The sequence below is a fragment of the Planococcus citri genome, chromosome 5 (genome assembly GCF_950023065.1).
Source record: "Planococcus citri chromosome 5, ihPlaCitr1.1, whole genome shotgun sequence".
NCBI lineage: Eukaryota > Metazoa > Arthropoda > Insecta > Hemiptera > Pseudococcidae > Planococcus > Planococcus citri.
Window position 1 is genome coordinate 17235744 of NC_088681.1, and position 144179 is coordinate 17379922.

At 33.8% G+C, this 144179-nt stretch overlaps 6 protein-coding genes and 2 long non-coding RNA genes across 14 annotated transcripts; all 8 read right to left on the minus strand.

Moving 5' to 3' along the window:
• Positions 1–5611: 5611 nt before the first annotated feature.
• Positions 5612–17355, minus strand: LOC135846874 (alpha-tocopherol transfer protein-like). 2 transcript variants are annotated; one of them, XM_065366221.1, is made up of 8 exons: positions 16938–17355; positions 15929–16114; positions 10650–10815; positions 9419–9671; positions 7859–7969; positions 7611–7713; positions 6331–6502; positions 5612–6244 (listed from the first exon to the last, which is right to left on the minus strand). In XM_065366221.1, exons 2-7 carry the CDS (start codon positions 16089–16091, stop codon positions 6354–6356), a joined length of 945 nt encoding a protein of 314 aa, XP_065222293.1. In that variant the 5' UTR covers positions 16092–16114; positions 16938–17355; the 3' UTR covers positions 5612–6244; positions 6331–6353. The 2 variants fall into 2 exon arrangements, with proteins under 2 accessions (XP_065222293.1, XP_065222294.1); XM_065366222.1 differs by having other exon boundaries at positions 6309–6502.
• A 4551-nt stretch (positions 17356–21906) lies between these two features.
• Positions 21907–28691, minus strand: LOC135847312 (uncharacterized). The gene is made up of 4 exons (XM_065366780.1): positions 28490–28691; positions 28157–28353; positions 27953–28060; positions 21907–22598 (listed from the first exon to the last, which is right to left on the minus strand). Exons 1-4 carry the CDS (start codon positions 28667–28669, stop codon positions 22427–22429), a joined length of 657 nt encoding a protein of 218 aa, XP_065222852.1. The 5' UTR covers positions 28670–28691; the 3' UTR covers positions 21907–22426.
• Positions 28692–32364: 3673 nt separating this feature from the next.
• On the minus strand, positions 32365–33115 carry LOC135848999 (uncharacterized). The gene is made up of 3 exons (XR_010559473.1): positions 32932–33115; positions 32704–32829; positions 32365–32596 (listed from the first exon to the last, which is right to left on the minus strand). It is a non-coding gene; the product is annotated as an uncharacterized LOC135848999 (long non-coding RNA).
• Positions 33116–37993: 4878 nt separating this feature from the next.
• Positions 37994–39851, minus strand: LOC135848008 (uncharacterized). Its single transcript, XR_010559295.1, has 3 exons — positions 39673–39851; positions 39456–39563; positions 37994–38979 (listed from the first exon to the last, which is right to left on the minus strand). It is a non-coding gene; the product is annotated as an uncharacterized LOC135848008 (long non-coding RNA).
• A 5913-nt stretch (positions 39852–45764) lies between these two features.
• LOC135847301 (UDP-galactose/UDP-N-acetylglucosamine transporter srf-3-like) lies at positions 45765–58469 on the minus strand. Of its 4 annotated transcripts, none has more exons than XM_065366770.1 (3): positions 58331–58469; positions 51938–53017; positions 45765–46077 (listed from the first exon to the last, which is right to left on the minus strand). In XM_065366770.1, exon 2 carries the CDS (start codon positions 52885–52887, stop codon positions 51973–51975), a length of 915 nt encoding a protein of 304 aa, XP_065222842.1. In that variant the 5' UTR covers positions 52888–53017; positions 58331–58469; the 3' UTR covers positions 45765–46077; positions 51938–51972. The 4 variants fall into 4 exon arrangements, with proteins under 4 accessions (XP_065222842.1, XP_065222840.1, XP_065222841.1 ...); XM_065366768.1 differs by lacking the exon at positions 58331–58469 and adding an exon at positions 57490–58180; XM_065366769.1 differs by lacking the exon at positions 58331–58469 and adding an exon at positions 57453–58179.
• Positions 58470–62229: 3760 nt separating this feature from the next.
• On the minus strand, positions 62230–71209 carry LOC135847133 (2-acylglycerol O-acyltransferase 2-A-like). The gene is made up of 6 exons (XM_065366567.1): positions 70762–71209; positions 66768–67012; positions 66408–66676; positions 64718–64892; positions 64431–64621; positions 62230–62948 (listed from the first exon to the last, which is right to left on the minus strand). Exons 1-6 carry the CDS (start codon positions 70816–70818, stop codon positions 62791–62793), a joined length of 1095 nt encoding a protein of 364 aa, XP_065222639.1. The 5' UTR covers positions 70819–71209; the 3' UTR covers positions 62230–62790.
• Positions 71210–88566: 17357 nt separating this feature from the next.
• Positions 88567–96563, minus strand: LOC135846831 (cytochrome P450 4c21-like). 2 transcript variants are annotated; one of them, XM_065366129.1, is made up of 12 exons: positions 96249–96563; positions 96073–96176; positions 92476–92557; positions 92203–92391; positions 92012–92081; positions 91818–91944; positions 91656–91740; positions 91460–91566; positions 91286–91354; positions 91013–91184; positions 90416–90595; positions 88567–88807 (listed from the first exon to the last, which is right to left on the minus strand). In XM_065366129.1, exons 1-12 carry the CDS (start codon positions 96400–96402, stop codon positions 88635–88637), a joined length of 1512 nt encoding a protein of 503 aa, XP_065222201.1. In that variant the 5' UTR covers positions 96403–96563; the 3' UTR covers positions 88567–88634. The 2 variants fall into 2 exon arrangements, with proteins under 2 accessions (XP_065222201.1, XP_065222202.1); XM_065366130.1 differs by having other exon boundaries at positions 91656–91713; positions 96249–96562.
• A 6760-nt stretch (positions 96564–103323) lies between these two features.
• Positions 103324–108952, minus strand: LOC135846833 (cytochrome P450 4C1-like). Of its 2 annotated transcripts, none has more exons than XM_065366132.1 (13): positions 108412–108952; positions 108175–108278; positions 106475–106556; positions 106209–106397; positions 106019–106088; positions 105805–105931; positions 105654–105714; positions 105256–105368; positions 105093–105161; positions 104837–105008; positions 104422–104601; positions 103804–103990; positions 103324–103740 (listed from the first exon to the last, which is right to left on the minus strand). In XM_065366132.1, exons 1-12 carry the CDS (start codon positions 108575–108577, stop codon positions 103821–103823), a joined length of 1503 nt encoding a protein of 500 aa, XP_065222204.1. In that variant the 5' UTR covers positions 108578–108952; the 3' UTR covers positions 103324–103740; positions 103804–103820. The 2 variants fall into 2 exon arrangements, with proteins under 2 accessions (XP_065222204.1, XP_065222203.1); XM_065366131.1 differs by having other exon boundaries at positions 103324–103743.
• Between the last annotated feature and the right edge of the window lie 35227 nt (positions 108953–144179).

A 144179-nucleotide genomic window follows, 5' to 3' on the forward strand; every position in this document is an offset into this window, starting at 1 on the left:
CCTGGTGACAAGAATTCGGGCGTTCGGAATGCTGGTGACCGGAATTCTGGCAATTGGAACCCAGGGTTTCGGTGGCAATGAGTTATGTGGTGTTCCAGGTCGTTCTGCAACCTGACTGTATTGAGCCACATTTGAGTCACTGTAGCTGCGATTTGATCTAATTTTTTGTGGATTTCAGTATTTCTGATTCTGTCACAGTGCACCTCAGAACATTGATAGTTTATCATGTTCTCCTGGATTTCTTCTAGATTTTTAAAAATGTTTGGGATGGCCCCTTCGTCGTATTTTACCCGTTTTGCCTCGGAGGTGGTAATCTTTGAATTTGCTGCACGTTTAGTGGCCATTTTTGTCTAAAATTGAACCAAACATAAAATTTTATTCATTTGTCAACATGTAATTTTTAATAAAATTTAAATGGCAAGAAGTAGTAGTAGTAACATTTCGTTGTATTTTAGTTGTCAGTTTGTTTGTTTTCTAGTTTGCCTAGGACTCTCAATTTGTGAACTTTTTGTAAGGAAAAATTCAAACTTGTTGTTTAACAAATTATAATTACTTAGTTGAAGAAAATAAAACATTTGGAGAATAAAACATTAAAACATTTGTCAATACATGGATTAAGGTCGATGATTTCGTAACTGTACAATTGTTTCGTTTTAATCAGTCATAAAATGAATTACATCAAATAAAACACTCTAAAATTAAATCAGAACTAGATAAAAAAAAAACAAAAAAAAAATGTTATTCATAAAATATAAACTAAATCACAATCCTCTAATTAACAATAGTATACAAAGAAAAATCGTCACAAATATCTCTTAAAACCATAAAAAATCGAAATTATGGAAAATGTGCATTTAAACAGTAAAGATAGTCTTTGTGGGAGAAAATAATAGTCTTTGTGGGAGAAAATAATCGTCATTTATAAATAAACATTACAAAAATCAAACAAGAGAAAAAATTCAGAATTTCTTTTAAAATGTTACTTATCATAAAATTCGTTAAAAATTCGTATGAAGACTTCTGGTCATTAAAAAAAAAACGTAGTACTTAGTCATTTCTAGTAGAAGTGTATAAAAGAAAATCGCTACAAGTACCAATAGGATAACACATATTATATTTAAGATAATGGAACAATTGATGAACCATGTCTGAATATTTACTTTGTTTCTTGCTAAATTTGGACACATTTCATTGACCAATTCTAGTAGGGTGCGTTGATGTCCGCCTGCTATCACTGCTATCATGATTTCCATTACTCTTCCAACCTCGCTTACTCCTATTCTGAGAAGTGTTGTTCCATTTGGAATCCTTTCCATGTTATGCGAGCAATGTAGCTCTGTTGTCATCGATTTTGCTTAATTTTAGTATTTTACCTGATTAGTAATTTTATTTACGAGGTTGTAAAAGTTTCAAAATTGGAGGATGTATTCGAATTTGCGTATCAACGTGTTAAATGGGCGGCACTGGCGACCATTTACAAATACGTGAAGATGTACTCCTGCATAAATTTGGGATGTTCCGATCTCGACGTGAAAATCTTCAAATAATAATTATGATACATTAAATGTGACTCACCAATGTGAGGCATTCGAGAAAGGTTGGGTTAGAAATGCTCACGCGGTCTCTCAGTACAAAGTTTCACACCAATACCAAATATGGAGTCTGCTCAAATATCTTCATCTCGCTGAGGCGTGGGATTCATCTTGTTTTTCTCTATCTATTGGGGCTTAGGTGTCCCTCTTGTGAAAGCTCCTTCTTTTCCAGCTTAGGTTTAAGATTTTATAAAATTCATAAAAACACAAAACATAATAAAATTTCCAAATTTGATGAAAATTCCATCAAAATTTAATACTGGAGGTAATCAAATGTTCATTAGTAATTCCAATCCCATCATTCGCTGAAACAATTTGATGCAATAAGGATATCTTCACTCCCTAAAGACAGTAGAAACAATGTAAATTACATATGTGACTAACTGACTAATAAACCAAATAACATACAATATAAAAAATAACATGCATCTTTTCAATGAGCATGATTTGTAAGAAGTGAATTATTTTGAACGAATGATTCATATATGTAGATACGTTTAATGTGAATATGTATCCCTTGTAAATTTGTATGTAGAATATCATAAACGACTTACTTACTGGATAATGAAATTTTACGTCTTAATGTACTCATTGGAATAGGAGCATTTACATTATATGCCCAATCCTTGTATGGTCCACGTCTTATTCGCTGACCTTGTTTGTTTTTTTTCTTCAATCTGCCATTGAGTTGTACTTTTCTTCAGACGAATAAATAAACGAACTTCTGTCTTTTCTTTTGGTCACTAAATTATTTGTTAATAGCACTCAGAAATATGTACCATTATTAACTAAATAAGCGCTTAATTTGCACACTATGTACTGATAATCAAGCTCGTATAATTACTGATAACGCACCAGTGCTGGTGCTGAGTACACCACCTACTAGTGGTGGGGGTGCTACTCAGATTGTTGCTTTCTGTCATGTGATACAGAAATATCATTCGAGTGTTTTTTCGTACCATTTCAGTCGCCATGATTTAAATTCGGACGTACGAGTAGCTCCAGTAAAATCACTGTAACATCGCGAATGAAATCCAACATTGTTGGGAATATTTTCCTGGAAATTTAAATTTGTGTATTTGTAGTTTTTATGTGTTCTGAATCGAGAGATTTTTTTACACTTTTCATAATTATCACAATTGAATACATTCACAATACCATCAACTTTTCTACACAAGAAACGTTCACGATCCATTGATGGTCTATCACAAAATGTCGCCTTATTTTAGCTTCAGGCATCTCGAACTCCAGTGTTTTGGTTATCAGAAGGCTATTTTTCGCTGGATCGTCAAGAATAATGATAAATCAGTTCTAAGAACTCGTAAAAAATAATATTACAGTTGAAGAAACATTGAGTCATAAAATATTAGCAGCCATTGACAATAATATTACTGATATGACATTCCCAGAAGACGTTTTTGGCAACGATGTCTGCCACATAATTATATGTATTGCGTCAGTTTGCAAAATTGCAACCATAATTTTCTAATTTTGGGGGGCTGTGGCACCACACTCGATGGGGAGGGGCGCGGCAGACGTATCTATTCAAACTTCTCTGATATCGACCTACAATTTGGAATATGTCTGCCAAATATATGCTGCCAGTTTGCAAAATTGCAACCATAATTTTCAAATTTTAGGGGGGCTGTGGCACCACACTCTACAGGGAGGGGCGTGGCAGACGTATCAATTTCAACTTCTCTGCTATCGAGCTACAATCCAGAATATGTCTGCCTCATATATTCTGTCAGTTTGCAAAATTGCAACCATAATTTTGAAATTTTGGGGGGCTGTGGCACCACACTCAACGGGGAGGGACGTGGCAGACGTATCGATTCCAACTTCTCTGATACCAAGCCACAATTTGGAATATGTCTGCCACATATATTCTTCAGGTTCAAAAAATCATTTTTTCTGAAATTTTGACCCCCCCCCAGCCCTTATTACATGAAGGGACAAGTTGAAGAGTGGCAGGTAAGTATTTTTATTACCTATTAAGTAATACAAAAGCTTTAGAACAAGTCTGCCGCATATATCTGGCGGTTCGTTTTTTAAAAATTTTCCCCAATTTTGTGGGCCTGCACCCCCTTCAGGGACAGGGTAGAGACCGGCAGATCGTATTTTTCCATTTACATTTTTGCAATTTCTGTGATGTTTGATACTTATATTTGTACAGTGGTCACCATGGGTATAAACTCAGTTTTGCTGAAACATACTTGGGAATCATTTTTTTTTTTAGAATTTCAACCAAAAAAACTTTTACATTTAAATTTATTACATTCTATAGTGAATTGTTTAAAATGGAATTCCTAATGAATGTTTCCATATTAATTTTTCAATATGATTTCAACCGGATTTTTTTGAGGTGCTGTATAATGAAGTTTGAAATGAAGAAGTTGAAAATAACAATTAAATTCAATTGATATCTAATGGAAAATATAATACTGTATAAAACACAAATGAAAAATAATAAAAATAAAACGGAAAATTAAAAATAGAAAGTCAATCAAAATCTTCCAAAATTGTGACTTAGTATCTGGGTTTTGGAGTTATTTTAAAATTGTAACAGGCGCACATGTTGAGAATAAAGTGGCCGCACAAGAGAATAATCTTGGTTTTGTTAGTAGCCCTGGATTGAAATCCAATCCATCTCCTTTTGAGATATTAAGAAATCATTTTTAGTTCTTCATTACTCAAAACTTTTAAAAATTTGTTCCAATTGGTCTGAGAAATGCTAGACAGCACACAAATCTAACCACTTGATCATGCAATTTCAGCATACAAGATGCTCGTATGGATTCTTATTTTTTTGAATAAAATCCATCCATACTTGATAATTTTTTACAAAGTAATGAGTTCAATTTAAAAAAAATAAAGTTAGCTCAAGTCCAGTGGTATAAGTACATAAATGAAGTAGATGCGATTAGTACATACTTACAACTACATTTTAACTAAGTATTAATTATTCGAGTTAGAAAAAAACATGTGTTTTTAAGATAAATACCTTACTTGAAATATTGGGTAAGTTTTTTTTAAAAAGAAAACAAAAACCTTTTTTTTTCTATGTAAGTAATTAGCCAAAAGCAGATCTTTTTCCACCTGCTGAGCTGGAGATTAATGCAACACATTTTTCCAAATTTTATGAACAACACCTTGGTACCACGATCTAAAAAATCAATTACCACAAATCAATCAATTGGGTACACAAATGAATCATAAATCACCATGCCTCAGGCTCAAAGGAATTTAATTTGACAATTTTTTTTTGCTTCTATTACCGAATCATTTGCATTCACTCGATAAGGGTAAGTCATTTAGAAGCTTGGTTAAATTGCAATAAAAGCAATTTGAAATAACCTAATTACTAATCTATACTTACTTGAGAAATATAAACAATGAAAAGTTGCTAAAATTTTGCAAACACAAAAATGATTATTAATTACGATAAATTGATCGAAAACTGTCTGCATAGAATACAATTTTGCAACAGTAAATGAAGAAACATGTTTCAAAAACATTGTAAGCTCCAGGTCAATTTTACTATTCGTGTTTTTACATCTTTGAGCCATCGTTCCTGGAAAGTTTATCAAAATCTGATGTAATGGTTCGTTTTGTCTATCCTAACAGCAACGATAAGAGGCACTTCTTTGATCAATTCATTTTCCTTATTTTTTTTATTTTTTTTGAAATGAGAAATTACTAAAAAGTCTGCAAGTATCCATTTTTAATTTTATGAATTTTGATCGACTTCGAGATGGTCAACAAAATACTTCAAAACAATCATGTCGCAAAAGTCAGTCAAAAGGTGATAGAGTGAGGTTAGGAATTATTGGTTATAGAAGGGGTTATAATAATTTTCGCCTAAGGTGGTGAAGATAATTTTCATTCCCTATAGAGTGAGATTTACCTGCCAGATAGATGGTTGAGTCGGACAGCTTTTTATGATTATACCAAATCACCGTATTATACACATCAAAATTACTATAATAGTGGTTTAAACAAGAATAAATAAATATCTCTTGCATGTCAATATTATTTATTTGTTGTAAAAAATACAATTAAGAGAAATCAATATAAAATACTTGCAGATATTTTATAGTTTAGAGGGAGACAGCTCCCTACTAGACAACTCGCGTTAATGAAGAGAAGCATCATAAAACATAAATTATGACAATAATCATTTTAAATTTTCATCTGAGAAGTTGATTTTTTTATTACAAAAAAAAACAATAAAAGAAAAAAGAAAAAAGAAAACAAAAGCAAAAAAAATGAAGATGGCAAAAGCCCGCCGTTTTAAATTACATGCTCCAATAAAGAGAAAACACATTAAAAAACTGAAAATGAAAAAAGATGACAAAAGTTCAGACTCCATAATTTTTTATTGTAGAATTATTTTATCTGAGAAAAAAAAGCAGCCTATTTGATTTGAAATTAACATGAAAAAAAAACCGACAAAAGCCCAATTTTTTAATACACTTTTTTTCTGTTTTGTTTATCTTTTGTTTTATTCATTAAACTAGATGATCTTGCGATATACCAACCTATCCTCCTCCGGCAAACCAAGACGTACGAGAACACATCTTGGAACTGATGAACTAACTTGATTGATTTTTTTGATTCGGAATTTGGACAACTTATGTACTTATATGAACCTGCAATTTAAAATGTTTTATTTATTTATTCATCCATTGTTATCGATTATTTCAATGTACTTACACTGTTGAGTCTTGCTATATACCTGTATTAGCCATAAAAGTTTTATCAGTCCAATGTTAACTTCCTGAAAGTACCATTCTGGCCGTATTTATCATTTTTGCCATCTTTTCGGCATCTCTTCGATTCATCTGATACTAAATTACGATTTGTCTGGAACCAGTCGTAGTGATCCAAAATGCGATCTCTCCACATTTCTGTAAGAAATATTTTAAATTTCGATTTAAAATTAAAACAAGTCTTAGGGCCTGTATCACTCTATTCTTCAGGACTCGACACTCGGATAGACTGATTGATGAAATTTCAATAGATTCATTTTATTGACAACGACTAGAACTCCATGCTTGAATCATTATGTTTTCAATTTGCTAAATATAAATTTGACTAATCTATCCAATTTTCATTTTTTTTTCAATTTTATGCATGATTCGAACAATTCACTAATTTTTGATACTCACCGAATTAATTTTGTAATTTCATAATCACCTTGAAAATTAAATTCCAAAATGAGCTCTAGGTACTCATGTAAATGTTGGATATCTAAATTAAAAAGTAGGTATTTAATAAAAAAAACATAGCAAGTGTATTTATTTTCTTTTTAGAATAGTCGAAAAACCTTAAATAAAACTTTTGGCAAATATGTAAGTATTTCATCGCTTTCATTGATTTGATGATACGAGTACTTGAAAAACCATCATTCAACTTGGCAAATTTTATAGCAATCTTGATAAAAGTATGTATTACATTGCTCGGAGGCAATCTTATTTTTCATTTACTATCCAGCTATACGTTCATATTAACTTCACTTAGAAGTTTCGTCGTTTTTAGATTTATTTTTCTTTTCATTGTAGGTAACTCGTAGGTACCTAACTACCTATTACTTACTTATACTTACCAATCTAGCCATTAATTTAAAAAACGATTTTTAAAACACGTTTAGGTAAACATAAGCAGATGGTAACGTTGAATAAATATACGTGTATGGGCCAGCGATTTTCTAATTACTGCCTTGAAATTTTTCTTATTTTGTTCAAGGACAATTCAGTAAATCACTAAAGTCAAAATTTTTCGGACATAGGAACCAGAATGATAATTAGTATTTGATTTGAACATGTTCGGCATTCATATTCGTACCACGAGTATTAGTTTAATTAGTTCCGTCTGAATTGGGTGAGCATTGGATTTTCATGCATACTATATGATAGATATCTGTTCCCATGTGCCTGCCTAAGCAGCGTACTGCGTAGGCAATATTTGTTTACTTTTTATAAGTACTATAATGTCAATATTAGACGGTACACTGACCATGCATTTCTTGCAATGTTTGTAATTCGCCACCAAGATCGGCTGGTAAAACTTCCTTTGGTAACGTCTGCCATAAAGATTGGAGATCTTTGTGAACGCTTAACTACAAAAAAAAAAAAAAAAAAAGATGTGAATAACTAATTAGCACACAATTTTACAAGATATTTTCTATGTTGAATACGTTTGAAGTATAGGTACATTTCAAAAATTTATTAAAGCATGAATTTTGTGTCAAGATTCATACTTACTCTAGACATGACCTTTTTCGTTAAAAATGGTTTGATAATTTTCACAGCAGCTTCAACGAATGTTGGAGGATAGATTATATGCGTATGCTTTAAACGAATGGGGTAAGCTTTCTGAAAACAATGAGCTACATTATTTTTTCAAATCACTGAAATGTAAAGATAATATATCTATTTGGTTATACATTCCTACAAAAAAAGACTTTTGTTAGGTAACATGTTTTCAATACTTGGTTACCCCCACTCTACGAGTATAAGTATGTATATAGTCCAAGAGCTATACCACTGCGATTGGGCCGAAATAACTGAAAGCTGGGGATGGTCTCAAAAGTTAGTATACATACCCCTATTTTGAAAACACTTGGTCTGCCGATCCGCAGCTGCTGCTTCAAAGCTCAGTGAAAGCTCTAAAGTTCAAAATTTTTCTAAACTTTCATCTGAGAAAACTGATGGCTAAAATTGGTGCCGAATTATAGAATTTTTCACGCTGAATCCGAATATATCGGTCTGCCGACCCATAAGTGCCGCCAAAGCCCCACCAGACTGGGTCAGAAGGGGAGCAAATTTGAGAAATTTCATGTTTTTGGGCTAAATTCTCATAAAAAGCTACAAAATCGGGCTAAAAATTATTTTCATGCAGTTTAACGGAATGCTCTATATCTAAGATGATTTTCAGGCACCAAAATTTTTCAAAATTTTCATTTTTTGGGGGGGGTGGGGCGTGAGGGGAGTATTAATGAATTTAGCAAATATGGCCTTGTGATATATCAATGAAAAAATTGCTGAAAATTACACTCACAACAAAAAAATGAAGATTCGTTCATTTTTTGAATTTTTTCGAATTTTGATTTTTTGTGATGAGTTTATTTCATTGAGTGAAAGGGGGTTTTCAACTTTTTCAACAGATCGTAAAAATGGGGGTGAAATGGGTCAACTTTTACCTATCAAAATTTTTTTTCATGTTTTAAATCAAAAAATTGCATTTTTTCGCAAACTTTATATTTTTTAAAATCAACTTTGCAACATGTTACCATCCCAATTTTCTAATATGCTATTCAGCATGAAAAGTTGTCCATAATATATTTTTTTCAGAATTTTTGAGAGTCGGAACGATATGAAAACTATGTTTTGAAACTTTTTGAGCTAATTTTTTGTACTAAAAAAAGTGGCAACACTGATTTTTATGATATCACCACAAAGCCTTTCAAAACTCTTAACTATGGGAAAATGATCCATTTTGGTCTGTATCGCGGTTATCGAGTAATCCACTGCTGAAATGGATGATATTTTTGGTTCACTGAAAACTTTGACACCACCTGGCTGCCTTTAAAAATGGGCTAGAGGGCTGCGATTTGCGCAATTGGTCATCCCTTCGGTAGGTCTTTCCACAGGAAAAATTTCAAAAAAATCGACGAACCCCCTACTACTTCTTGGTCTAATTGACGTGGAATGACCCAACTTTAACCTTCGAGATACCCACACAAATAAATAAATAAAATAATTCTAATGAGAAATATGAAAAAGTTCGACGAATGATGCACTTTTCACAATGTTCACACTTACTTTGGCTAATTTGAAAACTTTTTTTAACATGGTGAGATCAAATTGAGCCAAATGCCCCAAGGTTCCATAACGAGCATAAATGACCACATGAATTCCAGTAAAATCTATTCCAGCTTTTTGCTGGATATCGAGAACCATGCCCATTCTTCTAAAGAAGTCCATCGGCTGGAACAGTGCTGCGTTTTCACTTCTGACGCCGTAGAGCATAATTCGTAATCCATCGGGAGTTAATTTGGGTAGTAACATCATAAACCTGTTGATAATTTGTTCAAAATTAATATTATCGAATACGTAAGTAGGTATTTTGATATGTAAGTCTAGGTATCTACGTACAAGGGCACTGGGCATTAATAACCAAAATTTGCAATGTGCATGAAAAAAATTCTCAAGTAAATTTCAAGAATAAAAAATAACTATTAGAGTTGATGTTGTTGGAGGGATCAATTGCACATATAAGATGTTAAGTAAATAGGCATTTCTCAAAATTGGGTGGTTTCTGGAAAAAATCATAGAACCATAGTTTCTAATAAAATGTGATGAAAATTTCAGTTTTTCAAGTCAATATTTCACATCCTAAAAAAAGGTTCAAAGTACTAAAATTGTTTTTCTTTTCAAATTTTTGGGTGTGTTTAAGGAGGAGGGAGGAGGAAAAAAATCTTCGATCCTCGATATCCATCTACAATATTTATTCTAATAGTCATAAAGACAATTTTTCAGTCGAGTTTTTTCATTTCGTTTGAATAACATTAAGTAGGTACCTACTTACTGCAAAAAGAGAGAGAAAATACGAAAGTAAAAAATATGCTTTCAAAATAGATTCATAATGAAATAAGTGAGCGAATAATAATTTTGTCAATTTTATAATTCTCTCGTTCCTACCTAATTGAAAAAATAAAAATGTGAAAAATTCAGTCTATAAATTTCTTGCCAACGTTTAGCTAGTTTCCCACAAAAAATTCTACCAGTAAGTTTTTCTCATAGTTGTTTGCACATTTTGAAAAAAAATCTGTACAGAAGAATGCAAAAAATCTACAGATTTTTTTACACATATAGGTATGTCATTGTAGGTTCTGGTTTAATAACCTTTCTCCGTCTCTCTCTCTCTCTCTCTATACACATACGCCCTCTCCTCTCGGGAAATTCCCAATCAACCCAAAACTTCACCACAGCCACTCGTAATTACATATTTATAGCCTAATAATACCTATCATTATACTTTGTAAATACTTACAAGTTGTCAAATACATTTGAATACAAATAAGCCTGGAAATCTTTAATTGAGAAAATTTCACCAAATATATGTTTTGCTTTGAAATAGCAATCAACTGCGGTTTTTGTTTTCTCGACATTGTTCTTTGTTAGTCGTAGAAACCCTTCGATCCAATAGTTGATTTCCTCTGCAAAAAAAAAAAAAATAAATAAATAATAAAACCGCAAATACCTACATATGGTTACATTATAATAAACCATTATTTCATAGGTGCTTATAAATCGTACATCTGTATAATTATGTAGGTATTATGTACACATAATAAACGTTTTTTTATCCTTGACATCGACATCTAACGTGATATGGTATTTACCTGTATTACTGCTTAAATTTTACTTTACTTATGGTGTTTAGCTGTTTGAATCATCAGTTGTGACGTAAAACATTACCTATGTTGGATTAAAAGCGGTATCTATTTGTTAAACTCTATTGCGTATGAAATAAGCTATGAAACTATTAATTTAGAAGAAATACGTGTTTTGACAATATCTCCATAGTTGGGTTTTCCTCTAAAATTTCATTCGTGTTTGGTTGACTATGTATTAGGTACTTCTATCTAAGTATGTGTTATAAATAATTATGAGTGTGGAGTATTAGGAAGCGTATGGGTATTAAAATTTGCGACAGCCTACCTACATCTTTTCATTTTTTGAAGAGTACCTCCACCTTCCACCTAACAGTTCCTATACGTCGTTTCTATGTATCTGAAATATATTGTTTTTCTTCAAATGAATCTACTTCATCATGTCGCAAAAAAATAGCTATCGAAGTACTCATGACATGATTGTACCTGAGTAGCTTATTACGGGTTTTAAAATTGTTTCAACTTTCGACTCTCGATACATTTATTGATAATTTACACAAGCATCCCATACGCGTTTCGCCTTTCGGCATCACCACACCTCAACAAAAATATGATTAGAAATTATCCAATTAAATATGTGATATGTGTACAATTATCCAATACGATTAATGTCACGATTAAAATAATTCATGGTATTCGAAAATGTGCCGACAGTCGAAAGTTGTAACAATTTTTAAATAGATAATATAGCGACATGAAAGTTTTATTCATTGGGTAGAAGTTTCATAATTGTTATCGGAATTCGTATTGAGTACTTATTGCAAAAAATAAATATATCCATGTTCTGAAAATTATTCCTCAAACAACAATCGCGAAAAGGAACTTTCTGTACATACTTACAAGGGAACCTCTTGAGGTGTCCGCCTCCGATTTGAACGGGACCGCGATTTTTGGAAAGAACATGTTCTAAAACACCCAAATCCAAATTTTCAGCTGCCCAAGTTCATTTTTCGATTTTTGGCGAATTTTTGAAAATCCAAAATTGACTATTTTGGTGATTTATGCTTTTTTTTATAAAGTACGTACTTGATCAGTAAAAATGTTCAAAATAAGTCCTCAACCTGATATTAATCACCCAAATCCAAATTTCGCCATTTCCAGCCTTTCTGGAGCCTCCAGCGCTATTTTTCCATTTCTCCAGAATTTTGGATTTGCTCCAGAAGGCGTGAATATGAAGTTGGGCAGCTAAAAATCGAGTAGTGTGTTATGCTCGATCTGTTTAACGAGTTTATCCACATTTGAGTCGATTTTGGGAGGGAAACCTCAAGAGTGGTTTTTTGACCAGCTTTTTTCATAATAAGAAATCCAAAAAAATCAAAATTTTACCGTTTGCGAGTAAATTTTTCGAAATTTGCACGAATCGCTGTATTTCGAACACAACAAACCCCCTGAGACCGAATTCCGCCATTTCCAGCCATTCTGGTGCCTCCAGCGCAATTTTTCCATTTCTCCAGAATTTTGGATTTGCTCCAGAAGGCGTGAATATGAAGTTGGGCAGCTAAAAATCGAGTTGTGTGTTATGCTCGATCTGTTTAACGAGTTTATCTACATTTGAGTCGATTTTGGGAGGGACACCTCAAGAGTGGTTTTTTGACCAGCTTTTTTCATAATAAAAATATCCAAAAATTAAAGGGAGGCCTAAGAAAGGCTGGAAATAGCGAAATTCGCTCTCCTGTGGTTAATTAATGACAAAATACAGCGATTTGCGCAAATTTCAAAAATTTTCTCACAAACGAGGAATTTTTGGTTTTTGGATATTTTTATTTTGAAAAAAAGCTGGTCAAAAAACCACTCTTGAGGTGTCCGCTCGAGAATCAGCTCAAATGTGGATAAATTCGTTGAACAGGTCGAGTATAACACACAACTCGATTTTTAGCTGCCCAACTTCATAGTCACGCCTTCTAGAGCAAATTCATAATTCTGGAGAAATTGAAAAATAGCGCTGGAAGCTCCAAAATGGCTGGAAATGGCGAAATTTGGATTTGGGGGGGGGGGGGGGGTTAAATATCAGTTTAAGGATATATTTTGAACATTTTTGCTGATCAAGTACGTACTTTTTGAAAAAAGGCATCAATCACCAAAATAGTCAATTTTGGATTTTCAAAAATTCGCCAAAAATCGAAAAATGAACTTGGGCAGCTGAAAATTTGGATTTGGGGGTTTTAGAACAGGCTCTTTCCAAAAATCGCGGCCTCGTTCAAATCGGAGGCGGACACCTCAAGAGAAATAGGCTTTTAAAGCCGACCGAAATTCAAATCAGAAAAAAAAAAAATTTTAAAAATTGATCAATGATGACATTTTTTAATCCTTTTGAAGAAATTTTGGCATTGTATTCTTCCTACGTAAGAAGAAAATTACCTACTTAAAATGTTCATTCCACAAAATTGGAGATGTGCCGTTACAGTGCAGTATGAGCAAATTTTTTGACCTTAAATATGGCATGATAAGAATAACATTACAGGTACATACATAGGTAGATATTTCTAATTGAAGTACTTTTACGAAAAAAATAAAATAAAATAATGGTCACTATAAAGACCACAATTGAAAATATGCCATTAGTTATATAAAATGTATTTAGGTGTAGGTAGGTAGAGGTACGCACAATCATGCGTGTTTTTTTAAATGAGTGAGAAATTTGTAAGACATGATTATTATACATTAATTACATAACAGGTAAATAATTGAACTTGAACTTGTTTTGTAATTGTTATTTGAGAATTTAAATTATTTTAACGATTCGAGAATTACTTAGATGCTAAGTACTTAATGTTAGTGCGTTTTGTGTACCTACTAAGTACATAATTTAAAAATACCGCGAATAGTACCATACAAAGTATGAATGACTATATTTATATAGCTCGTTCAACCGGCGTAATGATAACATTAACAAGAATGAAACATTGAAACTTGGATAAATGTATTATATGAAATGAAAATAGGTACCTAGTTTTAATGCAAATAATTGAGTACCTATCTCCGTCATTCTGCCTACAAATATAAGTAGGTATCTACGTAAAAAATGTGCATATTTGTTCTATAAAATAATATGTACCTACTGACAAAGGGACCTCTTGAGGTGTCCGCCTCCGATTTGAACGGGACCGCGATTTTTGGAAAGAACATGTTCTAAAACCCCCAAAACCAAATTTTCAGCTGCCCAAGTTCATTTTTCGATTTTTGGCGAATTTTTGAAAATCCAAAATTGACTATTTTGGTGATTTATGCTTTTTTTCAAATGTTCAAAATAAGTCCTAAACCTGATATTAACCACCCAAATCCAAATTTCGCCATTTCCAGCCATTCTGGAGCCTCCAGCGCTATTTTTCAATTTCTCCAGAATTATTAATTTGTTCCAGAAGGCGTTCATATGAAATTGGGCAGCTAAAAATCGAGTTGTGTGTTATACTCGATCTGTTTAACAAGTTTATCTACATTTGAGTCGGTTTTGGGAAGGAAACCTCAAGAGTGGTTTTTTGACCAGTTTTTTTCAAATGAAAAATCAAAAAAAATCATAAGATAACCAGTTGCGAGGAAATTTTCAAAATTTGCGCGAATCGCTGTATTTTGTCCACAACAAACCCTCTGACACCGAGTGCCGCCATTTCCAGCCATTCTGGAGCCTCCAGCGCGATTTTTCAATTTCTCCAGAATTTTCAATTTGCTCCAGAAGGCGTGAATATGATGTTGGGCGGCTAAAAATTGAGTTGTGTGTTACACTCGACCTGTTTAACGAATTTACCACATTTGAGCAGATTCCGGAGGGGACACCTCAAGAGTGGTTTTTTGACCAGCTGTTTTTCAAAATTAATCATCCAAAAATCAAATATTTCCCGTTTGCGAGAAAATATTCGAAATTTACGCGGATCGCTGTATTTCGTCATGAACTAACCCCAAGAGGGCGAATTTCGCCATTTCCTGCCATTCCGGAGCCTCCAGAACCACTTTTTAATTTCTCCAGCATTTTTAATTTACTCCAGAAGGCGTTAATTTGATGTTGGGTAGCTAAAAATCGACTTGTGTGTTATACTCGACCTGTTTAACGAATTTATTCACATTTGAGCCGATTCTAGAGGGGACACCTCAAGAGTGGGTTTTTGACCAGCTTTTTTGAATCGCTGTATTTTTCGTCATTAATCAAGCCCACGAGGGTGAATTTCCCCATTTCCAGCCTTTCTGGAGTCCCTGGAGAAATTGAAAAGTCGCGCTGGAGGCTCCAGAATTGCTGGAAATGGTGACAGTCGCCCTCGTGGGCTTAGTTCATGACAAAATACTGCGATTCGCGCAAATTTCGAAAATTTCCTCGTAAACGGGAAAATCTTGGTTTTTGTAAATTTTTATTTTGAAAAAAAGCTGGTCAAAAAACCTCTCTTGAGGTGTCTGCTCCAGAATCGACCGAAATGTGGATAAATTCGTTAAACAGGTCGAGAATGACACACAACTCGATTTTCAGCTGCCCAACTTCATATTCACGCCTTCTGGAGCAAATTCAAAATTCTGGAGAAATTGAAAAATAGCGCTGGAGGCTCCAGAATGGCTGGAAATGGCGAAATTTGGATTTGAGGGGGGGGGGTTAATATCGGTTTTAATACTTACTTTGAACATTTTTATTGATCAAGTACGTACTTTTTGAAAAAAAGCATAAATCACCAAAATAGTCAATTTTGGATTTTCAAAAATTCGCCAAAAATCGAAAAATGAACTTGAGCAGCTGAAAACTTGGTTTTGGGGGTTTTAGAACATGCTCTTTCCAAAAATCGCGGTCCCGTTCAAATCGGAGGATAGGCGGACACCTCAAGAGGTTCCCTTGTGAGCAGGTAATGCGGAATTTCATTTTATAAAAAATGCACAATAAATTTGAAATTTTATTGCAAACCTTCTTTTGATGCTGGTATACGGGGTAAATGAGGCTGCTTGACCATCCATTGTCTAATATGAGCGACATCGCGTCGAACTATCTCCGGCGTCATATTATATTCTTTGAATAAATTTTTCACTCCTTCCGGATCAGGGTCCGGTCCAGAAGACAGTACCACCATTTTTTATTTGGACTATTACTTTCCTAAATAAAATAATCCTATTAGTATAGGTATACACGTACGATACTTCGTACACACGAATCATAAACGAAAAGTAGGCTATTATTTAAGTTATTAGGTAAAACTAATCCAACTTTTTTTCAATCGACAATTCAGGAAAAATTTTCGAGTTCAGTCACATAAATGAGGAGTTGAGGTTCAGCATTCATGGTAGATTTGGAAAATTTCCTCAAATCATTAAGTACGTAATATTTTTCCTTTTAATAAAACGATAGCGAAGTTTTTTTATTTCAGTCGATCTATCTCCAAAAGAAATGATTAAGTAGGTAAGTAGGTGTGTTGGCTTTGTGCATTAATAAATTATTGATTTCATAAAAATCAATTTCATTTTTGACGAGAGATCTTTGGGTTTTTTCAGCAATGAAAATGAGGTAGATTGAAGTTTCGAATGGGTTTATTCATTCATCTGTCCATACATTACATATGGTTAATTCGCTGATAACCAATTTTTCAAATAGTTTAGATGAGGAGGTATCATTCTGAAGAGAGAACTCATCAAGGCTATAATGATTTATGATTGATCAAGTTTAAATTCCGTTCTGCATATAATTACAACTGTGAAAAACGCACGTGTTTTAAAAATATGTAATTTTATACGCCGACGCAAATCGTACCAAGAATTGAATTACGACGCGACGTAATTTATGTTTTTTAAAATCAAAACGCTGAATCCATACCTATGAGAATGTATTACCTTTGAATAGAAAAACTCGCAATGATCCTGAACTGTCGTAATAGTACCTACTTAATCCATCACCAACAATAGCAAAATGATTAGATACTCACTATTTGACACAAAACTAGTCGAATTTCTCGTGATTAACGAATAAAAAAAAATATTTTCAAAAATAAAAATTTGATCAGCTATTTAAAAAAATACACGAAAAATAATCGATTAAACGAAAACGTAGAAAATTCTTCAGCGTCGATACCGGATTTACGATAGCACTCGAGTATCACAGCTGGTTAAAATTTTCACTTTTTTTCTCAAATTATCAAAATGTCGAAAAACTAGATCCATCGAACTAATCACACGACTTTAACGCGAATAACCATTGTAATACGCGTACTAGTACATTGGCATCGCAATTAAAATTGTCAAATCATCGTATAACAATCCGTAAATTCGTAGCGATCAATTTTCTCGTCGAGATTTTTAAGTATCACTATCCGCGAAACACGCGCTAATAAAAATCTGCGTCTGCCAACTGGAATCTAGTTTACGGTTAATTCTATTTCGAGAGGGGGAAGAAGAAGGTACATGATTGAAAAACAAGATTCCCTTGAACTTGTGCGATTCGCATTAAAATTAAAATGCGCGCTGCTGTTCGTCGTCGTTCTTTAAAGACATGGCACGGACAGCGTGCAAATTTTTCTTGTCGCAAAATTTTACTCGTAGAGGTATTTCGATGTTTTTAAAGAGGAAACATTAAAATAATTAGCTTATATACAGTATACATTGCTTAGGAGGAAATGTGAATCTGTAAGTAATGTGTGTCGGCAAGACGGAAGGAAAACTATGGTAAAATAAGTACATTATATACCTAATGGAAACGCTAACTTTTGATTTTAAAATGGATTTTTTCAAAATCAGTAGGAAGCTTTTATTCACTAGACAGAATTGTGATGTAATGTAGGCGAATTATTAGCATTTAAAAAAACATTTTTACCTTGTCAAGATTTTTTTGCGGGAAATTATCGAGGATTACCCCCTGAATAATTCCTGAGAGTTACCATGCACCCTGTACCCCTCTTGCTAATTTTTTTATGGGGGGCTGAACCCCCCAAAATGGGTTTTTTGCAGTTTTCTCCTCAGGGGTTGATGTTACGTACTTTTTTGTTCTACGTCAAATTTCCGATCTAGTAATATATCAACTGTCCATCTACCCCAAGGGGGTGAGGCTAAAACCATTCAAATGAGAGGAGTTTTCTAAAAAACACAAAAAAGTTATCGGTGCGTAGGAGGGGTGAAATGTTCCCCGAGAGCGTTCGAGTTGACACTAGCATGAAAGGTAGGTACCATCGAGAAACTACCACGTGAAAAATTTCAGATCCACACCACCTCCCCTTTTATGGGGAACCCCCCTTTTTTGAAATTTCATTAACACTTTTCTCAGCCCCATTTCAACCGATTTCGAAAATAGTTTAGGATGTTATATACATATAAATGCGTATTATTAGATATCCCCACAAAAATTTTCAACTCCCTCCCCTCATATTTACCCCTCAAAATGGTGTTTTTTTCATTTTTTTATGCCTATTAAGAATGAAGATTGCGAGGTATAATTTTGGAAACACGTTTTTTGGATGTATTTTTGGCCCAAACATCATATACGCTATTATAAATTTTTGCTTTGATGCGCCGTGGTGAAAAATTGGAAGAATGTATCTTAGTGGTGGGGGGAGGGGTGAGGGGTGAAATGGGAATTTTGGGGAAAATAACTATTAATGAGTAAGGTATCGTTTTCATATGATTCGATACCGCTGAGCACGAATATGACTTCAGATTTTCTGCTACAGTCACCTATAGTTCTCTCCAGAGCCCCTCAGCCCCTCCTCAATTTTTACTATTTTTGAAATGAAGTTATTTTTATGACATTGGTTTCGTTTTCATATGATTCGATACCGCTGAGCACGAATACAACTTCAGATTTTCTGCTACAGTCACCTATAGTTCTCTCCAGAGCCCCTCCAGGGTGTCCACAAGCCTAGAAAACCTGGAAAAGTCAGGGAATTTCGTAATTTTCATGCAAAATCCCTGAAATTTTGAAAAAACGATCAATTGCAAATTTCAGATAAGGACCTGTTATGAAAGGAAACCATTATTTCCTACTTCTCGAACCATAAATTTTCAAAAGCTTTTGCCCTCGCTTCGCTCGGGCTTGTTTTCTTTTCTTTTTAAGCGGCCAGATAAACATTTCTAGATAATAAAAATCAAAGTTTTAAAGCCAAAAAATGAACTCACGAAAAAAACATCGTTTTTATGCATCTAAAAGTACACATTTACAAGAGCTTTCGCCCTCTTTTGAGCCTGTTCTATTTTCTTTTTCAAAATAATTTCCTTTCAAAAAGCATTATTCAAATTCTAAAATTTTAAAAGCCAAAAAAACCTAGTTACTCATTCTCACATGAAAAAACCTCGTTTTTATGCCTTTCGAAATGCAAATTTTCAGAAGCTTTCGCCCTCACTTCGCTCGACCTTGTTCTCTTTTTTTCAAAAATAGTTAACTTCCTTCAAAAAAACATCATTCCAATATTAAAATTTGAAAAATCAAAAAATAAACTCTTTTCATTTAAAAAAACCTCATTTTTTGGCATCTAGAAATGAAAATTTTCAAAAGTTCTCGCTTCGCTCGGGCCAATTTGTTTCTCAATTTTAAGATGAACAAATTTCACATTTTGATGCCTCCAAAAATCCATAAAAGAAAAGAAACATTTTCAAAAGTTATTTATTATAAATACAGTGGGTTCCGCTTAATGTGGGCGCGTTGGTCCAAGGCATGTTCCACTCTATTAAGCGAAAAACTCTAATAACCGATGCAGAAAAAAACTTCAAAATTCCAAATTTAATTGAAGTTTTATCACTTTTCGATGTTTTTTAAATGTGATTTCAATACTGTTTGTGTTTTTTAGTTATGGTTAATCTTTTAATACACTTTGAACACTTTTTTTTTTACGATTTTTATAAATTTTTACAAAAATTTCATCATCTCGTGCTAATTTTCATCAATTTTCATATTTTTTCATCCAATTTTTGTTAAATTTTGCTGAAATTCATGATTTTCTCCAACTTTTAAAGATTAGTCCACTCTATTAACCGAGTGCAATGCTCATTTTCACTATTATAAGTGATAAAACTTGCATGCAAAAAGATGCAAACGTTCCGTTCCAACCCATTTCAACTCTATTAAGCGAATTTCTCTATTAACCGATGACACATTAAGCGGAACTCACTGTATTGTAATCAATTGGCCAAACTTGATGCAGGTTTCATTTATTTATTTATTTATTTTCAAGTAAAAAAGTTAATAATCAAAGTTGAGCTGTTTTTCATATCCGAAGAAGTATCCAGTTCGAAGAGAAGCTTATAAAAAAAAAAATACACCCCCCAAAAATGTTTTTTTCTTCAACCAAAAGTATGGGGTAAGCATAGAATATTGAAAAAAATGGTCTGGAAAAATGGAAAAATTGGTCTGGAAAACCTGGAAAAGTCAGGAAAAATCATTTCCAGAAATGAGTGGACACCCTGCCTTCAGCCCCCCTCAATTTTCACTATTTTTGAAATGAAAGTTATTTTGAAAACATTGGTTTCGTTTTCATATGATTCGATACCGCTGAGCACGATTACGACTTCACATTTTCTGCTACAGTCACCTATAGTTCTCTCCAGAGCCCCTCAGCCCCCTCAATCTTCACTATTTTTGAAATAAAGTTATTTTGATGACATTGGTGTCGTTTTCATAAATGATTCCACACCGCTGAGCATGAATACGACTTCACATTTTCTGCTACAGTCACCAATAGTTCTCTCCAGACGCCATTTTGAGGGGAAAATGAGGGGGGGTGAAAATTTTTATGGGGATACGTCTTATGGATGTTCACAACATACCAAAAAATTAAAAAAATCGGTTCACATGGAGCTGAGAAAGAAATTTCCATTGTAATTTCAGAAAAGGGTGGGGGGGTCTCGAAACGGGGGGGGGGTCCGAGGGTCTGAAACTTTCGTGACGGAAGGTGCTCAAGGGTACTCACCTTCCATGCAAATATCAACCCTGAAGCTCTCGGGGGGCAAATTCGCCATACTTATCCATCTATAGCCTTTTACAGGAAGGGCGTTTGAAGTTTTGAGTCTATGTATCAAACGATCTAAAATTTGTAGGTCCTTGAAACTTGCACCACTTTTGGCCCCCATGAGTGCCAACATAACCCGGTATTCTTTTCAGAATCATCACATTCAAGGTTGCCAAGTCCAATAATCGAAATTTCCCAAAATCAATTATAATAATTCGTCTATACCTACTTAAGCACATAACGATCTTGTATCCATCTTCACATGCTAACTTCAGAAAACAACAAATAAGTACATAAGTAATTCATCGCACCATTATAATATTCGATTTACCTACGCAGAATTTTAACCAAAATATGAAAAATTAAACGAGGCAATCACAGCATAATACGAACATTTGAACGCGAGTCATTATACGAATTAGTTAAGCGAGTAACGCATCGCCCGTAGTCGTTATCCCACAACGATTTCATTCTTAATTAATATTTCTCAAATTACTCTCACGTAGGTAATCATAATCAAACAAGCCATGGAATATATGGCTGCTTTTAATCATTGACACGTGAGGTAACGTTTTAATAATGGATAAATTTTATAAAAAGATTTAAAGAGAAACGTTTTTTAGTGCCGATTCTCTCAATGACCTTTGTTAATTCCTTGTTCCTGGATAAGTGTAAAGATTATAGTAACGATTCTCACTAAACACTTTGTATAGGTATATTGAAAAAAAACTCAAGGTAAAATGATAAAACCAGTTTTTTTTATCGTATTTATTTAATATATTCAATACTTTCGAACAATTTTATTTAAAAAAATTCTGACGTCGCACCTGTGATAGGTGACGAATGAAGAGAAATAGGTATATTATTCCTTTATTTCGACGTTGATAGTGTACAACTGTACATCTGTTTAATTTATTTATATATGTAGTTTCAACATTTAAAAGAAAATTCATTTTGGAACAAATTAAGTTAGGTATTTTTAATATGCTGTTATAACGTCAGTTGATTATTTTGAGACTTTTTAACCGTATTACATAAATTGCATGTACGAATAAGCAAAATCATACGTCTTCATAGGTGCATACTGCATATGTAAGTAGATAGATATGTACTATGGATAGGTGGCGATATTACACTTATTAGGTACCTTCTACCTTCATAGTACATACATACAACTACAAACTACGTATCTACGTGATTTTAAAGAGAGAAAAAAATCAAACTTATTCATACAGTACTCGTAGGTAATATCAGTAACAACAGTAAAATGTGTATGTACTAGGTAGTAGGTAGAAGTAATGCACAAGGTATAATTAATGTAATAATACCGCATTACATAATATTGTCAAAGTAAGTAGAAATCCACATGTCATGACAATGTAGACGCCTAATTATTCACGTAAGTACATACTTACTTAGGTAGGTACACCTTATTTGTATTTTCCACTCATTTTGTATTATTATACTTGGTGAAAATTAAAAAATTATCCCTCCTCTAGGCTTGGTTGTAAATCAAATAAAATGTTTAAGATGGAAATGGAACAAGAAGAAAATAATTCGTGACATTGATTATTTCGATTAAAGCCTGTTCGATATGCGGAATCATATTCGAAATGTTCATCCGGTTCAAATTCAGTTACTTTTTGTAGTGGCATTCTGAAAAAAAAAAAGGTTATAATTAAATTGGTTAGGTAGGTACCTATTAAAAAAGCATTCTTTCAATCGAATAATATAATAGAGCGGGCTAAGAGCGGGCAAATAGCAGGTTTGAAAAGGAAAAAATTGACACATAAATTTTTTCTTCGGAAATGTGTTAAGATGAACCCCCTGAACTACAAAAAAAATCGCACCTTCTACCCCTGGAGCTAACTTTTTTAGGAGGCTGAAAGTGAAACCGGTTCCGATTCACGTTTTTTTGCGATTTACTCCGAAAGTATTATAGTCCGGCATATGACAATAGGAGTAATTGCACCCCCCCGCCGATCCTCCGGGACAACATTTTTCTTAAAGGGGACATCCTAAGGAACATTTTAATGCAAAGTTGCCAAAAAAAAAGTTGGCCTTACTTACAAAATGGCAGCCATTTTGATTGACAGGTCAGCCGAAATCGCAGATTTTGCGTTTTAACATAGGACTTGCACAAACTTTTTCAAACTTTACAAAGGTAGATCGAAAGATCATGCAAAAATTTATCACCTGTCCAAATTTCAAGTGCTAAAGTGCGTTTTTTGATTTTTGGTGAATTTTTGAAAATCGAATTTAGGCCAAAAATGAGGGAAAAAATCAAAATTTTACCAAATTGACCAAGAAAGCTGAAATTTGGGGTATACCCTATTTTCGACATGCCAAATCGATTGGAAACGGTTTCAACCCGTTTTTAGCAGTTCTGGAGCCTCCAGCAGATTTTTGAAACTCGAAATTCCCACAAAATTCCATCAAATTGGAGTTGTAAAGCTACAATTCATTCTAAAAACTAGTTTCAATACGCTACGAAGTACTGCAGGTGAATTTCAAGTTGTTTTGGAGCCTCCAGCGACTTTTTGAAAATTCCTGAAGCCTCCAGCAGATTTTTGAAACTTTAAATTTTCACAAAATTTCATCAAATAGAGATGGAAAGCTGACATTTACTCTACACTCCAATTTTAACACTCTCTGAAAACGACTTCTGGTGGATTTCAAGTCATTTTAGGGCCTCCAGCGACTTTTTGGAAAATTACTGGAGCCTCCATCAGATTTTTGAATCTTTTAAATTTTCACAAAATTTCATCAAATAAAGAGTGATATTCCAAAACTCGCTTTGTCCATTTTCACAACTTTTCAGGAAAGAGGAAAAACAGTTTTCCTTTAAACGGGTAAATTGGCTTTTTAGGTGAGTTTAGCACTTTATTTGGGTGGATTTATGATGTAGGAGTGTAGGTATACACTTCATCCACTAAATACTGTTGAAAAAAATTTCAATAAAAATGGACAAAGCACGTTTTGGAACATTATTATTTTTTTAATTTTTAGTGAATTGGCTATTTAGGTGAGTTTAACACCTCATTTTGGTAGGTTGATGATGTAGGAATGTGAGTTAATACTTCATCTACCAGGTACTGCTGAAAACCCAACTTTGATAAAAATGGACAAAGCGAGTTTTGGAATATCACTCTTCAAATGGAGATGGAAAGCTGAAATTTGCTCCACACTCCAATTTCAACACCCTCTGAAGACGACTTCAGGTGGGTTCAAGTCATTTTAGGGCCTCCAGCGACTTTTTGGAAAATTACTGGAGCCTCCAGTAGATTTTTGAAACTTGAAATTTCCCCAACATTAATTTATCAAATGGAGTTGGCAAGCTGAAATTTACTTCGCAGACTACATGGTGGTTTCAAATGGTTTTGAAGCTTCCAGCAACTTTTAGGAAATTTTAATTTTCCAAAAAAACGTCGTACAACCTTTCAAAAAGTTGCTGGAGGCTCCAAAAAGACTTGAAATTCATCAGCAGTCAACTTCGTAGCGTATTGAAATTAGTGTGCAGAACGAATTTCGACTCTCCATCTTGGTTTGATAACATTTTGGGGAAATTTCAAGTTTCAAAAATCTACTGGAGGCTCCAGTAATTTTCATAAAAGTCGTTGAAGGCTCTAAAATGACTTGAAATCCACCAGAAGTCGTTTTCAGAGAGTGTTAAAATTGGAGTGTAGAGTAAATGTCAGCTTTCCATCTCTATTTGATGAAATTTTGTGAAAATTTAAAGTTTCAAAAATCTGCTGGAGGCTTCAGGAATTTTCAAAAAGTCGCTGGAGGCTCCAAAACAACTTGAAATTCACCTGCAGTACTTCGTAGCGTATTGAAACTAGTTTTTAGAATGAATTGTAGCTTTACAACTCCAATTTGATGGAATTTTGTGGGAATTTCGAGTTTCAAAAATCTGCTGGAGGCTCCAGAACTGCTAAAAACGGGTTGAAACCGTTTCCAATCGATTTGGCATGTCAAAAATAGGGTATACCCCAAATTTCAGCTTTCTTGGTCAATTTGGTAAAATTTTGATTTTTCCCCTCATTTTTGGCCTAAATTCGATTTTCAAAAATTCACCAAAAATCAAAAAACGCACTTTAGCACTTGAAATTTGGACAGGTGATAAATTTTTGCATGATCTTTCGATCTACCTTTGTAAAGTTTGAAAAAGTTTGTGCAAGTCCTATGTTAAAACGCAAAATCTGCGATTTCGGCTGACCTGTCAATCAAAATGGCTGCCATTTTGTAAGTAAGGCCAACTTTTTTTTTGGCAACTTTGCATTAAAATGTTCCTTAGGATGTCCCCTTTAAGAAAAATGTTGTCCCGGAGGATCGGCGGGGGGGTGCAATTACTCCTATTGTCATATGCCGGACTATTAGGTTTACGATAAAAAGTACCATGACAAAAAATGTTCCCCTTCAAATTCTCGACAATTTGATACTACGCTCGATACCCATCCCTCAAAAGGGGTGTCTGAAAAAAAGGGTGGAATGCGTAGGTGTTTCAAAAAAGGTCAGTCCAATAAATTGATGGAAGTTACCACTTTATATCATTCGTTTTCGCTCAAATTTTTTTCACAAAGTCTACTCACTCGGCTACGTATTAATTACACCACCATAGATTGGTCTTCAAACCTCCCCGTGGGTTGGTGGGGGTGCTTAATTTTTCAAGTATCACACAACTGAATCATATATTTGAAAAACGAATCTGGACATGCGATATATCGAATAGTATGTTTTCGAGGTCGCTGAATACGAATATCAACTTATTTTTTGGGTCCAATTCTGAGCCCCTCTGGGCCCCAAAAAGGGGGTTAAATTTTTGAAAAATCGTGAAAAGTCGAGTGATATGTCGAATGGTATGTTTTCGAGGTCGCTGAATACGAATATGAACTTACTTTTTGGGTCCCACCCCCCAACGTCCTTCTGTGCCCCAACAAGGGGGCTGAAATATCAAAAAATTATCTAAAAGTCGAGTGATATATCGAATGGTATGTTTTCGAGGTCGCTGAGTACGAATATGAACTTATTTTTTGGGTCCAGATCCTCAAAGCTCCTCTGTGCCGCAAAAAGGGGGTTAAAATTTTGAAAAATCGTGAAAAGTCGAGTGATATATCGAATAGTATGTTTTCGAGGTCGATGAGTACGAATATGGACTTATTATTTGGGTCCCATCCCCCTGGTCCTTCTGTGCCCATTTCTTTGCAAAATGAGCGTTCAAACTTTTTAAATAGCGATCCCGATAACACCGCCTTGGTAATGCCTCTACCTCTACCCTCCTCCCTCCGAAACCTACTCCAATCAGTGTTTTTGAGATGAATTTTCAGAATTATTTCTAAAATGATGGTGCGAATCTTCAAAGAAAAAGATCACACCATGTTTTGTCGTTAATTTTTTTGGGACAGGGATTCTAAAAATTTGTGTTCAGCAATCTTGAAAACATACTATTCGATATATTCGTATACACGATTTTCAGCCACTTATCAAAATTTTATCCTATTTAGAAGGGCGTAAATGGGGTTTGAAGAACTGTAATCAGAAAATAAATTCATATTCGTATTCAGCGACCTCGAAAACATACCATTCGATATATCACTCGACTTTTTGATGATTTTTTGAAATTTTAGCCCCTTTGTTGGGGCACAGAAGGACGTTGGGGGGTGGGACCAAAAAAATAAGTTCGTATTCGTACTCAGCGACCTCGAAAACATACCATTCGATATATCACTCGACTTTTCACGATTTTTTAAAATTTTAACCCTCTTTTTGGGGCACCGAGAGGGGCTTTGAGGAACTGAACCCAAAAAATAAGTTGATATTCGTATTCAGCGACCTCGAAAACATACTATTCGATATATCGCATGTCCAGATTCGTTTTTCAAATATATGATTCAGTTGTGTGATACTTGAAAAATTATGCACCCCCCACCAACCCCCGGGGAGGATTGAAGACCAATCAATGGTGGTGTAATTAATAGTTGAGTGAGTAGACTTTGTGAAAAAAATTTGAACGAAAACGAATGATATAAAGTGGTAACTTTCATCAAATTAATGAACTGACCTTTTTTGAAACACCTACTCTTTCCATCCCTTTTTTCAGACACCCCTCTTGAGGGATGGGTATCGAGCGTAGTATCAAATTGTCGAGAATTTGAAGGGGAACATTTTTTGTCATGGTACTTTTTATCGTAAACCTAATATTTTCGGAGTAAATCGCAAAAAACGTGAATCGGAACCGGTTTCAGTCCCCTAAAAAAGTTAGCTCCAGGGGTAGAAAGTGCGGTTTTTTTTGGTAGTTCAGGGGTTTTATCTGAACACATTTCCGAAGAAAACATTTATGTGCCAATTTTTTCCTTATCGCCCTTGCTTTTTTACGTTATTTTCCTGTTCTAAAAAAAGAACAATAACAAATTACAAGGTAGGAAAACACAAATAGGTAGGTAACTATAGATATATTTTTATGTTGATTGTATCCGGTACTTCAAACCTTATCTAAATTGTACAGACCCTTATATTTTTAATTTCATCTCAAGCTACCATATGAATGGGTATACCGATTACCTATTCCATTTATTTTAGTGCCTTTGTAGAATTTAAAAAATACATGTAAAAAAATATGTAATGCTATTACCATGTACTAAGTGATAAAATAATAAAAATATCAATTACACATTGTAAATATAGGTTCATCGAACGAGTTTTCAATGACGCATTGGCTTTTTTTCGATGTAGTGACGAGGTCATAAGCGATGCCTCTAGCAGCTGTAGCTGTTGTACTTACTCGTAATAATATTCCAACTGGACAAATATGCTAAAATACGTACAAATTACATATTTACGTATGTACGTTCATTTTTATACCCATAGTACATAGGTACTTAGACAATAGGTTTACCTATATACCTACTATTTTTACTCGCTCGTTGTGATTTTTTTTTTGTTTACACGAACAATACCTAACATTAAAATCATATCCAACATAAATAAAGTATGAAAAATTACGTACTTACTTTAAAAGTAATTTAATGATAGCTTCTAGGAAACCGTCGTTTTCAGGTAACAACTGCGTAACTTCGCAAAGTGATCGTAATATACAAGCTCGACCATTGTATCCGTATCTAGAAATCATCCCGAAAATTTAAAATAGGTAATTTCGAAATATAGGTAGTAACAATTCAATTGATACAACAGTCAAGTTATGAAGTTATACTTACTTATTGATAAAAACTTCAAATTTTTTGTACAAAGCAGAACGTTTCTTTCTCATTAACACCGGAGGTGAATATCCGTATAAATTCTTATCATAATCTTGTACATTTTCCGGTAAGTCGTACGTCAATGACCAGTTAATAGCTTCGGTAAATATATCGGAATCGGGAGTAAGTAATTTCACAGTGACACAAAGGGCCACCTAGAAAATATACATACAGTATCGAATGAGCATAAATTTTTTGAAAAATAATTCTCCAATAGGCTACGTAGGCTTACGCATAATGAGTACGTGTATACCTAGACCAATATTTGTATGATGTTTTTTTTTTACTCACTGTAAATGTACTTCCTTCGGGAAAGATGGCATAACGCTTTTTGCGCACGTGTTCGTTCCATAATTCGTCACCGGAATGTGTAATACTCGTATTTTCTGTAGAATAAATCAAGTCATATTTCAAACAAAAGCACGGTAATAAGATTCCTGAAAATAACACTAATATCAATGATGCTAGCATCACAAGTTCAATATCAACTGAGAATGCGTGATTTCGAATGGTAAATCGTTTTTATTTTTCAACTTTTTACCAGGTTTGAGATTTTTTCACACGTGTATGTAAAATTAAACGTTCTAGTTTTGTGGGTAAGAAAATAAAAACGGAATCTGGTTAGATCGACAAGACATTGAAGAAAGACAGACGCGCAAGATTATTTGGTTGAGGAAGAGGGTGAGTAACTCTTCCAGAGACTTCAAGAATGTAAAAACTAGATCAAAAACATTTTCAACTAAAAAAAATCAGTTTTTGGTGAAAAGATGCTATGAGGTAAGTTGAATGAAGATGAATCCGGTCAGGTGGAAGATGAATTTGATGAGTGATTGATATATTTTTTCTATGAATTTTCTTCCTATACAGGGTGTCTACCAGGTAGTGAAAGTAGTGAAAAAGTAGTGATTGATTTTCAGCAATTTTGCTTAAAAGGTAGTGAAAAATGAAAAAAAGCGGAAAACTTGATTTTCCACACAAGAAAATTTTTGTAAAAATGGCTCGTTTTAGTTGACTTTTTTAGAACTTGAATTACCTATGGGCTATTTGCTCTTCTTTTTCGATATAAAAAACTTATTTTTCAAATTCAAGAAATGTTTGAAGTTTCAATCAGAAAAATACTCCCTTATACTCGTACCTCCATTAAAAAAACTTTTTTTTCCCTTCATGAAACATGAATTTTTGAACGCCTTTTTGGCTTCGCTTCACTCGGGCTCGTTTGTTTTTTTTTTCAAATTAGATTTTTCTTTTTGAATAATCATTCAAGTTTTAAAATTTTAAAGCAAAAATAATAAACTTCTTCATTCATCACCCAAGAAAACAATGTTTTTATACCCCTCGAAATACTAATTTTCGATAGCTTTTTCGAAAAATTGGTAGGTATATTTTTTACGAAAAGTTGTTTAAATTTTCCATTATTTTTTTGGAATTTTTTATTTTGAAAAAAGTTCTTCATTCGCCCAATTTTATTACAGTAACAAGAACCTTGAAGGTGAAAACAAAATCAAAAATTGAAATGATGAAATTATATATTCTCGACATCCGATTGCTTGAAAAAAATCTTGGGATGTTTGAAGACATTGAAAAATCGAAAAAATTTTAATGTAAAATTTTGCCTCGTCCACCTCCTCCCCTTCTTAAAAAATCCCAAGTGTTTAAAAAATTACTGCTAAAGTCCTGCTTTTTATTTTGAAATTTTGTTGGACTAGAGACCCTGAAAAATCACTACTAATGTTAATTTTTCGAGTTCGCTCATTTTGTATTTTTAACATGTAGGTAGGTACCTACGTACACATGAAAAATTGTAAAAACGTGAATAAATGTAGCTTGAATTGATTTCAAATTGATGAAAACGTGTAGGTAACTTACTCTAATGTAAAAAAATACAAAATTCCAACCAGGAAAAAAATGAAAAATCGTTCTTTGGGGGGGGGGGGAAATAGTTGAAAATATTTTGGAAGGCAGTGAATTTTTTTTTTTTTGAAAGGTAGTGAAAAGGTAGTGATTTTTGGTCAAAAAATTCCGGTAGACACCCTGCTATAGTTATACTCACCAATATACCAAAATTAAATATCACCTTTGAATTGCAACATGTCATATTTTTTGATTCAACTAGGTACCTACCTCAGAACTCTTGATAAATCTTCTTTCTAGGCTATATTCTCAAGAGAGACTTTCGATGGATATTGTCTGTAAGTCTGTAATTCAACGTCTTACTGTGTTTTTTGAAAAATATAATTGATTTTATTTTTATCAAATTAGGTACTTGCATGATATTTTAACACACTTCTTGGAATCATACAGTAGCTCTCTCAACCTGAAAGACCTCCATCCTACCAAATTTTGAGCTCAATAAAATTTTCCGCTGGTACTCAAAAATCCAATTTTCCAATTTTTCGTAATTTCGATATTTTGGGAACCCCCCGAAAACTAGGAACCTGCGATTTGCGCCAAACGAAACGTCTTGAGGTATATATTCGATTATCCAGATGAAAAAGTTTAATTAAGCTTACCAAATATTCGTAATTTTGAACCCTTTTTTTAGAGCCCCCAACTTTAGGCACCCCTAAAAAAGGGGTTCATGCATATTTTTTCAAATAAATTATAGAATTTACATTTTGAAACACACTAGCAAAAGCTCGATAATTTTTCATTTGATTTTTCCTGTAACTTTCAAAATTGAGCAATTTTGGGTCAAATTCTGAGATTTTATTTCATTGAAGATCCTGATAACGTGATTTTAACATCATTTCGAAGAGTAAAATCTAGGAATTTTTGACCCAGAATTATCGAGCTCTTGCTTGTGTGTTTCAAATGTGAATTCTATAATTTATTTGAAAAAATATGCATGAACGCCTTTTTTAGGGGTGCCTAAAGTGGGGGCTCTAAAAATGGGGTTCAAAATTACGAATATTGGGTAAGCTTAATTAAACTTTTTCATCTGGATAATCGAATACATGCCTCAAGATGTTTCGTTTGGCGCAAATCGCAGGTTCCTAGTTTTCCAGGGGTTCCCAAAATATCGAAATTACGAAAAATTGAATTTTTGAGTACCAGCGAAAACTTTTATTGAGCTCAAAATTTGGTAGGATGGAGGTCTCTCAGGTACTAATAAACCGTAAAAAGCTTTTTAGCGGGGTTCAAAGGGGTAGGTTTAAAATGGTGGTTTCAAAATTTTCAAAAAATCAACCCCTTCTCAATTTCTGCCACCGAGGGTCGAAAATAAGAAAATCACCTCGCATAACGTTTATCGGGCTCGAACAGATGTTTTACGCTAAAAAAAGTTTTTGAAAATAATATTCAGTGGTTCCTAAAATTCTTGTTTTATTCACAACTTTGGGAACCCCTGGAGCCCAAAAAGTGGTCATTTTGGGTTAACTAACCACGGAGTCGTCGTATGTGGGGCATTTATCGCAACATTCTAAGAGTGGTTCAGTCGAAAACTGTCCGGGCCCAAAAAATGGCCTTATCGCAACTCCTCCTTTAGAGAGTAGGTTATAATCCAACCTATATACCCATGTCATTAATGACAACACATTCTGGCGAGCAAAAAGTTACACGCAGAAATTCCCCATATTTAATTAAGAATTGCTGCCGGAGAATGAATTTAAAAAGAAACATGAGCAAAAAGTTGCAGGCAGAGATTCCCCATATTTAATGAAGAATTGCTGCCGGAGAATGAATTTAAAAAGAAACATATCACCTAAAAAATTTCAAATGGCAAATATCTAGTTTGAAAGTATGTGCGTCAGTGATAAATTGGCACGAAACTTCTCTGAGAGAAAAATACGTGTACATGTTCGTACCTACTCGTACATCTAATACTAGTAGTTGAAATTAATATCGATGCTTTTCAAGATAATTTCCCAAGTTCTTTACTGAACCAAGATTCAAAACCCAAACCGAACTCTATTTGACTTAAAATTATCAACACAACCCTCTTTCAAACTTCACAATATATTGCACGTATACACACAAATAGGTACCTACTTACCCCTTCGCATCTCTCGCGTAAAATATGAATTCAAATCTGATGTATGACTGACGTTTCATGCATTGATAAATAAGTAGGTACACACAGGTAAATGCTTCAGTTAGACAGATTTTTTAAAAATTTTTATCTTATGAAAAAATGAGCGATAAATACATATTTACAACGCATTAAATGACAATTAAAATGGAACTGTTGTAGGATAACCTTGTTCGGTGAGAAAAAATAAAATATACCTATTAAAATCTTGGACAATTGCTTAAGATTAAAATTCACAAAATGATAAGGCTGTGCGATTTCATCTTATGACGCATGCGTCATTGTAGTAATTTTTTGTATTTTCGCATTCGTCTAGTATAAAATCGTACTCGTCAACTGGCTCATACCATCCTTCCGGCAATGTTGGGTATCTATTAAGAAAAAAAAAAAAGTGAAAAGAAAACTAAACCATGCTTAGAAAAACCGGCTTTCATTATAAGTAGGTAGGTAGGTGGTACGGTGATAACAGACTACTTACGAAAAAACCAAGTGCACAATTTCTTCAATAAACGAGTTTTGAATACGTGCATTCGATGGTGATCTCAATCGATCTTTAGATCGGCACAGTAGGTTTTTAAGGCAAGATTTACCATCGATATTTAATCTGGAATTATTTATTAAGTACTTTGAGATATTTATTTAACAATCAAAAAAGTCGCTAAGCATCTCCTCGTGCAAAATTACCAACATTTTATTTTGTACTCACTGATTTAACATGTACTCGATTTTGGGATAGAGTGATCGTTTTTCTCTTCGATTTGCTTTCGTTTTCATTTTTTCGTCAAAGATTAACTTATCCAAATCAACTGGCACATCCCAATTGGTTCCCAACGTGGCACCTACGGTGAACATGTTTTCAGTTCCTAATGCAGCCATTAAGTAACAATACACGAGCTAAAAACAAGTAGTTTATTGTTACTCGTAGATAGAGGATGAGTACCTAGGTATATTACGTAATTCGAGTAGGTAAGTGTCATGACTCGAATCATTTTGAGGCTTTTAAAAAACTATTTGAATATTTCAAAACCATTTTCAAATTTTACTATTTGCAGGGATTGTACTCGGTTACTTTTTAAGTAACCAAGTTACTAAAGTTACTAATAGTAACTTTTGGTTACTTTTTTGAAATGTTGGTTACTAAAAGTTACTTTTTCCAAGTTATTTCGCAAATTTCCTTTTTTTTTTCAAAATATTTCAAAATTTCGACAGGTATTATTATTTTGAATTTTTCAATGGTTTATAGTGGATTTTCTCCTGTTTTGATTGGTTACTAAAAGATACTATTTCCAAGTTATTTCACAAATTTCCTTTTTTTTTCAAAATATTTCAAAATTTCGACAGGTATTATTATTTTGAATTTCTCAATGGTTTATAGTGGATTTTCTCCTGTTTTGATTAATTTTAACATCTTGAATTTTGGTGGTGATTTTTTTCCAAAATGAGTTGCCATGATTTTGTTCTGAATTTTGATGATTTTTTTCGCCTCAATTTTTTCCCAATTTTATCACCTTGAATTCTCGTTGATTTTTTCATAAAAAATTTTACCTCGAGCTTGTGTGATTTTATTGCTCAAATAGTCGGGATTTCTCCTTATTTAGGTTCGATGGCTTTTTTGGAATTTTGTGAGTTTTTTTCTTCGTCGATTTGGTGAGTTTTCTTTTGCTAATTTTTGTAGATTTTCCCCTATTCTGACGAGTATGATTTTTTCGAATTTTCGCAAGTTCTCTTTTTTGAAGTTTTTCGATGATTTTCTCGGAATTTCCATTTTTTTTCTCATTTTAAGTTTTGGCGAAGTTTACAGTTTTAACAGACTTTTTCAACTTTGAATTTTCACGATTCTACATATAGTTTCGTGTTCTATAGATTGTGGTCATATTTTTGTCTAAATTTTGACTGCATTTTTTTTTTTATTTTAACAGTTTTTTTTTGAGTTTTGTGCTTTAAGAAAACGAAGCGATTTTTTTGCTCACATTTTTGTGGAATTGTGATTTTTCTTCTTCTAAAAATCGCGATTTCCTTTAAATTTTGATCTTTTTTTTTCGAGAAGGGAGGGAAGCTTCTTCAAAATTTGATGACTTTGTTTTTTTTTTTATTTTTACTTTTTGTAGCGGATTTTTCTGCATCTTTATATCTTTGATTCGTTGATCCCTCTATCTCTCTTCGTCTAAATTTTTTCGATTAATTTCCGAATTTATACCTAATTTTAATTCTCGAGAGTTCTCTGTTCTGAATTCTTAATGATTTTTGCCGAACTGGATTTTTGAAAGTTTTCCATTTATTTTTCATCATTTCCATAATTTTGTTTTGAATTTTATCGATTCGTTTTTCTATCTGAATTTTTGTTCTTAATTTCGGCGAAATGTTTCTTCTTGAAATTTCGAGATTTTAAAAAAAATTGTCTCCTAATTTTTCCCCAAATTTTAGTAATTTTTTTTTGCTTACATTTTTGTGGATTTCCTCTGTTTTTACAAATTTTTTTCGAGTTTTTGAGAGTTTTTTCGGACTTTGAGACGTGATGGCTGTATTTAGAATTTTTTTTGAGGATTTTTTGATTTTTTTCAAATTTTATTTTTTTGAATTCTCATGGATTTTATTTTTCAATTTTTCGACGATTTTCGCAGAATTTTTCAAAAATGGTTTTTATTTGAATTTTGATGATTTTTTTGTGTTTTTTAAAAAAGCTGATATCAAAATTTTCGTTAGGGCTTACGTTTTTTTTTTTTTTTTGTAATCTGAAATAAAATGTTATGTTTTGTATGCATTATAACTCAAGTTTTTTGGTTGCCACTGTTTTTTTTTCACGTTGAAATTGTTTTTGGTTACTTTTTGGCTACTTTTTTTTTTGGATTTTTTAGTTACTTTTTTTTGGATTTTTTGGTTACTAAAGTTACTTTTTTTGAGAAAAATTCGAGTACAATTTCTGTATTTGGTAGGTAGTTTTTCTACGCCACTCATGGCTCAACATTTCACTGTGACACTGAGAAAGTACATAATTTGTCAAATTTCTTACCTGTATTACTGTGCCTTTTGGAAATATCAAAAAACGTTTTTTCCGATTAGATTTTGTCTGCTGAGATATATCTTGACTATAGGTTAAAAAAGTTGCTTGTATAGTTAACAACGATATGATAAAGAACACTTTACAAAATACGTGCATTCTTTTTCAAACATATTATCCATTTTTTCAACAAGAAAAACAAATTTATATACAACGAAATCGGTAAAATAAAATAATGATGAAAAGTACTTTTAAACATTGCACAAATCATGCAGAAAAAATTCACTCGGGGAATCCTATCAGCAAAGAGGTATTATTTAACGGTAATTATGACAGTTGTAAGAAATGTTACGGTTGTGAGTAACTACAGAGCAAATAAAAACTGACAACGGTATTTTTGAATAATACCTAGATCGAGGTTTTTGCATATATGACGTTACAGGTCTTGGTACTTGGTTATGTTAATATAATATGTAGGTATAAGTTTTAACGAACTGAATCATTTTACGAATTACAAAGTAAATACAAGTTAGAACCTAGAATGGTTGAATAGGTAATATTATTTCCATTATTTATTTACTCACTAATATATTTATGCATTTTACATTTTAAAAAAATTTCATTGCATAATTCGTACCAACGATGATGGATCTTTTTTACGTCGATACCCTAAAATAGGTATGCATTAAATTAAAATTTTCAAAAATCAAGGTGCCTATCTGATCTTACAGCAATATAAATGAGTAAAGCTGATTCACATAATTAAAGTATTGTTCGATGTTGATACTCACATTCCGTACGGTACCTACCGATAGGTATCTATGTAGGTTATCAAGAAATCAAACTAACTTTGTAGGTACAAATTTATAAATGAGTTTTCTTTACGAATGCATGTACCTATGTACTTACATATTAAATTATAGTATAGTGTTCGTAGATTTCAGGTTGAGTAAGCTCCATGAGAAAAGTAGCTCGTCAAATAGATGGGTATTAAACATTTGTTCTCGATGAATAGGTACTTATGCGTTTTGAGAGAAAAATAGGTTACCCAATTTATGAAAAATTCATCGAGCGTTCTTTTGTTCATTGCAATCATAGAGTACCTACCTAATGCGTATGTTATTTTTCTTAATAAATAAAACTGCTGTAGGTTTTAATGTTGTTTTTAATAGGTAGATTCACATATAATAAAAAATAGGTACCTATCAGTTAACCTTATGGAAACACAATGCATTTTATATCAGTATTCAGTAAAATATATTTTATATAAACTATTGGCATAGGTACGTACTTGCCTCTTAGAAAAAATACTAACGAAGGAGTTATCTCAACTGGAAGAAAAATTTTCGAACAGGGCAAAGCTAGCTCGAAAGAACATGCGAAAATAAACTCACCACCAGCCAAAGTTTCAAGTTCCGAAAGCCGAAGTGCATTTTTCGACTTTTGATGAATTTTTGAAAATCAAAGGCTATAGCCCAGTCAAAATGCAATTTGACCCAAACATAATTACAAACAACGGGTTTTTTGGTGAATATTGTCTAGGGTGGTGTGCTGAATAACATACTAAAAGTCCCCGCCCCTACCCCAGGAGCTAACCAAAAAAAAAAAACCCACAGTGGATCAAAGCCACCCAAAATCAGTTTTTCATCAAGAACTCCTGAAATATTGAATTTTGAGTAAAATGAGCCCAGTGATCATTTCATCTCCTCCTCAATACCTATCAAATGAGCTATCGACCAACTCCCCAGCCTCTGAAAATTACAGAAAGGTCATTTTTTTGGAGGGGAATAACATGACCCCAAATGAATGAAAAGGGTCCAAAATCATACCATCGGACAGTATCCTATCTGTCATCAACATATCCAAATTTTAGCTTCCTAGGTCATTCCCACTCCTTTTAAGATGGAAAAAACCGAAAATAGGGGCAATATAAGGGGATTTTTAGCTTAATTCCGCTTTAAATGGGGTGGGGATGACCTAGGAAGCTGAAATTTGGATATGTTGATCACAGATAAGGTACTGTCCGATGGTATGATTTGGGACCCTTTTCATCCATTTGGGGTCATGTTATGCCCCTCCAAAAAAAGGCCGTTCTGTAATTTTCAACTTTGACCCTCCCCACTCCAGAGATCAACTCTAGCTCTCAAAAGAATCCCATTCCCCAAGTTTTGACTTCATTTTATCAATTAGAACAGGTTACAAGTCCCAAATCATAAAATGTAAAATTAATGAAATCATGTCACTTTGAGGGGTCGTAGCGCCACCCCCCTTGAGGCTAGGGAGTTGGTCGATAGCTCATTTGATAGGTATTGGGGAGGAGAAGAAATGATCACTGGGCTCATTTTACTCAAAATCCAATATTTCAGGAGTTCTCGATGAAAAACTGATTTGGGTGGCTTTGATCCACTGTGGGGGGGGGGGGGGGTTAGCTCGTGGGGTAGGGGCGGGGACTTTTAGTATGTTGTTCAGCACACCACCCTAGACAATATTCACCAAAAAAACCTTTGTTTGCAATTATGTTTGGGTTTGCCCATTTTTTTGTGCTATTTGACTGGGCTAATAGGTGTAGTGGATAAGTATGGTGAATTTCCCCCGAGAGCTTCAGGGTTGATATTTGCATGGAAGGTGGGTACCCTTGAGCACCTTCCGTCACGAAAGTTTCAGACCCCCAGACCCCCAGACCCCCCCCCCCCCCCGTTTTTGAGAAACCCACCCTTTTCTGAAATTACAATAGAAAATTTTTTCTCAGCCCCATGTGAACAGATTTTTTTAATTTTTTGGTATGTTGTGAACATCCATAAAAGGTATCCCCACGAAAATTTTCACCCCCCTCCCCCCATATTTTCCCCTCGAAATGGCGTTTTTTTTAGCTTTGTTTGCCTGTTTTAGCGATGACCATGATTCGGTAAGTGTGTTTTTGACCCCTAAAAAACATATTTTTTTCAAAAAAAATTTTTGGTGGGTCGTGGTCAAAAATTGAAAAAACTCACAGAGGGGGTAAAAATGGATTCCGGTGTAAATTATTGTTTTTGGTAAACGAGGTGTCGTTTCCATATGAATGGAACCCCCCGAACACGAATATGACGCTCAATTTTATGCTACCCTCAACCACACCCCTCCAGTACCTCTGCTCCAACCTCAATTTTTACTACTATATTAAAAGTTGATCTATATAATAATATTGGTGTCGTTCTCATATGAATCAAACACTCCAAACACGAATATGGAGTCAAATTTTATGCAACCCTCATTCACACCCCTCCGGTGCCTCTGCCCCCCTCAATTTTTACCGCGTATCAAAGGTTGAGCTGTTTTCATATAAGTGTCGTTCCATATGAATCGAACTCCCTGAACACGAATACGAATTCAAATTTTATGCTACCCTCATACACACCCCTCCAGTGCCTCTGCCCCCACCTCAATTTTTACCGCATCAAAGGTTGAGCTATTTTCATAATATTGGTGTCGTTTTCATATGAATCAAACACCCCGAACACATTGTCCGGTTCAAAAATTTTTCTGCCAGTTCGGATACCTACCACCACCTTCTTTGTAAGAAGCAATCTGTAGGCACTATAAACAATTATTTATGTAGGTAATAAATTCACAGGGCTTGTGTATCAAAATTTTCAACGAATCGTCTTATACATATGTAGCTATAAATCATCGTGTGTGAGCAAATGTAGAATGGAAATAGGACAATTTACAGCATCCTGACAATCACTCTTCGTAATCTCCGGCGATTCCATCGATCCACTGCAGATAACAGAAAACGAAAAATAAATAAGAAAAATACCTAGTTGATAATTTATTCGAATTAATTTTACATCTGAAGAGTGATATTCCAAAACTCGCTTTGTCCATTTTTATCAAAGTTGGGTTTTCAGTGGTACCTGGTAGATGAAGTATTAACTCACATTCCTACATCATCAACCTACCAAAATGAGGTGTTAAACTCACCTAAATAGCCAATTCACTAAAAATTTTAAAAAAAATAATGTTTCAAAACGCGCTTTGTCCATTGTTATTGAAATTTTTTCCAGCAGTATTTAGTGGATGAAATGTATACCTACACTCCTACATCATAAATCCACCCAAATAAAGTGCTAAACTCGCCTAAAAAGCCAATTTACCCGTTTAAAGGGAAACTGTTTTTCCTCTCTCCTGAAAAGTTGTGAAAATGGACAAAGCGAGTTTTGGAATATCACTCTTCATCTACTTATTCTACTCACAAAAATGCTAATTTCATTAATGGGCCTAACACATCGTACGAGTATACTGGAATCTGAGAAATTTCACACATAGTTCGAATCACACACGCCGTTCCGTTCCAGCCGTAACTGAAACAATGCCCACTTTGAGAATATCGTTCTCACATTTCATTAAGTATACGAGTAACGGACAATAAGTATTTTAAAAAAAATAAATTAAAATATGTATTCAACTTACGAGTGAAACAAATGTTTTATCACTTCGCGAATTTGATCTGGATGAAAATGTGAGTTAATTTCGTTATTGAACTCCATTTGTTTTGGTTTTTTTGATTTTATCAGGTCAAAATTAGCTCGAAATCCTATCGCGTGAGCGAATATTTTAGAATATTCGACCGAATTTATTTTTAGATTTAATCGAACCTATTACAAAAAGATCAACAAAAGAATATTTAATACGGATCTTTTTAAAATAATATGTCACAAAAAAGAGTAAAATATATCGAGTAAACTCACAAACAATTTAGTATCTTCTCTTATTCTTAATTCAGTCGCACTTGCAATGTGATAATATGTCAAAATCCAATACGTTAGCAAAATATTGAAATTTATAGCATTTTTAAAATCAATTACTACATTAAGCAGCATAATTCTTCAACTTTAAAAAATAACAACAAAATATTAAAAGTTCACTTCTATAACAACTCTGATAGTTGATGACCGCAGCACAAATTAACACTCGAGTGCTAATACCTACTTACAGATAACAAGGCCCACGTACCTACTTGCTTTAAAAAAGATTTTGACATGCGTTTAACAGTTAACACCTTGTTTGTGATGCTGGGAAGAGTTGGACAGATCTACATTCAATTTGTTTGAAAATTTTCCTGCGAATTTTTTTTTTGACATCGTTAGGAAATTTATGTGTTTGTGTGTCTGTGGAAGGGGAGGGGGGGTAGGGTGGTTCATGTAACATTTTTTTTGAAATCTTAAGGTCTTACCTCCTAATTTTGTTTCTTTTGATGAAAAAATGTCACCATAAAAATTTTGTTGAAAAATAATAATATTTAGAGGTCGCGCACGAGCGTTGAATGTTGAGAGCTATGAGCGCGCGCAAGCACAATACTTCCCACAACGGTGCCGTGGGAAATGCAACGAAACTCGACGGGGTCGATTCTACTCAACTGTACTGAGAGTGGCATCCCCACTACAACTTATTAAATTATACCAATTTTTTGGGGGGTTTTAAAACAACTATTCCAAAGTATTGATTATAATTTTTCGGCTGTAGAATTTATTTGAACCCAAATTATGGAACTTCGAAATCAAAAAATTCCATTTTTACTAAGTAATACATAGCTCTTAAATTGATATGTAGGTAGGCCTAGTTGATAAAACATCAACTTGTAGTGTTGAATCTAATAAAATATTCATATTTCAACGTAAATTTATCCCATAAATTTTTTCCCTTTGGTTTCCAAGTTGGATATGAATAGAATAATACATACAACCTCAAATTCATACTTGTACTTTTTTCTTTACTTTTCAAATCTTTTGTATGTATTTTCACCTTCAGTGATCTTCGGAATTGAAAAATATTGTCATTGACTCATCATTAATAACATCTTAAAAAGCCCACTAAGGACTAGACTTATCATACATTGTAGAGGGGATAACGTGTTGACATTTGCTTCGATCCAACGAGGGGACGCAACGCTGCGATCCCCGGCGCGCAACCGTGGGAAGTTTTTGCTCATCGCGCTCATACCTTTTCAACATTCAATTCTCATGCGCGACCTCTAAATATTATTTTTTTGACCTGAAATTTTTTGTCAAGTGTTTTCAGACCAAATGGAACACTTCTAGGGGGTAAGCTCAAAAAATTAAAACATAAAATTTTTTCTATTGTTTTTTGAACCACCCTAGGGGGGGGGGGTCAAAATTTGGTTCAAAAAAGATGGTGAAAAAAGTGGTGATTTAAAAAAAAAAAAATCTGTTACTAAATAAAATACCATAATCGACTTCTGGAAATTTTCAATTACAGAAGGGAGGGAGAGCGGGGGTGGTAATTTGACAAATTTGATGACACTTTCTGCAGATTTAACAAATCATCATTCGATTTTGAGAATTTCCGATTACTTCTTGGTATTTTTCAATAATCTAAGCACTTCGGCAGTTTATGCAAAATTCTACCCAAATAGTCGGGGAGCCCGCTTAAGGATCTATTCACCCCCGTCGCGTCGATCCTCTGGAACAACTTTTTTCTTGAAGAGGGAGTCCTAAGGGGCCCTACTTACAAAATGGCGGCCATTTTGATTGACAGGTCAGCCGAAATCGCTGATTTTGCGTTCCAACATAGGACTTGCACAAAACTTTTCAAAACCGTGCTATGGTAGATCGAAAGTTCAGGCAAAAAATTATCACCTGTCAAATTTTCAAGTGCTAAAGTGCGTTTTTCGATTATTGGTGAATTTTTGAAAATCAAATTATTTTAGGCAAAAAATGAGGGAAAAAATCAACATTTCACGAAATTGACCAAGAAAGCTGCAATTTGGGATATACCCTATTTTCGACATGCCAAATCGACTGGAAACTGTTTTAACCCGTTTTGAGCAGTTCTGGAGCCTCCAGCAGATTTTTGGAACTCGAAATTTCATCAAATGGAGTTGGATAGCCGAAATTTACTCTGTAAACTAATTTTAATACGCTACGAAGTCAACTGCAGTGGGATTTCAAGTCGTTTTGGAGTCTCCAGCGATTTTTTGAAAATTACTGGCGCCTGCAATAGATTTTTGAAACTTGAGATTTCCCTAACATTCCATCAAACGGAGATAGAAAGTCGAAATTCATTCTGCAAACTAATCTCAATACCCTACGAAGTCGACTGCTGGTGGATTTCGAGTCATTTTGGAACCTCCGTCGACTATTTGAGAGGTCGTATGGCGTTTTTTGGAAAATTGAAATTTCCAAAAAGTAGCTGGAACTTCATATTGTATTGGAATTAGTTTGCGAAGTAAATTTCATCTTGCCAACTTCATTTCGTAAAATGTTGCTGGAATTTCAAATTTCAAAAATCTATCTACTAGAGGCTCTAGTAATTTTCAAAAAGTTGCTGGAGGCTCCAAAATGACTTGAACCCACCTGAAGTCGTGTTCAGAAGGTGTTTAAATTGGAGAGTAGAGTAAATATCAGCTTTCCATCGCCATTTGATGAAACTTTGTGAAAATTTGAAGTTTCAGAAATCTGCTGGAGGCTTTACATAGTAATTTTCAAAAAGTCACTGGAGCCTCCAAAACGACTTGAAATTTACCTGCAGAACTTCGTAGCGCATTGAAATTATTTTGCAGAGAATATTTCAGCTTTCCAACTCTATTTTGATGAGTTTCAAAAATCTGCTGGAGGCTCCAGAACTGCTCAAAACGGTTCGAAACAGTTTCCAACCGATTTGGCATGCCGAAAATAGGATATATCCCAAATTTCAGTTTTCTTGGTCAATTTGGTAACATTTTTGGTTTTTTCCCTCATTTTTTGCCTAAATTTGATTTTCAAAAATTCACCAAAAATCGTAAAACGCAGTTTATCACTTGAAATGTTGACAGGTGATGAATTTTTGCCTGATCTTTTGATCTACCCATGTACGGGTTTGAAAAATTTGTGCAAGTCCTACGTGTGGCCGCCATTTTGTAAGTAGGACCACTTTTTTTTAGTACAAGGGCTATAAATGGTTCATAGGACTCCCTCTTTAGAAAACAGTTCTTCCAGAGGATCGACCGGGGGGTGCAATAGATCCTTATGCGGGCTCCCCGACTAAAATGAGACATTTTCTCAAATTTTTGTAGTTTTCTGACGGGTCCATAAACTTTTGATAGTTTTGAGCGATTTTCACAATCAATTTTGAAATTTTTGCCGCTTTATCAAACGTCGAGATCGTCAGATTTTTTGCTTTACTGGCCTTCGACCATTATTATTTTATGTATATGTATGTATTTTTGGTTGATAGATTAGTAATTTTATAACTAACTAATCCCACCTTGACTTTTTTTGTTTCAGGGGAGTACAAATTTCCTTCCATGAGTTATAGAATATGAATTCGCGGATGACAATAAGTAAGTAATTTTATAATCCTTAGGAGAAAAGTTACGTAAGTCATTTCCACACCTGTGACCTTTTATTTTCAATGTCAAATCAATAAAAAAAAAGTTATCTGAAATCATGGAATTTGAAAATCAGTTAAGATAATTGTCCGTCTGGTTTGAATCGAGGTGATTTGATTTTCTGAATACGAATTTGGAAACAACAGATGACATTTTTCAGTTCACAAACGTTTTGATTTTTGATGAATTTTTAAGAATCCAAACTTGGGTCACAAATGAAAAAAAAAATCAAAATTTTACCAAATAGACGAAAAAACCTGAAATTTGGTGTGTGCCCTGTTTTCGCCCCTCCAAATCGATTGGAAACTGTTTCGAATCATTTTGAGTGGTAGTTCCTCAGATTTTCGAAAATTGAGAATATATCGTTGATATACGAGTAGTAACCGTCGTCGTAATTTAACTCCGTTGGTTTTGATTGATGAGATGTTGTGTATTTCAATCGTGATAGTACCTACTCGTCGGTATTCGGGTATGCAACATCTTACCCATCTACGTTGGTTTGTGTGTATATACAATAGAATGTAGGGGATGCTAGCTTGAGGTTCACATTCATAAACAACAAAAGAGCATTAGAGATTGAATTTAAGATTGAAACATACAGTGGTTTGTGTATTCAAGGCAATTGGAATGTTGCTGAAAGCGGAATTTTTACCAAGCAAATAATAATCGTAACAATAACTAGGGGCTCGCGCCCCTGCTCCTTTAGGGATGTTGGAACAAGAAAGTTTTAGACCTCTAAAAATTTGTCCAATAATTCTATTTTTTCTCAATTTTGACTAAAAAGGCAGAGAAAAAAATTGAAAAAAAATGTATAAGTATAATTTTCTTTTTTTAAAAATAAAATTCGACGCTCTTTTTCAAAATAAATGGGATAAATGTGAGACTTGAAAAATTCGCATACGTATTAAAGAGTTCAAATTTCGAATTAAAATGATCAGTCTAAAATTTCAATTGTTTCAAGAAAATAAATTTGAATAAAATTTCCAAAAAATCTCGAATTTTTCGGCAACAGATCAGATTTTATTTCTAAATTTCTACGAATGACCTCTGTTGATCGTTCAGAATTTGATATGGGCCAGTAAAATTCAAATCTTGGTCTCTGGAACTGAGAGTATAAATATATAAGCGCAAATTCTCATGATTTTGAAACGATGGAGCTCATTCGAATGCAGAATTTTGGCACAAAATTGAAAATACAACTTAGGACACTTATTTTTTTTCTTTCTCTCATACATACAGGTACGCACAAGTTGCTCAATAAAGCCAATCAAACCGATGAAAAATTCATCACAATGAGTCATTCGAACAACAATAAACTCATACATCCGCAGTTGTTCTCTCGAAACTTATCAGAAAATTGTTGAGAATCATTACTCGTGAAATAAATCAGAAATGAAATTTATAAGTAATTCGATGACTGAGGAATTTCTCTTGATTTTAAAATCTGCAACATGCAATTTGATACCTTTACCTCCTTAATAAAATAAAAAGACAAATTCAAGTTTATTACTTCGTAATTAAAATAATAAGATCACAATAACGGTAACGAACACAATTTCATTCTTGTTACAGTCGCAGCTGATTTGATATAATGATACAAAAAATTTAAAACCAACAAAATACGCGAAATTTACACAACTCGATATTAAAATAAATAATAAATTAAATAAAAATTGCGAGGAAGAAATAACATATCAGTCCTTCCAAAACAGATCAATACTAATGTATAATTTATTACACAATATACCCACGATCACATACATTAAAAATCCCTACTGAGCTTCAGATATCTATATGTAATCACGTTTCTCAATTTGTAACATTTTTTTTTTTTTTTTTTTTTTTTTGGAAAATAAATACTTAAATCGATAAAAAGATACGAAATCACGTTACAAAATAGATATGTCTCTGATCTCATAAATAAGTCAATTTCGGCATCGAAAGGTACATAACGAAGTAAAAAAATTGATTTAAAAAAATTAAAAATTGCACGAGTAAAAACGCAATAATTTTTAAAAACAAAAATTCATAAATATACAAATACTGTACAAAATGAACAAAAAAAATCAATATATAAGACATAAATACGTATTTTATAAAAATTCAAAATAAGATAGAAAATGCATACAAAATTTTCTAAAAAAAAAAAAAAAAAAAATACGCGAACATATGAACATTATATCCCACTTGAAGATTAAAACACAAATAGTAACAACCTTAATTAAAAATTAGAAAGCTTTTGCGATTTCAGCTTCGCTATCCGAATCACGTAGATTTAAAATTGAAAGTATAGTAAAGGACTACTTTCCATCGAATATCTTACTCGTATCACACCGTCGTTGTATGTATACTTACAACTGCAAAAAAACCAATACCGGTAATGATGAAGAGCTTTTATTGCAGCTGCATTTCAATTGATTGCATTCGTACGAGAGACATCAAGGCATATCTATAACCACTTCATCCAAGTATACTATACATTTAACGACCTATAAACACAAATTACATCATTATATTATTGACATTGAAGAACAAAATTGAGCTTTATCATATCGCGAGCTAAACAAAAAGTCAAATAGCAGAAAAAAAAATGGGCGAACACAAACATAATTGCAAACAAAGGTTTTTTTAGTGAATATTGTCTAGGATGGTGTACTGAACAACATACTAAAAGTCCCCGCCCCTACCCCACGAGCTAACCCCCCCCCACAGTGGATCAAAGCCCCCCAAAATCAGTTTTTCATCAAGAACTCCTGAAATATTGAATTTTGAGTAAAATGAGCCCAGTGATCATTTCATCTCCTCCCCAATACCTATCAAATGAGCTATCGACCAACTCCCTAGCCTCAAGGGGGTGGCGCTACGACCTCTCGAAGTGACGTGATTTCAATAATTTGACATTTTATGATTTGGGACTTGTAACCTGTTCTAATTGATAAAATGAAGTCAAACTTGGGGAATGGGATTCTTTTGGGAGCTAGAGTTGACCTCTGGAGTGGGGAGGGTCAAAGTTGAAAATTACAGAAAGGTCATTTTTTTGGAGGGGCATAACATGACCTCGAATGGATGAAAAGGGTCCAAAATCATACTATCGGACAGTACCCTATTTGTGATCAACATATTCAAATTTCAGCTTCCCAGGTCATCCCAACACTATTTAAAGCGGAATTAAGCTAAAAATCTCCTAATTTTGCCCCTATTTTCGTTTTTTTTTTCATCTTGAAAGGAGTGGGGATGACCTAGGTAGGTACCTAAATTAATAAATAGCACGTGTGCTGTACTGTAGTCGATTGTACATTATTTTAGAATATGATTCTTGATAAGTTTGCAAGTTTCAAGTATAATATCGAAACGAGAGAAGAGCCAGGTTTCTTTAATAAACAGAAATAGGTACATAATCTTGTTTGGTTTAATTTTCCGGTGTTCAGTGTTCGTATTTTATAAATAATGAAGGAAAATGTTATCGTGGTATAAGGTAACCTTGTTTATTTATTTTTCCCCTCAAAAACAACGTACAATCGTACATGGTATACACTTAGTTCGCTACGCACTCGAAGGCGGAATCCTTCCAAGAGGAAATAACGATAAGAAAATCCCAAGAAACGTATTTTTTAGAAAATTTAAAAAAAAAAAATAGCTATAATGGTGTATTTTCCACTTGAATAATGAATTGGTGACTATTTTAAACCGTTCTATATAGGACTGAAAAAAATTATTTTCGCTAGCAAAATATTATGTATTAGAAATTGAAATTTTCATTTTTACTCCTGGTTTTTTAATTTTTCTAGCTTTGAAAATTTACGAATCTGCTGGAAGCTCCAAAATAACTGGAAACTATCACTAATCGATTTGGATTTTGAAGTTGAAAGTGGAATACAATCCAAACTCTAGTTACCTACCTACTTTATTTCCAATTCATATTTTTTTTTCCATAAACAAATAATTACTAAGCCTAGGTATAAATTCTCGAAAGTTCTTCAAAAACCGAAAAAAGTAATTTGAAAATCGAAATTCATTTTTTTTCAATAGACGAACATTTCTCTTAAAGGCAGTCAAAGTACATTTCAAAATTAGTGGCACTTCACTTTTGAAATTACGAAGAGACAACAGAAAAAAAATGTAAAATCTTGAAAACATTACACACTCTCAGTAGAGAAATTAACCGCAGAGGTATGATGAAAAATCGAAAAAACATCCAAAAATACATAACTCAGCAAATTTCAAGTGTTCAACTTCATTTTTCTTTTTTTGGTAAATTTTAGAATATTCAAATCAGGTAGGCTCATTTTCCAAGAAAAATTCAAAATTTGATAAAATTGAAATAGAAAGTTGAAATTTGTTTCATGCTTTATTTTCAACTTTTCAAATCAATGAGCAGTGCAGGGCCACATTGAAGTCTCGAGAACATTTTTGGAGACAACAGTTTTGAAAAAATGAAATTTTTGATCCATTTTGGAAGAAATTTTTAAAATTTGAAATCCAAAAATATTCCTAGGGATTACTAATTTGAAAGAATACATCATATTTTTGGCTTCAAAAATCGATTGGTGGTAGTTTTGAGCTATTCTGGAGTTTTCAGCAATTTTTTAAACTTTTCCAATTTTGAACAAAATTTCAAAAAAAAAACAAAAAAAACAGGCAAATAATTGAAATTTAGCATCTATAAACATGAATTAGGTACCGTCTTCATGGCCAACTTTTTTATCAATTCAAACAAAAACTAATTCTAATCCAAAATTATCGACAAAGATAGCTTTCGAAAAAAGTTCATAATTTCTTGTTCACGAACTTATCAACATATGTAATTGGAGTTCATGTCCCATTTTTGATCTCCAAAATCGATTTTTGGTCCTTTTGAACGATTTTAAACCTATGGCGAATTTTCGAATATTGCAGTCGTCCAAAAAAAGTGGTCAAAATATGAATTCGAACCGACAAAAAACGGATTATGACAATTTGTGCATAAAAATACGAGTAGAATCAAAAAGTCACAAAAACGGTTTATCCGTCAATATGAAGAAGTATGACATTTTCCAGATATTTTTAACACTCCGTTATCTGGGAGGGAAAGAGGAGGAGTCAAAATTTCACACGTCAATTTTTCGCTTTTTCAATGTTTTTGAATATTTTTAAGATTATTTTCGGGGGAGTGGGTTTTTTGTAGGCAGTACATTTTGCAAACACTTTAGGAGTAAGTATTTCTTCTTTTTTTGGGCTAGGTGGAAGAGGGAGGTGAGGTGACAAAACCTTCAACATTTTTAAATTTCTTTTGAGCGTTTTTAATTTAAATATTTTTTTATACTACGTACTTCTTTAACGTAGGTATTGAATAAAAAAAAAAAAAAAAAAAAAAAATAGATTCTTTAAAAATTACACATGAGAAAGGTAAGGGAGAAAATTTTTGAACCTTTCAAAAAGTTACTGGAGGCTCCAAAACGACTTGAAATTAGTTTGCAGAATGAATTTTGACTCTCCATCTTAGTTTGATGAAATTTTGTGAAAATTTAAAGTTTCAAAAATCTGCTGGAGGCTCCAGTAATTTTCAAAAAAAGTCGCTGGAGGTCCTAAAATTACTTGAACCCGCCTGAAGTCGTCTTCAGAGGGAGTTGAAATTGGAGTGTAGAGTAAAGGAGGAGTATCGATGAGGCCATTTTTTGGGACCGCACAGTTATCGACTCGACCACTCTTAAAATGTTGTAATAAATATACCAAATACGAATCCGTGGTTAGTTGACCCTAAATGACCACTTTTTGGGCTCCAGGGGTTCCCAAAGTTGCGATTAAAGAGATAATTTTAGGAACCACTGAGTATTATTTTCAAAAACTTTTTTAGCGTAATATATCTGTTTGAACGTAGGTAATAAACGTCATGCGAGATGATTTTTCTATTTTTGACCCTCGGAGGCAGAAATTGGGAGGTTTTGATTTTTTGAAAATTTTGGAACCACAATTTTGGACCTACCGCTTTGAGCCCCTCTAAAAAGCTTTTTACAGTTAATTAGTATCTGAAAGACGTCCATCTTACCAAATTTTGAGCTCAATAAAATTTTGCGCTGGTACTCAAAAATCCAATTTTCCGATTTTTCGTGATTTGGATATTTTGGGAACCCCTGGAAAACTAGAAATCTATGATTTGCGCCAAACGTAACGTTTTGAGGTATATATTTAATTATCCAAATGAAAAAGTTTAATTAAGCTCCCTGCATATTCGTAATTTTGAACCCTTATTTTAGAGCCCCCCACTTTAGGCACCCCTAAAAAAAGGCGTCTATGCATATTTTTTCAAATAATTTGAAGAATTTATATTTGAAACACACTAGCAAGTACTCGATAATTTTTCATTTGATTTTTCCTGTAACTTTCAAAATTGAGCTATTTGGGGTCAAATTCTGACATTTTGACTTCGTTGAAATCATAGATATGGTCATTAAACTGGATCGGACACTTACATTTAAAATGTACAGGAAAAAGTGAAGCAAAAAAATCAACCAATCCCGAATCGCGTAGACCACGTGTTTCTCCGGGGGTGAAGGCTCTGATTGGTCAGTTGCCTGGAGGTGAAAACTCTGATTGATCGAATTTTTCCGGAGGTGAAGAATTTTTGCTTCACGAGTTTCCGATCCTGTTTATATTTATATCTATGGTTGAAATCGTGAAAACGTTATTTTCACGTCTTTTCGAAGAGTTAAATCTCAGAATTTGACTCAAAATTGCTCAATTTTGAATATTACAGGAAAAATCATATGAAAAACTATCGAGCACTTGCTACTGTGTTTCAAAAATAAATTCTTCAATTTATTTGAAAAAATGTGCATAAACGCCTTTTTTAGGGGTGCCTAAAGTGGGGGGCTCTAAAATAAGAGTTCAAAATGACGAATATGCAGGGAGCTTAATTAAACTTTTTCATTTGGATAATTAAATATATACCTCAAGACGTTACGTTTGGCGCAAATCATAGATTTCTAGTTTTCCAGGGGTTCCCAAAATATCCAAATCACGAAAAATCGGAAAATTGGATTTTTGAGTACCAGCGCAAAATTTTATTGAGCTCAAAATTTGGTAAGATGGACGTCTTTCAGATACTAATTAACTGTACAAAGCTTTTTAGCGGGGCTCAAAGGGGTAGGTCCAAAATGGTGGTTCCAAAATTTTCAAAAAATCGAAACCCCCCCAATTTTTGCCCCCGAGGGTCGAAAATGGAAAAATCACTTCGTATAACCTTCATCAGGTTCAAACAGATATATTACGCTGAAAAAGTTTTTGAAAATAATACTCAGTGGTTCCTAAAATTCTTTATTTTTCCCAACTTTGGGAACCCCTGAAGCCGAAAAACTGGCCATTTTGGGTCAACAAACCACGGATTCGTATTTGGGACATTTATTACAACATTTTAAGAGTAGTTGAATCGATAACTGTCCGGGCCCAAAAATGGCCTTATCGATACTCCTCTTTTCAGCTTTCCATCTCCATTTGATGAAATTTTGTGAAAATTTAAAGTTTCAATAATCTGCTGGATGCTTTAGGAATTTTCAAAAAGTCGCTGGAGGCTCCAAAACGACTTGAAATTCACCTGCAGTACTTCGTAGCATATTGAAATTAGTTTTTAGAATAAATTTCAGCTTTACAACTTACTCCAATTTGATGGAATTTTGTGGGAATTTCGAGTTTCAAAAATCTGCTGGAGGCTCCAGAACTGCTCAAAACGGGTTGAAACAGTTTCTAACCGATTTGGCATGTCAAAAATAGGGTATATCCCAAATTTCAACTTTCTTGGTCAATTTGGTAAAATTTTGATTTTTTCCTTCGTTTTTGTCCTAAATTGGATTTTCAAAAATTCACCAAAAATCGAAAAATGCACTTTAGCACTTGAAATTTTGACAGTTGATAAATTTTTGCATGATCTTTCGATCTACCTGTGTAAGGTTTGAGAAATTTCGTGCAAGTCCTACGTTGAAACGCAAAATCTGCGATTTCGGCTGACCTGTCAATCAAAATGGCCGCCATTTTGTAAGTAAGGCCAACTTTTTTTTGGGCAAGTTTGCTTTAAAATGTTCCTTAGGATGTCCCCTTTAAGAAAAAAGTTGAGCTGGAGGATCGGCGGGGGGGGGGGGTGCAATTACTCCTATTGTCATATGCCGGACTATTGTCTCTTCGATACTTAGAGTTACAAGGCAAGTTTCAGAAAACCCAAACACGATGTGACATTCATGCCTTCTTGCACAAGCGTTGAGCAAAGCTGCATTTCAATCGACAGTGATGATTCTTAATCGTTTCTTCCTCAATACTCTAAAGCTAATAGTTGAAATAACACACAAAAAAAAAATCAAACTGATTAATTCTCCAGCTCACCTGAGTATATATGACGACAATTACCAAAGGAGGCTTCAAATATAGCACTCCTTGCCTTCGTAATCGATCTTCTCCGGTAGGATTTTAGACGACGACGACGATATCGCGTACATAGGTATAGACATAACGACTAGGGCCGCACCGCAGGCGAATAAATAATTAACACTATAGTGGAACAGGATAACCGACACGAATCCGGACACGATGATGGCGGTAGCCGAGGCATACCCTTTGGAAACGTTATCAGCCAGTTTCACTGATAACGCAACGGTCAATCCGCTGCTAGTCTGCAACACCACAATCAGCCACACGATGTTGGTATATTCGTGAAAAAATCCTTTCTCTCTGACCGGCGAATAGTCTTTGGTGAAGGTTTGCAGGAAGGCCAACGGTACCGATATCAAGCTGAGCTGCAGATTCCTGGCCCATACCGAGAGAGTGGTGGTTTTGAGTATCCTTTCAAAATAAACACCGGCGAAACCGGATAACAACGCCGCTATGATACCGGTAACATATCCTAGGACTTTATCGTTGGCGCTGAGATCGTCGCGCGATTTGGATCTATCGACTTCGGTGAATTGTACGACGATCATGACGCCAATAGTGAGTATGATCAACGACAGGTACTGCAGTCTGCGATACGTCGAGCGTAAAAATATCATCGAGAATATTACCGTCATCGGTATCTTGACTTGGCCAATTACCTGGAACGTGATCACGTCCAGGTTCTGATTCGAGATGTACATCAGATTATTCATCACAACGTACGCTACAGCCGGGATCACCACGTTTAACGTGTCCATCGGCGTTTTCATCACAGAATTGTAGAACAGCGAACCGATTTTTTTTCGCGATTCTCCGAATACGAATAACAGGAACACGCTGCATACTACTTTTAGTATTTCCGAAAGGCAGACTGCTGTCGATGTGATGAACGTGTCTTTCTTCATGAAGCTGTATTTCAGTAGCAAGGCGTAAGCTGCGTTTTGAATTACTAACGAAATCAAGCAAAGGTATTTCAGGAAAGTTTGATTGCATCTTGGACTGTCTTCTTCTTTCAGTTCTTTTAGTGGTTTTTCCCTGTAAAAAAAAAGAAAAGAAATGGGTTGAGATTAGAAGTAGTAGTTTATTGGAGGATCAAAACCAGAGCAATAAATTGGATATTTAATTATTATCGCGAGTTTATACACATTAGTTCGCACGTGAATGAAAACGATAGGCTAAAAGACTAATGAATGAATGCCAATTACATCTCAAAAAGGTGAATAGCACCCTTGAAGCAATTTTTTTAAGTTATGATCGATAATAATTATACCATAGATAGTCTTACTTTTTATTTACGTTCGGTTAGATTTTAATGAAATTTCCAATTTGTATCAGATTATCGATGGAGATATGACTTGAAATGAAAAAATGAGCAGAAATTGTGATAGGTGATTCATTTTCTTTTCGCCATTATTTCCTTCCTGACGTCATCTTCGAATAAATTCATAATCATTTATTTCGAAAAAAATGTTCATAATTTACGGATCATCGTTCATCGATTGCATCATTAGCTCATTACTTCGAAATTTTTATGATCATTTTTCAACAAATCTCAATTTCAAGAATGAGGATTACATATGGGTACGAATAAACCAACAACAGGGTACCTAACAGGTAGTGAAAGTAGCGAAAACGTAGTGATTTTAAAAATGGGTAGTGGAAGTAGTGAAAAAGTAGTGAATTTAGTCGAACAGGTAGTGAAAAAATTCACAAATTCACAAATTCGTTCATTTTTATTGTTTTGTTTTGTAATTTTGATTGAAATGAAATCATATACAAATTTTCTTCAAATTTCAATTTGTTTGAAAATTTTCTTGTGAATTTTTTTTTGACATCGTTAGGAAATTTTTGCGTTTGTGTGTCTGTGGAAGGGGGGCGGTCAAGTGGAGAGCTTTCTGAAAATTCGGTTCAAAAAAGATGGTGAAAAAAGTGGTGACTTAAAAAAAAAAATCCGTTACTAAATAAAATACCATAATCGACTACTGGAAATTTTCAATTACTGAGGGGAAGGCGGGGGGTAATTTGACAAATTTGATAACACTTTCTGCAGATTTGACAAATCATCATTCGATTTTGAGAATTTCCGATTACTTCTTGGTATTTTTCAATGATCTAAGCACTTCAGTAGTCTATGCGAAATTCTACCCAAATAGTCGGGGAGCCCGCTTAAGGATCTATTGCACTCCCGTCTCGTCGATCCTGCGGGACAACTTTTTTCTTGAAGAGGGAGTCCTATGGAACATTTCTAGCCCTTGTACTCAAAAACAAGTGGCCCTACTTACAAAATGGCGGCCATTTTGATTGATAGTTCAGCCGAAATCGCTGATTTTGCGTTCCAACATAGGACTTGCACAAAATTTTTCAAAACTGTACTATGGTAGATCGAAAGCTCAGGCAAAAATTTATCAGCTGTCAAATTTTCAAGTACTAAAGTGCGTTTTTCAATTTTTGGTGAATTTTTGAAAATCAAATTTAGGCAAAAAATGAGGGAAAAAATCAAAATTTTACCAAATTGACCAAGAAAGCTTAATGAGATATACCCTCTTTTCGACATGCCATAATCGACTGGAAACTGTTTCAAACCGTTTTGAGCAGTTCTGGAGCCTCCAGCAGATTTTTGGAACTCGAAATTTCATCAAATGGAGTTGGATAGCCGAAATTTACTCTGCAAACTAATTTCAATACGCTACGAAGCCAACTGCAGGGGGATTTCAAGTCGTTTCGGAGTCTCCAGCGATTTTTTGAAAATTACTGGCGCCTGCAGTAGATTTTTGAAACTTGAAATTTCCGCAAAATTTTATCTAACGGAGATAGAAAGTCGAAATTCATTCTGCAAACTAATCTCAATACCCTACGAAGTCGACTGCTGGTGGATTTCAAGGCATTTTGGAGCCTCCATCGACTATTTGAGAATTTCCATACGCTACGAAGTACTGCAGGCGAATTTCAAGTCGTTTTGAAGCCTCCAGCGTCTTTTTGAAAATTCCTGAAGCCTCCGGCAGATTTTTGAAACTTTAAATTTTCATAAAATTTCATCAAATGGAGATGGAAAGCTCAAATTTACTCTACACTCCAATTTTAACACCCGCTGAAGACGACTTCAGGTGGATTTCAAGTCATTTTAGAGCCTCCAACGACTTTTTTGAAAATTACCGGAGCCTCCAGTAGATTTTTGAAACTCGAAATTTCCCCAAAATTTCAGCAAACTGAGATGGAGATTGGAGAGTCAAAATTCATTCTGCAAACTAATTTCAATACGCTACGAAGTTGACTGCTGGTGAACTTCAAGTCGTTTTGGAGCCTCCAGCAACTTTTTGAAAGGTCGTAATGGCGTTTTTTTGAAAAATTGAAATTTCCAAAAAAGTAGCTGGAACTTCATATTGTATTGGAATTAGTTTGCGAAGTTAGCTTGCCAACTTCATTTGGTAAAATGTTGCTGGAGTTTCAAGTTTAAAAAATCTACTGGAGGCTCCAGTAATTTCCAAAAACAGTCGCTGGAGGCCCTAAAATGACTTGAACCCACCTGAAGTCGTGTTCAGAAGGTGTTAAAATTGGAGTGTAGAGTAAATATCTACTTTCCATAGCCATTTGATGAAACTTTGTGAAAATTTGAAGTTTCAGAAATCTGCTGGAGGCTCCAAAACGACTTGAAATTTACCTGCAGAACATATTGAAATTAGTTTGCAAAGAAAATTTTAGCTTTCCAACTCTATTTTGATAAGTACCAAAAATCTGCTGGAGGCTCCTGAACTGCTCAAAACGGTTTGAAACAGTTTCCAACCGATTTGGAATGTCGAAAATAGGGTATATCCCAAATTTCAGGTTTCTTGGTCAATTTGGTAAAATTTTGGTTTTTATTGGAAACGGTTTCGAACCATTTTGAGTTGTAGTTCCTGAGAACCGTAGCAGATTTTCGAAAATTGAAATTTCCGCAACATTTTACCCAATTAAGTTGTTGAAACGAAACGAAATTAACTTAGTACCCAATTTTCGATTTGTTGATTCAATTGTAGGGTGGTTTCAAGCTGTTCTGGAGGCTTTGGGTATATTTTGGAAATCAAATTTCGCGAATAATTCAAATATTTAAACGAAAATGTTTTGAAAGCATTTTAAAAGAATTTTAACCAAAAAATTCTGTCAAGATTTTTGGAATTTTTGATAAAGGTGTCATGCTACTCATCAAAATGGGTGAAAATTTCGTAAAAAGGTAAAAAATTTATATTAAAACTTTCTTTGAGCATTTTTGAATGATCAAATTACAGATTTTCTAAAAAGTGGTCTAAAAAACGTCCAAGTTTACTTTAGCGTCATATTTTTTTTTCAAATACATGATATCTAACAGGATAGTGAAAGGAGTGAAAATGTAGTGGTTTTAAAAATGGGTAGTGGGAGTATTGAAAAAGTAATTTGAATTCAGTCGAAAAGGTAGTGAAAAAAGGAAAAAATTCAAACGCGAACCAAAAACCTCCAAATTATTGAAAAAATTGATCGAAATTAAGAAATTCTTTGTGTACACATTTTCTTCCAATTTCATTAATTTTTTTAAAAAGTTTCCTGTGGAAAATTAGATTTTTTAAATTTTGTGTTTGTTTGTGGGAGGGGGGGGGGGGTAATAGAGTTTTCTAAAAATTTGGTTGAAGACCGGTACCTAGTGAGAAAAGAAGGTAGCAATCGAAGAGAACTACGAGTATACCTATCCTTAATCTATGCACGGAAGCATGCTTGGAGTAATATTTTAATTGGAAATCGAATATTATGTATTCGATTACCACTCACTAAGCTTACGGTAATGGTAATTTGAATTCACATGCACACGACCTACTCAGATCAAGCCTTCACACTGCATTGGATATAATTGAAAACAAAAATCAAAATTAGGAGCCCATTTTCTCAATTTGATGAGGAGATAATCATGGAAGAATTCATTATCGATCAAAACGATCGTTATTTTTGAAATCGAACAACTAAAAAATTCAAAATAGGAGCCAACTCTGAAACCTTTTCGCATTCAGATCCATCGAAATCATAGAACTATTTTTTTTTTTTTAACATCAAAATGTATCTAAAAGTGAATTCAAAAAACTCATTTTCGTACTCCTGAAGAATTTTTAGAATCTTACCATTTCAATTTTCAAAAAAAAAAAAAAACCAAAGAAGTAAATTTTAGAAAAATTCAAAGCAAAATCTGTCATTCAAGACTGCTTATTGGCACATTGGTGAAAATGGCAGCAATTTTGGCTCATTCAAAATGCACAACGTACATCTCATTACGATTCACGATCAAAAATAAACAAAAATTCAGACATTACCTATTAACTTATTTCAAGTGAAAGTACATCTCATCACTTCCAAATAACCAAGATCAAAGCCAATTTCACTAACTTGGACTTCGAGAGCAACACGAGAGAGAAATTTTACACTCGAAATAATAGATAATTACTTAGACAAAGTGTTGATAGAGGCAACTTACTACATTAGCAGAGAACTGGCCGGACAACAATACTCACTTTTTATCGCACATATACAAGCAAAAACAGCAATATCGTAAACATCTACACATATTGCACAGGTGATGGTTAAAAATGAAAACAAAAACACGCTAGCTAAACGAGTTTACACTTGATTAATTGAAGTAAAGCGAATCCCAGTTCGCAGACCGATACACATGCGAAGAAACAGTGTAGAAAAAAGCTTCACTCCGACGATGATCTCGTATTCGCGTCTCTCGAAGGCAATCATTTGCATTACACGTCGTCCGACATGTTTAACAATGAAGAGATCACAATTCGAATAATTAAATACGTGCGTTAACTTATATCCTTGATAAGCTGCGGCGACGATGCAAAAAAAAAATCTCGAAATGGATTTAATCTTATTTACAAATAACCGATAGGATGCGTAGCGACACCGTTATCACACGATGCTGGTCTTGAATCTCGAATCTCGATTACCTACTCATATCAAAACGCGACACGCGAATAACGCCAATTTTTACCCCAAAAAAATCGCAATACGATAATTTTCACTCGATTCGATTTACCTGTAATAATTTCACCCCGACACAAATTCATCACACTGCACAAGTCCGATTACTTGGACGACTTACAAGCGAAAGAATTCTTATAGCAGAAAAGTATCCTAGTTTAAAACTCAACAAAAGCTTCTCGTGGATTATGTTTCGATAACGATATTTTATCGTAATAGTTGATACACGAAATTTTCTAAAATGATAACATTGTGATCCAACTTTTATGTTACAGAAATGTAATACTATTTTGTAAAGGTTAACGCGCCTATCGCCATATTGTATAGGTAAAAACTAGTCAGCAAATACCTACGTAGACGTACCATTTCGGATAAGGCTACCGCTATTCGATACTTCAGGTTCACATCGCAGCATCAGTCTCTGAGCTCTGAGCTAGGTTGAAATTACGAGTAAGTAATCTACACAATTAAAGACGAATATCGATAGAAAGAGCAAAAAAAAAAAGCGAGAAAAAAGATATCATTTTTAACTAAACGAATGTAATAACAATGCTTTAAAAATTATTAAAAATATAAAAACATTCGAGCTTCGGTTTCGATCGGCTTTTCCGCGTTGCCAAGGTTCGAACTGAGCTGTAAATATAACAGAATTGCATAGAAATTAATTTCTAATCTCCGGCCAATGACGTAAATAAAGTAATTATACGAAGTATTAGTAGCTAGGTATGCCGTTTAATTACGTAATTAGATCGTGAATTACACCGATGGATTTGCGAAAGATCGGCTTTACCTACTTATCTGCCTATTTGACTCTTGTGAGATGAGATGCGAACGTCGTGCTTATGCATATATTTTTTTATGAACGAATCGTCAAAAGTGCTGAGAAGAAAAGAAGGAATGAAAGAGGAGAATCTTTATTCGAACTTGAAATTTTCCTCTACTCATCAATATGCTGGAAACGGAAAACTAGAGCTCCTCCTGAAGTAAAAATTTTGGTGTTATGAAAGAACATGCACCAGCCTAAATTTCAGGCGTTCAAGGGCACTTCTCGATTTTTGGAGAATTTTTAAAAATCAAATTTGGCTCAACAATGCAAAAAAATGAAAATGTTATCTTTATCTACAAAGTTTAAATTTGAAATATCCTATCCTAATCGTTATGATCAGTTCTGGAGGCTTCAACAGATTTTTAAAAGTTGAAATACTGTATAATTTCAACATGCTTAGTCCATTGGAGGTAGTTTGAAGCTCTTCTGGAGTTTCCAGTCATATTTTAAAAATTTCAGATTTTCAAAGTCCGGCATATGACAATAGGAGTAATTGCACCCCCCCTCCCCCGCCAATCCTCCGGGACAACTTTTTTCTTTAAGGGGACATCCTAAGGAACATTTTAAAGCAAACTTGCCCAAAAAACAGTTGGCCTTACTTACAAAATGGCGGCCATTTTGATTGACAAGTCAACCAAAATCGCAGATTTTGCGTTTCAACATAGGACTTGCACGAAATTTTTCAAATTTTACAAAGGTAGATCGAAAGATCAAGCGAAAATTCCACCTGTCAAAATTTCAAGTGTTAAAGTGCGTTTTTCGATTTTTGGTGAATTTTTGAAAATCGAATTTAGGTCAAAAATGAGGGAAAAAATCAAAATTTTACCAAATTGACCAAGAAAGCTGAAATTTGAGATATACCCTATTTTCGACTTGCCAAATCGATTGGAAACTGTTTCAACCCGTTTTGAGCAGTTCTGGAGCCTCCAGCAGATTTTTGAAACTCGAAATTCCCACAAAATTCCATCAAATTGGAGTTGTAAAGCTAAAATTAATTCTAAAAAGTAATTTCAATACGCTACGAAGTACTGCAGGCAAATTTCGAATCGTTTTGGAGCCTCCAGCGACTTTTTGAAAATTCCTAAAGCTTCCAGCAGATTTTTGAAACTTTAAATTTTTACAAAATTTCATCAAATGGAGATGGAAAGCTGAAATTTACTCTACACTCCAACTTTAACACCCTCTGAAGACGACTTCAGATGGGTTTTTGTGCACTATGGTGGGAGGGAGGGAAGGAAGGTGTCAATCGAGGTACATAGTACAGATTACAGTACAAGAAGTGTGCGCATGGTGCAGAAATTTTGTTCTGGTGCAAATTACTTTCAGGATTGGTCGCATCTCGTTCACAGTGGCGTAAATACGGGGGGGGGGGTGACACCATGAAAAAATGAATTTTTCAAAATACGTTTTTTTTAGTATAATATCTTGTATCTTGATTTCAACCCCCCCCCAGGGGTGTCGAGTTACGCTACTGCTCGTTCACCCGGATCTTGTCAACAATTTCCTCAAATTCTGATATGAGAAAACCTTTGTTTGAATATAGTTACCTACTTATGTAAGTATTCATTTTTTAAAAATGGTCTGAAATTAATTACTTGTATCACTTATTTTGATTGGTTGATATTTTTTGTTATTGAAAAACAGTACAATCATATAAAGTAGTGGTCGTAACTAATGAATGATCTAGGAGTTGACAGAAAATAGTGCCACAAGATAACGAAAATTTATCTCAATTCAGAAGAATATCTTGAAGAAGAAATGCCCATTTTTGGCACAATAATTGTTAAACATCGCCCAAAAGTTGTCAAATTGGTACCATTGGGGGGGGGGGGGGGGGTCGAAACGCGTTAATTTGTCGCAAAGTAGTCAAGAAGTGCTCATTTTTACCACAAATCCTTAAAAAGTCTCTAAGTGTCCATTCCTAGTAAAATTGTCACAAGTGGACAAATTTTGCAATGGTTGTCAAAAAGTGTAAATTTTTGGCAAATATAGCCAAAAAGTGCCCATTTTTGGAAATTGTTGTTAAAAATAGTCAATTTTTGGTAAAATAGTCAATTTTTGGTAAAATAGTCAATTTTTGGTAAAATAGTCAATTTTTGGTAAAATAGTCAATTTTTGGTAAAATAGTCAATTTTTGGTAAAATAGTCAAGAAGTGGCCATTTTTAGCACATTGGTTAAAAGTTGTCCATTCTTGTCAAAATTCTCATAAGGGCTGAATTTTTGCAAAAATTGTCAAAAAGTGTCAATTTTGGGAGACGGTAGGGTGTCAAAACGCGTCAATTTTTGGAAAGTAGTCAAGAAATGCTCATTTTTGGCCCAATTGTTAAAAAGTCCCAAAATGTCCATTTTTAGTAAGATTTTCATAAGGGGGCAATTTTTGCAATGTTGTCAAAAAGTGTCAATTTCTGAAAAAGTTGTCAATAAGTGACCATTTTTGGAAATGTTGTCAAGTAGTGTCAATTTTTGGCCAAATAGTCATGAAGTGCCCATGTTTGGCATAATTTTTTTAAATTGTTCATTGTTGTCAAAACTGTCATTGGGGCCCAATTTTTGCAAAAGTTGTCAAGAAGAGTCGCGCGTCAATTTATGGCCCAATCGTTAAAAGAGTCACAATGTGTCCATTTCTAGTGAAATTGTCGCAAGGGGCCAATTTTTGCAATAATTGTTAAAAAGTGTCAATTTTTGTGATAGTTGTCAAAAGTGCAATTTGTGTCAATTATTGGATAATTATCGATAACGCGTCCTTCTTTACCGATAATCGTCAATTTTTTTCCTTATCGATAATTTATCGATAGTTTGACATCACTACAATAAATAGTAGAAATAGGTGTGTGTAGTAATGACTGGTTAGTGATAACTGATAACGCACTCATCCAAACATAGCATCTCATCTATTTCACGTTTGTCAACCTATTTTTCTAAACGGTAGCGGAAGAAGATAAGTTGGTGGGCGATGAAACTGATCTAACTTCCATCCGTGAAGTACGAGTGAGGAAATTATGAAATTCTATCTACAGTTGTTCCATCTGTAGGTTTCAGAAGGTAACTGTTGAAACCAGACCATTTTATTACTATAAAAGCTCCGTCAAAAAACTTTGTATCGGAGTGCTCGATATTTTTGAGCACAGCAATTGCCTATCGATTAATAGTACGGATTTTGACCAGTCTATTTCCAATTGATTTAGGGAGGTGGATGAGCAGAATAGATAGGTTCCATTTTGGATAAATTATCTCATTTTTCGAATTATCGGGGCGTGGTGCTTACTTTATCCGCCACAATTATTATCTAAGCAGCTGACTAGGTAAAATAGGTCTGGGTACGACAAATTTCCTCTTGGACTTCTTGGACTTCGTTTTAAAAACGAAAAAAAGATGAAATTTTCATTTGACACTCGAGTGGGTACAATTTACTGTATCCGGACAGACGGTGCAAAATTTAAGAAAAATACGTTTAATAATTGCCATTAGGTAAGATTAATACACATTATGTACACGAATAACGATAACGATTAAAATACGAACGCTACCTATGTAATAGGCATAATTAGATCAACAATATGAAAAAGTATAAAACAGGAATAAATAAACAAACGAAAATGAATAACGATAGAACAAAAAAGGCGGCCCTTGCATAGAAACGTTGAAGGTTCATAGATAGACCTAGATAGTACATACTCGTATAGATACACACGTGAATGAGGTACATCTACATACATCTAAATCGAATACAATCTACGAAATTGAAATTTAATTTTAATTTAAATACATAAGGTAACATTCTGACTACGAATGCGAGCGAACACAGTCTACCAATACGAATTTTATACGCAATAATTACGAGTACCTAAGACAGTACATTACGCGAACGAAGAGGTGTACGAAATAATAAAGGAAACGGACGCGGTTATTACGTTGGTAAGGTACCTCTACCTACTCGGTGGTAGTTGGTTATTTAGCTGCACCTGGTAACGATCAATGGTCGCTGGTCCATCCTGTTTAAACGATGACAAGTTCGGCGTTGGCGCCGGCCGCGTCGTACTTGTGCTTGTGCTGTTCGAAAAGCGTTTTTAATTCTTGAATGAATTTAGCGTGGTACTGGTCGATATCGTTTACCGATGGATCTTCCATTTTGGGAACCGCAATCGGCTTGCCCACTGAAAAAACCAAAAATGTTATTAGTACAGTATACAGATTACACATTCTTACTATGTAGTACTTATGTATATTGTCGCTCCCAAACCCCTCAATTTGTTCAGTTGGATTTTATGATGATGAGGTATAATTTAAAAAAGCAAGATAGGTACCGATCACCTCAGAAAAAAAAACAAAATTTAATTCATCTGGAATTTTCTCTCTTTACTGTAAGAATTATTCCAAGTAGTTTTCTTGAATTCTTCGAGATTGATCTTTTTCCAAAAAAAAACCTTATGCCTCATACAATATTGGTTTTCTTATTTGAAGCCTCGCCAAATTGAAAAAATGGAGAAAAACGTTCTTTCATAAAATCCAACTCAGTCAAAATCTTCGTAAATAGGCTCTCAAATGGAAAAAATACCTAAAAAGAAATAAAATCGAATTCTCTAATTTTTTTCTTCAAATTACCGCTGTCTTCTGGTCAAAAGCAGTATGAGAGTGACCTGTCTTTCTCGTTGTTAAAAAACCTCAATCGATCCCGCAAAAATGTTAGCTTTTTTATATGGTGCCTCCCAAAGTTGGGAAAAGCCAAAACGAAAAATGATGAAATCAAATAAAAATGGCCAAGTTCTCTCTAAATTTTCAATCCGGAGTTACCTCTAAGGAAATGGAAGTGTTCAAAATAAGACATTTTCGAAAAAATCGTGATTATTTCTCTCCAGCATCAAACCCATTTTTTGTGCGTGTGAGGATGGCCCCGAGCTCCTGCGTCGACCTAAACCATTAGTCCATTACTATCAAAAATCTAAGACCATTTTCAGGGTTCCACCGAGCTATCGAAAATTTTGCTAATCGTTTATTTTTTAATGTATTATATTTATATTCGTGTGAATCAAAATGGCCACCAGCCAGAACCGCAGATTTTTCGTTCCAACATAGGACTTGGACCAAATTTTTTTAACGCTCTACAACTTTTATTTCAAGCTTTTTTCTCTATCTCCAATTTTTAGTTGATTGTCAGGAACTGGTTGCTCAATACGAACCAGTGAACCGGTTTCAAAATGTGATTAGACAGAATTGTGTGATTTTTCACGCTCTACAACTTTTGTTCCAAGCTTTTTTCTCCATCTACAATTTTTGGCCATTTTTTTGTTTACTGGTTGCAAATTAATGAACCAGTTTCAAAAAATTCGTATCACGTTTTCGTCGCCTTAGTGTATAGAATACATTGCGCCAATAAAAACCAGTTTGAATTTTTTTGACCAAACCAGTTTATCAATTTGTGAACATCCTGTGCATGGGTCTGAAATTTTCAAGACCGCTTTTGAAAGCCCTTATTTTTCCCTACTCAACGCTGCTTCATTCATCTCGCTAGCTCTTTCCACTTTTTGTGTCATACTGTAGATCTCGATCAATACTACATGAACAAACTGATACGATGACACTTGGAAGAAAGAGTACAGATTAATACGCGTATTCAGACTTTCCTACTCGCTACTTACCGACTGTATTGATCGGATGCCTATTTGGTAATATTCCGAAAGTGTACTGTAAAAGTCCTCGGCCTCTGGGCACTGCCGGATATATGCCGGTGAGTTTTTTAAACATTAGCTGCATTTTGGTTAACCATTCCGATTGGTACTGCGCGTAGATGTTGTTTTCTCCGAACGAAAATACCGGAACTAGCGAAGCGCTAAAAAACACAGCGAAAAAAAAAAGAAAAGTAAAATGGTTCACATTAGCACGTGGTCGAATTCGTGTATGTACGAGTATATAAGCCTTTAGTTACCCGGTTTTCAATGCTAAACGAACGAAGCCTTTTCTGCGGGCAGCGACGATGCGATATGTATTACCGGGAGCGGCGAGTTGCGCTTCGGCGGCACCTCCGGCTATCAACACTACAGCTTTGGACGGCTCTGAGCTCAGTACGTATCTGATGCTGGATTCTGTCGCACCGATGGCTCCTGTAAAAAGTATACATACGCATTACGCATTACGCATTACACAATAGGGTCATTCCACGTGAATTGCACCAAGAAGTGGTAGGGGTTCGGCGATTTTTTTTGAAATTTTTCCCGTGGAAAGACCTTTTGAAGGGATGACCCATGGCGCAAATCGCAGCCGTCTAGCATATTTTTAAAGGCAGCCAGGGGGTGTCAAAGTTTTCAATGAACCTAAAATATCAACCATTTCAGCAGTAGATTACTCGATAACCGCGATACCTACCAAAATGGAACTTCTTCCCATAGTTAGGGGTTTTGAGAGGCTTTTTGATGATATCATGAAAATCAGTGTTGCCACTTTTTTTCGTACAAAAAATTAGCTCGATAAGTTTCGAAACGTAGTTTTCATATCGTTCCGACTCTCAAAAATTCTGAAAAAAATATATTATGGACAACTTTTAACGCTAAACAACATATTAAAAAATTAGGATGGTAACATATTGCAAAGTCGATTTAAAAAAATTTAAAGTTTGCGAAAAAATTCGATTTTTTGATTGAAAACATGAAAAAAAGTTTTGATAGGTGAAGTAGACCCATTTGACCCCCATTTTGTACGTATCTGTTGAAAAAGTTGAAAAAACCCTTTCACTCGATAAAATGAACTCCTTACAAAAAAATCAAAATTCGAAAAAATTCAATTTTTGATTTCAAACATCAAACAAAGTTCAAATTTATTCAGTTGTCTTATTTTGATTTCTTTCTGACGTATTTCATGAAAAAGTTCTTAAAAATTACACTCACAACAAAAAAATAAAAATTCGTTCATTCTTTGAATCTTTTCGAATTTTGGTTTTTTTGTGAGGAGTTCATTTCATCGAGTGAAAGGGTTTTTTCAACTTTTTCAACAGATACGTACAAATAGGGGTCAAATGGGTCAACTTCACCTATCAAAACTTTTTTTCATGTTTCAAATCAAAAAATCGAATTTTTTTGCAAACTTTAAATTTTTTTAAATCGACTTTGCAAAATGTTACCATCCTAATTTTTTAATATGTTGTTCAGCATCAAAAGTTGTCCATTAAATTTTTTTTCAGAATTTTTGAGAGTCGGAATGATATGAAAACTACGTTTCGAAACTTTTCGAGCTAATTTTTTGTACGAAAAAAAGTGGCAACACTGATTTTCATGATATCATCAAAAAGCCTTTCAAAACCCCTAACTATGGTAAAAAGTTCCATTTTGGTAGGTATCGCGGTTATCGAGTAATCCACTGCTAAAATGGTTGATATTTTAGGTTCATTGAAAACTTTGACACCCCCTGGCTGCCTTTAAAAATAGGCTAGACGGCTGCGATTTGCGCCATGGGTCATCCCTTCAAAAGGTCTTTCCACAGGAAAAATTTCAAAAAAATTGCCGAACCCCCCTACCATTTCTTGGTCCAATTGACGTGGAATGACCCAATACACATGACACATTATATAGACTAGCCAATAAACTACGTAGTTACCGGACGGTACACAATACAAGTCATCTTACCCAACGATAAGAAGTATTCTCTGGTTATGGGACAGTAGAAATTTATGTCTAACGTTACGATTCTGAAATCTACGCCGGGAAACGCTTCGCTTTCGATACGATTCGCTTCGGAGCCGAAAACAGCCAACGTACTGTAGGATAGCACTCCGTGAGGATAAACCACAAACAGGTAGTTCGTATCGGTCGCCAAATCTTGCGTTTTTATCAACTTTGACGGGAAATAGTCGCGAAAGTAGTCGAAAATCACGCTACGTCGGCACCAATTCCACCTGCACAGCACAAAACAGTCGGTTCATAGTTTATATACTTACGTACCTACTCGTAGGGGGCTAAACCCATCACCCATCAATCGTCACTTACTTTCTGCCACCTTTGAAGCCGGTTTCTCTATCGTAATACACCCACGCCGCATACAGAGGAACCAACCACCAGAAACGCGTGTAAAGAAATACGTAAAGCAAGAGAAGCGGCGCGATCGTCGTTCCGCATATCGTCAATGTTAAATTCAAAGCTACCGATAGCGTTTGCAAATGTTCTTTCAAAGGCGTATCGAATGGCACGAAATCTATTTCGATCGGACCAAATTTCACGTTGTTGGCTTTTATCTGAAACAAATTACGTAGGTACATAAATACATGCTTAATAATAACTATATGAGATATACGTATTCGGATTTGCTGCTACAGGCATGAAATTCGGTCACTTGAAAAGTGACTTGGTCACTACTTCGCTTGCAAGTCACTTTTTGTCGCTATTTCGGCGAAAATGTCCAAAAAAAAGTGACATTGGTCACTTTTTTTAAAGATTTGTCCTGTAAAAAAACTGCGAAATTTCAGGAAATAAAAATCCATCAGAATCATCACTTTTAAAAAAAAGTTGAAATTAACTGGTCGAACGTTCAAAACATTAAGACGATGTGATTGGATAGAGCCGATATTTTCTAAACCGTATAAAAATAGGTCGACAGATCAGGCAAAAATTTATCACCTGTCAGAATTTCAGGTGCTTAAGTGCCTTTTTCGATTTTTGGTGAATTTTTGAAAATCAAATTTAGGTCAAAAATGAGTGAAAAAATCAAAATTTCGCTAAATTAACCAAGATAGCTGAAATTTGGGATATAATCCTATTTTCGACACGTCAAATCGATTGGAAACTGTTTCAAACCGTTTTGAGCAGTTCTGGAGCCTCCAGCAGATTTTTGAAACTCTAAATTCCCACAAAATTTCATCAAATGGAAATGGAAAGCCGAAATTTATTCTGCGAACTAATTTCAATACGCTACAAAGTCGGCTGTAGGTAGATTTCAAGTCGGTTTGGAGCCTCCAGCGAAATTAACATCGTAAACTAATTTCAATACGAGATGAAGTCGACTGCATTGGTGGTTTCAAATGGTTTTGAAGCTTACGGCTACTTTTCGGAAATTTCAATTTTCCAAAAAACGTCGTGGAACCTATCATAAAGTCGCTGGAGGCTCCAAAACGACTTTAAACCTAACAGCAGTCGACTTTGTTACGTATTGAAATTAGTTTACAGAATGAATTTTGGCTTACCATCTCCATTTGATGCAATTTTGGAAAATTTCAAGTTTCAAAAATCTACTGGAGGCTCCAGTAATTTTCAGAAAAACGCTGGAGGCTTCAAAATGACTTGAAATCCACTCGCAGTCGACTTCGTGGCGTATCGACATTACTTTGAGGAATGAATTTTGGTTTTCCATCTCCATTTGATGACATTTTGGGAAATTTCGAGTTTCAAAAATCTACTGGAGGCTCCAGTAATTTTCAAAATGGGGCTATAGGCTCCAAAACGACTTGAAATCCACCTGCAGTCGGCTTCGTAGCGTCTTGAAATTAGTTTGCAGAAGAATAGTCGAGAGCCCGCATAAGGATCACTTGCACCTCCCTACCGATCATCTGGGACAACGTTTTTCTTAAAGAGGGAGTCTTAAGGAACATTTGTAGCCCTTGTCCACAAAAATAACTGGCCGCCCTACTTACAAAATGGCGGCCAGTTTGATTGACAGGTCAGCCGAAATCGCAGATTTAGCGTTCCAACATAGGGCTAGAATGACATTTTTTAAACAGCACAAAGGTAGATCGAAAGAGCAGGCAAAAATTCATCACCTGTCAAAATTTCAAGTGCTAAGGTGCCTTTTTATATTTTTGGTGAATTTTTGAAAATTAAATTTTGGCTAAAATGTGAGAAAAAATCAAAATTTTACCAAATCAACCTAGAAAGTTATAATTTGGAATATAAGTATCCTATTTTCGACCTGCCAAATCGATTGGAAACTGTTTCAAATCGTTTTGAGCAGCTCTGGAGCCTCCAGCAGGTTTTTGAAACTCGAAATTCCCACAAAATTTCAGCAAATGGAGTTGGAAAGCAGAAATTAATTCTGCAGACTAATTTCAATACCTACAATAATATTAAGTCGACTGCATGGTGCTTTCAAGTGATTTTGAAGCTTCCAGCTACTTCTTGGAAACTTCTATTCTCCTGAAAACGCCATGAAACCTTTCAAAAAGTCACTGGAGGCTCAGAAATGACTTAAACCCACCTGAAGTCATCTTCAGAGGGTGTCAAAATCGGAGTGTTTGGTTCATTTTCAAATTTCAAAAATGTACCGGAGGCCCCAGTAATTTTCAAAAAGTTGCTGGAGGCTCTAAAACGACTTGAAATTTTCCTGCAGTCGACTTCACACAGCGTATTGAAATCAGTTTGCAGGATTAATTTCGGCTTTCCAACCCCATTTGATAAAATTTTGTGGAAATTTCGAGTTCTAAAAATCTGCTGGAGGCTCCAGAACTGCTCAATACGGTTTGAAACAGTTTCCAATCGATTTGGCGTGTCGAAAATAGAGTAAGGATATCCCAAATTTCAGCTTTCTTGGTCAATTTGGTAAAATTTTAATTTTTTCCCTCATTTTTGGCCTAAATTTGATTTTCAAAAATTCACCAAAAATCGAAAAAGGCACTTTAGCACTTGAAATTTTGACAGGTGAAATTTTTGCCAGATCTTTCGATCTACCTTTGTACGGTTTAGAAAATTTCGTGCAAGTCCCATGTTGGAACACAAAATCTGCGATTTCGGCTGTCAATTGAAATGGCCGCCATTTTGTAAGTAGGCCCACTTTTTAGTGGATTTCATGCCTGTCTTTAAAATTATTTTTTGCTGAAAGCTATAGAAGCAACCGTTCAAAAGTATTCGAAGTTTGAAGTTGCAAAAACAATGCAAAAACCAGCAACGAACAGTGAGTATTGAACTTTGAACTAAAATTACTCGAAATTTTGAGTGGACACCTAGGTATTTTAATGTAGCAAAATGTTCGTAATTTTATCCTCTTTAAAATGCTTCGTCTTTACCGAAAGCTCTACCTTCAACTGTTCAAAAGTTATTGAAGATCAAAGTCGCGGAAAGTGATTATTCATCAACACAATATGTTTGAATTGATAACAACGTGATAACACAATTTGAACATTTTGGTGACATTATCTTCAAGAACTTTTGAACGGTTGAATGTAGAGCTTTCGGTAAAGAAGCATTTTAAAGAGGATAAAATTACGAACATTTTGCTATATTAAAATACACATAGATGTCCACTCAAAATTTTGAGTAATTTTAGTTCAAATTCAATACTTACTTACTGTTCGTAGCTGGTTTTTGCCTTGTTTGTTTGTTTTTATTTATTAGAAATTTCCATTAAAATGATGTAAATTAATGCCCTGGCGAAAAAATGTTTGCTAAATTGGCCGGATATCTATGTTGATTGAAAAAAATTGGTTGTTGAATTTTTGTAAAAGTGAGAAATTTTGATTTAAACTCGAGTTCCTATCAATTTTTTCCGGTTTGGCTGAGGAATTTTGAAAAAAATCTTCTAAGTGTCTGTCTGTGATTCGCATATATTCGACCAATTTTTGTGTATACTTTAGGCTTTGTCATCATTCAATATGAAAGGTATTCAGTCGAGAGGAAACGAAGACTGTTTTCCTTGTCTAGAGTAAAATCTGAACATTTGCAGCGTATTATGTAGGTTCAATAGCTGACTAATGTGTTTACCGTTGGTGTTACATATTTCAGACTTACGCAATGACGAGCGATTAACCTTCGGTACCATCGAATGGGAAATTTCCATCCACCCAATTGCTCGGAATGTCAAATTTTCATATTTACAAGTCCAGAAAACTACCTTGTACCTTGTCTACTTTGTACGGTACCTTATACTAAAACGAACACTTATCAGCGTTGAGACTGAGAGACCACACTATGTGAATAAAACCTTTCGAATGTAGGTAGTAGGTGCTATGCTAGGTACTCTGTACATAATTACACGGTTGACTCGATTTAATTTGCTTACTTTTTTCGCATCGGTGTTTGTGGTCGCTGTCGCCGTTGTAACCGCTGTTTCGTCCATATTTTTCTGCCAAAATTAAGTCTTACGCGCTGCTACGAATACCGGAATACGGGAACGAATTTCGAAAGAGCTTTCGGCGACGTTAAATTATTGTACGATTGAAATTACGAGCACGACGATCACAAGCGTTAAGCACCACCACGATCAGCCTTAATACGCGTGTCTATGATTTACGACGAGCGAATAATGCGTTTACAATAGTGCACTGCGTAATGTTGTACGTATAGGTACTTCTAATGTGTTCGAGTATCTCTGTATCTGTAGCTGTACTCTTGTCTCGATGCTGATAGTTGATATGCCAACTCGAGCTGCAGCATAAAAGACGAGAGACGAAGACGAAGACGAGAACGAAAACGAAAAAAAGCTAGTAAATTGATAAATACTTGTAGGATTTGATTATTTTATAATCGTACGTAGACGTATGTAGCGGTGTTATTATCGACACCCCGCACTGCCATCCGCACCATCTTATCTTATCGCGAATCCTTTCTCGATTTTCGAGTCGAGGTACACGAGTTGCGTTTGCGAGCGTATGTGTTGTTACTTGTTGGGAAATGCTACAGTCCCGGACTTCCACGGTGAAAGAGTCATTTGCTCATTCAAACGAATTTTTTTTTTTTGGAAATAGAAGAACTTGGAAAAAATTTACGAATACGAGTGCATAAAAATCGTATTTTTAAAAATTAAAATAATTAATTGAATTTTTTTTGGAAATAGTATAGAACTCAGAAGCAAGTTACGAGTACAAAAATGTACCTATGTAAATTGCATCTTAAACAATTAAATTGAGAAATGATCGAAAATAATAATTTGTTTTGAAATTTCAATTGACTCTTTCTCTTTTGTCTTTTTCCATTCAGGATCAAGTACATACCTACGTATCACTAAGTAGGGTCATTCCACGTCAATTGGACCAATAAGTGGTAGGGGGTTCGGCGATTTTTTTGAAATTTTTCCTGTGGAAAGACCTTCCGAAGGGATGACCAATGGCGCAAATCGCAGCCATCTAGCCCATTTTTAAAGGCAGCCAGGGGGTGTCAAAGTTTTCAGTGAACCTAAAATATCATCCATTTCAGTAGTGGATTACTCGATAACCGCGATACCTACCAAAATGGAACTTTTTCCCATAGTTAGAGGTTTTGACCAGCTTTTTGATGATATCATGAAAATCAGTGTTGCCACTTTTTTTCGTACAAAAAATTAGCTCGAAAAGTTTCGAAACGTAGTTTTCATATTGTTCCGACTCAAAAATTCTGAAAAAAATATATTATGGACAACTTTGGATGCTGAACAACATATTAAAAAATTAGGATGGTAACATGTTGCAAAGTCGATTTAAAAAAATTTAAAGTTTGCGAAAAAATTCGATTTTTTGATTTAAAACATAAAAAAAAGTTTTGATAGGTGAAGTTGACCCATTTGACCCTTATTTGTACGTATCTGTTGAAAAATTTGAAAAAACCCTTTCACTCAATGAAATGAACTCCTCACAAAAAATCAAAATTCGAAAAAATTCAATTTTCGATTTCAAACATCAAAACAAGTTCAAATTTAGTCAGTTGTCTTATTTTGATCTCTTTCTGACGCATTTCATGAAAAAGTTCTTAAAAATTACACTCACAACAAAAAATGAAAATTTGTTCATTTTTTGAATCTTTTCAAATTTTGATTTTCTCATGAGGAAGTCATTTCATCGAGTTAATGGGTTTTTTCAACTTTTTCGACAGATACGTAAAAATAGGGGTCAAATGGGTCAACTTTACCTATCAAAACTTTTTTTCGTGTTTTAAATCAAAAAATCGAATTTTTTCGCAAACTTAAAATTTTTTTGAATCGACTTCGCAACATGTTACCATCCTTATTTTTTTAATAAGTATGTTGTTCAGCATTAAAAGTTGTCCATAAAATATTTTTTTTCAGAATTTTTGAAAGTCGGAACGATATGAAAACTACGTTTCGAAACTTTTCGAGCTAATTTTTTGTACGAAAAAAGTGGCAACACTGATTTTCATGATATCATCTAAAAGCCTTTCAAAACCCCTAACTATGAGAAAAAGTTCCATTTTGGTAGGTATCGCGGTTATCGAGTAATCCACTGCTGAAATGGATGATATTTTAGGTTCACTGAAAACTTTGACACCCCCTGGCTGCCTTTAAAAAAAGGGCTAGAGGGCTGCGATTTGCGCCATTGGTCATCCTTTCGGAAGGTCTTTCCACAGGAAAAATTTCAAAAAAATCGCTGAACCCCCCCCTACCACTTCTTGGTCCAATTGACGTGGAATGACCAAGTAAAACTTGAAACAACTTTGGGACGTCAATATTTCTTATAAATCATAAGTATCAAATTGAATCATTTGACAAAAAAAAAAACATAAAAATCAAGACCAAGTACACATTTTACATTACCTATTATATAAGTAAAAGTATAGTAACTTGAAACAACTCTGAAACGTCAATATTTCTTAAGAATCATATCAAATTGAATCATTTGACTGAAAAAAAAAGGAAAAAAACCCATAAAATTCAGTACCAAGTAAATATCATTAAGTCTTGAAACAACTTCGGAACGTTAATATTTTCTTATTAAACATATCACTCTACTTATTCAGCTTTCTTTCAGCTTTTTTACAAATTCATTTGGTTCAGTTTCTGTTTGAGTTTTTTTTTGATTTTCATTTTTCACATTTCACTTTTCTCAAGTTGAGTTTAAGTTTTCTCATGTTTTTTTTTCGTTGTGTTGTGGTTGTGAGTTTCCATTTCCCTTTCTATTCACCTCACTAAAAAAAAATGAAAAGTTGAAAGCTAAAAGCTGAAAGCTAACGTAAGGAAGTTTGGGATTTTTTAAAGCTAAAAGCTAAAACCAAACGTTTCATCTTTCAGCTTTCCATTTCTGAAAAATTGAACCATTTGACTCTAAAAAAAAATTTTCAAATGAACAAAAATCAGCACTTACGTTTTTTTGATCTCGGAAGATCGGAAACGGGAAGGATCGGAACATTTAATTCGGAATCAATTTCAACATATTGATTCATCATAACACCCAACTCAATCACTTTCTTTTTTAAAGAAGAATCAACTGAGCCTCCTTTAAGAAGGAAAGATTGATCGCAAAGGCGTTTCATTAATTCACAAAATTCAGAAGTTGAAACTAAATTTTCAGATGAGCCCGCAAACTCTGATGATGGAACAACAGCAGCTGGAACTACATCTTGTTCCTCAGAGTCATCAAAAGCTTCTCCCATGATAGAACGCGAGTCTGATGAAGGAGCAACTACAGTTGTTCCATCGTCTTCTACTGTTGACAAGATTTTTTATCTCTTCTTTCAGCTGGAAATGCAGTTCTTGGTTCATGAAAGTTATCCAAACAGGATGAGAATGTTTCGTTGTAACACTGAATGAAACGTGATGAATAATTTCAATAGTAACGGAATTGGGATCACTCTGCAGCTGCGCCTTTAAACAAAGAGCTCAATTACAAAATGTGCTTTGTCCAAAATTTTTGTTTTTGGGAAATCAAAAACCAAATTCGTGAACACACAACGACGTTTTAATGTCATTTTTCAATATCAGAAAGTGTAGTGTGGAATGTGTTTCGAATATTTTCCCAACAATTCTTACTGTTCAAAATGACACCTATTTTTCAATCTGCGTATATCGAAAATTAATGAGGAAACAATAGTTGTAAACGTGAAATGTTTTATGAACAGTAGTGAAGAAATTCACAGAGAAAGCCAAGGCACTCAGAACTTGTACAAAATGAAAATTCAACATCAACATTACAAAATTTAGCTTGAATACTTAAACATTTTAACAATTCTGTAACAAACCATTAGCAATGTTAATTATGGTACAATATCAGCGAATTGAAATAACAAATAAAGTTGAACATTTACGCTATTTGTCTACTGCTCGCCAAAATGTTACACTTGGTAAGGTATTTGCAAAAAATCGTCTCACAAATAGGCCAATAGGCCAGCCCTTGTGGAAGGGGGAGGGAAACGAAAATCCGAATTTGGTTTTCTAGATACAAACTAGATGGCTGTACGTGCAAAACGCCGCATTCGGAGTCCATTCCCGCGCCCTTTTAAATTCAATTTCATCGAAAATTACATACAACTAACGAACACTATCATTAAATAAACTAATAAGTATATTATTAATTATAATGATAAATTTAAATAAATATTTATTACCTATATAAATTATACCGCAAAAGTTGTCTTAGTGATTGACTACTTTATCCAAGAAACTTGTCAATGCGCAGTGGCGTAGCCAGGATTTTCTCAAGGAGGGGGCAAAACCAGATTTTTGGGTATGAAAAATCGAAATGAGGGGTAATTTTCTGGAAACCTATCGTGATGTGTCGTGATTTCATGAAAACGAAGGTAAAATTACTGCTCGAGCGAAGCGAGAGCGAAATTTTTTAGAAAATATGGGTCCAAACAACCAAAAAAAAAGTCCATTTTTGCATGTTTTCTTTCAAATAAGGGAGGGCCCCTTGGCTACGCCACTGTCAATGCGTTTTTATTGCTGCCAGAATCAAACAATTACATTCCATGGACGTATCAATGGTGATGCAATGCAACAAATAGCAAGGGTTATGGCATCCAGTAAATAAAATTTGAATCATCACTACTTATATAATTCCAAATTGTCGTGATTAAAAGTAACAATTCAAACACATGAATTTTTGTACACATCCTATGCATTTGTGTGCATAAATGATAGCTTCCAGTCGTATTATGGCAAAGTATTCGTTGCTGTATTTGCGGCAGCCTGCTTGATAGATTTTCTTGCAAAAGCGGATTTTTTATAAGTCGAAAATTCAGGACATACAATCATTTTACAAGACTACAAGAGTCATTTTCATCTAAAATTTCTAAACGAATTTTGGGTTCGATTAGTGTTAAGTCTTTAACCAGATTTTTTCCAACTTTGCTGCGCGTACGTTTTACAGGTGGTTTCTGAACTGGTACCGGTGGATTTTTTTTCTTTGCAGCTCGTTTCTGTTGAGCTTTTGGTTTTGGCGCTGGTATGTACGGCGGTTCCAGTGTGAATGGACTGATATGAATTGAGTGATCAGGTACATATTCGGGTGGTATGTAACGTGGTTGGTGTTTAGGCATCGGACATTCATCAGACATAACTGCTTGACGTTCTCTATGTGGTTACTGTTACATTGAGCAAATTGTTGCGAATTATTGGCTGAGAATAGTTTGGATGCGCGCAGTAGTAAACTTTTTCTCCGTGTCTGTTAGTTTTGGACCTATTTATTGCATCAGTGATGCATGATCGATGAAAAAGATGTAAGCAATTGGTGATGAAAATGGCATCTATGGCATTCATTTTGTTCTGCATCGGTCGTCCAACTTCTAGTAATGACCTACTGCACAGATCGCATACAATTTCACGTCGCTCAGCCATAATCTGTAACAATAACAACAACGAACCGATTAATTATAGTGAATATTTTTACATAAAGTACGTTTTTCTCAAATTTTCAGCAAATTGGAAATGAGTAAAAAAATGCATTCTGCAATGTGTGTCTAGAGATTGCAACTCAATTTGCTCGATGTTTTTGTTTATGTTTTTGACAATTTTCACAAAAAATGGCATATTTTAATTTTTAGTACCTATACTCATTATGTACCACTGTGATGCGAACCTCTTGTTTTTTGTCCTTTTTTTTTATGGGATACAGATCTATTTTTGCTGACATTAAACAAGACTTTGATGCGAGTCATTCTGAACAGATAATTTATCTATTACCTTTTCTGTAGCATTTAAAAGTTTTGTGCGTGTTTACTTCGTTTTTTGGATGTGTACAATATGAGAAATACATTTAAAAAGTTTACCTGATTCGAAGCAATAGCATCTTCTTTTTTCAATTTTGATAACAAGGAAGTACCTAAGAAAAACCTAAAATTAATTACATATTAAAAATTTTATAACTAAAAAGTTTTCTTACCATTATTACATATAAATCATTTCCCACCAGCACTTAGTAGTTCGTTGGGGTCATTCTTAAGATTTCTTATTGATTCATCATTTATTGTGAGAGTGAATAAGAATCAAAATTATTCGTTGAACATTTTCCTTCTCGGTTTCGTTTATAAAGGTTAACGTGCCCAAAATGCGACGAGGTCGAATGAGGGGATAAAGCATACCTATAGGTAGCCGATCATGTTAAATGGAGGGAGACCACCAAAAAGCTGCGGCAGCGGTCTCACACACGTTTGGCGATGCGTCGACTTGTGTTTCCTCATTTCTTTTTCCATGCGATACCCAGATACATGTGATATACAAATTGAAACATGTAGTATGGAAAATCTAGACAGGTGGAATTTTGTTTAGCCTTATTTTCGCAAGATTTCCCCCGAGTATGCCTGGCTAGGCCCTTGCGAGCCGCAGCCACAACCTTTACACTCGAGAAATACACTTACGTGGGAGTTGCAGGAGAGCAGGATTGTCGATTTCATAGATAAATCTTGCATTAAAGGAAAATTATTTGTGTGAACTGTTTACTCATGTACCTGTTCGCGATACAAACAGCAAAGAAAAAATATATTTTTTATCTCATATGGCTGAGCACCTTCGCAGGAATCGTATACCTATATGTTTTTGTGTATGACCATTCAGTTTCACTCCAGTCTTAATTTTATTAAAGAAGATATGAAATATAACTTACATGAACATATAATTACATCAATATGAACTTTTCGGCATTTATTGCATGATACATTATAGGTTTTGCTTTATTTGCTCGATTGTTACCTAGCTCTCTGTGGTCAGCCAAATGCTCTGCTACCATGTAAAGAACTTTTCTATGAAAGTATCAAAATTTAGGGGTAAAGAAAGAAGGCAGTCAAAGATTTTGCAACTCAAGTACTAAGTAGCTAACAAACAAAATTGAGCATGGCTACATTCTTAAGTAAATAGGTAAGACAAATAGGTAACCAAATAACCATACTTATCATTGTGCATTTTTATTTTTCATAAAGAAAAATATATAGAATAAAATTAGAATAAAATTGAACATTAAAGTGGAATAAAATACTAACACAAATTATTCAAAATATTGAAATATAAAATAAAATGAAAATGCCACATGATAATACATAATATTATATACTTATTAAAATCGGAATAGATAAGTTCTATCTAAACGTCGATTATTCGTACCTACCTTATTGTTGTTCAATCCTGAAAATTAAAATAAGTATGAAACTACATTCTGAGTAAGTACTTTTTAAACTACCTAATGGACGTCATCTACTCTGGCAAGCAAGAATGTGGAAACAAAATTTGTCTATATCTGGTGGGTACCAAAACATGTTTTTTTTCCTCATGGTCAATCCATGATGAGGTATATAAAAACCAACACAGCCTGTTTCATAATTTCTTTGATAACCAACCTACTTTAACTTTTTAAAGGCGGAAATTGAATTGAACGGAGACAGCCCTGAGGTCGGCGGTGGTCTCGTCGCCTTTAAATAACATCGTATAATAATTAAACGTTTACAAAAATTGTATATTTCAAAACCAATGAAGTCTCTGTGGCGAGGTAAATTACTTAGGCTGTTTTTCGATCAAAAATACGCCACCGAGCCGCTGTTTTCTGCTGTATACGTGAAATATGACTTATTATATGCAGAGACTCGTATCGTGTATTAATTAGCGAAGGCTTTTCATTCGATTGTCGAATGGCATTTCGACATCGTCGTATCGACGACGCGACGTTGCAGTAGAATTGGTGGGCGATTGCTTTGTTTATCAAACGGTCTATTCCGCGTTTTATTTTATGGCTCATGCTGCCAGTGCTGATAATCTGTACATCTCTATACGAGCCCTGTATCTATGAATCTACATCGGAAAAGTTTCGAATTTGAGTTAATGTTCGGAAATGCCCTAAGGTCAATAAGAACAACGGAGTAAATTTATTTATGGAAGTTTTGATATATGAGACAGGCAAATTATTCTGGTAGGTATAAGTATTACAAGCAGGGAGGAGAAAATAAATAAGTAGGTATACATATTTCGACGAGAATTTTTTCGAGCATTTTCGTAGAGTTTTGAGTTTGAAAGTGAATTACTATTCAAGTCAAACTCGTTTTTTTTTCAACATTTGAAAAAACCAAAATTTGATCTACGCCCTCTAGAGGGCTGAAATTTACAAAAGCTTTTCTTGAGGGTCTAAGCAGACGATTCGATTTTATTCCAGCTCAAAATTCCAATTTGACCCCCCCCCCCCCAATCGAGAGTACTCGAAATGTGGACCCTCCTCACCCCTCAAGGGGTCTAATCAAAGTTGAAATTGAACGTGCATGACTCTGCGACCCCCATGGAACAACTGCTCCTGCAATTCTTCTATGCTTTTGAAGATGTTAGGAATCACTCCCTCGTCGAATTTTATTCTTTTCAGTTTAGAGGAAGCGATCCTGGAATTTGCTGATCTCTTGGTGGCCATTTTTCTAAAAAGGAAACAAACATGTACGTATGAGCCATACAAAAATTTTATTTATTTTAGTTGTTTGCTTGTCTGTTTGCTTGTTTTTGTTATTTCGTAGTTTTATTACATTCGTAAGCTCGTTTTACATCGGATGAAATTTCAATTGGAACTTCTGTGCAGTCGATAGCTATTCGACAATTTCCAAATGGATCGAAATTGGCGGGAAGGGATTGACTATTCTTTTCTCGTGATGGTACTTCTTCCATGCACTCCAAGAAGTTGTTATGTGAGAAAAATTTTGAGAATATTTTATTTCCAAAGTTATGAATAATTTTGATGATTTTTCGTAATCTTAAAACTTGGGTAATTTTTCATAAACTTCGTGATTTGAAATTTGAGTGACTTAATAAATTTTGTGATTTTAAATCTTGAGTAATTTGTAGTTTTAGTAGATTTTCAACTGTAAAAAATTAGGATCGATGAAGGTACGTATAACTTTTACTGCAGAGAATCTTCTTATATGTAAATGACTCATATTGGAACATTCTTGAAAGTTTCCAATTCGTTGGAATAATCAGACCAACTTGTGAACACACAAATCATTTAAAAAATAGAGAGACACATTTTTTTTTGTTTTTCAAACACATTTCATTATAATTGAATAAAACTTTACATTGTTACAACATCTTATTAATAAAATAGAATCGTCATAAAATAATGAAACAGTAAAAATGCAGAAAGTCACTCAATGAACATGAAAAGGAAATGGTTGACATTGAATTTCATTAAAACTTACAGACATCTTATTAAAAAAATCGTCACTATAATTAGGTAAACAATAAAAATGTTTAATGAAGAAATGGAGAAAAGGAGGAGTCCCGATAAGGCCACTTTTTGGGCCCCGCACAGTTATCTACTCCACCACTCTTGAAATGTTGTAATAAATGTCCCAAATACGAATCCGCGGTTAGTTAACCCAAAATGACCATTTTTTGGGAACCCCTCCCAAAGTTGTGAATAAAAAAAGAATTTTAGGAACCACTGAGTATTATTTTCAAAAACCTTTTCAGCGTAAAATATCTGTTTGAACTCGATAAATGATATACGAGGTGATTTTTCCATTCTCGACCCTCTAGGGCAGAAATTGGGGGGGGGGGGTTTGATTTTTGGAAAATTTTGGAACCACAATTTTGAACCTACCCCATTGAACCCCGCTGAAAAGCTTTTCACAGTTCATTAGTATCTGAAAGACCTCCATCCTACCAAAATTTGAGCTCAATAAAATTTTGCGCTGGTACTCAAAAATCCAATTTTCCAATTTTTCGTAATTTCGATGTTTTGGGAACCCCTGGAAAATTAGAAACCTGCAATTTGCGCCAAACGTAACGTTTTGAAGTGTATATTCAATAATCTAGATGAAAAAGTTGAATAAAGCTCTCTGTATATTCGTAATTTTGAACCCTTTTTTTGGAACCCCCCACTTTAGGCACCCCTGAAAAAGGCGTTGAAGCATATTTTTTCAAATGAATTGAAGAATTTACATTTGAAACACACTAGCAAGTGCTCGATAATTTTTCATATGAGTTTTCCCGTAACTTTCAAAATTGGGCTATTTTGGGTCAAATTCCAAGATTTTACTCCTCGAAAAAAACGTTAAAATCACGTTTTCACGATTTCAACGAAGTAAAATCTCAGAATTTGACCCAAAAAACCTCATTTTTGAAAGTTAGGTACAGGATAAATGAAATGAAAAATTATCGAACACTTGCTAGGGTGTTTTAAATGTAAATTCTTCAAATTATTTGAAAAAATATGTGTCAATGCCTTTTTTAGGGGTGCCTAAAGTGGGGGGCTCCAAAAAAAGGGTTCAAAATTATGAATATACAGGGAGCTTTATTGAACTTTTTCATCTGGATAATTGAATATATACCTCAAAACGTTACGTTTGGCGCAAATCGCAGGTTTTCATTTTTCAGGGGTTCCCAAAATATCGAAATTACAAAAAAATTGGAAAATAGGATTTTTGAGTACCAGCGCAAAATTTTATTGAGCTCAAAATTTGGTAGGATGGAGGTCTTTCAGATACCAATGAACTTTGAAAAGCTTTTTAGCGGGGTTCAATGGGGTAGGTTCAAAATTGTGGTTCCAAAATTTTCCAAAAATCAAAACCCCCCCAATTTCTGCCCACGAGGGTCGAGAATGGAAAAATCACCTCGTATAACGAATATCGGGTTCAAACAGATATTTTACGCTGAAAACGTTTTTGAAAATAATACTCAGTGGTTCCTAAAATTCTTTTTTTATTCACAACTTTGGGAACCCGTGGAGCCCAAAAAATGGTCATTTTGGGTTAACTAACCACGGATTCCTATTTTGGACATTTATTACAACATTTTAAGAGTGGTCGAGTCAATAACTGTGCGGGGCCCAAAAAGTGGCCTTATCGGGACTCCTCCTTTATTAATTAAGTCGATTTAAAATAAAAGATTCGTGAAAATAAATTTCAAAACCGTAGTTAAATAATTTGACATAAAATGTACATAAAAAATTGTGAAAAATGAGTTACCATAAAACCAAAAAAAAAAAGAAAAAAAAAGGAATTTCAAAAAAGAACTTATCAAATAATGAAAAAGTTTTTCGTCAAAGCAATAAAATAAGAAAAATCTACTTACATTAGTCGATTCAATATGGAGGACAAAATAAGTATGCTTAGTATAGCGATAAATATGCGTACGAAATTAAAACACGAATGATTCGCAAATGTATCCATATCCGAACACATTTCGAACATTAACTCACTGATAGTTCGATGGTTTTCAGGTATTCGGATTTCTAAAACACGGCCTCTTTTTGATACTCCTGATCTAGCGATTCTAGTTCCGTTTGGGATTCGGCACATTTCTCCAACAACGGAATCGTATTGTATCCCATGTTTCATATGAACATATTTTAAATATTCTCGTCTCGGAAGTATTCCTCTGAAGCTTGCAGGATGGGCATTGTGTGCACCTTGAGTGAAGTTTCTAGGTGGTGCGTCACGAGGCACCTCTACCAGGATAAAATATTCCATGTTTTCTCTTCGATAAGCAAAGACTTGCGGTTTGGCTTCCAATCTTTCCATCGGTGGTGAAAAATTTATATGGTGCCTCCTTAGGGGAGGTAGTGACACGGTTACACGATGTTTGAGTAGAATACTAAGTATATTACCCATAATTGATCACCGAAACGAACATATGTACCTACTATAATTGCACAATAACTCGATAAATTGTTTCAAAAACGTTCAAGTACACCAAACTTAAAACGACTTTCTTCGGATCAAATTATGAAATGAATGGTGATTCATTTATTAATTTTGGTCATTCTGCTCGATGAAAAGAATATAGCGATAAGGTACTGAATTTCGGTTGGTTTTTCGTTTAATTACAAACGAACATTACCGTCAGTCTGTCGAGGTTTCAATTCCTGGAATCTGCAAATCAGCACAAAATATAATGTAAAAGAACTGATAAAGAGCGCCGATGATCGTAATTTTAAGACAGGTGGTATTTCATACTATGTGCTAGAGAGAGAGAGAAATAGTGAGAGACTACACGCAATAGAGAAAGAGAGAGATATACATGTGCGTTTCATGCAGGTTTGCATAGTACAGTTACCACTGTGGCCCATTTGGTAAGTATCAATTCGCACGTCGTCGTGAAACGCGTTTGGCTGAGTCCAGTGTTGCATAAGCAAAAATTGAATAGGGCGTTTCATTTTTAAGCGCTTTTTCGCGTGATTTTAAAATGTCTCATAATGAAATTTCATTTAAACAATGAAGAATTTTCAATGACTTATTTTAAAAATAAAGTTACACCAAAAATCGGAAGATTTTGAGGAGAATAAATTCAATAATAAAAATCATTTTAAAGCAGGTGCAAATTTCAGCAGAAAATTTGATGAATCTGGTTCAGATACAAATGAACCGAATGTGCAATTTTCAGTAAAATCGGTTTGCTGGGAAACGCGTGATGCTCAGCCAAAAAAAAACACAATTTCCTTTTATAACATAGATAGATAAAAAAAATCACACAATAACAAAAATACAGATTAAAGAAAATTACTTGTAGTTTTGAAAAACTAGGAGGAGCATGAACTTCGAGATGAGCGGGAAGGAGAGGAGCTGGAACTGGCTGGAAGGTGAAAAGCTCCGACTATAAGAGCTAATACTTGATGAGCTGCGAGGCCCTTCGTTGATTTCAACAACTGACCATTCAGTTGATGTGTTTTCAGACCACATTCTTTCCAAAAATAAATCATGGTCATATTCAAATTGTAAGCGAACATTTTAAGAGGTTCCATCGTCACTTCGTTAGTCTTTGCGGTTTATCAAATTCTTACTTCGAATCTTCAGCTTATTTTTGACGTTTAATTTTCGAAAATTTTCGCAAAAAAATTCATTTCTGAAACGTTTTGTTCTAACTCATGACATCATTTTTTTGTTGCATATTTCGAAGTGATTGTCTAGTTCTTTCCATGTAAGTACTCTTCATAATAAGTATTTTTATTTTAAAAAATACAGAAAATATAAAACTATGAAAAAAATTCTTATTTTTAAAAAAATACAAAACATAAAAATGTTTAAAAAATAATAATTTTAAAAAAGTAAAAAAAAAGAAAACTTACCGAAAAACAACAACAAATGATCATACATATTTAAAGGTCGTTGTCGTCGTCTTCAGATCTGATAAGAAAGGAAATAATGAAATTAATTATAATTATTCCTCACTTTGGAAGTACCTACGTACATAAATTATTTGATTACCTACGTTGTTAGATGGAAAATTCATATATAAAAAATGACCCCAAAATGTGATGATGCTATGGATGAAATGATCATTCATTTAGGAGGTGAAGCTCCCCAAACGTAACTCAATTTTTAGTTTGAATATTATTCTAAAGTGACTAAAAAACATTACTTACTGCTAAAATGTTTTAATTTCTAGCGAAATTTCTACTTTTTGTTATTGTTCGCTTTTCATCTTTCACAAAAATCTTGTAAATCATAATGCTGCAATTTTTAGCTCTCATACCCTCAAAAATTCATAAAAAAACATTTTTTTTCTTTGAAATATTTGAGTAAATAGGTAGGCGTGCAACGAGCTTCTTTATGCCATGGATATGATTTTTTGAGCCTACAACTTAGCAGTAGCTGCATTACACGAGTAGGTCCAAAAAAAAGACCTTGACTTTTCGTATTCTGCTTTTTAACGTTTCGCGAATTCAAAAAGCCATTGTACTTGAAGAACAATTTAAATTAGGTATCGAAAAATTAGCGCAGTCAATATGCAATTTGACCCAAACATAATTACAAACAAAGGTTTTTTTAGTGAATATTGTCTAGGGTGGTGTGCTGAACAACATACTAAAAGTCCGCGCCCCTACCCCACGAGCTAACCCCCCCACAGTGGATCAAAGCCCCCCAAAATCAGTTTTTCATCAATAACTCCTGAAATATTGAATTTTGAGTAAAATGAGCCCAGTGATCATTTCATCTCCTCCCCAATACCTATCAAATGAGCTATCGACCAACCCCCTAGCCTCAAGGGGGTGGCGCTACGATCCCTCAAAGTGATCGGATTTCAATAATTTTACATTTTATGATTTGGGACTTGTAACCTGTTCTAATTGATAAAATGAAGTCAAACTTGGGGAATGGGATTCTTTTGAGAGCTAGAGTTGACCTCTAGAGTGGGTAGGGTCAAAGTTGAAAATTACAGAAAGGTCATTTTTTTGGAGGGGCAAAACATGGCCCCAAATGGATGAAAAGGGTCCAAAATCATACCATCGGACAGTACCCTATCTGTGATCAACATATCCAAATTTTAGATTCCTAGGTCATCCCCACTCCTTTTAAGATGGAAAAACCCGAAAATAGGGGCAAAATAAGGGGATTTTTAGTTTAATTCCGCTTTAAATGGGGTGACTTACCCATCTTACGCTTTCGAGTCAAGTAATCATCTAAATCTGAAACATTGGATGTTGTTGGATTGCCGTCAGCTTTGGATACATTATCTTATTAATTAGCAATTACCAATTAATAAACAATAATTAGCATTTAATTTTTGTAAATTTTCACAATAATTGATCACCTTTTGATACATCTATCGGACTGAACGTATCATTGAGGCTGTGCTAAAAAAAAAAACTATGCTGCCTCATAAAGAAAAAACGATGTCTCAACGAATAGGATAAAACAAAGCACACTCAGCAATAATTGTCATACCCCTCTTCTATTCACTCACTCACTCACACATACATCAATTTATACCTACATATTAAAAGTAGAAGAAATTTTGAAAGGAATTTTTCTTTTCTCAACAAGGAGGTTCGTGAGCCTTATGATTTTTTTGTGGTAATTTTCAGAGATTTTTGCAAAATTCGAATGACACAAACATATTGAAATATGAGATTATTGAACGAGCCACGTTATTGTTTGTATCTCAATCCATTTTTAGCAATATTATGCTTACGTCTTCTATAATGTAATTTTCAGAGCACTACCCCTGTCTGGGGATACACACAAAATAAGATTCGATGTATTGTACATATTAGTAAATTATCATTTATATTAGAACCAGACTCGATTCAGTTTCACGCTCAATTTGTCGTGTTTTTTGACCCCCACACAACTGGAAGGAAAACGATAAACAAAACTATAACGCGGAGAATAGATAGCTATTACACAAGACATGGCAAGTAATCCAGATCACTAAAATGACCCAACTGTATAGAACGCAAAGCGATTATGTAAACAGTTTATGTAAATGGAGAAGACGTACGTTAAGGCGGTGGTAATCTAAGGGATGAATTTGTATGGAAAACTTTTCACATTCCATATTTCATCAAACAACTTAAAGCTTTACTCAATCAGCCAAATTAAATTGTTAAAGTTAAGCGGTGTGATAATGGCACGAACAGTTGCTGTAAGGAAATGTTAACCATTTTATACTCGTAATATAAGTAATTGCCCAGCAGACGCGTCTCATCGTCATAAATAGAATCGTCCTGGTGAAAATTTACATATCGAGGGACTTCCCCGTTTAATTTTTTTTTCTCAGATGAGAATACACGTTATGTTTGGAAAAAGATGATAATCGAGAATGAAGCATGCTATATGGGTTGTGAAGTCATGTACAACAGGTGCGACACTAATTAGGGTCAATTGGACGGAAATCAGCCCGAGTTGGATGGTTAACACGGTGTGTTTTTGAATGCCAAGCACACACACAGTAACGTGGCCTTTTCAGATTAACTTTTGTTAATTCGCGAAATTTTAACCTCTTAGCCTGGGTAGTCGTTTATTAGAATTTATAGTTTGGGAAATATTTTTTGCGCCGGGTTTCGTTGAGGGCTTTTTCACACGTCTATTGTGCCATTCGTATGGAAATGTGGCGAAAAAAGAAGCGTAAAGGGTGCGAATTGTGAAAGGTAGGTATGCGATGTCGATTAAAAAAAGTTTAGAAGTACGTTTAGGATTTTCTATTTTACTGAAAAAATTGTCAAGTTTTTTTTTTTTTTGGTGAGTGTTTTATTTTTTACGTTGTTGAGTACCTATCGTGATTGTTGAATGAAATGAGCCAAGTTGAAAGATACCCACACTACGACATCTGCAGTAGAAATCGTGTAGTGAAAAGAGTTTTCAGTGCCCTCTGTTATCCAGTATGAGAATTACACTTGATTTAAACTTCACACAGAACTTTGATAACAAATTTTTTGCAACGTTGCTTTAATATCTGTGCTTACTGTATACTTGAATCTGATTTTTTAATTTTGTTTTTATTGAGATTAACTTGAAATTTAATTTTGGAATTTGAGGAAATCCTCAAAATGGACGTATTTTCTATTCTGATTTCCAAAATAAATTTTCGACGTAGGGATACAAAAATTTTTCGATAAGTTTATCTAGGTAATAGCAACACGAAAATCAGAAAATTTTGAATAATACGTTACGTCGAAAATTTTTGAAGCCAAAATCCAAAATTTTGAGAGAAAAAGATGATGTTCTGCGCAAGTTGTTATGTTACAATAATTACAAATGTGGAAGTGATATTTATGTGTAGTTTTCATTGACCTCAGTGAGTGAGCTTTCACATCATAGATTCTTTGAACTTTTATATCTCAGCTTTCTGTGAACATTTTTGGAAATTTATAAAATTTCATTATTACAAAAAATGATATTTTTCATGGAGCACCCTTGAAACTCAATTTCCAAATTTTTCAAATAAAATCCACATTGTCAATCTTCACATTTTTTACCAAAAATATTGTCATAACATTTGTGCTGAAATTAATCATTTTTAATTTTTTCACAAAATTTTGGATTTTGGCTTTGACATTTTTTTTCTTAATAGACATTCAATATTTTATGATGAATAACTTCTTCGGAAAATTTTCGTAGGTGTTCCTACATCGAAAATCTATTTTGAAAATCGAAATTAAAAAATGCCCATTTTGAGCATTTCTTGAAATTCCAGAATAAAATTTGGAGTAAACGTAAAATTCAAAAAAAAAAAATCTGCTTCATAACAAAGCTATACGTACTTCTACTTATCTACTCACTCCTTCAAACAAATATGAATTTTTGAAATATCCAGTCGAAATCACACAAACCATGTGGCAAGAAATATCACCAACTCCTGCACTTTTCAAGTACTCTGTGACCCAATCAACACCAACGTCACACAAAGCTACATCATGTACTCCCATGGGATGAGTTTTTTCACTGCCACACCACGTTTGAATATCTCATTGATTCATTGGAACATATGCATTGAGAATATTTAAAACATCTGTATCTAAGAGCATAGTTCGCTGCAGTGGTATAGGTATTCAAGGTCTGTTATGATTGTACAAATATTTACTACTACAACAAATGTGGTTACTTATTTCGAGTTGTTTAGACTGACGTGAAAATTATATTCACGTCTTGAAATGTCGTTTCCTATTTCTAGAGTAATGATTAAGTACCTAGTACCTACGAGTATTTTTTTGTAAATATCTTTGGCATAAATGCAATTGAACATAACTTGAATGAAAATACCTACTCAGTTTTCGCAACAATCGTGTAGTTATAGTTATTCAGTATGATTGTGCAGCCCAATCATATTATGGTGTTTTATAAAGTATACGTATTTGAAAAGTTTTCTCGAACTAAAATGTTATCATGAAATGATGAAAAAATGTAAATTGTGTTGTAAACTTTCACTCGTATTTGTCCTTTTTTCTTTTCAGCTGCATCCTTTGAATAGCGAGAAGGCAACTATTGGAAGTTTATTATATGATTTACAAAATATCACAGAATGAACATATTTTTATAAATAATTATTTATTTTGCTTTCTGTCTGCTGGTAAATTTGATAGGATATCCTATTTTACTTCGAAGGCACAAATCAGCGTTCAGATCATTTTTGGTGATTTCTTTTATATTGGTTGATAGGTGATAGTTTCGAATGATGTGAGCGAGTTGCATCTTGGACGATATAATCGAGTATTTGGCTCCTGTAATTTGAAATAAAAATTAATATTTTAGCATTTAAAAAGAAAAAAAGAGATTTTGGGCTGGAAACAATGACACTTCCTCAGGTGGCACGAACAAATTGGTGTAACGTCAGAATAGAATTAGTGACGTTTAGTAATGAAAAAATAATACTTTGCTCGAAAAATGCTCCATTGCGTGAAAAAAAAGCTAAAGAAAATCAAGACGAACATCAAAGAAGAAACAAAAATATTCTATTTTTTTCCCATTTTTTCATCTCGCTTTTTAACGAAAAATCTCACAAAAAACTTTCATTTTCTTGACGAAAATTTCCAGAAAGTCCAGTTTTTGCTAAAATTGTCAATAGTACGTCTCGCTTTTTGTCAAAATTTGGCTGAAATTTTTGCTTTTTGGAAAATTTCTGAAAAGTTTCCCGTTTATATAACTTGACAGTTACCTACAAAAACTTTCTATTTCTACCCAAAAGTCTCATTTTTATTTGTTAGATATTTTGCTTTCGTTTTTTGCCAACAATTTTTGAAACTCCCCTTTTTTTAAAAAAAAAATTATTACTGAAGTTGAATATTTTCGCCAAAAGTATCAAAAGTTTCTCCTTTTGTAAAAATTGCCAAAAAGTGACGTTTTTCGCCTAAAATTCCTAAAACACCTTTTTTAAAAATTTGCTTAAGTTGAATATTTTTTTAGAAATTTTTAAAAATGCTCACTTATTTGCAGAACAACCCAAAAAATTCCATTTGCGTATTTTCACGATCTCTACCAGGTCATCAGAGTCATTGAAAGACATTCTTTTTGTTTCGAAAATTCAACGCAATTACCACAAATGCAGAAAATATTGTGCCATAAATCGATGACACAATTGTAACAAAACTGACTAAAAATTGATAAAACGATGTAAAAATTGAGCAAAAATACTCAAATTATGAAAAAAAATGAAAATCGATGGAATTTCAGCGCCATCAACTTTGAAATTGTGAAAACTTGGTCATTTAAAAGTAATCGAAAGGTCATTATTTTTCATTTTTCAGTTTAGTAGACCATGAATAGACAATAGACATCCTGGATTTTTCAAAAACTGCTCAAATCTCGCATATTTACCAAAAAATTGCGAAATAGGTAGTTTCACATCTGAGGAAAAAACTGCTTTTTCGCTCACTCATAATTTCCTGCATTTGGCTAAAATTTTCCAAGTTTCAAATCTACTTAGTTTCATTTTAAAATTTTTATTCAACTTTCTTTTTGTTAATATTTGGTAACTTTTTCGAACTAAGCCCTTTATTTTTCAGGATCAAAGGTCCTAGACAGTTTTGAAAAATAATGTTAATCAAATAAAAGCTTTTTCAAGTTTGAGGATGAACCAAAATTGGAAAAAAATTTCTCTTTGTATGCTCTTTCCAAAATTGTTCTCCTTCAGTCACTTAATCAAATTCAATTATGTCACCCCGAAGAATCGACGTAAAATGACAATTTCTGCCTGATTAAATTTTAAAATGAACTTGTAAGTCTAAAAAAATGGGATCGAATGTTCTTCTTATTGGATTAGTTGATTTGTTCCAATTGTTTGTGCCAGTTGAAGAAGACCTCGATCTTATAAGCTCGAAAATCATGCTTACCTATACATATTCTTGGACCATATCCGAAAACTAGTTCGCTGCCTTTTGGACGCTTAGCAACTGCTTCATCGTTGAAGTGTTCGGGATCGTAGACTGATGGATTTTTATACAATTCGGGGTCGAAATGGGAGAAATGAATAGCTGCTGCAACTAACGTATTCTTCGGTATGATTTTGTTATCTGTGTGTTAAACAAGAAGAAAATCAAATCAAGAAGACCCTTTGAAACGATTTTACACCTTTAATTACCTATTCAAAAGAAAGTACCTAATCTACTCATAATTTATCTAATTTTTAATTTTTTTTTAATTTTTGAAATTTTATGAAGCCCTAATTTGATTATATTCTTTCAAATTTTGAAATATTATATTTCTTTTGTTTGAATACCTCAACACTCACCTAGTTGGAGTATTTTCATAGTCATCTTTCCAAATTATTTGCTGAAATTGAAGTTTTATGGTGGTGGGAGGGAAGAAAGGGCTCATTTTTATTTTCAGATAAACACAAAGAGGGCTTCTCTGAGGTATTTCCAAAGTGACGGATTTTTTTGCACTGTAGTAGCCTATTTGTACATGTATTTTCCATCTTGATTTTTTACCTTTCAACGTGCAATCTTTGTGAGTACGTCGAATGACCAAAACTGATTGACTATATATTCTAGAAGTCTCTTTGACGCATTGTTCTAAATATTTCAGCTGATTGATGCAATCATCTGTGTCCAAAGTGTCCTTTTCTGGCATCACCTGTACAATTTCTTCGTATACTTTTTGCTGTAATCAAATTCAAGGTAAATTTACACGTGTCCAACTGTCCATGGAGGAAGCTTGTTAGGTAATTTTTGGCTGATGTCGAGTTGAATAATTCACCGTACTTGTATATCTTGGTGTATAGCCAACGCAAGTAGTGTAAAACAAACGTTTAGAGCTGTTGTTTCGGATCCCTGTGGTGAAAATAACCATCGTTCAACATTATGAAAAATTCATGTTTGGAAATATATAAATAGGTAGTCTAGTAATGCGTTGAAATTAGCGATCGGGAAACTCACCACTAGAATTAATTGTACTGCTTCATCTCTTATACGCGTTTTAGTGAAACTGGTTTCTTTCGCGCTCTTTTCGATGAGTAAATCAATGATCGAGTTGGGTGAATCGTCTGTAACACCGGAGAAATTGGGGAATCGCGTGAGAATACGAAAAAAATCATCATATCTATAGAAATACTCTCGTGAATTATTTATTTACCTACGTATTCTTGCGCTTTTTTAGTGTTCCGAACATTATTTAATTTCTCTTCTATTGCCTGAAAAATCCGAATCAACGATAAATCCTTGCTGAAAATGTCACGTGCTATTTTTTTGGGAGAAAAAAATACTTAGTTATTCTAGAATAATATTGAATATTTACTTCTTCGGGCAAATCATTCAAAATCTTGATCGTGTTCATCTGGCCGATTAATTTTAAATAGATTTTATAAATGAATCCAGGATGTAACCAAGGTGATATCACTCTTGTGGTTAGATTTTGAAAAGTCCTGAAAGTTACGTAAGTGAAAATATGAAAAAATTTCAATGTGTAGCTTTCTGATCGAGGTATCGTACTTGTGTAGGACACTACAGTAATTTTTTGCATCCTTTCCTGTTTTTTCAATCGAAGTACCGAGTGTATTGGCTGAAAATAGACAAAGCAGTTTTGAAAAAAAAATATTATGACTATGGAAAAAATATGTAAAAAAAAGTGCTGCATTTGGTGAATGGATATAGGAGGGGAAAAGTAAATAAATGATTCATACCTAAGACAGTTTCAAGATTCGTATTCATAACATAATCCCAAGCATTTACGATTTCTCCTCGGTCTGCGGGTCCTTTCAGTTCATCAACCAAAATGGAAGCTTTTTCATGGAATACATCCGCATATCTTACGAGCATCTCCGAACTAAAAGCCGGCGATAGCATTTTTCTCGATTTTTTCCAGTCGTCAACTGAAAATTACATTGTTAGTATTTACTCGAACGAACAAAACTGATTGAGTTTATGACCGTATAATAGAAGATTATTTTACCTACATTTAGCATTTAATATGCCTACTCCGATCCATTCCTCCAGAAGATTCATCGTGTCACGGTCCTGGGTCTGATTTAATACAGTCTGTGAAAAGCGAGAACAATATTACTGAAGCGATAATAAAAATTAAGAAATGGTTCTAAACATTCTGGGTTTTATTTTTATGATTGTGATGTTTAGAGACCAACACATTCCGAACCAGTGAGCTGGTTTAGAAAATAAGGATGCCTCAAAAGGCGAAATAATTTATCAAAATTCATAATTTTATCCATTAGTGTGATTTTTTGAAATGGAAGAGCTGGAGAAGCTGGGGATACCTCTCTTTCTCCAAAGTTTGTTCCCAGAGCAATGCAATTGAAGAGAAAGAACCTAAAATCTAAGACCAAAAAATTTCTGTTTTTTTTTTTGTTAAATCAAAAAAAAAACATTCAGTAGTAATCCATTGAAGAGGAGTGGCGAGACTGAACTTTTTTCGCATGGTTTTCCAACATTTTTACCTCAGATTCCCCCGCTCCTCTAAAAAAAAAATACAGATTTTTCCTGTCAGTTGGTCAAATGTGGTTTGAACAAATTTTAGAAGGGAAATAAGAAACAAAAATGTTGAATAATTTTAATCTTGTAATTATAAACACACCCAGGGTGTCTAATAGGTCCTACTGGTCCTATTAGTCCTACTAAAGTCCTACTTTTTTTCAAAAGTCCTTTTGGTCCTACTAAAGTCCTACTTTTCAACAATTTTATGCAGAAGTTCTACTTTTTTTCAATTAGGTCTTTTAAAACTTTCAATTTTTCCCCTTTTTTCCAGAATTTTGAGGGCTCATTTGTTGACTTTTTTAGATTTCGAATTGCACATTTTTGAGAGTTTTTGCCCTCGCTTCGCTCGGGCTATTTTCTCTTCTTTTCCCACATAAAAAACTTATTGTTCTAATTCAAGAAATGTTCAAAGTTTGAATCAGAAAAATAAACTCTTCCCTCCATAAAGAAACTTTTTGTTTTCACTTCTTAAAACATGATTGAATTTTTGCATTCAAATACCATCGTTTTTATGCCTCTCGGAATACTGATTTCTGAGAGCTTTTGCCCTCGCTTCGCTCAAGCCCGTTCGCTTTACTTTGTCAATCTTGGATTTTTCAACAAAAAAAAAAAAATCATTATTCGAATTTCAATATTTTGAAACAAAATGACGAACTTTTTATAAGTAACTCGTTACTCAAACATCATCGTTTTTTATATCTCTCGAAAATCATTTTTTGCCCTTGCTTCTTTCGAGGCTGTTTGCTTTTTTTTTTATTTTGGATTTTCCAAAAAATAATATCATTCGAATTCTATCGTTTTTATGCCTCCTAGAAAACTAATTTTCGAAAGCTTTTGCCCTCGCTTCGCTCGGGCCCATTTGATTTTCTTTTTACATTTCCCGTTTTCAACAAAAAATAACATTCGAATTTTAAAATGTTGAAGCAAATAGTACTTGATATGAAATATTTACAATTAAAATTAAAGAATTCTGGTTAAATTTGATTTTAAGCGAACATGATGTGATGTTCATCAATTTTTAAAATTGATAAGGAGAAAATCAAACGAAAAATTGAATTGAAACATTATATTTTATGGCGTTTGCCTACTTGTTTAAATAAAATCATAAGGTGTTAGAAGACAAGAAAAGCAAACATTTCTTTACAAAAATTTGGCCAAAAACTTGAATGTGAATTTTTATTCTCCCCCCCCCCTTCCCCTTAAAAATTCCATAAGTGTCCGAAAAATGACTTGCTGGAAGTCCTGCTAAAAGTCCTACTTAAGTCCTACTTTTTTATTTTGAAATGTTGTTAGACACCCTGACCCCCCCCCCCAAAATTTCAAAACCGATAATTTTTCTATTGATTGGTTATGCTTTCAAAATTTCTCATGTGAAAAAATGTATGATTGGAAACGCTAAATAGCATTATTTTGAATGAATATGTTGTGAATTTAAATTTTAGCAATAGTTTCAGGAAATTATTATATGTATGTAATGTACTATGTATTTCCAAAAATAGGAGTGAAAGTCCGAGCTAACGTAAGCGAGGGCAAAAGCTTTTGAAAATAAGTGATTCTTTAGGAGTGATGCAACATTATTTTTGATGCGAGAAACCAATTTTTTTTTTGGTACATACTCGTATCTACTTTTAATCAATTTGATAGGTTGTTCAAATGTTCAACAGTCTTGTGAATTCTACAATTGTCCTGCTTTTTAACAGTTTTGTCAAGAAGTCCTGATTTTTTTCAATCAGGCTTTAAATTTTCCGATTTATTTCCTTTTTTTTTGTGAAATTTAAAAAAAAAATGTTGTTTTTTCCACCTGACTGATGCAAAAAAATTGTGTAGAAATAGTCTTAAGCAGATGAAAAAATACCAAAAATTTTCAAGTGAAAAAATTCTCCAACCTAGCAAATGAGTTATTTTTGAAGAACACAATGCAATTTTTGTTTTTTAATGTTTGAAAACTTCAGGATGTTGACAAGGTCTTAGAAGTTGCAAAAAATCGTCTAAAATTCGCTAAAAAAACGGCGCGAATAATAAGACTTGCAAAAAGTGGAAAATTTTACGATGCACCACGAATCAAGAATCAATTGCGAAATTTTATTTAAATCTATCCAAAACCAATGTTTTGGTAGGTACCTCTCAAATTGTAAATTTTCATTAACATTTTTCCCCTTTGCTTTTCTCGGCAATAAAATGTTCTCTTCTGGTTTTGAATTTAATTTTCAAACATCAAGAACTGAAAAAAAGGTACTTGACCACACCTCCGAAAAAATCTAGAATTGGTAGTGTCACATTGCAGACAAGAGTGGTCAGATTCCTTATATTTACCTGACATTGATAGTCTCCAAATGAGAAACACAAGTTTTCCAGGGATTAAGGACCTGATGAATTTTTTCCGAATTTTGAAAAAAAAATACTTACCTACCTGCATTGAAAACTCCAATTTTCTATCGGATTAAAATACAGTGGCGTCGCGATGATAAGTGAAAATTCAAGGGAAGTGTATTGACATCATTCTCCTCCCCCTTTCCCCCTCTCTTCCAAGAGTTGTAAAGCATTTGAGAAACGTCCTGCTAAAAGTTTTTAGAATTTTGTTCACAACACCTTGTTGGCAAAAATTAGAAACTGTCTACGAATTTTTGACGAAAAATGGGGCTTTTTTGGTATTTTAGGAGAAATTTGGCTTTTTGGCGCGGGTTTCACTCCAATGAAGAGACTTCATGTTGGAAACTTTCAAATAAAACAACTGGTTTTCGGTAATTCTTTGATTTTTCCAATTTACACACAAATTTTGTCCAACTATTTCAAAGTTTCTCAATTTTTTGCCAACATTTTTATAATGAAAGGGGGGGGGGTTGTCTGGCCGCATCTTTAAATTTCTACAGAAGGAGAACCAACTTGGACATCTCCTGATCTTCAATATTTAAAAAATCACATTCTCGAAAAAACATTTGTTGAATTCGTTTCTGTTTTGTAATATTGGAACAAATGTAACGATTATTAAATTTGAACGTTTTAGATATTTGTTCACATCATTCGTGAAAATTCCAATTGATTTTGAAAATTTCAAAATTCCTTACCATAATATCGTCGTATTTCTTCAGAATCAAGGCGGGCACTGGACCTAACCAGAATAGCAATCGATCATACGGTGCTAGTAATCTTTCCAAACTCAGCAGTAAACCTATCAAAAGAGTAAAGTTGGAAGAAAATTTCACTACAAAAAATGACAAAAAAAATTATTTCGAAGTTGTACCATCATTCAAACGATGCAACATGTACGCATTGCCAATCAGAGGATAGGTTGGATAGCAAGGAAACTGTTTAAGTAGTTCGTGTGCTCTTTTGTTTTTAATTTTATAAAAAAGTACGAACAGAATTATCACGATTACCGTATACACGATTATCATTTTGATTCACCACCGATCAACCGCGAACGAATAGTCACACCTGAAACCAGTTAGCACTACTTGTGTGACTCGATGCGATGTTTTGAATTTTCCTACGAATTTTCTACATATCTATCCGCGTTTATCGTTTAACATATTTTGGAGTAACTGTACAATAAGTCGTACATTCAAGGTCTGGTTTGATTATCTGTTTTAATGAATAAGCTGCTTCGTTTTTTAATTAGGTACAAATTATTACTCGGTAGTTGTGTCGAGTTGTTTAGACTGACGTGATAATTAGATGATTACTTCGAACGTGTGTTGATATTTAATTCTAGGGTCATTACCGATTAATATTAGAGAAAAAAAATTTTAATCGCTTTGAAATGGGCAATTTAACGTTGATAATGTTTTTCGGAACTGTATTGTGTTATCTATTGGTTTATTTTGATTGTAAAGTTCGAGTTTATCGGGGTATTTCGAAATGACTCGAATTGTTTTTTGATCTGGCCTCCACCTAGGATTAAAATAGGTACGTAATCTGAATTTTTTGAAAGAAAATGTTTGATAAAATGGACAAAGAAATTTTCAGCTCGAATGGTTTGTCAAAATTCATTTACTTGATACCTATTTAAAACAGTACATGGACCGTACCTACGTTTAACATTTTTAATAGACTTGGTTGCTAAATTGGTAAACAGACATACAGTTATAATAACATGTATTTTTTTTTTAGTACGATTCGTCCAGAGAGGCTTGCTGTGATTATTATTTGCATTTCAAGTTCATTTTTAACAGCTTTCGATGCGTTAATTAATAATTGAATTACGTGATTCGTGGAATAGACTATTGCATAGGTACCTTGCATACCTACCTGTCTCCTTAATCAAGGTTAATGAAGTTTTTCTGCGTGAAATAAGTTTTATTTTTGATCTAAAAATGGTATTTTTACTTCAGCGACTGTTATAGGATGTTATCATTTATGGTAAAGTTGAACCGTATCTTGTCTAAAACTTTTGAAATTATCATTAGGTCTGGTCCCCTTTCGAGGGAATATCGCGAAAATTCTATATCGTTTGGGTTGCACTCTTTTGCGATTTTGAAACGATAGAACGACTTGGTACCCGTAATATGTCTGAAAAAAGGAGGGGGGGAAAGAGTAGGTGTTTGAAAAAAAGTCAGTCCAATAAATTGATCAAAGTTACCACTTAATATCATTCGTTTTCGCTCGAATTTTTTTTACAAAGTCTACTCACCCAACTATTAGTCATACCACCATTGATTGGTCTTCATCCCTCCCAAGGGGTTGGTGGGGGATGCTTGGTTTTTCAAGTAACACACAACTGAATCATATATTTGAAAAACGAATCTGGACATGCAATATATCGAATGGTATGTTTTCGAGGTCGCTGAATACGAATACCAACTTATTTTCTGGGTCCAACTCCTCAAAGCCCCTCTGTGCCCCAAAAAGGGGGTTAAAATTTTGAAAAATCGTGAAAAGTCGAGTTATATATCGAATGGTATGTTTTCGAGGTCGCAGAGTACGAATATGAACTTATTTTTCGGGTCCAACCTCACAATGTCCCTCTGGGCCCCAACAAGGGGGCCAAAATTTCAAAAAATCATCAAAAAGTCGAGTGATATATCAAATGAAATGTTTTTGAGGTCGCCATGCAGGCGCAAATATGAACTTATTTTTGGGCCCCACCGCACAATATCCCTCTGTGCCCAAAAAAGGGGCCAAATTTTGAAAAATCATGGAAACTAGAGTTATATATCGAATGGTATGTTTTTGAGGTCGCTGAGTACAAATATGAACTTATTTTTCGGGTCCAACCTCACAATGTCCCTCTTCGCTCCAAAAAAGGGGCCAAAATTTGAAAAATCATGAAAAGTCGAGTGATAAGTATATGGAATGGTATGTTTTCAAGATCGCTGAACACATATTTTTAGAATCCAAAGCACATTGGTTCTCAGCCCCAAAGAAGTTAACGAAAAAACATGGTGTGATCTTTTTCTTTAAAGATTCACACCATTATTTTAGAAAAAATTCTGGAAATTCATCTCAAAAATACTGATTGGACTAACTTTCGGGGGGAAGAGGGGAGATGTAAGTAGAGCTACTCGCATTGCCAAGGTATTATTGGGATCGCTGTTCAAAAAGTTTGAACGCTCATTTTGCAAAGAAAACATTTTACATCTCAAGATTTTTCTTTAAAACGCTCACTCACCTACCTACAGGTTTTGATTATTTTTTAATAGAAAATAAAATGGAACTAGGACTTTCACTGTGTTGTCGAATTTCATTGAAATAAAATGTATAATCATCCAACTAATTTCTATTTTTAAATTTTGTCTAGGTTCTTACGTGCCACTCGAATTATATTTTCATGGGAAATTTAAATGAAATTAATCATTTATAATGTTTCTTTTTTTGCTGAAAAAACTCATAAATTGATAAAAAATTTCAAAATAGAACCCCGAAAACACACCATTCGATATATTTCACTCGACTTTTCATGATTTTTCAAAATTTGGCCCCTTTTTTGAGCACAGAGGGATATTGTGGGGTGGGGCCCAAAAATAAGTTCATATTTGCGCCTGCATGGCGACCTCAAAAACATTTCATTTGATATATCACTCGACTTTTTGATGATTTTTTGAAATGTTGGCCCCCTTGTTGGGGCCCAGAGGAACATTGTGAGGTTGGACCCGAGAAATAAGTTCATATTCGTACTCAGCGACCTCGAAAACATACCATTCGATATATCACTCGACTTTTCACGATTTTTCAAAATTTTAACCCCCTTTTTGGGGCACAGAGGGGCTTTGAGGAGTTGGACCCAGAAAATAAGTTGGTATTCGTATTCAGCGACCTCGAAAACATATCATTCGATATATTGCATGTCCAGATTCGTTTTTCAAATATAATTATGATTCAGTTGTTGTGTGTTACTTGAAAACCCAAGCATCCCCCACCAACCCCTTGGGAGGAATGAAGACCAATCAATGGTGGTGTGACTAATAGTTGGGTGAGTAGACTTTGTAAAAAAAATTTGAGCGAAAACGAATGATATTAAGTGGTAACTTTGATCAATTTATTGGACTGACTTATTTTCAAACACCTACTCTTTCCACCCCTTTCTTCAGACACCCCTCTTGAGGTATGGGTATCGAGCGTAGTATCAAATTGTCGAGAATTTTAAGGGGAACATTTTTAGTCATAGTAGTTTTTCTCGTAAACCTAATATTTTCGGAGTAAATCGCAAAAAACGTAAATCGGAACCGGCTTTAGCTCCCTAAAAAAATTAGCTCCAGGGTTAGGAGGTTCGGTTTTTTTTTGGTAGTTCAGGGGGTTCATCTGAACACATTCCCGAAGAAAAAATTAATGTGCCAATTTTTTCCTTTTCGCCCTCGCTTTTTTACGTTATTTTCCTGCTCTATTAGTTTCACTAACTGGAGAGGTGTCCCACCCGGTAGAGAAATTAAATAAAAACTTATTAAGTAGACGCAATGAATTATAATTTACTCATACATGAAACTTGAGAAATACTTATTGAATAAGAGAACAACCGTAGGAACTAGGGAGAACTTACTAAGTACCTAGTAACAAAAAAGGACTGGGTATATCAATTCTTGAAGTTTGGTCCTTTGGTGAATTTCTTAAAAAGTAAAAAAAAAAACAAGTAAGACCATCTATTTATAGTACCAAAAAAACAAAAAACAGAATTCATAAATTCGTAAAAAAAAACTTGAAAACTGGGAGGCCAATGCATCCATACTTCACTTAGCAACATTCAAAACTTAGATTCGCGGAATCTTTCGGACCAATTCCCAGTTGTAGCGTTATTTATAAAATTGGATAAGATAACCATTCAGATCCCAATCTGCTTCGATCATCAGTTAGAATAAATTTAAGTCCGCTAAAAATTCGTTCAACAGAGGCTCAGCAAGAATACAAATTAGGCATGTTCGTTTTTTAAAAAATCAACCTATTTTTTTAATTAAATAGTTTTTTTAGTGCTTACATTAAAAAATCCATTCGAATGCATGAAAAGTTTTAGCTCATAAATACGTATTAAAATTTTAAATGACACAAATGATCAAATTAATAGCAAAATGAAAATTTCAAGTGAGAAAATAATATACTCAACAAATAAATTAAATGCAGCTTTACTTCTAAATTCCAAAAAACACAGAATAATAACATAAGTACCTACCTATGTATTTATACACGAAGGATAGAATTGAAAAATATGATAATAAAACTAAGAATACAAAATAATCAAAAGAATCCTCGCGGTGCCTTTTTATTGGAGAATATTTCGATCGTTTGATCTACATTGATTTCATCAGCAACTTTTTTTCTCGACATATAAAACACTGTACCAATTTAGAGTCTGTTTTGACAAATTTGCACACAGATACCTACGTTTTTACAATTTTTTGGGGAACTCATATCCCTTTCTGCACTTGCTGTACTCATTGGTAATGTGAGATACAAGCGAAGCAAAGCAGTGAACTCAGGGTAAGAGTCACTTAAGTTATTTTTTAAAATACCTAAAGTCCATGTAAAAAATGGTTTCGTCATGAGAATAATCTCGTTTTTCAGAGAAGTAGGTTGACTTGAAACTTGTCAATTCGTGTTTGATGAATCAAGGAAGATTACATGATTCTCAAAATTCTCAGGTTTCATTTTTCTCAAACTTTCTGGCCTTGAAAATCCAAACAATTGATTTATTTCATTAAATCCTCGGACTCTCTCCTTCAATTCTCCACAAAATGTTATCAATTGTTGCAAAATAATTGATTCGATGTTTCTCTGCAGCACTCATTTCGGTATCTGCAGCATCTTCTCCTGGCATTTTTTTTACTTTACAAATTCTCTTTACTGGGGAACCTCATCTGAGCCATTCTACTGGGTTTCTATCGACGTCTGTGTACGTAATGATTTTTCATGAACTCAATTGATAACTTTTTCATGTCTTTGAAATCCTTGAAGCTTAGAACTCCCCTATGAACGAATGTAACTTCTTTGTTTTGAGTAGTATATGGGGCACTTGGCTGAATTGTCTGAGATTGATTCAGGTGAGTGATTTGAACAAAGTATAAATACAGGTTATGTAGCTAGGTTTAGTCAGTTGTTACAATGACTTCCCCTATGAAAGTTGGTGTGTTTGGCCTAAAGGTTAAACTCGATGCAGTGAAACAGAAAATGCTTGATGAAAAATTGTATATACTTACTAGACCTTCTGATGAAATTAATTCAGATAGATTTGCGAGAGTTCAAAGTGATCCCTCCTGCAGTACAAAACATTGTAGCTACAGTGGATTTGGATTGTGTGTAGGGTTTGCAGAAAATTGCATCCCACTCCTACAACATTTGCAATTACATTAACTTTCTAATGAAGTATCCAATTTTTGTCATCGATTGTTCACATCAACCAGAGGTGATCAAAGATTCACTCATCAATGCAAAACTTAATTTCAATTTCCTTACAGGATTCCCTTTAAACACTATTGTACATCTAGTTATGAATGATTATGGATCGTAAAGCTGTGTACAATCCGTTGAGTAATTGAGTTATTGTTGCTGAAGATATAATATATGGGGTTGATGAATAAGCGTTTTGGCAACAGAATAAGTACTTGCTTACTTACCCCTGCTGATCATACTTACACTCATGACATCGAAAGTTACCACGACAAATAATAGATTAACACAAGGACACAATTACATGTAATATGTAAATGTATATTGTCGGAAATGAAAGCGTTGAATTCCTGCTCTGAATACTGTTTTTCGCATGTGATGTCCAGCACGTAAGATGAAATTTATATTTATATTTATTACTCATTTGAAACACAACAAAAAAATATGTGAATGAAGACTGAAGAGTAACTGAATTCACTAAAAAAAATGACAATGGCTTACCTAATTCAAGAAAGTAGCACATTCACGGTCCATAGTTTTGGTAAAACTGATTTTACCTAGTAATTACACCTCTACGTAAATCTGCTTAATTAATCTTTTAAATCAACTTGAATTTCATTTTTTTGATTTTTGAAAAATTTTCAAGAAGCAGAATTTGGGGCCGTTTTTTATGAAAAAATAAACGTTGATTTTTAGGTACTTACTTATGAGATTGAATTTTCAGTCATTCGAAGGTGACAGGTTTAAGTTATTCTAAAGCCTGCACTGGATTTTGGAAGCCTTCAGTTCTCAAAAAAAGATCATAATGTGAATTCGAACCGTCAGAAATGGATTTCAAAATTTGCTGACGAAATAAATGTGTTTAGTGGCAGGGGGGGGGTTACTCCGATAATCTGATTTTAAAGTGGTCACAAAGATGGTTGAATTTTTATTTAACTTTTCTTATGAGATTTTTGTTTTCTACTAGAAAATTTCAAAATGCATTGTAGGATCCAAAAGTAGATATGTTTGAAATCATCGTCAATCAATTTGAGAGATCGAAACTGTAAAAAAAATCAAATTTCAGCCTTCTGCCACAATTTAATTGAAAAAAAAAAAAAAAAAAAGAAAGAAAGAAATACCATGGCCAAATCTGAATGAGTGAAGAAAAGATGGACTACAGTTTGGCTTTGCCTTATAGTTGGATAGTTCGGCAAATACCTGTTCAGTAATTTCATACGGTTTATCTAAATTTTAAATGGAAGGATTTTTTTCGACTATCAATTCCAAGTAAGTATTTCTTTGCACATATCACGTATGCTTTAATCGTAATCAATGATTTTTAATCAGCTGTGAAGTTGTGCATAAAACATACGTTCATGATGCAATGAAAAATCCAACATAATCGTAAATACGTATACCTATCATTGACCTTCTGCTGGACATTGAATTTAGAGTTTAAGTTGAAAAAAAATGTTTGAGAACAGATTGGTGTAATATGTAAGTATTTGAATGAATATCAATGAAGTTAAATTCATTTTATTCTTTTAGGCACTGTTCACAACATGTAGGTACTATGTAATATACATACAAAACGATTGTAAAAATAAATAAAAAATAATTGAAAAAATTAATTTTTAAAAAATTTACAAAATAATTAAGTACATGTTTTCAATTCCTTTGTTCGGTTTTGTTCTCTTTCGTTTATGTTTTCAACTAGAAAACCTTAAACTTCATAGTTGTGGTATTTTACAGATAGGTACTTTCACTGAATAAATTTTGTTTATTTCAAAATTTGTAAAATTCACAACATTCTGATCACATTTTGTCAACTTTCAAGTTGAAATAAAACGATAAAAACATACTTATTATTAATCTAATTCCAAAAATGATGAATACAATTACCGATTAGTCTCAGCTGCAAGATACTGTTCACTGATTGGCTACTAATAAAAAAAAATGTTAATTAAAAGTAATTACAGTAAGGTTTTTCAAAAAAAACTTACAATTGGCAGGATTATTGTCATGTTTTTCGTCTGCTTGTGAATTTGATTGGGTAACCGATTTTACTTCTAATGCACAAGTCCGTTTTCAAATGATCCTTTGTGAATTCTTTTATGTTGGTGGCTAAATGATAATTGCGAAGAATGTGTGCAATTTGCGTCTTGGAAGATATTATCGAGTATCTGGCTCCTGTAATGAGAAAAAACTCGTTATAAATTGACTAAGTCTACTTGGCTTAATTTGAATGTCTTTATTTTTTCTTTAGGTGGGTATGCATTTTTCATTATTATTATTATTACTTATTTTTGAGAGATGAAGGGATATATGCACGAACCAAGAATATTTTTGATGTAGCAAGAGCTTTTTTCAACACTTTGATGTGTTTTTTTTGCTATTTTTTTTTATTGTTTCTTACTTTCTTACAGAATAATAGAAATGGAAAACAAATTCATCAGTTTTACAGAAGCCAAATCCGGTAAGAATTTTTTATATTTTTCAAACTTTAATATTATCAGTGGAAGAATATTTATTGCATGAAGGAGGGTAAAATGGTATGATACTCTCCCTTTGAAGTAAAAAAACCTGAAAAATGATCACTTTCTCCATGCCCAGGTGCTTACCTATACACAGTCGTGGTCCGTATCCAAAAATTAATTCGCTGCCTTTGGGTCGTTTGGCAATCGCTTGATCGCTGAAATGCTCGGGATCCCATTTTGATGGATTTTCATATAAATCAGTATCGTAATGTGTTAGGTGAAGAGCTGCTACAACGAACGTGTCTTTTGGTACGATTTTCTCGTCTAATTATGTAAACAGTGATAAAGAGTCTGATTAAGTGATTAGCTTTTGTAAAATCATTATTCATTAGACCACGATAATGGGCCCTATCGGTGCATCATATTGAATGAAAAATCAAATGCAGGGTTGCCAAATGTTTCATGTGGGTGACTTAATATTAAATAAGTAAAGGTTTGTCGAGTTTTGGAACCCCTAAATACATAATAATTTTACACTTTGCCTTTGAACTTCACATACCAGTTAACAAACAGTCTTTATGAGTTCGTCGAAATGCGAGCACTGCTTGACTGTACATTCTAGATGTCTCCTTTATGCATTGTTCCAAGTATTTTAATTGGTTCATCGAATCTTCAGCTGCCAATGTATCGTTTTCTGACATTACTTCAGTTATTTCTTCGTATACTTTTTGCTAAACAAAAAAAAAATGATCTTTGACGACTAATATGGGGAAATAATCGCAAATGTGAATAGTTTTTTTGTGCAATGTAGGTACCTGAATATCTTGATGCATGGCTAACATAAGGAGAGTAAAACACACATTTAGTGCAGTTGTTTCAGTTCCCTGTGTAAAAAAAATATTCGTTTATTGTCTTACTGTACGTGATATTTTTTCTATTGATGGTAACTTACAGATTTTTAAGAATACAGATACTCACTGTTGCAATCAGTTGTAGAATTTCATCCCTCATACGCGTTTCTGTAAAACTGGTTTCTTTAGAGCCTTTTTCGATAAGCAAATCTACCATTGTAGTAGACAAATCGTCTGTACCTTTGAATAGGAAATTTTTAGCGTTTATTTTTTGTACAAATAGATATTTGTAAAGAATTGAAGAAAGAATTTTTCTCGGAAAATTATCTACTGAAATTTACTCAGCATGGATATGCATATACGTCTTTGGGGGGGGGGGAGAATGAGATAAAATATTAAGCATTTTATCACGTTCACAACATCGAAAGTGAACTTTGTACCTTCATCCTCATCAACTCCAGTCATTCAACGTTTTAAAAAGAAGCATAGAACAATACCATAGCTCGATACTGGGTATTTACATACCTTCATCTGATGATAAGACTGTGTTGTTATTTCGAAGCATATTCAATTTCTGCTTGATTACCTAAAAAAGAAAAAGTCAAAATGGAGAATTTAGAAATGTGCTAGATGTTGTATTCTTGTAAATAAAAATATCTAGTTGAAAAATATTCACTTTAGTTGGTAAATATTTGAAGTGGTCGAGCATTTTGATTCTTCCTGTGATTTTTAAATACACTAGATAAAAAAGGTGCGGATGTAACCAAGGTAGAAGTACACGCTGAGTTATATTTTCGAAAACCCTGAAAGTACATAATATTATTGTTAATTGAGTTATAGTACCTAATTAATAATCTGGGTTTGATTCTATCAGACATAAGGTATCATACTCGAGAATCGCTTCGCAGTAATTTTTTTCGGATTTTCCTGTATTTTGAATACATTGCCCGAGAGTGTTGGCTGAAAAGATAAATATAATTGGTAAAAGTCGATATAAATAGGTTCATTTCAATAGATAGCATAGTACGTAGAACCGATTAGGTTGAAGGAAACGTGATTATTGAATGAGTAATTGAGTACCTAAAATAGCATCGATGTTTATGTGTATGACGTAATCCCAAGCATCTACAATATCTCCTTTGACTGATGCTGGTTTTAAATTATCTACCAAAGATGAAGCTTTTTTGTTGAAAACATCCGTGTATTTTGTGAGCATTTCCGAAGAGAAAGCTGGTGATAAAATTTTTCTAGATTTTTTCCATTCTCCATCTATTGGAAAATTACTATTTAGATGATAAGTTCAAAGGAACAATAAAATTGATCTTTTTCAAAAGTCGATTTCTTACAGTCAGCGTTCAATATTCCTGTTCCAAGCCATTCATTTAGTAGATTGAGTGTTTCACGATGCTGGCTTTGGTTGAATATGGCCTTGAAGAAGAAAAAAAAATGCAAAATATAGGTGACGATAATTTGAAAAGTATTTAGCGAGAAAATTATCCAAAAATTTCGAATACTAATAATGAACTACGTACGAAGTACGAACAAACCTCTACAACCAAAATTTCGTATCCTAAAGTTCGTTTTTCGATTTTTGGCGGATTTTAGAAAATAAAAAAAAATTAACTGTTTCAGGGGGGATTTTTAAACATTTGGACGAAATTTAATTTTTTTTTTGAGCCAAGTGAACCAATGTGAATGATTTTTTTCAACTATCAATCTTCTTCAGAAATTTGAAATCATCCTGAGAAGGTCAAAAATGAACTTGGTTACCTGTAACTCTGAAGGATGCCTAATTGGGCACCTTCTTGACCGTTTCAAGTGGTATCTATAAAATTCCAGGAGTGCCAATTCAAAAGTGAAATTATGAACATTTCGTAGAAAAAAGGTCGTGTTTTCGGAAAGATATCGTCTAGTAAGTATAGATAATCGCAAATCGCTAAAAATTGCCGATTTTTGGCAAAAAAATTAAAAAAATTATCAATTACCTCCCCCTTCCTCCCCCTCTGAAAAATCACTCAAAATCCTCGTCGTTTCCCAGAATTTCCCAAAAATTCTACTTACTTCTAAAATTTTCAAAGTCTAAAATTTTTCACCAAAAATTATCAAAAATTCTGGCTTTTTTGAAAATTAAAAAAAATTCTCCTTTCGCTATTTTGAGAAAAATTTCCTGAAAGTTTCTCTACTTTGCCTAAAATGACTGAAAAGCCCTGCATTCTGCTATAATTATTGTCAAAGTCTTGCTTTCAGCCAAAAATTTCGCAGTTCTTAACAAAATTTCCAAAAGGTCTACTATTTTGCCAAAAGTGGCTAATTGTCGTTTCGCAAATAAATTTCAAAAAAAGTCCCACCTTTTTTCCGAAAGTTACTAAAAAGCCTTGCCTTTGTTGAAATTTTAGGTCTCGCTTTTTGCCAGAAATTGCAGAAAATCTCTTTTCGTTTCCAAAAATTACCAAAAGGTCACGCTTTTTTTACCAAATTGTTCCAAAATACGAATAGTGCAACTTTTTAGATAAAAATTGTAGTAAAGTTATCACTTTTTTTTTTTAGCAATACTCAACATCGCCGAAGTCTTGCTTTTTGTTGGCTAAATCTATTATCTAGGTTTATCATCAGATTTTAATTACAAGAGGTAAAAACCAGAACATTTCAATTTGAAATTTTCTAGATCGAGAGATGATGCCACAATTTCAGGTGCTAAAAATCATTTTTGAATTTTTGGAAATTAAAAAAAACTTCAAAAGAAGCATTTTATCGTAATTTTTAAACGTTGTCAAGAAATTTTTTCAAAATGAATCAATCAATGGAACCAGTTCTTTTACTTTCAACTCCCTTCTACAAGAAAAAAGCTGGGTTGACTTCGTTCATAAAATTCACATTTTATTTAAAAAAACTCAAAAATTGACCATAAAAGATCTTTTTTGATTTTTTAACTCTCGTTAGTAAATTTTTGCTAACGTTCTTCAAATCAGTATTCGGTTTCTGTATATTTTATCATGATTATACATTGACGTTAATGTAAGTACCTAATTGATTTCAAATTACTCACCATGATATCTTCGCATTTCCTCAAAACGAGGCAAGGTATTGGACCTACCCAGAACACTAAACGATCCTCAGGTAACATTATATTTATCGCTCTTGTCAATAAATCTAACAAATACAAAAGATTCGTTAAAAAAAAGGGGAAAAAATAAAACACGAGGCACAAAAACAGAGAACAAAATTTTAAAACAAATCAATTGCTCAGAAAATCTTTAAAATGTAAAATTAACTAGGTACCTACCATCTTTTGAGCCACGTAACATATGCAAATTTCCAATCAGAGGTAACGTAGGATGCGATGGAAACTGTTTGAGTAAATCGTAAAACCTTTTGTTTTTAATTTTATCGATAAATGCGAGTAAAATAATCACGATTATCACACACACAATTATCATAATAAAATTCATTTTAAAATCGATCGATTCACTACACCAATATTAGGTTATTGTTTCCATGTACGAAAACAATATCTAATCACCAAATTGATCGTATGAAATAAATGTCGAATAAGCTGAACGAATGTTGGTAAAAAACTGATGCAAACTTATGATATGATGTTTGCAAATTTTTTAGGTAGAGTAATTTTTTTCACTCGCTTAGATTTAATTTTTGGTAGACTAATATGTTATACGTGTAGGTAATTAGTGTACGCAAGGTTTGTTGATCACGATAATGAATAAGTTGCATCGTTTATTAACAATGTACATAGACGTACTTACCTATGGCGTACGTTACGGAATGTATCCGAGTGTTTGACAACGTTCCATTTTTTAGGCGAATTTCCTTTTCCATAAAATATGGCTTTGAATTCATCAAGGTTTTCTCAGCACATGAAATAATTTTGATGAAGATATGCTCGAATGTGAAAAAACGTAACTTTTATAGAACTTCATTTTAGAAGCTTTTGACTATTCGAAGAGTTCATTCCTTTTTATTGAACAGTAAAATCGATTGCAAAATAAATAGGCAGTTGATACATATAATATGTACTTATTGTAAGGAAATCCGGCCGAAAAAATAATACTGTTTGTCTTAGAATCAGTAGCGGGTTTTTTTGGCTAATTTGTCATTTATCGTGTTTTTTTTTCTTGCTTGATAAATTTGTAGTTTTCGACGTGTTGATTAAGTATTGCGATTCGTATGTATGTACAATACTAGGATGTTAGGCCAAGGTCGTAGGAATTTTCCAAGCGAAAAAATGGTATGTGAACCTGTGCTATTTTTAGGTGCAAGAAAAGTACGTGATTCGTCTCGAAGAATATTTCAAAAATAATAATGAAAAGATACCTACTGATTTCCTGAAAGAAAGGCTCATGGTAAAGTAAGCCTCTACGTACTTACCATGTTGCCAGATCTACCTTGCACCGCACCCGAGACCTTATTCTCTGGGGTATGGTGATTTCTTTGTAGTAATATTCGCATATGAAGATTGTCTTCAAAGTTGGTGACATCACGACCCCCTTCCTCCCTTCCTTCCCTTGAAGTGTTCAAATCATATCTATCTGATGAAAGTTATTTTATTTATTTATTTTTTGATAAGTAATACATACATTTATCGATTTCTTGAGATGAAAAAATCCAAAAAAAATTTCATCGCCACTTATTATTTTTGATTTGGGTACAGGAACGTTGAACTTTTCAACTTGTGCTCAAAATATCTCAAAAACAAGAACTTTTTGGAAAAATGAATCGTTCTCAAAAACACATAAAGATTCCTACTTCTCAATTTTTTGTGGGACTCTTATCTACAATTTTTTCTGAGGAATAGATTTTTGGCAATTTTTTCAAGCCAAAATGTCAGGAGGTTTCAGTGCATTTTTTGATTTTTGGTGAATTTTTAAAAATCTGATCTGGGCCAAAATTTTTTTGAAAAATCAGAATTTCACCAAGTTAATTTATTTTTGACTCTCTGAATCGATTAGAAATGCTTCCGAAGCGTTTTGTAAAGGTCTGGAGCTTTCAGCAAGTTTTCGAATGTTTAAATTTCCTTGAAATTTTACCTGAAAAAGGGAGAGTTCGTGAGTTGGTTCCCGAAACACGAAAAATGGTCGAATTGATTCCCACCACGTCTTGATTCATGTACGAATTAATTTTCGTCTTGTTTCTACTCATGTACGAATTGAATTTCAGGGTGTCTAACGGTCATGAATTTTGGTAGGTGGTCATAAAAGTCATGAATTTCGTTCGAAACACACTTGAAAATTTGTTTTTAAAAGTCCATAAAATGAAAAAAAATAAATAAAAATATCAAAAATTTCCCAAAAAATCAGAAAACTGAAAAAAAGTTAAATACCTACTTTCCTACAACTTGAAAAAAATTTCCTCGCAATTTCAAGTTATTCAATTTTTTGGTGGGAGGGGGGAGGGGAGAGAAGGTATTTTTATGCGATGAAAATGTGAAAAATAAGTCATGAAAAAGTTATGAGTTTTTTGTCTAGAAGTGTTGTTGATTGCTAAAAATTTATTTGGGAATCAACTCACCTACAGCCGAAGAAAATGAAAATGCAAAGCTAAAGTTTACTTTATCGTTCGTTGCCTTATTAGTAAATGGTCGTAACGAAATTGAATTTTGATGATTTTTTTGTTCTCATAATAGCCGAAAACAAATGGTTCTGAAATCTAAATACACGTTTTCAAAACCGTTACAATGAAAAGGTTCTAAATGAGATTGTTTCTCAGATTGAACCTATTTCTTTTGATTTTTGTATTTTTTTGGTAAGAAAAGTCATTATAAACACATAATTTCACAGATTAACAGCAGAAAATCAACCTCATCACCTTAAGGAAATTTTTTGTACGTAATCTTATGCACTTTAAGTGAAAAACGCTGGACTTAAGGTGAAAGTTGCTTGGTTGAATTTCATTTTTTCAGTTTTTTCAGTTCAGAGTTCCTCAAAAAAAAAAAAAAATGAAAAATCAGTGCTACCAGGATGTTTGTTTTGAAAATTAGCAGGAAAATGATTGCATTGCAGAACAAACGTTCTCTTACTTCATTTTAAACTATCAAGTGTTCTTGATAGAATGCTCTTGAAAAATTAAAATGCGTTTTCTGACAAATCAAATTTTTTGCAGATATGGCCTTTTCCTAATAAGCCAACGACTCATACTTTGATTTCAATATGCCGAATCAACTGAAAATAGTTTTTAGGTTGCTATGGCCCCTGTAACAATTTTTTGGAAATTTCAGTCAGTTCTCCAAAAAATGACATAAAATTCGTCGAAATGAATTTAAACACCTCATGAACGTGTTCAATGCATGTTAGTTACTCACTCGAGCCAATTACACATCATTCTCCCAACCTCACAAGGGAACCCTCCCACATGATAACCTCCGATTTGAATGAAACTTAGACTGGAGGAAAGAGGACCTCAAAAAAACCCCATCCCCCAATTTTCAGCTGCTGAAGTTGATTTTTCGATTTTTGGCGAGCGTTTGAAATTTTGTGTATTTTTTATACTTTTTCTCATGTTATGTCAAAAAATTTGATTTCTGATGATAATTCCAGATTTGACCGACGGTAGTACTTATCGATTAGGTATCAAGCATAGACCCTTTGGCCAAAATTTCAGCTGCTGAAGTTCATGTGGTGGGGAGAAACAGCCATTTTTCGAATTCACACATAACATGAGAAAAACCAGTAAAAAATCCTGTCATCTGAACGGACGACCGGATCCGGCCAATGGTGGTATGAGTCGATTTGGTATTCGGCACAGACTGTTTGACCAAAATTTGAGCCCTTGAAGTTCATTAGATAAGCTTAATTTACTGGTTTTTCAAATTTTTCAATGGCATTTATAAACCACCAGATGGACAAAAAATTTGATTTGTGATGATAATTCCAGATCCAGCCGGCGGCCATATTAGTCGATTAGGTATCAAGCATAGACCCTTTGGCCAAAATTTCAGCTGCTGAAGTTCATGTGGTGGGGAGAAACGGTCATTTTTCGAATTTACACGCTCGTCAAAAACCGAAAAATCAACTTCAGCAGCTGAAAATTGGGGGATGGGGGTTTTTTGAGGTGCTCTTTCCACCAGTCCAAGTTTCATTCAAATAGGAGATTATCATGTAGGAGGGTTCCCTTGTCAGTTCAGAACTGCTTTTCAAATTTTCAATTATGAAATGACTGGAGAAATAAACATTTCCGAATTGGCAGAAACTGATTTTGAAATAGTGGTGTAAAAATAGTCTTTTATGCAGATTACGTATTATGGTAGGTAAAGTTTGTTTGTATAATTTTTTTTATGACACTTTATTAAAAGAAATCTGGAATTTCTAAAATATTGTTGGAGGCTGCAGAACGGTTTGAAAACACCCCCCAGTCGACTGAGCATTTTGAGATTAGTTAGAGTACCTATACTTAGTTCCATAGGTGAAATTCTGCGGAAATTTGAACATTCAATAATTTTCAGGAGGCTTCAGATTTATTCAAAATGCTTCGAGACTGATTCCAATCGGTTTCGTGGATTGAAAACAGAGTGCATGCAAGCCTCTTTAGCTTTCTAGGGCAATTTGTCGAAATTTTGTTCTCCATTTTTCGTGGCCATTTTCGGGTCATTTGAGACGGTCAATTTTGGATTTTTTGCAAATATTTCACAATGGCTACCTCTGTGCAAAAAACTGAAATTTTCGAAAAGAAATTTCGCTCGTTAATTTGATTCATTTTTCGAAAAAGGTATTCGAAAGGTGCGAAATTCTCTCTATCTTTCGATTGATCATCATTTTGAAGCCAGTAAATGTGATGTGTGGCTTGCCAGGTTGTATTTACGTCTCTCTCTCTAAAAAAAAAGAGAGCATTTTAAGGTGGCCATATTTGATCTTTTTATCTTACATATGTGTTACAAATGAAATTTTTTATGGTGAAGTCATTTCATTGCAGGAGAACTGACGTGAGAAACGAGGGCAAAACAAAATCCGTCGGTATAGTAAGCTCACGTGTTGTATGAATGACGCACATAGTAAAAGATTATTTAGTCAGTGTTCTCCTAGCAATCAGTTAATCAAGCTGATTAAAAGAAAAAGAACGTTATCGCTTAGGTACCTAAATGCTTGCGTCTTTGGCCTTATCATCATTCGTGATAACAGTTATTTTCGATTTACTGCTCTACAGTCCAAGAATTCTCATTTTTATTTGTTTTAAAGCCAGCAGAATAGAAAATGTGGTCGGGTCATCCGGTGTACCAGGTTAGGGATAATGTTTTTGTGTGAATGTGTGGTATGGGAACAAATTCTACCAGGCTGTCTCATCGCCATATACTACGTGTAGTCGTGTACATATGTAAATACGAGTAGTTTATGCGCGCATAATGATACGCATACAATAGAATAGGGTCGGTGTTAAACGAAGTGGTTGAGTATTCGGTGGGTAGAGGCGGGTGTAGTGTGTGCGCAACATATTCCGTTTTTTTCGTTACACCACATCCCCCAAATATATGAGACGCGCCAGGCGCTAACGAAGTTGACTCTTAGTTCGTACAGTTCATTTTTTTATCAGTTCTGTTTGGTTCGTCTTCTTGTTGAGGTGTCGTACTGTTAATCGTGAATTTGTGATGCGTTCCGTGACGGTTGGTAGGTTGCCTGTGAAATGTGAAGTGTCGAAGTGCTTTTTTTAAAATTTATTTATTTTTTCAATTGTGTAAATAACGATAAAACATCATGTTCGTGTCACGGTGCGTCGAGTTGAAGTACAAATTGAATTCCAGGGAAATTTGCAGCGACTTCTGCGGCCAATGGTTGATTCTATGGAGACGTATATTTTGCCAGGGCATAGGCGTTTTTGGTTCGTAATTTTTCGCATTTATTTAGTATTTGTTGTGTGTTTGATGTATAGGGGTAACGGCTCAGTTTTTTTTACCCCCCAAGAATTTTCTGAAAAATAAGCCACCAAAGTCATGAATCGAATTGAAAACCATATCAACATGTTTTGTGGTTCTTTTGGAACTCAATGCCCTTGAAAAACTGCATTTTCCATTCAATCTTCTTGGTTCAGGGGACTTCGAAAAATGTGATGTTAATTTTAGTCGATTTCCTTAACAAAATTTTAAAAAAGTGTGTTTTGATTTTAAGGATTGGACGCACTAATTTCCATCAAAATGAGTTCGTGAGTACATCGCTGAATTCTACACACACTGGTCTATTAGATAAGCTAGTTATTTTTCATCGAAATTGTTTTCTAAAAATTTTTAGAGGGGGTAAAAAAATAGGGAACGATTCGAGCCCAGTTTTCGATTTTTTTACCGGGTAAAAAAACAGAAAATCCGTATCAATTTTTGTTCTCTAATTTTTTTACCCCCCACCATTTTCAGAATTTTTGCTCGCTAAAGACCGTTTAAAGGCGTGATACCAATTTTATTCATTTTTGGGGAAGTTTTGAATGTGCGGCTCTGAACTTTTGTAAATAATATTGTCTAAAAAACACTATCTACAGTTGATTACATCAATTGTGAACAATCAACCAAAAAAATTGAATATATTATTGATACCCCTGTAGGTAATATAGGTTGTCTATGAAAGCATACGAAACAAAAACGGGTACAAAATTGAAGACCTTAATAAGTATAGCAGTAACATGGAAACAGAAAATTAGAGCAAGAACTTTCACAGCAATTTTTTACCATCCATATCCGCAAAAAATTTCCAAAAAATAGTTTCTTGTGAAAAAAATGCGTTCATCTGGTGGTTCAGGAATTTTAGTGTCCAAAAATACGTGTATTATTTCTTGTTGAAAATTTGCACAAATAATCTTTATAAATTCTCAATTTTATTTTCAATTATGTTTTCGAGCAATGAATACACTAATGATAACGGAAAGGGCACTTTTTGGCATGATTAATTAATAATTTGTCAGGAAACGTTGAATCTATGTTGTTATTATTGAAAACACAGAAAAAATTGGGGGGGGGGTAAAAAAAATAGTGAATGGGGGTAAACGAAATAGCAAATGGGGGTAAAAAAATTGCGAACTCGTTTTTTCGCAAAAAAAAAAATTTTCTGGCGAACCTAATGCAATTAAACTTTTGGCAAACACTGAATCGTGTCAACGAATTTTTGCTGATTTCAATGCGCTTTTCAGTTTTTCTCTAACTTCATTGGGTCAAAAGAAATTTCAAGATATGTCCTTTGGGGGGTAAAAAAATAGGGCCGTTACCCCTACATATTGTATAGGTGAATGAGCGAGAAAGTTGATTAATAACGTGATCTTCTTGTCGACGAATCGACGATAGAAATTTTATTTTTGGCTGCTGTTTCCGGCACGTGACGTTTTGAACGATTTTTTTGGTGTGTGGGAAGTGTTTGTTTTTCAAAATTTAGTCATTTTTAGGCTTAATCCTTCGATATTTTAACATTGATTAAATTTTGAATTCTTATCGATGATGTCAAGAGTTACAGAATCGTTTTAGGAACTCATTACGAATGGAATGGAATTTATCAGTTACAAATAGCGTTGAGTTTGTACTACACTACTCACGTGGGTTTTCATTGCTAATTCGTACTCGAATGTGAATTAGACTGGACAAATATGTTATAGAATTGTGTGATTCAGATTTTGACCAATTTCAATTTGTGGCAATTTAACGAATAACGTTAGGTCAAAATCTGTTGATGATTCTGCTCACAATTTGCTCTTTGTTCTGTAATATTGACCTGCTTTGAACATAGTTGTGTTCCACATTTGACGCGAAGATATCGAAATGTTTCGAATCATCGAATCTTTTCTCACGTGAAACGTATACGTTGAAAAGCAATGATTTGATGGTAATTTCGTGTTCCACTTTTTGCAAAAGGCTTGACAGTTTTTCGCCCTTGTAAATAAAGGAATAATTGAAGTACCGAAGAATACGTGTCCTGAGTAGATATTGAGTAAAAATAATTAGGTAACCATAATTGAATATTATTCGATGGTGAATTTCGCGAGAAATTGAATGATTATGAATTTCGACGGAAATATTTGTTGAGAATCTTGAAACAATTTTCAGCCTAAATTTGGGTGGGCTATGATTTTTGAGAAAGGTGTCGTACGATTTTTCAATGAAGGTGATGCTAATTATTAGAGTTATTCAACGAATAAAACGAAGTACCTATAATAATTGCTGAAAGATAATATAATATTCCAAAATAACATCAAATGAGAACAAATAAATTCAACCAAAATTGAATAATTCACGACGAATAGATTCGAAGGCGAGACTTACAATAGATTAATATACTATAGGTAGCTCCCAAGTGCTACACGGATGAAGTATCAAGTCGGCCGTTTTCAGGTGAAAAATTCGCGATAAATTTGAAATGAAATACTTACACTATAGTGCCTAGGTCTCATGTAACTTTAGATGGAGGCCTACTTTTACCTCCTCTTTTAGTTCCCTATAGGTAATATGCAACGGTCAAAATCCAACAAAACAATGCCGAAAGTTCGAAAATAATCTACTATACGAGGTATAAAAGCTAGAAAAAGTATGTATATACATTTATAAAGAAAATTCGAAATGTGCCTTACGTTATTATACTTAATTACTTACTCATTCATTGAGAATTCTTTCTAGTAGTTCTAGTTCTAACGTCATGCTGAAAATCTAAAATTAGATCGTAAGTTGAAAATGTTTTTCAAAATCGAGAATGGAATAGAAAATTCGGATAGTTAGATCAATAACTGAAATTAAACTAGAAATTCTTTTTAAAAAACAATTAAAACCTTGAAATTAAATTGGATTTTAACGAGTCCAAAAACTAAAAATGAAACTGAAAAATCCTATAAAAAAACTTGATATGAAATTCGATGCTTTGAAAATGAAATTTGAAAAATGCAAATAAATAATAACGGGAAACTGAAAATAAAACTTGAAACTATGTGAATGAAATTGAAAATGTTGACAGTAAAACTTGAAATGAAATAATTGAGTTGAAATGCAAATGGAAAACTGAAAATTAACTTGAAATGAGTAAAATCAAAAACCAAATCATAACTTAATTGTAATTTGGTATCAAAAATTTGGAAAATTAATATAAAATTCGTCGTTTGAAAATATAATTTTTTTACTTACTATAAAAACATTGCTTATGGCTGTTTTTAATGTTATTCAAGCAGCCATAAAATGTGTTTTTTGAAATTTAAAAAAAATCGAAGAAAACGAGATATTTTCGGAAAAGTGGTTTCCTGGTTTCATCATTATATATTACTTATTTATCTCTCATTTTCTTTCAAAAACGGAAGTAAAACACATCTTTTTGTAAATTTTGACATTTGAAATGTTTTAAACCAGCTCCTCTAGTAATGCATTGTTCTTGGGTCATCATTGAAAATATTTTCTTTGAGCAGTTTTTTGTGACATCCAATTTCTTCGATCAACATTGCAATATTTTTTATTATTATAGGTACAATTTGATTTCTAAGGACAGGATCAAAATTTTGTATGTACTTATTTCCAATTTGAATGATTCATTTTTCATCAAGAAAATTGTTCAAAAAATGAATTAAGAATTCGAACAGCAATGCAACTTTTAAGACTACCATTTTTGTTTTTTTGTACTTAACCTTTGCTCAACTCCTTTCAGGATGTGAAAAAGTACTATGCAATTGCTCAAGCTATCGCTTATAGAGCGTTTCTGTTGTAGGATATTAGCCTTACAAAGAAAATTCAAAATAGTGCCTTACGTTCATACTTACAATTGCTCGCAAGTCTTCTGGCGCTACTTCCAAAAGGTCCAGCCATTGGAAGTTCTGTAGTGCCGCGCCTGAAAATCATAAACATTGATTACAGACTTATTGTCGCCGGCGCGGCGTACTCGAATGAATACGGTTAAGTTATATTATAACTATGTAGTATGTACTTATTAGGTGCATATAAGTCTATGTATTTTGGTGATTATAAGTCTTCATAAAAAAGAAGCAATTTGAAAAATAAAATCGACTATTTGAGGGAGAAAGGGAGTCTGAGGAGGTGTGTTTCATTATTAAAATCGCTTGAGTACCTATGTACTAGTTTTTGAATGAAAAATCGGAGGAAATTTTTGAAAGAAAGTGACTTTAATCAAGAACTACACAACCTCACGGTCTGAAACTTTAATTTTCATTTAAATTATCTCGTTATTAATAATGTTATTTTCTTAATAGATATGTATTAAAAAAAAAAATTTCTTACCTTTGCGTTCAATTGAACAGAGTAGACACGGCCTTTGATTATATAGTATACCTACATACGTTTACGTACCTTGGAAAAAGGCTAAAAATATAGGCCTATTGTACTTGATCGTTAGGAAACATGCTTGGGGGGGGGTCGAGTATTTCTGAATCCAATTCCCAAGAAGACTCTAGAAGCAGAGGAAGACAGAGGAATTAAATCCAATCCTTTCATGTAGTATATTCGCTAACAAATTGTATTCTTTATGAGTTACCTATTTAGGCTACATTAAAATTGCACATACAGTACAATTTTTCAAAATACAAGATGGAGAAAAATCAAGATTGAATATAAATTGCATACATAGTTATCTACTTACTTTTTTATAGACTTCTGATGAATTTTATATTTGTGGGTGATGTACACTTCGGATGAATTTCATTTATGTACTTGTAGTCATCTATTAAGTGTTCAGAGCTTATGAAGTTTAATCCTAATGATACCACCTTCATTTTCAAAAGATTCGTGGTAATTTCCCTTTCTTTAGGTACTTTCGAAAATTAAACTTTGACTTCCCTAATTTTCTCTTACTCGAGAACAAAATTTCAAAGATTTAAACCATTTAAAAAATCGAATTAAATTGATCATCCATACTCTAAGTCGATTATAGGTACCTGTGAAATTACGAGTAATTACACGCAGAGAAAACACGAATAATTACACGCAGAGAAAACACAATTCAAAATACTCATATTTATTCATATAAATCGAAACAAATATTCAAAAGGCAACAAGTTGAATAAAATATGAAAATATCATCAAAAATAAGTAGGTTACGAAAAGTATAGGTAATACAAATACACGAAAGAAACTAGGTAATTAAATAGGTAGATTTTACGGATCATAAAATAAGTATAATAATAGATCGAAAATGTACGTGAGTAATTTCTACGAACGATAGGGTCGAATTTCGACTAGAATTAAAAGGGGAAGTAAAAGGCTTCGAAAAGAATCCAATTAAAGGCCACGGCCCGGTACATCTCGACGAACTCAAAGGCTCGTATATAATTTCTTCAAATTGATTAACCTGTAAAATACACGATTTTCATCAATAGGCTGGTAAGTCACTAACTACCTATCTATATTTCCTATACCTACAACCTTAAGCGCCTAAGAGTCACCTACCGAACCAAAAAAAGCTCCTTATTAGCATCCTTAAAGTTCAAAGTAACAAAATAGGAATAAATTCTACAAATTTGAGGAGATTGAGACAATGAGCCAATTTAGTAGGTACTGACCTATTTAAATGGTTCGAAGTCGATCAATCTCCAGGCAATCTGCTCGGAGGATAATGCAAGTACTGTAGAAAGTACCTACATTCACTCCGAGTCTAATGATCGCCTTTTCGAAATGATTTCTCGAAATAAAAATACAAAGTTAAATAACATGAATCGAAAATATTACAAGACAAAGACTGACCTACGACTACAGTATGAGACATGATGCAATACTATGTATCGAATATTGAATTTTTCAGCGAATAAATAAATTGCCACTGCGAAGTAATGTCTACGAAAGCAAAAGCGAAGCGATTGGAAAAAATATTTAAAAGAAAATTTCGAAGAGATAGAAAATTAGCAACTTACAGGATTCAAAGCACCGTCACCACCGGCAGTATTATCTTCGTTGTTACCCATATCGAACCACGAATAAAACGATAATTAAAATAATTAAAACGGTTTAAACAGGATTCAAAAACGACTAGAGGGAAATAAAATAATAAATAAATAAAAAATGGCTAAAATTTTAAAACTTGAAATAAATTTAAATTCGCGACGCAAAATAAAACACAACCTCGCATCAAGAGATCAAATAAGACAAAGGCTCAGATGTCTCGTAGAAATTATATTCGATGGCGTAAATTCATCGCATCCCTCCTCTTGAGGCTTTTGAATGCAAAGAAATCTCAAGGCGGGATGAGAATTCATTTTGAATCTCAAACCTACCTATAGTCTGTTCACCAAAAGAAGGGACCGAGTCTAAACGGAAAGTTTTGTATTTTCAGCCAAATATTTGCGTTGCAATTTTCACTGAAAACTGAGGGTACGCTTACTTTAAAGTACAAAACACATTATCATGTTACATAAATCGAAAAAGTATGTAGAATGAAGTACAAATTCTGATCTGGAATGAAATGAAATATTGAATAGAGGTATTTAGTTGAAATTAAATAGGAAAATTAACGTGGAAATGAAATTTAGTATTGAAAATTTGAATACTCTCTTGCTGTTTATTCTAAGCGTACCTCGAATTCTCAATGATGGCCTCAACCGCAGCGCAAATATTTGGCCGCAAACAGAAACTTTTTTGTTCAGCTCGGTCCCTTCTTTCGGCGAACAGACTATAATCCAAAGAGAAATAGGTTTTAAAGGTCGTCCGTCAATGGTCACTTTACTCAGTACAGATCGTAACAACATTTTTTTGGAAATTTTGATAGAACTTCGAGTTGATTGTAGAATACCATATCTGTAATTTTAGCTTTCTTCTTCACTGGCAGTTCAGTTGAATTTGGCTCACTTTCTACATTGCTAGTGCTAGCAGTAGTGTTATTGTTTTATTTTGATAAGAAAAGTTTATAAATTTTATCATGAACATTGAGATGACTTTTTAGGTTTGAAACTTTAAATCCCTGCAACAGAAGAAGTGAGCAAAAAAAATCAAAACAAAAGTTGATCACAGAGATGAAAAGTTGATCATTTTGATATAGCAGTAAAATTATGAGTTTATCAAACAACAGCAACTTACAGATAAAAGATTTTTTGCATTGTAATTTGTAGTTCTTCGTTAGTTTCAATTCCTAATCTGGTTAGAGGTGAAGGATCGTCTTCATTGATCACATCGTTTTTATTTGCCAGGCAAATACTTTTGCCTTGTTTTTCATTGTAGTTGAAATACTTTCGTATTTGTAGATCTTTTCTGGGAGCCATTTCCCAATTTTATACATTAAAAATAACATACACTTCACGCACTGAATAATACAATTCAATATAAAACAGAACGAACACGATTTACGAATTACAAAACGCTTCAGTCTTCAATCTTCCTTTTTTTCAAAAAAAAAAAAAAATGAGGGAAAAAGAAGAATTTCAATTTTTTTCTTTATTGTTTCTTGGGTTTTTGCTTGGTGTAGTTGCCACTTGCCGTAGTTGGGAATTAGAGGGAATAATTGAAATTGTTTAGTTTTTTATTCGATTACTACGACTACGAAATACGAATTCGAATAAATTAGTAGCCTAGATTAAAATTATTTACTTAATAAAAGTTACAAATTTTTTAAATCGCTTAAATCAATTTTTTTGGAAAAAAAAATCAAAAAAATGAAAAAAATAAAAATTAGCCATTAGCAGTGGAAATGATTGGCTAAAAGCTAGCTATTGGCTCATGCTTTGGGGAGTTAGCCAGCTAATGGCTAAAGCTAAAAAAGCATTGGCTACCCTCGGCTAATGGCTAAAAGCCAATGGCTAGCTAAGCAGCCCTGTTACAGAGTTGTTTCCCTTCCTCTTTCAGGGTTATTATTTCGTATTACGTATTTATCCATCTCATTAAAAGTAAAAATCAATTAAAATGGAAACAGGTAGCAAAAAAATTAAATTAAAAATGAAAACTTCGAATGTGCAACAATATTTTATTAGTACGAGTAGGTACATAAATACTGCTCAGTAAAAGAATAACATGAAACACATAATCTCAGGAATACTTGTTTATTATTATTACACATAAATTACAACACAAAAAACTTGCAAACTTTTTACAACATAAATTTAAAGGTATAACGATTCCCTTCCACTTCCCACTATTAATTTTACTTTCCGGATCGCTAATTTAAAAAAAAAAAACTGTATGTATCACTTTATCAGTTATCACTTTCTCCAGCCATCAACTTGATATGTACCTTCTTTTGATAAGTTTACTTTAATTCCGGAATTCACTATTTTTCTCAAAGAGATAATATTTCTCGTGATGTCCGGTGCGTTCTTCATGACTTAATACCTACTTACATTAAAATTGCACATAGTTACAGTACATTTTTTCAAAATACAAGATCGAGAGAACTCGAGATTGAATATAAATGACCACTTACTGTCGTCTTCAAGAGTAGGTATTTCCATTTCAATAGTGGATAAAATATGGAATACTTTTGAATGCCAAGATTATTATCTTCACTAATTCTCCAATATTTTCAGAATACATCACTGACTCAAACAACGATCCATTTACTCACATTATTTTCAATGCTGAATTTAAACAGATCGGAGAACTGGTTTAGTCGAATTGATGATTGAAGTAGTGCGCGCGTTTGGCGTTCAAAACACTTTGTTGTTTAAGCGCATCATCATTGTTAAACTGCATTTTTTTTCCTACTATTTATTCAACTGAAAGTTCAGATTTGATGGTATCGTATACTGGTTAATAATTTGCTCGATGTGCATCGTAGAAAGATTACTTACTTCGAAGTCCGCATGCTAAGAAAAAAATGATTAGTACAAATAGGATGTATTACTGACCAAATATCAACACCACGTTCCACAATCCATTTACTTACTTTATTTTCAATGCATTTGTTGGTATTGAAATGGAATGCCCTCGCGTCCTGTCGTAAAATTATTTAGCTGCAGGGATGAAGTCAAAATAATCGTAAACTTTACTCTCCTTGCACCATCCCATTATAAAATTTATTCAATAACGAATCAAGTTTTCACATTCACAATCATGATATAATGCATATTTTCTAAAATTCTTTAAATTTTCTAAAAAGAGAAGAGGAGAAAAGCCCGCAAAAGTATAATTTCATTTTTTTGGACTCGACTTTGAATTTTCTCAGCTAAAATCGAATCGTTCAATTTTTTAAGGGTTTCTAGTTTTTCCCCCTTTTTCTTTGAATTGATTATTACATTGACTTGAATATTGTGTGAAAAATAAAAATGAATCATCGTTGAATCGTTCAGTAGTGATCTAGTGATCTGCTAAAGTGGGTCAGAATTTCGCGAGAAGTGAAATAATTCGAGGGAAACGTTTACTTACCTGTGGTACAGCGTTGCTAACCAGAAATTAAAATGCTTGTGATTTTTGTGACTTTCTTTTTTTTTGTCATGGGTATCGTTTTAAAGCTATTTAGTATACCTTGTTGTAATGTTATGGCATTACTGTGCTTTCATCGTTCATTAGCGAGAATTTACACTGTTTTGAGTTTTGCAACGATGTTTTTATGAAATTCTCACCAGATTACAATTTTTTGGTGACGCATGTTGCTTTGGAATGACCAAGCTTCATATTTTTGGCAATAGTAGAATCAGGAGCACACCTTTTTATCGCTTCAATAAGATGACTGGGGAGGCATTAAAAGCGATGTTCTTGTATGTACGGCACATTTCAATTTCATAATACGTACCTATGAATTACTTCAGGCAGTCTAATCATATCCAATATTCCAGAACTGGTTAATAATTTGCTTGATGCGCACATAAAAAGATTAAGTACGTACTTCGAAGTCCGCATGCTATGAGAAAAATGTATTAGAAACGATGTATGTAGTTTTGAAATTTTGCACGAAAGCTTTTGAAAATAGTAGAATATTAAACATCTTCTTGAATACCTCAATTTGAGCCAATAGGCACCCCCTCCCCCAATTTTAGGGCGAAAGAAGATTACCTATAATGGGTATCGTTATCACTTGAACCAAACCCGCTGAATACGAATATAAAGTTAGATTTGTAGTTTGACTTTCCCAAGGGCCACATTGAGGAAGTAGGGTTGCCAAAAAAATTGAATTTTTCGCGAAAAATGCTTCATTGTAGCGCTAAAGTAAATTACTGACCAAATATCTACACCATGTTCCACGATCCATTTATACTTATGTAGTTTATTTTCAATGCATTTGTTGGCATTGAAAGGGAATGCTCACGCGTCCTGTCATAAAATTATTTGGCTGCAGGGATGAGGCCTTGAACGATTTTTTTCGGGTTTCGGGGCTTGGACTTTCAATCAACAATTCATTAGGTCTTGGGCTTGAATTGGGGACGGGACATTTTGGGGCGAGGTTTCAGCGCTCAGCGTCATCCAGGGCTTGAATGAAGTGTTCAGGGCTTTTCGGAGCTTGTAAGTGCAATTTTAATGACAAATAAAGTGAAATATCATTTGATTTTCTGTTGAAAAAAAAAGAAACATTTCAAGGGCAGATTCCAAATTTCTGGATATTTGTTTGCTTAATTTGCAAGCAGACTAGCAGAGAACTTGAATTTACATTAGTCTTGTGGGGATTTCATCGATTTTCTTAATCCTCTAGTTCTTGCTTTCAGAATCACAGACTGAAATTAGCTGAAATTTGAAATACGAGAACAAGTTCTTTGAGACAGTTTGCATGAACTAGTGTATGCTTCAGCTTTTTTTCAAATATTTGAATTCAACAGTATTTTTTTTTTTTTAAGAAGGAAATTCAAAAATTTAACAAGAAAGTCATCAATGTTGACCCAGTCCCTTTCTGCACCCAAATACCACTTTTCCGACAGTTTTGCGGAAATCTGACATCACCAGTCGATCTGTCCCACTTCCAAACCCCTATATCCTTTGAAAAAGTGAACCTTTGAGGGTTTGAGTTTTGAGAGATTTGTTTGAAAAAGTGTTGTGATCAAAAAAACGTATTTTCTTTATCGATTTTGCGTCTTGAAAGCAAATTTTGTGAGAAAAAAATTATGGTAGTAGGTTTTGATCAAGTTGCTTTTTTCAACTTTTTTTCATTCGTGAACACGATTTTTTTTTTTACTTTTTTGAACTTTTTATGTGAAAAAAAGTCAAAAATTGAAACGTTATGATGGAAATTACTTTTAGAAAGTAATTCAACTTTTCGTTAGTTTCTAAACTTACCTAAGTTGGTTTCTTTGCAGGGGGCGGGGGGGGGGGATCTCAAATTCTAATTTCCGGGGCCTCTCTCTTTTTCATTTGTGGTTTAGATTTCCATCTGCCCCAGGCGATTTTGGAGGTTCAGCATCGGTTTTCGAATTTGAGTTTTGGACTTCTATTGAAGGGGGGGGGGGTGGTTCGTCCTTCTACCTTGGGCATTATTAATCGTCATATTCGTGATATAATATTAAATTGAATTATACTTTATTAGACTAAAATTGCCCTGTTATTATTTTTGTCCATATTTTAAATGAAAAATTGAAAATTGAGGTTTCAAAAATTTAATTTAAAATTCTATTCAATTTTGAATTGAAGTTCATGAAAACATCGTCGTCCTTATTGAACCGTGTGGCGCACTTTGTTGCCGCATCTCCTGCTCGATTTTCAATTAAAACACTGAATATATTGCACATTTTCAACGAATATGTTCTGCTCAAAGAAAAAAAAGAGTATAGAAAACATCGTTAATAATAATATTATCATCGTTATTCAAACTCACGTAGCTTAGCGTGGTTTGAGTTCGGCTTGCTGGTTTTCTAGGTGACCATTATAAGCACCCTAACGTAAAGCTTCTGTGAGTAATAAACATACAGGTTTCTGGGTCGCTCTTTCAGTAAATTGACTTTATACTGATCCAACTGGGATCATGGATTGTTGATACATATAATAAATCTGAAGAACTTCGTAATAATCTGGGAGAATAGAGGAAAAAAGCTTACCTGGAAAGTTACAAACAACAACATTATGTTGTTTTATTTTGTATTGTCATTCTGGTGTTAGTTGAGAACTCATTGATTCTCGAATTCGAAGTAAATTGCAATTAGAACTCAATAAACTCGAAAAAACGCCGATGCATTTTAAACTCTTTAATTAGGAAAGTTACATTTTTTGTACATATGATGAAATACTGCTAACGATTATGAATAGAATCGAGTCGAAAACGTGGTACTGAACAGGTTCCAATGCGCGCCACTAGGCTGCGTGGCGAGCAACCGGTTTGGGAAGGAAGTAGGTATAACTGGTAGGTATAAGAACGAACTTTTTGCTTTTTTTTTTGCTGAAATGAGCGTTAACATCTGGTATCCAATCATTCTCATTGAAGGGCTACCATTCAATGAATGTCTTTACTTCAGTGCCGGTTTTAAGGGGGGGGGATTTGGGTGATAATCCCCCCCCCCCGAGGCCATTTTTTTTGAGAAGAAGAAGCCTTTTTTTCTTCTCAAGCCCACATTATAGGTATAATCGTACACGATTTACTTACTTTGAATAATACTTTGCAGGCAAATTTCAGTCATTGAGGTCCCTCCTTTTTAAAAATTAAATAAATAAATGACATATTTATTCAGTGACGTGGCCAGGGAGTGAAGGGGGCCATTGTCCTCCCTTGTGAACGAAAATTTGAAATAAAACATGCAAAAGTGAACGTTTTTTGTTGTTGTTCGGACCCATTTTTTCTAAAAATTTTCGCTCTCGCTTCGCTCGAGTAGTAAGTTTGCCTTCATTTTCATAATATAATCACCACGCATCACGATAGTCTTCCAGAAAATGACTCCTAATTTCGATTTTTCATGCCTAAAAATCTGGTTTCGCCTCCTCCTTGAGGAAATTCTGACTATTCCACTGTATTTATTTGATTTCTGCTCTCCGAGAAGCTTAATTTTACCCTCCCCCCACCCGAAAAATGAGACGGCAAAATTGTTTGGTTCTGACCCAATTATCCCCCTCCATGGAAAAATCCTGGCACCGGTACTGCTTTACTTCGAACGTTTGCCCACTTTCTCGGTTAAACTACCTAGTTAGAATGATATCGCGGCGTTCGGGTTTCTTGGTTGCACTTTTAGTAAATTGACTTTACTGATCCAATTGGGATCATGGAACGGGCCCGGCCACTTCAATTTTCTTAGGCAACATTACCATTGATTTCTTTTTGTTACGTCATCGTTATCTTGCTCTATGTATATCTAGAGATGTGCAGTCTGAAAAGTGAAAAGTGAAAAGTACTTTTCTTTCAATGAAAAGTTGAAAAGAAAAGTTCCTACTTTTCATTGCACTTTTCAGTTTTCACTAAAAAAAAAGCGAGTGACCAATCAATTTACTCATCAGAGATCACTGACCACATTGATGAAGTCAAATATCAAGTTTCACTCTCTCGAATCCTCCACCTTCGCAATTCAGCACCCATTTTAGATATTTTTCGCAACATTTTTACAAAACTGAAAAACCCAAAAATTTAGAGGCTCTAGAAAGGCTCAAAACTACCACTATTCGATTAATTAGGAGAAAAATAATGATTTTTCTTTTTTTGTGTGTTTTAGATACTTAAGCAAAAAATACATCAATTTTAAGCTCTTACAGAGAGCTTTAAAATGAGACGCACACAATTTACTTTTCACACTTTTCAAAGAACTTTTCACTTTTCATTTCACCAAAATTACTTTTCTGAAAAGTGCACATCTCTATCTATATCTTCACGGATATTGTTTGGAGGAAAATCTTGATCTTTATAATCATACGCTTGAATGAGATTCATATTCCCCAAAATTGAATCTTATCTGAATTCAGATGAAGGAGGAAAGCGATGACAATTTTTGGTATTTTCCTATTCTCGAGCATTCTTCATTTTAATATTAGTTTCAAGAAATAAACGTTCATCTTCAGTCCTCAGTCATTGTGGCATTCGCCATCTTGACTGTGAATCCATTTCTGGTATATTATCTGGAATTCGCGCCACGGTATAGTCTACAAACAGCCAAAATAATATAGGTAGGGTCACGGGTGGTTAGTTGTCAAAAAAAAAAGTTTTTTGAAGTTTCTGAAGCCATTTATGAATATTTTTTTGCGGTTTTGGGCTCATTTGAAAGCTTGATTCTTTGCGCATGTTTTCTTTTTTTAAAATTGAATTTTGGTTCATGTGATGAATAGTTAATGGTGGATTTAGTGAGATACTTTTTTGTGACAACTAACAACCACCCCTGTTATAAGTTGTCAAACACGCATTCACTATTGATTTAAAAAAAACTTACAATTCAATTTTCGAAAATTTTCAAAAAGATAACATGTGAGAAGGACTAAACTTTTAGATAAACCCAAAAACTTGAAAAAATATCCATCAATGACTTAAAAATTGACTGGTCATTCTTTGAATTTTTTTTGCGTAGGTAAATCGATCAATAGGTACAACTTTTTATTCGTTTTATAGAATGAAAGGCAGAAAAAAATGATTCAATAATGCAATAGATAATTTTCTAAAAATATTTCCCCACTTTGATGCATATTTTGGTAAACTATCTCATTGACAACTAACAATATTCCTTTTTTTGACAACTAACAACTTCTCGTTTTTCATCTTTGCACCAAAAAATGTTATTCATTTCAAAATTTTTTGTAATTGAACATGTGATTACTGAATCCGTGATAAAATTTCCTTTAAATTGATGTATTATTTATTTACTTTTGACATATTTTTGATGTTTAAAAACGAAAAGTTCCAATTTAACATGTGTAACTTCGCACCTGTAAAATCACTTTTTTCAAAACTGTATCCCCAAATAAAAAGCTATGTAGCCAATTTTGCATGTTGGAACATTAGTAGGTATAGCATGAAGTTATTATGAAGGTTTCGTGGAGATAGCGTTCATGTATCCTTTTAAAAACGCAATTTGACAACTAACAATTATTGACAACTAACCACCCGTGACCCTACCTATGGAACATGAATTCAGATATGTACATTATAACTGTATTGAGAATTGTGAGTGATCAAGATTTTCAGTACATTGATCAATGAAAAAGCAAAAAGTGAGTTTACCTCTACACTAAAACCCAATCAAACATGATATACTTATGTATTTCTGTTGCTAATTATTTTCATAATTTCAACTTCCCATAGGTAGGTACTATGCTTTTTACTGTTTCTGAATCATAGTCCTTTTTGAATTCTTTAATTTTTGCTACCGCAGTCCTTCCACTCGTTTACCAAGAGGTCTATTATACTCAGAAGAATTGGATGATGAAACTTTAAGAACAGCATAAAATACTCGTATTAGATAAGCTTACTTACTGGTTTTATGAGACAATAGATATAGTTTTGTTTCAAATCCACCAGCATGCAGAAGGAAACGTGTTTCAGACAAGAGGTATACAACGCGTTGGTAGTTGCCTAAATGCATACCCACCAACACACAGGCGCAGTTTCATCCCGATCGGCGGGTTACACTTCGGTACGTTCCCTTGTAAGCAATTGCTTGAGCTATCGCTTAGAGAGCGAATCTGTTGTAGGATATTAGCCTTACAAAGAAAATTCAGAATGGTGCCTTACGTTATTATGCTCATTCGTGGAGTAGGTATATTGTTTGCATTTTTGATACATATTAATTTTAACAAAAGATTCTCAACAGTTTTTTGATAAAAAGCAAAACGTTTCCGCAATTTCGCTTAAGACGTTAATTTATCAAAATAAATACTCGGTCAAAATGCAAGACTTCGATAAATTTTGCAAAATCAGGATTTTTTGGAAATTTCTTGGCAAAAAAAGAGTACCTACCTAGTTTTTGAATGAAAAATTGGAAGAAATTTTTGAAAAAAGTGACTTACTCAAGTGCACAACCGCACGGTCTGAAACTTTGAATTTTTAAAGTAGCAGGTTATCTATCATTATCACTGGACCAAAGACCTAGAACAGAGTACACATGGCCTTTGATAATCAAAGATTGAGAGTACTGTCTGCAGGGATTGAGTACCTTGGAAAAAAGCTAAAAATATATCGTACTTAATCATTGGGAAAAGGGCTGGAGGGGGGGGAGGATTGAGTACTTCCGAGTCCAATTCCCAAGAAGACTCTAGAAGCAGAGGAAGAGGAATCAAATCCAATCCTTTTTATGTAGTATATTCAATAACAAGTTGTATTCTTTATGACTTACTACATATTTACATTAAACTTGCACATACAGTACAATTTTTCAAAATACAAGATCGAGAAAAATCAAGATTGAATATAAATAGCTACTTACTTTTTTGTAGACTTCAGATGAATTTCATAATTAATTTGTCATTATTTTATTAGGTGTTCAGAGTTTGTGAAATTTAATCATACCATATCTTTTCCGTCATTTTCATAAGGTTGGTGGTATTTCTCTTCCTTTAGGTATTTGTTGTAAAGTTACATTGGCATTTCAGGCATCACATTTCAATTTCATAATATAAATTACTTCAGTCAGTCTAATCATCTTATCCAATATTCCAGAACTGGTTAATAATTTGTTTGATGTGCACATAAAAGATTACTTACTTCGAAGTTCGCGCGCTAAGAGAAAAAAAATGCATGAAACGGATAGCTACCTGAGCTGACATTTTGCCTCACTGAGGCACTTTTTTTTGCCTATATTCGCGATTTGAGACGATTTTCTCACCTATATGAGACTAATGACAAAAATATGCAAATTAGCTCGTAGGTATTTGATTTTTTTAAGTACCTTACGCGAGTGTTAGATGGCGCCCTATTGAAAATGAAAGACGCGATTCGTCTTTACAGTGTGAAAAGGAACGTACTCGTACGTAAATTAAATAATTTCTAAAATGGATTTTGAGGATTGGAAAAAATATGAATTTAGATGAGTTGGGTTCGTTGGATATTAGGAGGTCAAAAAAATATAATTTTGAGTCAAAAAACATCAAGTTTGATGCTTCATTTGCCAAATTGAAAAAAATTTAAATTTTTTCCCATTTTCATCCCTGAAAATCAAGTGTTTAGTTTGAGATAAAAATAACCCTAGAAATGGAACCTGCAGATTTTTTATTGTTTTTTAAAATTTCATCAGGCTTATTCCCCTAATGAATAGGAAAATTTAAAATTACAATTTTCTGACATTCTGACTAAAAAAAACTCGAAGGAATTACTAGGTAACACAAATTTCAAAGCTCCATCATTTTTTTGAAGATTTTGTTGGCAAAATTGATACCGTAACCGTAACGTTTATGCTCGGTAATTTTAGTTTTTATTTTTAAATAAAAAATAAAAATTCGTTTCGCGAATTCTAAATATCACTGGTTATAGTTTTAACTGAAATTTTGCTGTAAAAATATTTTTATCGTAGTGTTTACAAACACCGGTAATGATAAGAAGCAACAAGTTTTACGTTTATTTAAGTGGTACGCGTGTTAGGTAAAATATTTTTATGGTGGGGTGTTGGCAAAATTGATACCGTAACCGTAACGTTTATGCTCGGTAATTTTAGTTTTTATTTTTAAATAAAAAATAAAAATTCGTTTCGCGAATTCTAAATATCGCTGGTTATGTTTTTAATGAAATTTTGTTCTTTTCGTAAAATCGCGTAAACTGTTGGCTGTTAAATTTTCGTTTATTTTTCGTTGTATTCGTTATGTATATAAGTTCGTCGTGTTAATATTGATTCAATCGTCGAGTTATAAAGTTGTCGAGCTTCTGCTCAATTTTGTTTTTGTTTTGGTTCATTGACTTAGGTCATTGACCGAGTAAATAAATATTTCTATTTATTTTGAGTCGTTATGTTTTAGTATGTCGAATTGTTTGATTAAAAGTCAATATTCTTTGAGTAAGATTTATCGATTTTGATCGATTTATCGTTCATGGTAGCAGAGCGTAGTTTAATCGATACATCATCTTCGGATGAACGTAGCGACGATTTTGCTTGCTTTGCACTCGCTGGGGTCGATGACCTTACGTATGAAGAAGCGTTAAATGGTCCTGAATCGAAATTTTGGCGTGTAGCGATAGATGAAGAGTTAAAGGCGATGGAGATCAAAGACGTTTGGTATTCAGCATCTGAAAAAAGTGTAAATAAAGAGAATTACTCGAAAGTAGACAGTAAGTGGGTTCTAAAGAAAAAAATCAACTCGAATGGTGGGGTGAAATTTAAGGCGAGATTGGTGTTGCGTGGTTTCAAAGACAATCATTTCTATGAATTGGATGAAATTTACGCTCCAACACCTAATCAACCGATAATACGCTCGATGCTTAATCTAGCTATGGTCAACAAGTGGCAGTTGAGACAGCTAGATGTAAGTACTGCATTTCTCAATGGAGATATAAACCGAGGTATTATGTTCAACCCACCGAAAGGGACTAACGAAGAAAAAGGTGTCGTATATATTCTCAAACGTTCGTTATATGGGTTAAAAACGAGTCCCAAGTCGTGGAACGCAAAATTGAATGAGTATTTACTTTCGCTCGGTTTCGTAAGGAGCAAAGTTGATCCGTGTGTCTACTTCGATGCCGAAAATCCTCTACGTTGCGTGTTTGTCGTTTACGTAGACGATTTTCTAATTACAGGTTGCGATGATCGTCTAATTGAGTGGTTGGTCAAGCGATTGAATGAGCGTTTTGGAATCAGAGACCTGGAACAATGCAAGAAGTTCATTGGAATGGAAATTAATCGTAGTAAAGAAAAGTTAGAAATACATCAAAATTCATATATCAAGCAGTTAGTTAATGATTACGGTTTATCTAATTCGAATAGTATCTCAACTCCAATCGAACCGGGCTTGAAGATTATCAATCTCAAGCTCGATAAAAGTTATGAAACCAAAGTGCGTGGTCTCTTAGGAAGTTTAAGTTACATAGCAAGGGGAACACGTCCCGATATCGCTTTTGCTGTAAACTTTCTAAGCAGATACCAGCACTTGGCAAACAAGGAGCTATTCGAATATAGTAAGCGTATTCTCAGGTATTTACGTAGTACGTTGAACGTGAAACTTACCTACGTAATACCTGAAGTCGTTGATAAATACTCTGTAAGAGTATACGTAGATTCGGACTTCGCTGGTGATTGTTTAGACAGGAAGTCAACGTCTGGAATTTTCGTGTTACATTATGGCAACGTTATTGACTGGGTAGTCAAGAAACAAAATTGTGTTAGTCTTTCGTCGTGTGAAGCGGAGTATGTTGCTTTAAGTTCATCTGGTAAGGAAGTTTTGGCTTGGCGAAATTTATTTCTTGAATTGGAAGTTCGTATAGATACCGTACCGGTGTACTGCGATTCTAACGCAGCGATTGCCGTAGCGAACACGGTCGAATCTAAACGTACCAGACATATAGATGTCTGTTACCATCATATACGCGATCTAGTCACGAAACAGATAATCTACTTGCAAAAGATATCCTCGGCAGATCAACTTGCCGATATTTTGACCAAAGCCACTACACGTACCGTATTCGATAGACTCTGTGAGTCATTATTTAACGCTTAAATTATGTTTTCGAGTAGATTTTTGTATAATATAAGTATAGTTTTAACTGAAATTTTGCTGTAAAAATATTTTTATCGTAGTGTTTACAAACACCGGTAATGATAAGAAGCAACAAGTTTTACGTTTATTTAAGTGGTACGCGTGTTAGGTAAAATATTTTTATGGTGGGGTGTTGGCAAAATTGATACCGTAACCGTAACGTTTATGCTCGGTAATTTTAGTTTTTATTTTTAAATAAAAAATAAAAATTCGTTTCGCGAATTCTAAATATCGCTGGTTATGTTTTTAATGAAATTTTGTTCTTTTCGTAAAATCGCGTAAACTGTTGGCTGTTAAATTTTCGTTTATTTTTCGTTGTATTCGTTATGTATATAAGTTCGTCGTGTTAATATTGATTCAATCGTCGAGTTATAAAGTTGTCGAGCTTCTGCTCAATTTTGTTTTTGTTTTGGTTCATTGACTTAGGTCATTGACCGAGTAAATAAATATTTCTATTTATTTTGAGTCGTTATGTTTTAGTATGTCGAATTGTTTGATTAAAAGTCAATATTCTTTGAGTAAGATTTATCGATTTTGATCGATTTATCGTTCAGATTTGTGTGCAATTTTAATTTTCAAGTGGAACTGTTGCCCATTTTTTTCACTTTTTTTGAGACTAAATTTTGAAAAAACTGTGTTTTTGACTCAAAAAACAGTTGTTTGTCTTTTCTTTTCCTCTTATTATGTGTGTGGATACCTGCTTAGGTATGCAATTAGGCTATGTATCTTTTTTTAAATGCAAAGCACTTTCTGAAAAAAAAATCCTTACCAGGTATTCAGTTTTCATAGATTACAAAATATTCCTATTACTTATTAGGTATTTTTGCTGGAAATTTCGGGGCTTGAAATTGCAATTTTAATGAAGAATGAAGTAAACTCTTATTTGATTTTCTGTTGAGAAAAAAATATTTTGAGGGCAGATTCCGAATATCTGAATATTTGTTTGCCTAGTTTGCATGCAGACTGGCAGAGAACTTGAATTTACATTGGCCTTTATAGGGATTTTTATCGATTTGCTTAATCCTCCAGTTCTATAGCTTTCAGAATCACAGATTCAAATCGACTGAAATTTGAAATACAAGTTCTTTGAGACAGGTTGCACAAACTAGTGTATGCTTAGCTTTTTTCCAAATGTTTGAATTCAACCGGTTTTTTTGTGTTTTTTTTTTTTTTTTTTTTTTTTTTTAAACCAGAACTTGAAAGAATTCAAAAAATTGAACAAAAAAGTAATCAATGCGAACCCGGTCCCTTTCTGAATCCAAATACCACTTTCCTGGCAGTTTTGCGGAAATCTGACATCACCAGTCGATCCGCCGTACTTCAAAACCCCCATATCCTTGAATAAGTGAACCTTTGAGGGTTTGGGTTTTGAGACGAGCGTCTCGAGAGCAAATATGTGTAACCAATCAGAAGCGAGTTAGTTTTTATCTGTTGTCTCTCTTTGTTCCGTTGTTTACGTTTTGGACTTGTATTTTATTTTATAATGGTGTATTCGTATTAATTCGTATATTTATTGTCATACATGTGTATAAATCATCACATTACAAATAAAATAACAAATGAATCAATGTAACATAACTTTACTAAACCGTAAACGTTAAATATTATTAAACGATATCAAAGCTGTACGTACTTAACTAGTATCAATATCAAAATTCAAAACGTCGAATTCTCAATGAAGATGATCGTCACAACACAAACACTTAACGATCATCTTTATCGAGAATTCGAAATGACACTTGTATTAATTAGCCATATCGTCACAAGCACATAACGATCATCTTTATTGAGAATTCGAACTACACGTTTTGAATTTTGACACTAGTAGATACAGCTTTAATAATTATTCAACATGATAGTAAAGTTATCTTACATTGATTCATTTATTATTCGTAATGTGATGATATGATACATTGTATGACGAAAAAACGACGTTGGAAAACGTATTTCTATCTTTTTTTAAAGAAAAATATAGAAATATATACGAATACACCATCATAAAATAAAATACAAGTCCAAAACGTAAACAACGAAGGAAAGAGAGACAACAGATAAAAATGAACTCGCTTCTGATTGGTTACACATATTTGCTCTCGAGACGCTCGTGTTTTGAGAGATTTGTTTGAAAAAATGTATTTTCTTTATTGACTTTGCGTCCAAAAAGCAAATGTTGTGAGAGAAAAATGATGGTAGTACATAGAAGAAAATGTTTGATTTGTTTTAATCGAGTTTCTTTTTTCAATTTTTTCATTCGTGAACTCATACTCATTTTTTTTTTTTACTTTTTTGAGCTTTTTACGTGAAAAAAGTCAAAATTTAAAACGTTATAAACTCGGTCCTCAAATATAGCATCAACATCAGTTGAAAACATTCATTAAAAAAATGCGAAAAACAACTGTACTTGTTTGATCTTCTGCAAAATCTCATAAAATTAACAAAGTTCGATGAACTTAGAACTTGAGAGCATCGACTTGCTGAAATACGTACACAGCGTATGTTCCGCTATGAATGACAATAACGAATAATGAGACAAAACTTTCAACTTAATATCTTACGTAGTAAACGATCCATCATGTCATAACATGACATCCGTTTTGTGTTAAATTGGTAGTTTTTGAACTTTTTGGTCTTACTACTTTTTCCTAAAAAGTTCAACTTGCAAGTTTAAAAAATGAGATGCTTACTGTTTAGTTTCTGGTGAAATGAATAAGATTGCATTTGGTGTATATGTGCCAAGAAAACATGGAAGTCCATCTTCAGTCCTCAGCCATTGTGGCATTCACCGTCCCAACTGTGAAACCATTCCTGGCATACACTAGAATTCGCAAAGTCGACGTGTCTTTCTAAAAAAAAAATAATAGGTAGATATGTATGTATCTCTACCTACTTATAATCAGTCATCAACTGAGCCGTCTCCCACTTGGGATATATGTACCTATGTAATATGCGGATTAACTGATCGTTGAAGCTTTATTAATCCACAGCTTGTCTAATACCTACCACTTCTTTCAAGCTAGTATACCATGAATAATGTATTCAGTAACGATCCACGGTATAGTCTACAATGAGCTAAAAAAGTACTATAGGTATGGAACATAAATTCATATAAATATTGAATTGTAAGTAATCAAGATTTTCAGTACATTGGCCAATAAAAAAGAAAAAAAGTGGGCTTACCTTATTGGACTGAAATCATCCGATTATTTAAAAAAATTGTCAGATTTATCGATTAATCGGAATTTTCTTATTTTTACGAGTTTTTCTGCAAATTTTACAATGATTCTCAATACTTTGGCACTTATAAAAAAAAAGTATATTGAAAAAAACGTAAAAATTGATTCATACCATGTATTTTGAGGTTGAATTTTATATTTTTCTAGAAATAGAATATATACTGTACTTTGAAAAAATTTAAACTTTTTTTATGATTTTCTCACAATTGACAATTAACAACACCTTTTTTTCATAAATTCCTATGGAAATTTATCATTTGTAAGAGACCAGACATCTCCTTCATAAATTTCCAGAAACTTTCCGTGGAAAATTTTGATTTTCCTTTATCACTTTGCGCTACTTGAAAAATTATTCGATTAATCGTAATCGAAATCATCGATTATCAAAATAATCGATTATTCCCAACACTATGTTATTGTTTTCGTCGATACGTCGCGTCGTCGTCCTTATCGAACCGTGGTGCACTTTGTTGGCGCAACTCTCACTCGATTTTCAATTAAAACACCAAGTATATTACAATTTTCAACAAATATGTTTGCTCAAGAAAAAAAAGAGTATAAATAGAGAACATCTTTAATAATAATATTATCATTGTTATTTAAACCTACGTCGTTTAGCGTGGTTTGAGTTTGGCTTGCTGGTTTTCTAGCTGACCATTGCAAGCACCCTAACGTAAAGCTTCTATCAGTAATAAACGTACCAGCTTCTGAGGTGCTCTTTCAGTAAATTGACTTTACTGATCCAACTGGGATCATGAATTGAATTGTTGATATAATAGATCTGAAGAACTTCGTAATAATCTATGAGAATAGAGGAAAAAAAGCTTACCTGGAAAGTTACAACATCATTATCCTATATCTTTAATCTTATGAACTTTTTGGCATCCAATCATTCTCTGTGGTACAGGTTTCTATATCTAGTAGGTCACTCGTCTAATTGAATAAAATGGATGCTAGATTGCATTACTTGAAACTTGATTCGTGCTGGTTGTTGGAACTTTTGAATCTTGGTTCAAGTAACTTATGATTTTCCGTCTTGTAGTCATCCCCCTCTTCCATGATTTGGTCATTCGTACATGTATAAGGACGTTATATGTATTATTGTTTACATTGAAAGTAAGTTATACACTTTTGAAAATTTCTAAATGTTGGACTTTTTGGTCTTCCAACTTTTTATCAACAAGTTCTACTTTCAGTTTTGAACTGTTCTAATTAGAACAAGAATTACGTGCATAACAAATAGATAAATTAGCTCAACTACATAAATAACTAAACCAGAGAACAAGGCGCGTAGAATTGTATTGCTGGGAGTTTCACTATAACAAACATCATTAAATCGTTCAAGAATGTTTAATATACTTTCATTTTTGATAATTCCATAAAAAATACAAACAAGCTCGAAAGTACACACCACCTATATAATGAAAAGTTAATAGATGAAATAAATTTAAAAAAATATATACGTCTCAGACAACTGTAACAATAACTTAAAAAAAAAAAAAAAAGAAGTTAAGTAGGTATTTACATAATTACATTCCACAATCTTAACAGTATCTTTGAATTAGCCTGATAAAATCTTTCACGAATTAGTAAAAAATGAAAAATATTCCAAAAAAAAAATGTTTGTAGGTACTCAATACACATAAAAGTCCAAAGAAAGTTCAACGAAAGTTCAAATTAGCACATCACGACACAAAACTTATCACAAGTCACCACATCACAGGTGAAAACTCTTTATAGAACTAACTTGACAATACACAAATGTGAGTTCCAATTTTGATTCCAAATTCGGTTATGATTTTCGGGATTTTTGAAAAAGATATCTTGAGATTTATCAAAATGATTTTGGCATCAAATTAGAATTTTTCACCAACTTTTTTTTTAGTAATGGTGAGGAATTTTTAGCCCAAAATTGAGTCATGATTTTGAGGGTTCTTGAAGAAAGTGTCACGCGACCTATTTTCTGGTACCTTGCTCTTTGGACAAGCTGCAATCAATTACCCCTCAATACTGGTGTCAAATAATTTTCTTTTCTTTTCTCCAAAGAACCTCAGATTTTGACAGGCACTCTCAGATCATGAAAAATCATATTCGCTTCAATAGTCAAAATTTTTCATTGAGCCAGGCCGCTTCAATTTTATACGGCAACATTACCACTGATTTCTTTTTATTACGTCGTCGTTATCTTGCTATATAATTATACATATATCTTCAATGGATGTTGTTTTGAGGAAAATCTTGATCTTTATAATCAGCATATCACAAACTCAATAAAATGAATAAGCAATTTAAATTATTCGAGTTCGATTCCGTTTTGGAATCTAGTTTGGTTTGCACGATATTTCTTTCTCTTTGGAAGCCCCTCTGCCCCTCTCTATCGACGTCCGATGAGTTCAATATGCTCAGATGAGATTCATATTCCCCAAAATTGAATCTATCTGAATTTAGATGAATTGATCTACACGCATTGGATACTTTTTGTGTTCCTGGATTGTTCGATTTTAACATCATTGAAGTTACCTTTCGCAGCAGTACTATACTTTCATGTTGCTCCACCATATCCCAAATATGGTACCACGAGCGAAAATATTCATTTCATGACGATATTTCAATGGAATATTCTCAAAAAAATCAAAATTACCTACTTTGAAATACCCTAGAGGAAAAAAAGTATTCAACTTCGAGGTTCACTTTTAAATCACACAATCTCGTATGATATATCAATCGATGAGAAGCCGGCTCTGGCTCTGGCTCTGGCTCTTGCACCGGGTGCTGGATATCTTCTGGCGGATGTATATTGTCATCTTCATGTCCTAGTTTTTCTCTCAACTTTTGGAATGCTTCTCAGGGTAAAGGTTTTGTGAATATATCAGCATCCTGATCTTCAGACGCAACCCAGTCAACCTTAATAGTACCTTTAATGGCATGATCTAAAATATTATGGAATTTCGCGTCGGAGAGATGTTTCATTTTCAAGGAACCTGGTTTCTCAGTAATTCGGATTGCAGATCTATTATCACCATAAATCATAAAGGGCTCTACATTATACCCTACAGCTCTTTAAACTGTACCTCCTACACCAATACACTTGTTACCTTCGCCATGGTCGATTGTAGTTTACTAAATCTCCAAATAACCTGACTATCACACCTGCAGTTGACTTACGCGTAATTTCACAGTCACCAAGGCTGGAATCGGAGTAGCTTACGATGTCTAAAGTTTTACCTTCGAATTTCAAGACTAACGTCGGATGTTTGTATGTATTGAAACTTGAAAGTCATAAGTTTATAAACTTGAAAATGAAAAGAACACGCGAAATAAACACTATAAAAATTGTCTTTGAAAAAAAATTTAAAACAAATATGATATTTTTGGAAATAATGATAAAAAAAACTTTAAAAACTAAGACGAAACGATAAAAAACATTGAAAACTAAGAAGGAACGAACATTTTTAGTAACTTGGCCACTTTGTAGTCCAGGAAAAATAACATTCCATAGGGAAAATTGAGGTAGCAAGCTGAATTTTGGTATACTGGTTCATTTTTGTGTGCTGAACACGAATCCGGTGAGTCCCCGCGCGTCCCTGGTGAGCGTTCTCCCCTATTGTGGATCTAAGCCCCCCAAAATCAGTTTTTTGCGATTTTCTCCGCCGCATTGCATTTTAGCGAAAATATGTCAACAGGTAAAATAATCTACGTCGAATTCCCGATCTAATGATACATCAACTTTCCTTCTACCCCCAAGGGGGGTGGAGCTAGTACCGTTCAAATGAGAGGGGGTTTCTAAAATGCTATTGACGCTGGGGAGGGGTGAAATTTCCCCCGACAGCGTTCGGGTTGATACTAGCATGGAAGGTGGGTATCATTGAGAAACTTCCACTTGAAAAATTTCAGATCCCCACCCCTTCCCTTTTTTGGGGGACCCCCCTTTTTCTGAAATTTCAATAACACTTTTCTCAGCTCCATTTCAACCGATTTTGAAAATTTTTCTGGAAGTTATGTATAACCTTAGTAGGTATCCCCAAAAAAATTTTTAACCCCCTCCCCCATATTTACCCCTCAAAATGACGTTTTTTTCATTTTTTATGCCTATTAACAGTCAAGATTACGAGGTACAATTTTGGAAACACGTTTTTGGATGTATTTTCGGCCCCCAAACATCATATACTTTTTTTTTAGAAATTTTTGCTTTGATGCGCTGTGGTGAAAAATTGGAAGAATGTGTTTTGGGGGGTAGGGGGTGAAATGGGAATTTTGAGAAAAATAACTATTAATGAGTAGGGTATCGTTTTCATATGATTCGATACCTCTGAGCACGAATATGACCTCAGATATTCTGCTACACTCACCTACCCCTCTCCAGAGCCCCTCAGCCCCCCTCAATTTTCACAATTTTCGAAATATAGTTATTTTGATGACATTGGTGTCGTTTTCATATGATTCGATACCGCTGAGCACGAATATGACCTCAGATTTTCTGCTACACTCACCTACCCCTCTCCAGAGCCCCTCAGCCCCCCTCAATTTTCACGATTTTCGAAATAAAAGTTATTTTGATGATGTTGGTTTCATTGCTATGGGAAAATTACATAAGTTCATTGTTATTGTACATAAAATTTCTGGTGGAATAAGCTACAGCACATGGCTCCCCCTGGAGGGGGGTGGACCCGTGATTTTTTTTCCACGCAGAAAACGTAACACATCTGTATGTGTACTTGACTGTATAGATATGCTGAGCATATGTGGCATAATAATTATTCATGATAACTGTAACTTGAGTATGTATGAGTATGTATTTTATAATTCAATGACTACCTACATAAAAAATCACAAGAAAAAAATATGGTAACGAAATACTTATAAAAAAAAGTAAAGAATGTTAATTTGTGATTCACTTAATATCCATTCCAACACGTTCTGTGAAATAGATACGCCACATATGCACCTCATACCTACACAGTATCTATACACATACAGATTTGTTACGATTTCTGCATAGAAAAAATTCAAGGGTCCACCCCCCCCCTCCCGAAGGGGAGCCATGTGCTGTAGCTCATTCTACGAGAAATTTTATATACAATGACGATGAACTTATGTAATTGTCCCATAGCAATAAAACTGAATGAGATATGACAGATATGACTAAAAAATCATTCAGGGGGGCAGGGATCCACCAAAGGGGGAGGATAATGGTCGAGTGTGTTGATCTGTAATAGTCATAATACAAATTTATTTCATAACACATACGATCGCCCTTTTTTCACTCGTGTATATACCTAATGGAAATAATGATTTTATGAAGGGGGAGAGGGGAGGGGGTGAACCCCAAATCAACTCATCACTGGAGAGGGGTAGGTGAGTGTAGCAGAAAATCTGAGGTCATATTCGTGCTCAGCGGTATCGAATCATATGAAAACGACACCAATGTCATCAAAATAACTATATTTCGAAAATTGTGAAAATTGAGGGGGGCTGAGGGGCTCTGGAGAGGGGTAGGTGAGTGTAGCAGAATATCTGAGGTCATATTCGTGCTCAGCGGTATCGAATCATATGAAAACGATACCCTACTCATTAATAGTTATTTTTCTCAAAATTCCCATTTCACCCCCTACCCCCCAAAACACATTCTTCCAATTTTTCACCACAGCGCATCAAAGCAAAAATTTCTAAAAAAAAAGTATATGATGTTTGGGGGCCGAAAATACATCCAAAAACGTGTTTCCAAAATTGTACCTCGTAATCTTGACTGTTAATAGGCATAAAAAATGAAAAAAACGTCATTTTGAGGGGTAAATATGGGGGGAGGGGGTTAAAAAATTTTTTGGGGATACCTACTAAGGTTATACATAACTTCCAGAAAAATTTTCAAAATCGGTTGAAATGGAGCTGAGAAAGGTGTTATTGAAATTTCAGAAAAAGGGGGGTCCCCCCAAAAAAGGGAAGGGGTGGGGATCTGAAATTTTTCAAGTGGAAGTTTCTCAATGATACCCACCTTCCATGCTAGTATCAACCCGAACGCTGTCGGGGGAAATTTCACCCCTCCCCAGCGTCAATAGCATTTTAGAAACCCCCTCTCATTTGAACGGTCCTAGCTCCACCCCCCTTGGGGGTAGAAGGAAAGTTGATGTATCATTAGATCGGGAATTTGACGTAGATTATTTTACCTGTTGACATATTTTCGCTAAAATGCAATGCGGCGGAGAAAATCGCAAAAAACTGATTTTGGGGGGCTTAGATCCACAATAGGGGAGAACGCTCACCAGGGACGCGCGGGGACTCATCGGATTCGTGTTCAGCACACAAAAATGAGCCAGTATACCAAATTTCAGCTTGCTACCTCAATTTTCCCTATGACCCCTTTTTTTGGTCTAATTTTCCTGGACTATTCATTGTTGGAGTCGGCAACCATTCCAGTTTGTGGATCATAAATTCAGCTGAAAACATATTATACATAGTCTTAGCTACTAGCTACCTTCATTATGAGCAGAAAGTATAATTTTTTGAAAGTGCGGAGTTTTTGTTTAATAATTTAAAAACAAAATCATCTGGAAAGTCATTTCCTTCCTTACCTTCATTAACATAATATTGACGATGGTCACATTTTGAGCAACGATTTAAAATGTTATCGTCAGTATCTATGCATTTTTCACAGACGATTTGGAGGACACAGAAATTGGGAATATGTGTTCGAGCCTCGTATTTAGGGGTTACAATTCATGGCCTCAGAATCAAAGAAGATGTATATGAATAAAAGAAAAAATAATAATAATACCTGTAGTATGTAGGTAAATAAACACTATCGGAAACAATGCTCATCAGGCCCTCCACTCCCACTTGCTTTTTTAATGCATTTTTTGAGCTCTCGTGCATGAATTATTTTCAAACTCTTTCACGTTGCTTTCAACTTCTTCACTGCACATAAGATTAATAAAATTTGATAAATCAAAACTTTTATTACTATGTAAAAAATACAGATTTAACGGCTCACCACCATCAACATTTATTTCTGCAGCAATCAATTTCCTTTTTATTTTTTTTGTAGACGTTTTCGATCTGTATGCATCGCTCCCCATATCCCATAACATTGGTAATCCGTGTACTAGATCGATTAATGTAGATTTGACCCTCATCTACGACTCAAAATTCTAGAGGAGAAATTAGTTGTCTAGTGCGGACTGGTTGATTATACGCTGGCAGATCATCGACGATCAATTCTTCACCAAAATTTTCTTGAGAGATCGCGATATCCTCTTAATTTATTGTACTGTGACACGGCTTTCATAGGGATCGGCGTCTAGTATACATTTTGTATACGGAGGAATCACTGTTAGTCACCACTTTTTATGGTGCATGGATTATTCTGTACATTTCTAGGCTGCTGACAAACCGATTTGATAATAGCAAAAACGTTTTTGTCTTGAGTGGAATCGCTGAAAGATG

Coding starts and splice junctions, on each gene's coding strand:
- LOC135846831 (XM_065366129.1), bottom strand. CDS start 96,402: ATGATAATCGTGTATACGGTAATCGTGATAATTCTGTTCGTACTTTTT. Junction 96,177..96,248: donor GTTGCATCGTTTGAATGATG/GTACAACTTCGA, acceptor CTCTTTTGATAG/GTTTACTGCTGAGTTTGGAA. Junction 88,808..90,415: donor TGGTCCAAGAATATGTATAG/GTAAGCATGATT, acceptor TTCAAATTACAG/GAGCCAAATACTCGATTATA.
- LOC135846874 (XM_065366221.1), bottom strand. CDS start 16,091: ATGGTGGTACTGTCTTCTGGACCGGACCCTGATCCGGAAGGAGTGAAA. Junction 7,714..7,858: donor CGAAAAAGGTCATGTCTAGA/GTAAGTATGAAT, acceptor TTTTTTTTGTAG/TTAAGCGTTCACAAAGATCT. Junction 6,503..7,610: donor AACATTGCAAGAAATGCATG/GTCAGTGTACCG, acceptor TATTTCTTACAG/AAATGTGGAGAGATCGCATT.
- LOC135847301 (XM_065366768.1), bottom strand. CDS start 57,542: ATGTGTAGATGTTTACGATATTGCTGTTTTTGCTTGTATATGTGCGAT. Junction 53,018..57,489: donor TTGTATATGTGCGATAAAAA/GTGAGTATTGTT, acceptor TTTTTTTTACAG/GGAAAAACCACTAAAAGAAC.
- LOC135847133 (XM_065366567.1), bottom strand. CDS start 70,818: ATGGACGAAACAGCGGTTACAACGGCGACAGCGACCACAAACACCGAT. Junction 66,677..66,767: donor GGCTTCAAAGGTGGCAGAAA/GTAAGTGACGAT, acceptor TGTGCTGTGCAG/GTGGAATTGGTGCCGACGTA. Junction 64,622..64,717: donor CGTTTAGCATTGAAAACCGG/GTAACTAAAGGC, acceptor TGTGTTTTTTAG/CGCTTCGCTAGTTCCGGTAT.
- LOC135847312 (XM_065366780.1), bottom strand. CDS start 28,669: ATGCTAGCATCATTGATATTAGTGTTATTTTCAGGAATCTTATTACCG. Junction 28,354..28,489: donor CCGAAGGAAGTACATTTACA/GTGAGTAAAAAA, acceptor TATATTTTCTAG/GTGGCCCTTTGTGTCACTGT. Junction 28,061..28,156: donor TTTGAAGTTTTTATCAATAA/GTAAGTATAACT, acceptor GATGATTTCTAG/ATACGGATACAATGGTCGAG.
- LOC135846833 (XM_065366132.1), bottom strand. CDS start 108,577: ATGAATTTTATTATGATAATTGTGTGTGTGATAATCGTGATTATTTTA. Junction 108,279..108,411: donor GTTACGTGGCTCAAAAGATG/GTAGGTACCTAG, acceptor TGTATTTGTTAG/ATTTATTGACAAGAGCGATA. Junction 105,162..105,255: donor TTCTACAACTGATTGCAACA/GTGAGTATCTGT, acceptor TTTTTTACACAG/GGAACTGAAACAACTGCACT.